General features: G+C 53.5%; 1 protein-coding gene, 1 long non-coding RNA gene and 1 pseudogene across 3 annotated transcripts; 2 read left to right on the forward strand and 1 right to left on the reverse strand.

Annotated features, from left to right (window-relative positions):
• Positions 1–4227: 4227 nt before the first annotated feature.
• LOC116872589 lies at positions 4228–22917 on the reverse strand. Its single transcript, XR_004383678.1, has 3 exons — positions 22784–22917; positions 21093–21218; positions 4228–4301 (listed from the first exon to the last, which is right to left on the reverse strand). It is a non-coding gene; the product is annotated as an uncharacterized LOC116872589 (long non-coding RNA).
• On the forward strand, positions 21830–101073 carry LMX1B (LIM homeobox transcription factor 1 beta). Of its 2 annotated transcripts, none has more exons than XM_032865879.1 (8): positions 21830–22272; positions 23114–23300; positions 95208–95440; positions 97283–97464; positions 97667–97744; positions 97884–97950; positions 100146–100310; positions 100582–101073. In XM_032865879.1, the coding sequence occupies exons 1-8, from the start codon at positions 22134–22136 to the stop codon at positions 100737–100739; spliced, it is 1209 nt and encodes a 402-aa protein (XP_032721770.1). In that variant the 5' UTR covers positions 21830–22133; the 3' UTR covers positions 100740–101073. The 2 variants fall into 2 exon arrangements, with proteins under 2 accessions (XP_032721770.1, XP_032721769.1); XM_032865878.1 differs by having other exon boundaries at positions 22087–22272; positions 100146–100289.
• Positions 101074–128274: 27201 nt separating this feature from the next.
• LOC116872890 lies at positions 128275–128399 on the forward strand (annotated as a pseudogene).
• The last annotated feature ends 12697 nt before the right edge of the window (positions 128400–141096 follow it).

Raw genomic sequence — 141096 nt, forward strand, 5'->3', positions numbered from 1 at the left:
TATCTTGAATCTTACCAAACTCACTCACTAGTTTTAGCAGCTTTTTTGTAGATTACATTGGATTTTCTGCATGGATGATGACATCATCTGCAAACAACTGCAATTCTAGTTTTCCCTTTTGAAATAAAATGACAACCAGGACTTACCTGTGGGTGCACCTTACACACCCCTTGGGTCTCCGTGAAATACCTGTAAAAAGAGGGCTCTGCAAGGTGCTTGGTCTCCTGAATGAAGACGCTGGTCCTCAGAGCTAGCAAGATCCAGCTTACTGTCATCGCAGGCTGATGAAGTCAACCGTGGAGTCCCTCCCTACAGTCCCTCCCCTACAGGAGGATCGTAATTCATGACATCAGAACTGTACCCCATCTGATGCAGAACAGGATTTGGAGCCCACAAAACTGTGCTCCCTGTTGTCTTGAGTAGGCATTGAAATTTTGATGATGTACTACTGTTGGCCAAATATGCCCCCCCCCCAATATTCATATGTTAAAGGCCGATCCCCAGTGTGATGGTGTTTGAAGGTGGGGCTTATGGGAGGCGATCAGGCCATGAGGGGGAGCCCTCATGTATGGATTAGTATCCTTATAAAAGAGACCCTGGAGAGCTTCCTACCCCTCCCACCTTTCAAGGACACAGGTGTTGATGAACCAGGAAGCACGTCCTCACCAGACACCAACTCTGCTGGTGCCTTGATCTTGGACTTTGCAGCCTCCACTACTGTGGGAAATAAATTTCTATTGTTTATAAGCCACTCGGTCTCTGGTATGCCATTCAGGCTGCCTAGGAAGACTAAGCGAGACATCTATTTTATTCAAAGCAAGCATTTCAATAAAACTTACAAATGCACGTTTTTCAACCTGTAAAACCGACTCCAGATCCTAGTCTCTGAAACCGATCATTAGGAAAGTATGACATGCACAAAGATACAGATCAGTTGATTGACAGATGATGGAGAATGCCTCCGCAACACCGTTTATGCAGAAATAACTCAGGGATCATCTGAGTACTCAGCAAAACCATAAAACGCTATGCAGCCACCACGAATGACAGCCCTGTGCAGAGACGTCTTTGCGATGCGTTTGACTTGTATGTGAGTGGAATAAAGTACAGCACAGTACTAGAGCAGAATCTCGTGGTGGATTTTACACATACATACACATAGGAAAATGTCTGGAGAAAAATGATTTCAAAATATTTACCTGATTATCCCTAAGGGGTGGAATAAAGACTAATGGGCACGTTTCTCCTTGATTTTCCTTTCGGCTTCATCTGCCTTTTCTTGCAACAACAATACAAACAACTACCATTTATTAGGCAGGGCCTTCCCGCCAAGCACCGTATCAAGGTCTCTCTATACGTTTCCTCACCTCGTATTCAAAGCGGCTCCGGGACACAGACACTGTAGCTTCGTGGGCAGAATTCTGTCCGTGGAAAGGGGCAGAATACCCAACTCAAGCCAGTTTAAGCAAAGAAAGAGGATGAATTACCTTGTGCCGGTGGAAAATCATGACTGGCATCAGGAAGGGCTCAAAAGTGGTCCACCACAACTGGTTTCCCTTGGCTCTACTCCTCTGGAGCAGGGGAGCAGAAAAGGCTTCGCGCAGGGACGGACCCATCCTCACAGCCGCAAGGCTGTGGGGAAACAGGTGGTTCGCACAAGCCCTAAGGGCACGCCATTGGACTGGCTTGGGTCACGTGACCACCCACCAACCAATCGCTGGTCAGGTGATGGAGGCACCGATTGATTGGCTTAAGCCCAGGTCACGTGCCCCGACGCACGCAGCCCGGGAGTGACGTCTTGGTTCAGAGTGGGCGGGAATCGGTTCCTCTAAAGCAAAAACAAAAGCAGAGTAATGGATGCCCGCTGGGGATCAAGAAACAAACCAAACAACCGTCCACTGCAATTACCATCTCCAACTTGCTGATGAAGAAGCTGGAGTTCAGAGACAGGAAATAGACGGTTAGGAGTCATATAGATCGTAAGGGCGGAGGGGGGATTTGCACCCTCATTGTCTAGCTTGAAAGACCAGGAACTTAATTCACTGCGTGTTATTGCTTTCCGTGATTGCTTGTACGTTATTTCGATTAATTCAGAAACAAAATAAAATCATAAGCCCCTGACAGTGGTTTTAGGGTATTTGGCTGCATAAAATGCAGATAGGGTCAGAGCGTGCCTGAAACCCTGGGGCCAATGCGTCCTTCCGAGATGGTGACCATCCAGCTTTGTATCTTTTCATCGCAAGTGGCCCAGACCAGCCCTGACACCAGCAAATGGCAAGTGCAATTCAGAAAAAAAAGAGAAGATGCTCCGAACACAAGTTATAATAACAATATCTGATATTTATTGGTGGCTTATTATGCGACAGGCGTTGTACTCTTGAGTCCTCATGACGACCTGTGGAGGTGGAAACAGTGGCTATCTCCTGTTAAAAATGAGGGAACTGAGGGGTGCCTGGGTGGCACAGTCATTAAGCACCCCACTCTTTGTTTCCGCTCAGGTGGTGATCTCCCGTTGTGAAATCAAGTACAGCTTTGGGCTCCACGGTAAGTCCAAGTCTGCTTGAGATTCTCTCTCCCTCTCCCACTGCCCCTCCCACTTGCCTGTGCTCTCTAAATAATACATAAACAAATAGATAAATAAAACTTTTTTTTAAAACGGAGGGAACAGAAGCACAGAGAAGGAAAGTTCCCTCCTAAGGTCACACAGCCATCTCAGGTGGGGAGCCACGCTGAGGTTGAGTCTGACTCCAAAGCCAGCCCTTAATCACACGTTCTTATGCCTGTCATAGTTCCTCTGTGGCCAAGAGGGAATTTTAGTGGTACCTGCAGAAATCAGAACTGTAAAAGGCAAATGATCATTTAATCCCAAGTACTGAAGGAGCCAGGTAAGGTGGATGCTTGTGGCTAACAACCTCAGGGTATTACCCTGGGCATTTGCCAGGGAAAGACTGTGTAGTCAGGGCTGAGGCACAGTAAGCACACAGCCAAAAACTTGCTAAATATTCTTGTTGTCGTGACTTCACCCTTAATCTTGAGTTCAGAATTATTGTATATGGTAAAGAAGGTCATCACCAGTAAAAATAAATCCAACCTCTAAGTAGACATTTAGGTTTAAAAGGATGTTCAAGGAGCACCTGGGTGGCTCAGTGGGTTAAGCCCCTACCTTTGGTTCAGGTCATGATCTCAGGGTCCTGGGATCCAGGACTGCATCGGTCTCTCTGCTCAGCAGGGAGCCTGCTTCTTCCTCTCTCTCTGCCTGCTGCTCTGCCTACTTGTGATCTCTCCCTCTGTCAAATAAATAAATAAAATCTTTTTTAAAAAATAAAATAAAAGGATGCTCAAGGGGTTCCTGTGTGGCTCAGTCATTAAGCATCTGCCTTTGGCCCAGGTCATGATCTCGGGGTCCTGGGATCAAGGCCCACATCAGGCTCCCTGCTTGGCCAGGAAGCCTGCTTCTCCCTCTCTCTCTCCCCCGGCTTGTGTTCCCTCTCCTTCTGTCTCTCTCTGTCAAATAAATAATTTTTTTTAAAAAGATGTTCAATTAGGAGAATGTTCATGATACATTGTTAGTGATTTTTTAAAGCAAACTACAGTTTTATATATAAATATATATGCATATATATACACAACACATATATACATATAGCATGATCCAAATGTTATTTCTTAAAAAAAGATAATTCAAACATTTTTAAAAAGACCAAAGGAATAAACAAAAAGGTTAACTCTGGGTGCTAGTCCTAAGGATTAATTTTATTTTCTCATTTGTGCTTTTCTATATGTTCCAAATTTTCTATAATGAAGTAGATTATATCCATAATTTAGAAATTACTGCATTTTTATACAAAGGTTTCCAAGTATAAGAGACATTAGACTGCCATAACAACCTCAAGCTTTGCTTTTCTTTTAACTTTCTTTCTTCATTTATTTGTTCATTCAACAAATACCCACTGGTTTTGCTGTGGGCTCATGCTCAGAGTTGATCAGACAGATTCCCTTGAAGAGCTCCCAGTGCAGCAGGTGGACCTACAGATGGAAAGACAGACAGTCCCATGACATAATTGTGGTTCATCTCTGTATCCCAGTCTCAAGGTGGGGTCTGAAATAGAGTTAGGTGCTCCAGAAGTACTTGCTAATGAATGGGTGGAATCCGGAAGACATGAGTTCAAATCCTAGCTCACCTGAGTTCCTATTTCTGCTTCTGCAAAATGGGGGGATAATACCTACCTCATAGGGTTGTCTGAAAGCTCAGTTAGCATGTGAAAAGTCTTCCACACAATGCCAAGAAGTAGTACTAGGCCCTCAACAAAGAAAAGAAATAATTTATTTCAGATTGGGTAGATTATGATGGTGTACCAAGTCTGGAGTCAGGCAATTCCTCTGCAACTATTTGGAGCTTGCCTAGAAAGAATTTTGGTTTAAAATTTGGAGAAGAGGGGCACCTGGGGCTCAGTGGGTTAAAGCCTCTGCCTTTGGCTCAGGTCATGATCCCAGAGTCCTGGGATCGAGCCCCACATCAGGCTCTCTGCTCAGTAGGGAGCCTGCTTCCTCCTCTCTCTCCGCCTGCCTCTCTGCCTGGTTGTGATCTCGGTCTGTCAAATAAATAAGTAAAATCTTAAAAAAATAAAAAATAAAATTAAAATAAATTTTAATTAAAAAATTTAAAAATTTGGAGAAGAGTGTGCAGACTAGACTTCCACTTATCTAAGAAAAGAAGAGGTATTAAATTTTAAAATGGAAGGAAAAACCAAAAAGTTGAAGATGCAAAAGTTCTGGAAAGGTAGAGTAAAGAAACAGGGTAGACAGGGAGAGATAGAAGCTAGGCTGCTGATAATAGTCCATGTTTTGTAGACCTGACTTTGAAACCAGGCGAATATTTCACAGAATCATAAAACAATGCCAACTGTTTCGAAAAGAATTACAAATATCAAAAGCAAAGCAAACAAACAAAAAGCTAACTTATAGTAAGTTGTGATAAGCACACGCAGAGGAATTACTGCATGACTAAAGTCCAGTAATTTTGACTGCCCATCCCTAATAAGATAGTCCCTAAGGGCAAAGCAAAAATAAATAAACAAACTGCAAAAGAAAAAAAAAATCCGTAATTATATTGGTGGTGGTATTGGTATTCTTCTCGGAGAATGTTAAGAGAAAGCGGGACTCAGCAAGCAAGTCTATCTTTCATTGGGAACTGGAGAAAAGGACACCCAGCATGGGAGAAAGGATATACAGTTGTAAAATGCATGTGGTTAAGTAGAAACATTGTAGTCTTGAATTTGAATTAGAAGTATCAATATGAGAGGAGCCTGGGTGGCTCAGTTGGTTAAGCATCTGCTTTCTGCTCAGGTTATGATGCCTGGGTCCTGTGATCCCTGGGTCCTGGGATTGAGCCCCCGCATCAGACTCCCTGCTCTGCGGAGAGCCTGCTTCTCCCTTTCCCCCTGCTACCCCATACACTCACTCTCTTGCCAATAAATAAAATCTTTTTAAAAGAAGTATCAATATGACCACATGACATATTTTTAATTAAGTAATATTCTTTATTTTTTGAGCAGTTTTAGGTTTACAGGAAGTACAGAGTTCCCATATCCCCCTTCATCTCCCCTCTCTCCCCCAGTTTCCCCTTTTATTAACATCTTGCATTAGTGGGGCACACTTGTTACAATTGATGAGTCAGTACTGACACATTATTATTAACTAAAGTCCATAGTTTACATCGGGCTTCACTCTTTGGGTTGTACCTCCTTGGGTTTGCACAAATGCATCAAGGACATATGTCCGCCGCTGTAGCATGGTACAAAATCGTTTCAATGCCCTAAAAATCCTCTGTACTCTGCCTCTTCATCTCTTCCCTTTCCCACCCCCTGGCATCCACTGATCTTTTTACTGTCTTCACAGTTTTGCCTTTTCCAGAATGTCTTTTTGCTAGAATCATACAGCATTTGGCCTTTTCAGAGTGCCTTCTTTGACCTAGCAATATGAATTTAAGTTTTCCCTATGTCTTCTCATGGCTTGAGAGTCCATTTCTTTTTAGCGCCAAATACCATTCTGCTGTATGGTTGCATCACAGTTTGTCTATTTGCCAACTGAAGGGCATCTTGGTTGCTTTCATATTTTGACAATCATGACTCACAAAACATTCTATCTTTAAAAAAAATAAAATGTATTTCCTAGCTCTGGCCACTAAAAATGCCCAGAAACAATGACCAACCCATAGCAATGAGCATCACTTAAACCTCAAGTGTGGTCTCTAAATACCACCCCCTACTCAAAGACACCAGGGTTTCTCGGAGAAATAGCTGATTCCAGGCAGAAAATAGACAAAGTGAGTCTGGGGCATCTTGTTATTCCAAAAAGCAAGGAAGTTATCAAAGTCTTCTGGGGTCCGAAGGCCTCAGGAGCCAACTAAGAGGGTCTCTCTGGCCACAGGAGCTGATGTGAGCGTTAACAAGAATAATTGCAGAGGATTAAAAAAACAGCAAATAACATTAAATCTGTATGTTCATCATGATACCTTCAAAACTCAGTAACTCCAAAGATGGAGTACAGAGTGATATTCAGGGTATCATGTATCTCAAGTTAAAGATTGGTGAGAAGAAGTTCCTTTTTATAAGCATTCCAGCTAACAAAGGAAGAAGGAAGATAGAATTAGAAGGTTATCGTTTTGCCATCCCTAATGAAATAGTGAATCTAGGCAAAGACTATCAACACCTGGTGACATCATAAAGAGAGAGATCGCAGTCATTTATGGACCTCCTGACAGAAGGACACAACACCTCCCGTAAAGGATTATGGTCAAAATTTGAACCTGAGGGGTGCCTGGGTGGCTCAGTGGGTTAAGGCCTCTGCCTTCAGCTCAGGTCATGATCCCAGAGTCCTGTGATCAAGCCCCAAGTCGGGCTCTCTGCTAAGCGGGAAGCCTGCTTCCTCCTCTCTCTTTGCCTGACTCTCTGCCTCCTTGTGATCTCTGTCAAATAAATAAATAAAATCTTAAAAAAAAAATTTTGAACCTGAATCTGATCAAGCCCTTGGATCTAATTACAGGAAACACAGAGGACAGAGGAATACGTTGAAGGACTCCACATGGATACAAGCAGCACAACCCACACTGGGGGGATATTCCACAGGACAAACAGCCAGTCCCTTTAACAAATAGATGGCAAGGGGGGGGGGGGGGCCAGGGAGAGGGAAGGAGGGAGGGAGGCTACAGATTGAAAGGGACTTAAGAGACACCTATGGTCTTTTTTATGAGGGGTAAAAACATTTATGAGACAATTAAGGAAATGTAAACATTCACTAGGAATGTGAGATGATAATTTCTCTGGGTGTGATAATGGCATTATGGCTATAATCTTTTTTTTTAAAGATATCCTTATCATTTGGAAAGATATACCAAAATAGTTATGATTGAAATATTATAGGGGCGCCTGGGTGGCTCAGTGGGTTAAAGCCTCTGCCTTCAGCTCAGGTCATGATCCCAAGGGTCCTGGGATCCAGCCCCACATCGGACTCTCTGTTCAGTGGGAAGTCAGCTTCCTCCTCTCTCTCTGCCTGCCTCTCTGCCTACTTGTGATCTCTGTCTGTCAAATAAATAAATAAAATCTTAAAAAAAAAAAGAGGAATACTATAGTCTGAGATTTGTGAAGCAATGCATTGGCACATTATTCTCTTTACTTTTATATATGTTTGAAATTTTCCAGAAAAAAAAACTTTACCAAAAATACAAAATAAAAGTGCCTCTTAACAGAGGCAGAGGCACGATCTGTGTCGCTGATATTTTTGCGTGGTCACCTCTGTGAAAATGGGGACCAAGAGGCTACTTTCTTTGCAACACTCCTGCTTCCTTCTAAGTGCCTGTTGGTGAGTTGGTTCTAACCTGCCTACACAGAGGTGAGGAGGGGCCGTGGGCGATGCCTTCTCCCCACATCAGCGTGCACCCTGGGAATAAGGACCAGTCCCAAGGAAGAGGGAACCAAGCTGGGTTTGGGCTCCAGCACTGCAACCAACTTTGCATGAGCAAAGTAGGAACACTAGAAACCCAACCTTTCAGGGCAGGCTCCTCTCTGGGTCATGTGTTCCCAGCCAGGTATGAACCAGGTCAGGGGGATACAAGCAGGGTCATGTAATGATTAAGATTCTGGGCTCTGAAAGACACAGGTTCAAATCCCAGCTCCCCCAGCATGGGCCTTTGCCTGGTTGTGTGTCCATTTCCCCACCTGTAGATTGAGAACAGTATGAGCACCTGCCTCATAACGCTATCGTGGGGCTTCAGCATGGGAATGTGTGTGAGGCACTGAGCTCGGTGCCAAGCTGGCGTGGTACTCAGCGCACAGTGGCTATTGCTGCTGCTCTTCCTGTTGTTATTTTATATTAATTATTAGATAGCCAGAACATCAAGTAGGACCTTTCCCCGCAAATTGTTCCTTATATTCACTTCCTTACAGAGTATGTTGTATTATGGGGCACTTTCTCAATTATTTCATTTTGACCAATGCAACGCTGTTTGGGAAAGATGCATTATCCTGAAATGACCCCAATTCATGCTCATTTTGGATGTTAATCACAGTAACCTGACAAATGGGCTAAAGGAAATAAAGTAATTTTGCTTTAGAATTTCTCCTGGGAGTGTGGCCTTGGACACACAGGGCTGGATGTCGTTACAAACAAGCCTTTTACAGTCCAGTTTCTAATGCGTTACGGAAGCTGCATTAGTTACGAATCTCTGCCGACAAGAAGAGTAAGCATATAACCTCGTGGCATAACATTTGGCAAATAGGTATTTGTGGTGTGGGACAAGTACAACATTATACATGAACTTGTATGTCAAGCAACTTAGAAGTGGAGACAAGCGCTTTGGGACATGACGCGGGACATCTTGAAAAGGGAGTTAATCAAGACAAAGGACACAGATTCAAAACTGCAGGCAAAGCACAGGCAAAAATAAAATAAAGTAAAAACAAAAGCAAAAATAGACAAATTGGATTTGAAGATTAAAAACTTCTGTTCATATGGGGTGCCTGGGTGGCTCAGTCATTGGGCGTCTGTCTGCCTTTGACTCAGGTCGTGATCCCAGAATCCTGTGATCATCGAGCCTCACATCAGGGAGCCTGCTTCTCCCTTTCCAGCTCCCCCCTGCTCATGTTCCCTCTCTCACTGTCTCTCTCTGTCAAATAAATAATATCTTAAAAAAACACAACTTCTATTCATCAAAGGGCACAATCAACAGAGTGAAAAGGCAACCAAACTGCTTGGGAAAAAACATTTGCCAATCATATACCTGATAAGAGGTTAATATCCAGAATATATAAAGAATTCCTACAACTCAACAACACAAAGAACGAAGCATGGGCAAAAGACTCGACTAGACATTTCTTCAAAGAAGATACACAAATGGCCAGTGAGCATGTGAAAAGATGCACAGTGTCACCGTTCATTAGGGAAATGCAAATCAAAACTGCAAAGGGTTACCTCCTCCTGCTCATTAGGACGCTACTGGCAAAAAAATAAGAGAACATGGAGAAATCGGAACTCCTGTGCCCTGCCAATGGGAATGTGAAATGGTGCAGCCACTATGAAACACACCAGGGTGGGTCCTCGGAAAATTGAGCTAGGACTGCCGTATGATCCAGTGATCCCACTTCTGGGTATATATTCAAAAGAATGGAAAGCAGGGATTTGAAGAAATGTTCGCATGCTCGTGCTCATGGTAGCCTTCTTCACCACAGCCAAGGGCCGCAAGCAACTCAAGTGTCCACCCACGGAGGAATGGAAAAACAGAACGCAGTCCAGATGTACAATGGGATACGACTCAGTCTTTAAAAATACAGAATTTCCAACAGATGTTGTGACACAGCTGAAACTTAAGGACATGATGTTAGGGGAAATAAGCCAGCCACTAGTGAATACATATGTACAATTCCACCTATATGAGATACCAATAGAGACAGAAGTAGGATGGTGGTTGCCAGGGGCTGGGAGGAGGAGAGGATGGGGAGTGAGTGTTTAATGGGAACAGAGTCTCAGCTTTGCAAGATGCAAAGAGCTCTCAAGATGGGTGGTGGTGATGGCTGCTCAAAAAATGTGACTCTGCTTGATGCCACTGAACTGTACACTTTGGTTAAGGGCGGGGAGAGCGCCTGGTGTCTCATCCGGTTGAGTACTGGACTCTTGATCTCAGCTCAGGTCTTGATCTCAGGGTCCTGAGTTCAAGCCCCACTTGGGATCTGCGCTGCATGTGGAGCCTACTTAAAAAGAAAGGTTAATATTAGGCAGCCATCAAAAGAAAGAAAGAAAGAAAGAAAGAAAGAAAGAAAGAAAGAAAGAAAGAAAGAAATCTTGCCATTTACAACAACATGGATGAAACTAGAGGGTATTATCCAAAGTGAAATAAGTCAATCAGAGAAAGACAATTAACCTATGATCTCACTGATATGAGGAATTTGAGAAAGAAGACACAAGATCATAGGGGAAGGGAGGGAAAAATGAAACAAGATGAAACCAGAGAGGGAGACAAACCATGAGTGACTCTTAATCTCAGGAAACAAACTGAGGGTTGCTGGAGGGTGGGAGGGATGGGATGGTGGGGTGATGGACACTGGGGAGGGTACGTGCTATGGTGAGTGCTGTGAATTGTGTAAGACTGATGAATCACAGCCCTGTATCCCTGAAGCAAATAATACATTATATATTAATTTTTTAAAAAGGTTAAGATAGTAAATATTATGTCATGTGTATCTTATCACAATTAAAAATAATAAAAAGGAAAAAATACAAATAAAGACCTTGAAATTAAACTGTCCCAGAAATTGCAAGAAAGATCATTTATTTATATTTATTATCTCTCTCTCTCTCTTTTTAAGGGGGGCAGGCAGAGGGAGAGGGAGAGAGAGAGAGAGAGAATCTTAAGCAAGCTTCATGCCCAGTATGGAGCTGTCTCATGACCCTGAAATCATGACCTGAGCTGAAATCCAGAGTTGGATGCTTAAATGGCCACCCAGGTACCCCCTGTTTATTACTTCTTTTTAACCCATCTGTGGGGTTACTGTTCTAAATATCCAAAATTAGAATAAAAATTGGGATTATAATTTTGCAGGTAACACCCAACTCATAAATGTAATATTTTAAGTAGGTGTGTGACAGTTTCAGTATCTTGAATTTATGTACTCAAATTGACCAAAAACATTTAGAGGACATCTTTTCACTAGAGAAGTCCAAGGGTGCTTCCCATTCCTTCTCGCGTGTTCAGGGAACATATGGAATCATCTGGCAACAGCACTGTTTCTCCCAGTCAGGCTCTCTTTGGACAGCCCCAGCCCTCTCCAGCCCCTGGACTGTTCCAGGCTCCCCCAGAGCCTAGAACCCAGCACTCTGGGCCTCACAACTCCCACAAAGAAGGCTGCCCTACTCCCCTGTGGGATCCTTCCAAATCAGAAAGCATTTAGTGTCTAAAAGGCTGGTGTTTGTGTACGCCTTTCGGTGTTCTTTTATTAGAAGGAAGGAGCTACTCAAAAAAATGGCTGGAAACAGATTTTTAATTTTTTTAAGTTTATTTATTTTTAATAATCTCTATACCCAACATGGGGCTCAAATTCACGACCTTGAGGTCAAGAGTCACATGCTCTCCCAGCTGAGCTGGCCGGGTACCCCAGGAAACAGATTTTTTAAATTGTTCCTGCACCCCAATACCCTGAAAACAGTTTTCCTTTCACAGGGTCCCCTTGGGGCTGTCACCTTCCAATTGGCCCCACAATGCACTTCCACCATGGGAAGCTGGCCTGAAGGGCGTCTCCTTACCAGTGGCAGACAAGGGGGCCTTGAGGGAGGAATTCTGAGTGTGCCAGCAGGCCCTGGGAGCTTATGAACAGGACCAGGCCCCTGGCCACATCCACTTGTCTTCCCTTGCATTGTGAGACCATCACAAAGGCCCTGGGAACTGTTGTTATGGTTGCCATCAAGAATCCCCAGAGACCAGCCTCTCCTTTCCTCACCCTCTCTCATCCCCACCTCCAGGCTTCTTTGCTCCTCCCGAGCCCCAAATCCTGGCTGCCTCAGTTTCTCCAGACTGTTCCACCCTCCTCTAGAACCTAGCAGGCCCAAATCTTCCTTTGCATCTTCTCTAGCATGGGCTGTAAATCCAAGCATCTTCAACCCTGTCCTTAGTGCTCCAGGGTAGAAGGGAAGGCAGTGAGGGGAACAAAAATAATGAGATGATCATTCAGGACAAATAATCAGACTCATCTTCTACCATGAGAATCTGTTTCGTGCCTCGAGTCCTCAGCTATACACGGGAGAGACAGATCCCCAACCACCAAGGGAGCACAATACGGACCATGTTATATTTCAAGGGCACTTGTCCTCTCTGCGTCCGGTCGAACCCCTTCCATTGCTTTGCCACTGAGTGGTGCCCTCCCCACCACTCCTTCCTGATCCCTCCTGGGTTTCTCCCTGAGACTGCAGGGTGAGTAGGGGTAGGGGACAGATAATTCCATCTCACTGTGAAGGAGAAACACGTGTTGCTGAAAACGTTAAGGGAAACCTAAGCTGGTCCAGGAGGTGAAAGAAGGCTTCTGGGAGGTGGTGATGTTTACACCTAGGTAGGAAGGATGAGTAAGAGGAAGCTAGGAAAAGGCAGCCGAGAGAACCTTCCAGGCAAAAGGAACAGCCTGTTCAGACCCTGCAGGCAGGAGAGAGTGTGCACTGCTTGAGAAGCTAAAATAAGCACAGTGCGGTTGGTGAGTGACACAGAGAGTAAGGGGGAAGGAGGTGGACACGGGCCAGGAGGCCTTAGGGGCCACTGGGAGGATTCTAGACTTGGAAGCTTTTCCTGGGTTTGAAAAAGCTCTTCCAGGGAAAGTAACTCTGCCAGGCAGATCGTGTACGCCGAAGGGGAGGTGGAAGCCAGGACAGGGGGTTGGAATTTTCTGGCTTCTCTGTGCACCGGGAAGAGTTGCAGGGCTGTCCAGATCCCACAGAGCTCAACACCGGGTCCAGCTCACCACCCTTCAGAGGCTGCCCAGCACCCGCAGGTGGGAGCGTAAGTGCAGTAGCTACTGGCCCAGTTCTGCCCCTCGATGACCTTGAGCAAGGCATTTTCCCCCCTCTGAGCCACGCCTTCCGCATCTGCATAATGGGCATCAATGCCAGCTACCTCACAGGCCTGTTTTAGGATTTCATGAGATCACAGATGTTGCAGGCTTCACAAAGGGCCGAGTGAGTCACCGATAAAGGTGAATTACTATGGTCACTAATATTAGTGTCATTACTGATGCTCACAGCCTGTCCCAATTCCTGAGCGCTGTTCTGTCTGTTGCTTTCTGGACTGTCTCGTGATCAGCCCTGGGACTGCACGCGATGCTCTGCTTCTTTGCACAAATGTGCGTGTTGCACCGAGGAGAGCCCCTCCTTCCGCAGAGGGTCCAGCGGGGTTGCTCGGGGGACACATTCCAGAAAGAATAACTGTGTAACATGAAACCCTGAATCTGGAAACACAACCTCTATGGGAAATTAGAGGATAAGGTCTGCTCTGTGGACCGCCCAACCTCATTCCATACAAAAGGGATATTGAGACCCAAGGGCCTGGTCACTCAGCCTCCTGCCTATGGTCTCACCCCTCACCACAGCCAGAGAGATCTTCCTAAAAGAAATTAAACTTGGCCATGGCATTGTGCTGTTTGAACCCTCCCATGGCTCCCCACAGCCCTCAGGTTCCAAGTTTACACTCCTCATCATGACCAACAATGTCATGTGGTCAGGCTCCTGCCCACGCCTGCAGCCACATCCTTGTTCCGACCCAGCCATACATGCTTCCAATGGATCGAGTTCTTTCCTGCCTCAGGATCTTTGCACACCAATGACCCTCTTGCCCTCTCTAACAGGCTACTACCAATCCTTCCAGATTCAAAAGCCCACGGACCTTGTTGAACCTCCAGATAGTAATGCGAAGTAATAATATCATCCCCACTTTCCAGCTGAAGAAACTGAGGCCGTGGGAACCACCAGGTGGCTCCTGAAACTAAGCCCCAAACCATGCCATCCAGACTCCAGAATCTTTGCTCACCTAAGAGGAAGCACCTGGTTACCCCTCCATCCTAACAGGGGAGTGACGGTGGTTCAGATAAGAAGCCTGAGCCAAGGAGCAGAACGGGACCAACGCGGCACAGAGCAGACACTGAAGTCACAATGCATTCAAAACCCCACATGGCCCCTCATACTCCCGTGGTTTAAGGATAGACAGCTGACCTCTCCGAAGCTCAGTTTTCTCATCTGTAAAGTGGGGCGCACTGGGAGTGTTCAGGAGCCACACATGGGAAGTGCCCAGCATGTGGTAGATTCCAATGGAGGGCATGACGCCTCCCTCCCTGGATGCATCTGGGGAGGCTGGACCAGTCCAGACCAGCCCATCCCAGACGAGACTTGCATCACCCGAGGTTAGGCTGCCGGGGCCTGGGAACCATCCCTGCCCTGTTTTCTGTTTTGGGTTTTGTGTTTCCCAGCGTTTCCTTTGGAAACAGTCCAGCTTCCTCCCTTCTGGAAGGAGGCAGGAGGGGATTGTTCACGCCTGGGCCTGGATGCCCAGGGGAGCTGTGTGGGGAGGTGACAAGAGCCTGGGGTTTGGAGTCCAGCCAGTTCAGGTTTGAATCCAGAATCTGACACTTAAATGCTGTGTGACCCCGGACGAGTGACTTCACCTCTCTGTAGTGCTGATTTCCTCACCTGTTAATAGGTCTCTGGATTTCTACCTCAGCGAAAATTAGATGCGGATGGAGGGACTCAGATGAGAGAAGATTCTGGAGGTATTTGCCCAGTGTATGTACAATGATTCCTTTTGAAGAGGTGTTGAAGGTGGGGAAGGAGCTACAGGCTTACATGGAGAGTTACCAACAGAAACGCCCCATGGCAAACAGAAGAGGGTGGATGTCTGTGGCAGGAAGGAGGATATACTGGGGGGGAGGGGGAAAGACACAATTCAGCTCTAGATCATCATCACCCTACTGGAATGAGGGTCCGAGGGGATCACCCCTCTGGTTTTTCAGGAGAAAAATCTGTATTTTCATCCAAAATCTCATGATCAAGGTAGGGTAAGGAGCGTCTACTATATGATTCCACTTACACACATTTCAGAAATAAAGCAAAACTCGGGTACCGTGATGGAAACCAGGATGGTGGTGGCTTCCTTGGATGAGAGTTGGGCAGTGCCCTGGGAGGGAGTATATGGAAAGATTTCGGAGAGCTGGAAATATTCTCTTGATCTGGGTGTTGGGGACATGCATGTGCCCCCTTTGTAACTGCATGCTTTGTGCACTTCTCTAGGTGGATGTTATATTTCAATAAAAATGCTAAAATAATTTTAGAACAAAGCTATCAGGGCTGCAGGTCTGGGAGGAGAGACAGTCAGGATGGCCAAACCGAGTGCACCTCCAGGCGGTATCCTGCACCCCAGCTGAGACATGTGCACAGGTGCTCTTGGCCCCTGACACCCCGAACTGGCTCCTCACCCTTCTGGAGCACCCCTGCTTTCCCAGCCAGCCAGGAGGAACACCCATCCTGCCCCACCTTGTCTGCCTCGTCTGGAGAGAGAGCCGGAAGCCCCATGTCCTTTCAACCTGCCTGTTTGGCCAGATTCTGCTGAGTTCCAAGTCTAGAGAAAACAGCATCATCTGCCACTTCCAGGATAAAGCAACACCCCCCAAAACACCTTTATTTTTTGTATCCATCTTACTTTAGGCAGAGTTCTGTTTCCAAAAAAAGCCTTTTTAGAACCTGGGTGTCACAAAGCCTGTCCCCCCAACCCTGAGGAGCTCCCCACTGAGTGGCAGCAAACTCTTCTGGCAGCGTCCCTGGAGCCCAGGAGCCCCGGTGGCGGGACAGGGCTGGTGGTTGGCAGCGGGACTGCCCCCGCTTTGTCCCTCTGCCTAGTCCGGATATCTTAATTTTATTTTTATTTTCACTCTTGTTCTTTTCTTTTCTGAGAGCCAACAGAAGATGCACACGCCTCCTATATAAAGCGGCACTCACCAAAACCAATGCACATCAAATGCATTTGTTTGCACAGACACTCATAAAAACTTTACTAGACACCAAATAATTACAGGAAGGGGCAAACCTCCAACTCCACCGATCTCCAGCGTTTTGAAGTGGATTGAAGATAAGGATCAAGTGGGATGGGCGCTGGCCTCTGCATCACATCCAGCACCTTCCCCAGCCACGCACCCTCAGGGTGGAGACACATGAACTTTCTTGCTTTTGCGAATTTGTGTCCAATTCATATAAAATGTTTTCCTGAAAGTTATTCTTAGTGTTCTAATGGAGCTTTTATGGCTCCAAATACAGTCCCTGGCTTTTTCTTTGTTCTGGCTCAGGTCCTTGGTAGGGGAAGCCCCTAGTTCTAGATGGGTTGCTGAAACAACCCAGCCCATCCATTTGGCAAGAAATGCAAAGATTCTTGAAGAAAGTGCCTTTTAAAAAATAAATATAAATGGCACCTCGAGAGTCCCACGTGGTCAGTTTTGATGCACTAGGCTGAGACCCCTAATTCTGTTGTCTTCCAAAGCTACTTCCAGACCCAGGCTCCACAGCCAGGGCAAGTGGAGAAGGCTGAAGATCTCTGGGCAGGACATCTGGGCACTGTCCGTGAACTCTCCTGCACCCAGCCCACAGCTGTCTGGATCTGAGTTTTGCTTGCCCTAAAGGAAGATAAATGCCCGAGCTCAGCATGTCTCTCTTTCTCTGGTCAGGTCCTGGTTGGGAGGGGAGGAGGCAGCTATGGTCTCCCCAAGTCCCAGTGATGGCTTGTATCCAATTACTCACTGAGTATTTACAGAGGCCTATTCTGTGCCAGACACGGTAGTAGGCACTTACATTTCATTCTCTCAGCCATCCTGTGGAATAGATGTTATTACTATACCCTCCTTCCAGATGAGGAAGCTGAGGTGCAGAGGACAGCACTTTCCAGAGTCCTACAGCCACATCCTGATCCAGACCTGGCCAGGGCCCTGTCCCTCTCCTGTCTTGAGGACTGACAGAAGGCTTTAAATCTGAGCCAGAGCTCCTAACCCACCAGAGAGGAATTCCATGACTCATGAGCCAAACTTTGCACCCAAAAGCCATGGGCCTGTGGCCAGAGCTCCCCACTCCCCCCCTCCCCCAGCTAGGTGAGGTAGGGCTGGGCTGCAGGAGGACAGAGGACCTCGCTGGGACCACCCTCCACATCACAGACAGACATGCACCAGCACACTGCCTCAGAGCCACACACACTGTCTCACCAACAAACTCTGCCGAAAACCCTGTCCTCTGCCACCTCCCTAGCCTAGAAAACCCCAGAGGGGAAAGAAAGTAAGAACCCACTCTCAGCCTGGAGTCTGAGGCACACCAGCTTGGGCCTTTCTCTAGTCCTTCCTCTTTTTGGACGTCCACCTGGCTCTGGGGCTCTGCAAGCTCTCCACTGGCACAGGAAGACCACAGAAACTTTTCTCTGGGCTGTGGGATGGCCGGTGACTGGGTTACTTATCACACGCATTCTTCTCCCTGCCAGCTGAGAAGGGGCCCAAGCTTTTGCCCCACGCGTCCTGGGGTCAAGCATGCTGGGGTTCTCAGAAGAGAGCGTGGTCACCACAAAGCCAGGACACTCCACCTCTGATGTTGCTGTCCTACCCCAGTTCCGGAGCTCCTGGATTTCTGGATCCCAGCTGCCACCAGGGAATGGTGGCCCCCAACCCAGGCCTTGTCTTGGGGTGGCTCTGGTCCAGTAGGCTTCCGGCCGATCTGAGTATCAGGAGGGCCAATGGCGTGAGGGCAGCGTGTGACGGGTCTGAGCACTCGGACAGCTGGGACTCTCCGGGCAGGGCAGAATCCAGCATCCACGCAGCCCCTCCTCCGCGCCTTCACGCTCCGCGGCACTCTGCTGCGCATTGCCCAGTACTCCATCCCTGCCCAGGATCCTTGCTTCTAGCTGGGGTTGTAAACTGCGAGGGGACCTGGGTTCGGCTCCGCTCAGAAGCGCAGCCCAGGGGAGGATGGACAGGACTCCACTGTGGGGAGGGGTGGTCCCAGGGCTACGTTTGGGAAGAACAGTAGCACAGGCAGGCACAGGGAGTGCACGGTCCCTAAAGAGTGGAGCAAGGGGGTTACAGGGAAGGGCTCCTCGGAGATGAGGCATCCACAGGATTGGGAGAGCCGGGACTGCCGTGGAGCTTCCCTCTCAGTTCTTGCTTCCTTCCAAGCGATTCCAAACAGCCGGCTGGGTCTTTCCTTAGGTGGAGAAAATCTGAAGCTGTTTCTGTGGCTGAAATCCAAGCCACAGAGAATCCCAGATAGGCGGGAGCGCCCGGGTACGAGCCACTGGGGGCGTCGTGGGTCCAGGACCACTGAGGGCCGCTGGGGGTGCCGGCGGGTGCCAGACCAGGCGGGCTCCATTGCTCACAGCAAATTGCCGCTAGGCGCCTACGGACGGTACCTGACTCGGGGGGCTTAGGCCCCCCATTCTACTGTCCAGCTGGCCACTTCTTCAGCAGGGGAAGTGGTGGGGAGGGCTGGAGCCATGACTGTGCTAGAGACCTGGGTGTTCTGTGCGTCTGTGCGCGAAGGACCCGGGACCCCGGACTCAGCCGCGGAAAGAAGGCCCGGGAGCCCGGACAAAGGGCAAGGAAAAGGACTTATATGGTGATCTGGAGTTGTGGGGGTGTGGCGAGGGGGACGAACGGACATGGAGTGGGGAAGATGTGGAGAGGGACCGCGGGTTTGTGGACTGAGTTGCCCCGCTCCCAGACCAGAAAGAGCAGCCGGTGCCTGGGTCGGGCATGTACCTGGCAGCCTCCGGTGACTCTGAGCACCATCCGTGGCCCTCCGAATGTCGGCCCTGGTGATGCGGGCTGTGACTTGGTCAGGGTGGGGGGTAAGGGACCAAGATTCTGCGTGCCCCAGCACAGACCACACCGGGACACCAGAGCCAGGCTGCTGGCACATCCTCTTGCGCTGAGACCTTGCTTTTGGGTGGCCCCGGGAACACGACCCTGGGCAGTATGCGGCCCCGACTCAGCTCTTAGACGCCAGCCTGAGGGTCACAGAAGTCCCGGAGGCCAGGCCACTGGGGCCCCCATTTTGGTTGAAGGGGAGAAATGCCGAGAGGAAGAAGCCGGTCACAGGGAAGGTGGGGAGACGGGAGGAGGAGGCTGGAACGCTGCACCCGGAGTGTGGGGTCTGAGGTGAGTGTGCGGGGCCTGAGACGGGAGAGGATTCCCAAGCGCGCTCTGAAGAAGGCGAGGGTCTGGGCCTGGAATCAGGACCCTCGAGCCCACAGGCAACGTGCAGGGACGCAACGCTGCCAGCAGAGGGCAGAATGCGCCCGGTCGGTTTGCCCATACGGTGCCCGGCTGTGCGCGCCCGAATTTTGCCTGCCGGGCTTCTCCCGAAGCCGTGGCGCCCCCGCCCCAGATGCGGGGGGATGGAGGCCCAGGCCCAGGCCCAGGCGCAGCCTTAGGAGCTCAAGGCCTTCCAGGCTGTGCAAGGACGAGCGACCAAGGTCATATGAGAGAAGCTACATATCCTCTCATCCACCGTCCTGGATACAGACACACAAAGACGTGAAGAAATACACGGAGTCACAAAATCAGGCGCGCGCACTCGCGCGCACACACAGAACCCCAAAAAAACTCTGAGACAAGCAAGCTCACAGAATCATTCAGAAACTCGAAGATACACTCAGACACAAAGATGCCACGAAGACACATAAACAGAAAAGTATCCCAAACACAATCAAGAGGTTGAGAGACACACAAAGACGTTGGCACCCACATACAACGACAGAGACACAAGGACACACACAAAGACCTACAAACACACAGAAGATACAGAGGCATGTTAAGACCTGCAGATGCACACGCACATGGGCACGGGAAACACACCCAGGTACACAGATTCACACACTCCGAGCCCAGAAAGTCTCAGGCACACAGAAATACTGTATGTGCACAGACACGGGTGCACAGGCATGCAACAGACTCCCAAGCGGGAGCATGGACGCACACACGCACACACAGATACCCACCGACACACAAGCAGGTACTGGGATGGGGCGGGAGCCTTCTAATCCTCCACAAAGCCAGGCCCCTCCGCGGGGCCCCGCGGCACAGGGGGCCACTTCTGACCAAGCCTCCGGCAAGCTCCAAATCCGATCCGCCCTCTCGCCTCCAGCGGGGTCAGGGGACCCGCCTCCCATGCCCTCCGCCCCCGCCCCGCTCCGCGCCGCTGCTCGGGTCCGGGAGGGGCCGGGCCGCCCCGCAGCGGCTCGAGGGGTCAGCCAGCTTCTGCCCCGGGCCCGCACCACCATCCCCCAGCACCCGCTCCTGGGCGAGCCGCGCCTCTGTGGAGAACCGGGACCCGAAGACACAGCCGGCCTAGGCGCGGTGTACCGCAGCCGGACACAGCGGCCTGAGCACCGAGCACGGGTGCGGGTGCCAGGGCGGGTGGGTGCCAGGACCAGCGGGCGCGAGAGTCTGGGACTGTCTTGCCGACCTTTCACTCCCCAGCGTCAAAGCCCACCTTGTCCAGTCTGACCAGGGCGCTGTCCCTGCCAGGTGCGGCCTACAGACCCCTAGCCGGGCCCCTCCGCTACCAAAAGGAGCCTATCCCAGCCACCAATCCCGCTTCCATCGAGCAACCGAACACACATCGTCCTGGGCCTTCAGTTACCGACCCCAGAGCCACCACCCCCTTCCCGTGCATTTACAGATCCTGCGAGGCCAGGTTCTCATCCATTGCCCCCATCTCTGGCCGGGGCCCCGTTCTCAGACTGAATCGCCCTCTAAACTCTCCGTGCCTATGCTGGGCCTGACCCTCCTCGTCTGCCCAATGTCCCCCGTCCTTGATCCCAGGGCCCTTCCCAGGATCTTCGCTCACCCCTCGACCCAATCTCTGCCATGCCTGCTTTTCCGGACCCCTCACCCCAAATCCGGAGCCCAACCCCCTCTCCCAGGGCCAGGACCCCGTTTGGCCAGTCCTGGGCCAACAGCCCTTCCCGCCTGCCTCTCCGCGGACCAGAAGGGGCCCGGGAAGGCGCCGCCGCCCAGGGGACGTCAACTCAGCCCGGAGCGACCTACCTTGGCCAACAGATCGGGTCCCCGGGCGGCCGCTCTCGGCCGGCGCCTTCCCCTGGTGGATCCGCTGCGCTCCCCGCCATCCGCTCAGTCTGGCCTCGCATGGGGCCACTCCTCCTAGCGCCGAAGCTTTACAAAATATTAATAATAAAGAAATCAAGCAAGAAAAAAAGAAAGCCTTCAATCCCCAACTCCCAAATCAATTTTTCAAAGGGGTGGGGCAGAAGGATTTGTTTCGAAGGTGACCCAAACTTCTGCAAGAGGCCAGCAGGCGCTCTGTCTGGCCGGGGCGCCGGGGCCTGAGCTCCGGGCCAGGCGCGGAGCGGGGCACAAGCCGGGGGCGCGGGGAACCCTCCCGCGGGGGGTGGGGGGGAGGCGACGGCACTATTTGACGTGGAGCCGCCGGCTCATCCCGGCGCACGGATACGAGGCGCACCAATGAGTTCAAATGTCAGGAAGTTTGAGGAGGGGTGAGGCGGCTCCCGGCCGGAGTATCCCTCCGCCGCCAGCCCCAGCTCTAAACCCAGCGGCTCCTCGGGCGCACCATGGCACTGGAGTAGTGCGGGGAGCGCGCCTGGAGCCCTGCGGCCCGCTGCGCCCCGCCCGGGACCCCGCTGCGCCGCCCGCGCCCCCCCAGCCCGCGGGGCCGCCCCTGCACCCCCGCCCCCTCCCCCGCCCGCCGCCGCCTCCGCCGCCGCTGCCGCCGCCGCCTCCTCCCCGCGGCTCCGTCTGCCGCTGCCGCCGCAGCCCGGCTCCGGGGCTGACAAGCAGGTGACAGAGGAGCCGGCGCGCGTGGCTGCGAGTGCCCGGGAGAACGCGGCGCGGACTGCACCGCCCCGGCCCGCCCGCCCGCACGACGCCGGGGCCCGGGGCCAGCGCGTCGGCGCTCCACGCTCGCCGGGGGCGGCCCGCGGCCCCTGCCGCAGCCCCAACCCCGCGGGGGCCGCGCCTCCCCGGCTCCGGGGCCGCGGCGGCGGCGAGCCGGCAGGCGGGCGGGCGGGCGAGCACCCTGGCCGGCGGGGCCCAAGGCGCGCCCCGCGTCCCATGGATATAGCAACAGGTCCCGAGTCGCTGGAGAGGTGCTTCCCCCGCGGGCAGACGGACTGCGCCAAGATGCTGGACGGCATCAAGATGGAGGAGCACGCCCTGCGCCCCGGGCCCGCCACTCTGGGGGTGCTGCTGGGTGAGTGCGGCGTCAGACGCCCAAGTGGTCATGGGCAGGGGACAGGGGCATCCTTCCGAGATGGACTCAGGCGGCCAGCCCAACGGAACAAGGAAATGGTTTGGAGAACGTAGAGGTGCGGGAGGACACAGACTAGTCTCTTGCAGTGATCACCGGAGGGTCAGTCAACAGGCACCCCTAAACAGGCATCGTGAGGAGACAGAGCTTTGCAGGGACACCACCTAGGAGGAGGGAGGCCAGGACCGCTCCAGCTGCCACCCACCATCCTCACTGGGCCTTGGTGCTAGAGCTGCCACTCCCGAGGGGATAGGAGGTGGGAGGCCAGAGTGATGGAGACCCAAGTAGTCACCTTAGCAAGCTTGGGAGCAGGGCCAGGTCACTTGGTGGGGGGAGCTTTTAAGAGAAAAAATGTCCCCTGGGCCACCCAAACTACAGGTTTTGGGGAGACTGGGGACAGAAGACCACGAACGCCGCCGTGGGGCGTGTCAGCCAGCGAGCGCCCCAGCCTCACCTCGCCCGTCTTGGTTCCAGCCGGCTACCCCGCGCCGTGCCGGTTCTCATACGTAGTAACATCAAGCGCCGGATCTCCAGAGAAGGGGAGAGTGCAGCGCCGAGCCAGGGCTCTGGAGACCCGCGGCCTCTCCGCGCGGGAGTCCGTGGCCTGGGACGAACCAGCTGAGGCTGCCCGGGCCCTGGTGCGGCGGCCAGGGGAGCGCAGGCGGCGGGCGGCGCTCCCGGCTTGCCCTAGCCCTTGGGGCCCGGGCTGCGGGCAGCGCGCGGCGGGACGCTGGGGCCAAGCTGGTCGGGGCTGACCGCCCGGCTCTCGCCCTGTGCGCTGCAGGCTCCGACTGCCCGCATCCCGCCGTCTGCGAGGGCTGCCAGCGGCCCATCTCCGACCGCTTCCTGATGCGAGTCAATGAGTCGTCCTGGCACGAGGAGTGTTTGCAGTGCGCGGCATGTCAGCAAGCCCTCACCACCAGCTGCTACTTCCGGGATCGGAAACTGTACTGCAAACAAGACTACCAACAGTAAGCGCCTCTCTCGTTCTTCTCCTTCCCTGCTGCCGCCCCGACACTCGAGCCCCGCCACCCCCCACTGCCAGGCCCGCGTCTGCCCAACTGCCGGCTCTGCGCACCGCTGGGCCCATCAGTTCTGAGGGCTGTGCGGGCTGTGCGACTCCTGACAGGGACTAACCATCCCAGCCAGGCTGCCACTGGTGGGGTGGCCGGGAGCCTCTGGAGGTCCCTAGTTGCCATCTTTTGTCCGGAAACCTGCACTGGTTGGGGTACAGGACAAGGCCCTTGGCCAGTTAGGAGATACCATCCCTCTGTCCAGGGACAGGGCCTGACCTCATTGAGACCTAAACTGGGGACCAGTGATTGATTTCCAAATGAAAACAGTGCTTTAGGGAGCCAGGCCCTGGTGGTGTGCTTCCCAAAAGTAGGGTTTTATGGAGGTCTGGGATTCCTGGAGCAAGGAAGTGGAGTTTGGGGGGCTGCTGAGTTGCCCGGGCAGCTCAGGATGCCTCCTTCCTGCCGTGCTCTCTGTTGTCCTATCAGTCCCTGATAGAAAAGAGGGTCCATTCTCTCCAAACCGTTCCATGCGGGAATTTTGCACTTTTTGCTGGCTGGAGGAGCTGTCTAGGAAGAGGACCTCAAGAGGTGGCAAACCACAGTCTGGGGCTCCTGGGGGTGGGGATGAGATCTGCCCAAGTCAGCCTTCCCCAGCAGGCCCTCTTTCTTGCACAGTGTTTGTGTTAGAGAGGGGGTGGCTTGCTTTGCCCTGGTGTAGCCTAAGGCTCAAGGTTGAGGCTGGAGACTATGGGTTGAGCCCTACCTGCTAACTTTTGTTTTTAAATGAGACTATGGATTTGTCTGGCAAGGTTCTGGGACAGTTAAGAGCAGATTCGGGCTTTTTCTTTTCATCCTCTGCGTTTTGTGCCTGGCAGTGTGATTGGGAGGGAGGCAGAGAGGAGCAATAGCCAAAAGAAAGGTGTCGGCACCCCCAGGGAGGACAGAACTTTCTAGTGAGGTCCAAAAGACCCTTTTAGATGGGGCTGCAGGATGAGGAGGCTCTCAGGTGTTTGGGGGCTCAGGGGGAGCTGTGTGTGCCCAAGCCTCCAGGAAAAGTGTGGGCTGCCAATGCCTGGTGATCACTGCAGCCTACCTGTCTGCCCAGGGACTGTTCCTTAATCCAGGCCCTGATGGGAAGTGGAGCATCTGGGGTGCCCCATCTTCATTTCTCTAGCTGCTCGGCTGGGGCCTGGAAATGGTGGGACTGTAGGCTAAAGCCCTGGAGAGGGTATTAGGTTCTGCTCTGAAAGGTTCTGGCTGAGCCCCAAAATAGCACCTTATCTGACTGTGCTCCCCTGGTCTGGAAGGTCCGATAGGACCTGCTCTCTGCACCTTGCTCTTCCTGCCCACTGGGGGCTCTGCGGGCAGGAATTGGGGTTCATTTCAGAGAGTCAGCTCTTTTGCTGATCCCAGAGTCTTGCTGAGACCTCTTCCTCTGTCTGGAGCACCCCAAAGTAGGCACCTTGCCGTTGGTAGCATTTGGGCTATGCCCTGGACTGACAGGATTCTAGTTCCAGGAGAAAGTGTGGCCGCCAGTCAGTTCAGCCACAAGCAGGCATAGAGCAGGACAAATTAAATGGGGAAAGTAGTCGGGGTAGATGTGATTGGGGGCTTTGGTCTGGCCAAAGGGCAGGGTTCACCAACTTCCAGCCCACCCATGTCCTGCGAGCCTGCACCTCTGCCTGCCTGACCCTTAGCTCTAGCACTGCCACTTACAACTTAGCTCAGCCACCGGCCTGGGTGACTCAACATGTGGGGGCGGGAGGCCCAGGAAACTGGAAATGGGCCTCCAAGTCACTGGAGCAGATTTTGGGGGAAAATTTTTTTTTTTTTACATGTTGGAAGGACCCTTTCCAACCTCTTGCATGCATCTGCCAGGTCTCTCCCCCTACTCTTCAGTCCTCTATGGAGCTTCTGTTTAATAAAACAAGGAGAGGATGCTTCCTGGTTCTTTGGAGCACAGAACTGTAAAGTCACAAAATTTGAACAGATGTTACCACGGCAGAGCGGCTGTAGCTCCCTAATTTTACAAAACAATTAAACGTTAAATGTTTGTGTTGCCTTTGTTGAAAGCCTATTTGTTTTTTAAAAAGAGAAAAAAGGCGCCTCTCTGAGAGTTTGATGCTTCAGTGTAGTTGGGATGTGTCTGCGGGTGAGTTCGGGCTCCAGGAGAATCTCGGGTCCCTAGTTCCGAGTCTGGGTCCCGCAAGGCGGCAGGCTTCAGGCGGGCATTATTCACGCCTCCTCCTCCCTCGCCCCTCTTTCTTCCAATAAGGCCAATTAGGTATCTGCACTAGGCCGGCCGGTTGGGGGCTGAGGAGAGGTTGTTCTCTAGACAATCCTATGGACAAATACCCCGGCGGGTCTCGCCTCAGCGTTTCCCAGGGAGAGCAGGCGCAGCGAGGTAGGCAGGGCCTCACGGGAGAAGCGATGTTCTTTTTCACAATAAAAGTTTATTTCACGATTTATTTTTTTTCTTTGAGGATCGCAGATGCACATTTATTGCATCTGTGCATAAATGGTTTTCACAAGAGAATCCCGGCTAGTGGGCAGCTAGTGGGCGCAGAGACGTGCCTTCTCGATTTGGTGGAACCTTTGTGTCCGCGGTTCGGGGAAATTAACAACCCCCCCCCCAATAACTTGTGAAAAAATGTGGCCTCACCCCACCGAGGAGCTTTCGAGGCTTGGTCCTTAGAAAGAGGTTGCTATTTTTACTAAGCGTCTCTTCTTCCTTTCGATTTGTTTTAAAGATCTGGGACACCCAGAAGCGCAGCGTTATTTTACGCACCATGGGGGATATTAATTGACGATCGGGAACACTTAATAGCATTTGATAAAATCCACCCGCACGTCCTGGACGGACAAAGCGGAGCGCGGGGCCGCAGCATTTGGGTATTTTCACGCACAACTCGAGAAGTTTACTTTTTCTCCTTACATGATTTTGGGGGCTCCTTCTTCAAAAAAAAAAAAAGCGTCGGATTGTTCTGCGCCCGAGGCTCTGGCCCCTCGGCCGCCGGAGCTCCTTCTCGGACTCACAACCTGGTTAGACACCGGGAGGAAACGGGGTTTCCTCCAAACGCAAAATCGCGAACACCTCTCTCCTTCCTCCACCCGAGAACACATGAAAAAAAAAAAAAAAAAAAAAGACAACGTAATCCCCCCCCCCCCCCCCGCCCCATTTTTTTTTTTTTTTCTTGGTGGCTTGGCCAAATAGAATTATGTAAGTCTTTTTTCTTGCCGTCTGTCGCTCGTCTGGAAAGCGTTTCTGTCCTGAGGAGGTGGCGAATTCCTGGAGGAGGCTCCGGAAGGGGGGAGGGTCGGTGGGAGAGTCCAAAAATCTGTCACAAAATGGAGTCTAATCGCTTGTAAGACAGCTCCCAGGCCTGGCGACCCGAGATCCGTTGGTGCACAAGCGGGAGCCTGCATGCGCCGAAGGACCCGACGCTCCTGCTTGGGCCGGGCTCCCACTTCGGCATCCCGGGCCGGCGGCGCCCTTCCGCCCGGAGGGCCTGCCCAGGCGGCCTCGCCCCTTCTCGAGCAGAGTTACAGGGCTCCGCTGAGCCTGCGAGGGTCCCCTTGGGCTCGCCTGCCCAGGTAGGATGCGCCCACCCGCGGAAGGGGGGGGAGCAGGGAGACTGATTGAGTTTCAGGAAAAAACACTGTCTGAGTCCCGGGGTGATTTTTTTTTCTTTTCTTTTTTTCTTTTCTTTTTTCCCCCCTTTTTTCTTTTCTTTTCTTTTCTTTTCTTTTCTTTTCTTTACTTTTCTTTTTTCTTTCTTTTTCTTTTTTTTTGGGGGCGGGTAAATCTACCCCAGCTGGCTCCAGCTCCAGTGGCCCAACCTGGCTCTTCCCAGCACATTCCTTTCCTTCTTTCCTTGGAAGTGTTTACACCGGGAAAGGCCTACCAAGGAGGCTCACCTCTCTTTGGAGCACCAGCTCTGGCAGAGTAGGGGTGTGGCACGCGGAGAGCAAAGCCGGGCTCAAGCCTCTGCTGCCTGCTGTTTCTCCCAGCTTGGAAGGCCTTCTGCTATAAGGCCTTCCTGTGGGGTGCCAGTTACCAGCAGCGCCTCCCCTACCAGTAGGGTATCCCAGCTGGCACGGCCCGCATCTGTCTCATTCAGAACTGCAGACATCCCTGCCCACAGCCTGAGGTAGAGGGTCTGTCCTGGAACTGGATCCACTTGGAAGGAAAAGCCCAAGCTTGGCCTTGTAGAAAGGCCTCGGTAGTGCTCTCCCTGGGCGTTTGAGGGCGGAAGGGCTCTCACTTTGCCAGCCCAAGTCTGGGACCCTCTGGCTCTTGCAATGGCACCCTCCTTTTAACCCCAGCACCTCGACTGCAGGTAGAAGGGTAAGCAAAGGCCTTCCTAAAGCTGCAGTCATCAGCTGCTAAACGGAGGCATTATTCACAGCTGACTCCTGGCTCACCCTGTATTCCCCAGGCTCTGGGCTAGTGCAGCCTAATTTGTTTGCCGGATTTTTCTTGAGTCGGGGAAGAAGGCTGTGAGGATTTCCTCTGGAGTAGGTGATTGTCCGCCCTCAGCAACATCCTACCCTGCCGCACTGGAACCAGGCTTAGGCCCTGGCATCTATCTGAGCCTCTTCTGTTAAATGGGGACATAATCCCCTGGGGGAAAGGATTCTAATAAGGATTCGAGATAACATGCCCCCAAGGACCTGGCATCTCACCTGGTATGTTGTTAATACTTTGGAAATTATTGCTGTTACCATTATCACCAGCAGTGTGGCAAGGAATGTCCTGTCCTCAAGGAGACACCAAACTGCCCATGGGTTCTGTGCCAGAGAATGGTACAGCTGGCATGGTAGGTTTGCCATGAGCCTCTCTGTGCAGGGAAAATGAGGGGCACCCCTGGGAAAATCATTCCCTTTGCCTGAGTGGGGCACTGTATGGGCCATTCCTCAGTAAGGAGAAGAGCTGTGGACTCTGAGAGCTGTGTTCGCCTCCCAGCCCCATTCAGCAGCCATCGGATCTTAGCCAACTGGCGACCTGTTTCAGAGCCCCAGGTTCTCCCAACAGCAAATTAGGGGTAATGATACAATTTCCCAGGGTGGTTGTAAGGATGACACAAGGTACCTGGTGGGGTTTCAGTCCATGTTCCATACTCCGTGGCATCCAGTACATTCAGAGAAGCAGAAAAACTTCTGATTATATAGATAAGAACAGTTGCCAACTGTGCATTACCAGGAAGGGCAGGTAGCAGGATGGGCCTGGTGTTCTGGCCCCTTTTTCCTTGGGGGCCGTGAGAGGGAGTGGAATGGGTCCAGAGCAAAGATCTTAACACTGGGGAGCAATTAGACTCTTCAGGGTCTGAGAATAGCTTGAAAAATCCTACTCAATAATATAATTTCATATTTGGAAAACACTTGGTGCTTGCTGTTTTTGTGATTCAAATGACAAGGGGGGAAAAATCTCAACCCGGCATCTCTAAGGTTCAAGGATGAGGGAGAGATGGGGGGGGTGATAAGGTAGAGAGATCCAGGGATCTGTTTGTTTCTCCGAAAGATGGGGTTTAAAAGGTGGAGAAACACAGGCTCAGGTGGTCAGATGAAAGCCCACAGAGGTTTGTTCTGTCCAGGATGGGCTGGCTTCATGTCCCCCAGGGAATTTCCTCTGTCCTGTGGCTATGAGGTTTTTAAAACAGAAAAAGAAAAAAAAAATTCCCAGCACTACTGCCCTACTTTGGCATTAGTTAGCTGAGGAATGGAGGATACATTCAACGACATGAGTTATAACTTCCAATTTGTTGGACACCACCATCAGGCCTCAGCTTCAAGGGAGGGAGGAAGAAAGGGATGGTCCACTCATCCCAGGAATCCGTATGAGCTGTCAGTCAACCTTGGGGTGCAGGAGGACCCAAAGCCCTTGGCTTTCTGGCTGACCCAGCCCTCTCCAACTCTCAGAGTCTGTGCTGATGGCAGCAGAGAGCAAAACCAAAATTATATATATTTATTGCTACTGCAGTCAGAAGTGGGGAGGCAGTGGTAGTGAAGGGAGGGTAAGGCTGAAAACCATATTTGAAAAAGTTGATTCACGAAAGCGGAGGAAGCAAAGTGGCAGACGCTTGCCATTTCATCGACCGGCTGGTGTTCTCCATTCATGTCATAAATGTCTCCTGTCATTTGAAGCCAAAAGCAACATGATTTGGTTCCCCGGTGGCCTATAGGGTTTTTCTCTTTTTTTTGCAGTAAATGTTTATTTGTTAATAATATACTTTAAACAGCCTAGCTTTGACCTCAAGTCTCCCGAAGCATCCATCTTCTCTCAGAAAAATCTTTCAAAGTTTGTGTAATTTTGGGGGGAAGGTGTAACTGACGGGGCAGTGAAGGGTCTGTGTTTGCTTTAACTACCGCTGTGTTGTGGAGTGGTGGGGTATAAGGGGCCACTGTGCTCCGAATGGCAACTTTCTTGGGTTTCAGGCCTGGCTGACAGCACTTCCTTGCTGCCCTTTACCTTTGCTTCGCCTGATCAGAACAAATAAATTTCTGCGTGGGCCCTTCCTTTGTTATTCCTAGGGCAATATTGTATCCATTTCTGTTCAGCTTCTTGACTGACGGCCCCTGGACCTGCCCTGTCGACCCTGGGGCCCCCGAAGGGGGGTTGGGGAGTGTAGGGGTCCCAGGGATCTGTGAGTACGTTGAAGGGGGGGTGGTGCTTTGTCTCCGTCGGGAGCCTGGCTCAGACTGGTCCGGTCTGAGTGTGCTGGCTGATGGCAGAGCACCGGGCTTGCCCCGGCACTTGGGGAACTGGGGGAAGTATTGCTGAAGGAAAAACCTAGTTCCTGGAGTTTGGTTCCAGAAGAAACAAAGATGTTTGCTTCCTGGCAGGCCCCTGCTTAAGAGGTTTCCCTGGGAACTGGGAGGTGGTTGCCAGCTGGGGAGGGTTCTGAGGGCTGCCCAGAGCAACAGAGGTGCCCACTGGGGCTGGCAGGAGTGAGGAGCCCACCGAGCTGCTGGTTGGATGCAGAAAGCTAAGTGAGGAGCATGCTGGAACACAGGACAGCCAGGGGCTCCCCCAACCCCCAGGCGGCTCTGTTGGGTGCTGCAGCAGCAGTGACAGGAGAGGAGGATAGCAGCCCTGGGTCAGGAGGAGCTGGGTGTGACTGCTGTCCCCCCTTCTCCCACCTCCTGCTTTCCTCCGGGACTCAGTGACTGTTGTCATGTGATTCCTGAATTGCCATAGTTACAGGGCTGTCAGGGTATGGGCGCCTGCCCAGGCCTGGAGCTGCCCAGAGCCTGCGGAGATAGAGAGGACCAAGGTGCTCTGGAAACCACCTCCTGCAGACGGATGGCCTCCTGGGCGGGGCACGTTCTCTCAAAGGACAAAGAACAAAACTCCAAGTACAGATCAGGGATCAAGAATGTCTCTGGCTCTTGTGGCACAAGCCACGGGCCTTTAGGGAAGGGCTCGTTGCTCTTCTTGGGTCTCGGTTTCCTCCTCTGTGAAATAGGGGTGCTGGTTACAATCTCGCAGGATAAAGTGACTCGATCTCTGAGGATAAAGTGAAACCCAGAGGTGCCAGCCTGCATTGGGCATTTCGTCAGTGAATGTTTCCTGCCTGCCTGCCTGCTGGCCTGGGAAGTGAGCTGGAGACACACTGCCTGGCAGGAATGCATTGTTGGTTTCGCACAGGCCCGGAACCTCCCAAACGGGGCTCCTGGAGTGGCCTAGCCCACCCCCCTGCTCCGTGCCCTGGGCTGGGGCCTGTGTTCTGAATTTTCCCCTTGGAAGGGGAATGGGGCAGGTCTGGCTGTCAGAAACTGGTCCTCGGAGGCAGGCAGGCAGCAGCCTATGGATGCCCGCCCCCCCACGACTACTGAGGGACATTGGTCCTGCTTTTATCCAACCTACTCTTGAGCGTGGCCAGTGCAGACAGGAACTCACAGGAACAGAGTCTTACTGACCCAGAGGGGCGGGCGCAGTAGTAGTCCGTCTAGAAAGCAAAGGAATTGACATTTCTGGAGCGCTGCCCTGTGTATTGGCCTTTATTGCTTTAGGTCCTTGTATAGGTGAGAAAACGGAGGTGGAGGGAGTTGAGTCACTCCTCTCAGGCCCAGAATGACTCCCGCAGATTTCTCCGTCGGTGGGTCTAACTCCCAGAGCAGATGGGATCCCTCAGTCCTCGATTCCTGCTCTTCCCAAAGCCCCAGAGTGTGCTCCGGGGCAGCTGTGATCCACCTGAGTGCCCAGCCTGAGAGGGGTGTGTGTGGTGGGGGTTACTGCCCAGGGTTGGAAGGGGTGGGGGTGGGGGTCACTGCCCTCTTCGCACCAGAATATCCGTGTAGGGCCAGTCCTTGCCAGAGAAGAAAAAAAAGGTTAGAATAACTGCCTTTCCCCTCCCGCGGTGAGCTTCCTTCAGGGCTGGAGGTGCGCGGGCAGGGCGGCTCTCGGCGGTCTCCACCCGTGCCCTCCTCCAGGCCCACCTCTCCATGGATCCTGCTCCTCGGTCCTTTTTCCCCTCAGTGGGGCAGCGTGGTGCACCGGCTGCTCGGCTCTGGGGCTCCTCCGCCGCGCCACGGGCGCCAGCAGCGGTTGATGAATTTCGGTGTCACCAGGGGTTTAGCCCGGATTTGGGAACCGCGCGCTCTAATACGCACACACGGTCCTGCCCCTTCTAAAGCGCAGCCCTTTCACCCAGCCGCTGATTTATGAAGGAATCCGATCCCGGGACGGGCTGGGCTGGAGCCGGGAACCGGGGCCCCGCCGCAACCTTCGGACTCCTCTGCGTTTCGGGGGCCCTTGGCGGCTCCTGGTGCAATCCTGGGCCGGACTCGGAGCGTCCTGCTGGGTCGCATCTCCCGCGACCCAGGAGGAGCGAGTCCTCTCGGAGCCACTTAAACCTGCGGGAAAGGGAGCGAAGCGGAGGGAGGGAATTTTCTTTTGGAATGGAGCAAAGCCTTCGCCCCTCCCCAAGCCCTCCCGCCGACCCCCTCGGGCAGGCCCAAAAGAGGCGCATTCGGGAGGTTTGTTTATCGAGAGCACAGAAAATTGAAAAAAGAGTCGAAGACCTTTCTCCCGCCTGAGAAACGTGCACAGTCCCTCGGCTCCTGGAGGCGAAGAGGCGACCCCAACGCAGGGCTTGCGGTGCAGACGCTCGGGCGGCCCCAGCCCCCTCCCTCCTGCGCGGGGCCGGAGTGCGGCGGGAGGGCAGATTTTTTTTCAGATTTGGTTTGTAGGGGGGAAATGTGGTTGTATCAATCCACAAATATTTACTCTTAACAGACTTGTATCTGTGGAGATTTCGAACAAAGACAGTTTAGGGGGATTACAAAAACCCTAAACCCCGTTTTTCTCTCGGACTTGGTGCTTTAAATGCCAATTACAGGCGAGCCATATCCAACAGCAACGGGAGGAGGCGGGCAGGGTCGGGAGGGGCTGGGGGGCGAGTCCAGCCATTAAATGTAACTTTTCATTATGGAAAGGATTTCGCTGGTTTTATCTTCTAATAAGATTATGTCACGAACACAAGTACCTAGGACGGTGCTGAGTGACAGGGCTCTGTCGTTTAATCAGAGACTGTGCCGCTCTGACCGCGGGGCCCTTTGTCCGTCGGAGTGAACGACGGAAACTTGCCGTCCTAATCCCCTTATTCATGTCAAGCAGAGAAAAGAAGCCAAGCACCTTACAACCGTGTCCCCTCCACCCCTTCCGAGGGCGGCGGGAGGAGGGGAGCTCCGGCCCTGCCGCCCCCGGGTCGACTTTCGTTTGGAGGGCGCTTGGGTTTCCCGAGCCCGCCATGCGTTGCAGCAGGGGTGGGGGAAGGAGTTGCTTTGGGGGAGCCTCAATTGTCAGCTTCTGGAAAATGGGGGCAACGGCCCCACGACCAGAGGATACCGAATGGGAGGGGTGGGGGACTTTTCGCCTCCACTGACGGAAAGCACGGGCTGCTCTGTCCCCTCTTCCCAGGAAAGGTGGCGCTGGGGGGTGTACACCCACCATCCCCATGAAAGCGGGATTGACAAGAAGGGAGAGGCCGAACGGAGATGCCAGGCTGGGGTCCTGCGCGGGGCGGATTTCGTTGGATCCCTGGGACTGATGTCGCGACACTCGTACTCCTGCGAGTCTCCGGGGTTGACCATTCCCGGCTGCTCGCTCGGCCCCTTTCTTCTGAGGGCGAATTCCTTTGTTCGACCCCCGCGGAAACCCGCTTCTCCGCCGGGCCCGTGGCGCCTTTATTCTCGACACCGCTGCTGCCGCCACCCCTGTCCCACAGTGCGCAGATCTGTCGTGCGGCCGGCCCCCGCCCCCCCCCCCCCGCCCCGGCCGCGCAGACCCAGCTGGGTCTGCCGACCGGCCCCTCGACGTCGCCGCCTTGCCCCTGCCCCGGCCCCGGCCGCCGGCTCCGACCACTAGACCTCCACCCCGCACAGCGGGCGCCGCGGGCGCGGACTTTAGCCGCCGGCGTTCACCTCTGGGCACAGTCGGAAGCCGCGGGCGTCGGAGAAACCGCCGGGCGCGGTTCCGGGTCGCTGCACCGGCTGAAAAAACCAAAAGCAAAACCAACACCTAGCAAATGAAACCTGCGTGCCCCAGGGCTCCACTCTGCACCGCTGCAGAGGACCAGGCGGACTACCTCTCGGCCAGTTTCTAGGATCTCAGGCCGGAGGCCCCAGAGTCAATGGAGCAGGAGAGGAGACTTTGGAGGAATTTGTCTCTAATGTACCTGGCTCCTTAGCCTCCTTTTAAAGCTCTTAGTCTGTGCTCTAGGGCAGTCTCCCAGGCACCCCAGTGCGTCCTGGGAACTCTCTGGAGACGCCTGACTGCTCAGTCTCCTCCCTCCAGGGTCCAGGCTCCGGTGCGGAGAGGATCGGCGGAGAGCAGGGTGTCACCTCGTAAAAGCGACAGGCAGGGGCTGTTTTATGGGGAGGGAGAAGGGGCAGGAAGTGATGCTTCCATCTCTGGCCCCACAGGGATGGAGAGCCACGATGGAAAGAGCACTGTCTGGGCAGGGGACCAGAGACAGGGGGACAGGGCTGGGTCAGAGACAGCTGGGTCTGCGACATTAACCACGGGACGCGGACCTACCGAGCTGGGAGCCGGGAGCTCACCTCCCGCTGGCTCCCTCCCAGAGCCCCCTCTGCAGTCCCCGGCTCAGCCAACAGCTCCGGCCCTTCCTCCCAAGTTGGGGCGGGGGAGAGACTTTCTCCCTCGAAACACTTGATACCAACTTCGGTTTTTTGGCAAGAAAAATAAGCCTTGTTTGGAAAGGGGGGGGCTGGTCGAGTGAGCGAGGGAAGGAGTGAGCTGGCGGCAGAGCAAACTTTGCGGATTAGGTTTCAGCGCCTCCGCCCCACCCCCAGCCCGCGGCGGTGATTTGTGTGCGGGGGTCTGTGACCCTACGAGGCATCAAACGGCCCGCGGGAACCGGCCGAGTTCAGAGGGACAGTGGGCAGAGGGGCGGCCTAAGACAACGCAGATGGTTCATATCAGCCCGGCCGGGCCAAGCCCTAGGCCCGCCGGCCTGGGCTGCTCAGCAGGGAAGAGGTCTGGGGGTATTCCGGGGAGACGGGGGCCTGAGCACTAAGAGGAGGCCAGAAATGCGGCAGTAGATGCCCAGTGGGTCCCAGGTGAAAGGGGGCGAGGGGGCCTGTGACAGAGTTCCTCCTCCAGGTGGTCCTGACCCCATCCAGCTTAGGGGGAACCTGACCCTTCTCTTCTCCCCAGAGTAGCCTCTGGTCCAGAAGGCAGACCCTCCAGCCTCTGCCAAGTGGCCAGAGCTTACCCCACCCCTGCCCTGCAGGCAGCTGGGGCTCATCCAGGTCCTAGGACCCCTCCCCCAGGGACCCCTAGTGGCCTTTTTCTTCTGGGAAGGTGCCCTGCCCTCAGCTTGCCTGCTGCAGTGGGTTTGGGAGGCCCTCACCTCCCTCTGACATACATTCATGCTTTCGTTTGTTCCTTCCTTCCTTCCTTCCTTCCTTCCTTCTACCACTGTGGTAGAATACCCTTCCCCTTTCTGCCGGCTTCAACTCTTCTGCCTGGCCTCAGCTAACTCTGAGGGACTCCTCCTTTCTCCCTCCTAAGCCCAGGGGAAAGCCGAGAGGTAGGCTCATTCATACCTTAACCCAGAGCTTTGCTTTTTCAGGGTCGGGGGAGGTGGGGAGGGTCCTGCTTGGTGAGGCTGGGAGGGGCTCTTGTCTCCCAGACTGCTGCCCCCTCTCCCTAGAGCTGGAGCTTGGCTGGTTGTCAACACCAACAGGCCCAGGCTTCCCTGCCCTATTTCCAGGGCCTGGTTTTCCCTGCGGCCTCCAAGAACCCTCTTCAGTGATCACAGAGAGGGCGCACTGGGATGACACCCACCACCCAGACCTTGGGCTGCTTTAGCGGGGTCTCAGCTGAAGAGATCTTCGAGATCCTTTTAGAAACAGGAAAACTGAGGCTCAGGTGTGGCTAGTATTTGCCCTAAAGCTCACTCAGTTGTGGCAGAAGGGAGACAGAACCCCCAGTTTACCCATGGCCAAGTTAGGGGCCTATGTGGCAACTCCACAATTCTTTCTAAAACCTGCTCCCAGATTCTGGCTTTAGCACTGGCTTACTCTTTTCTCCTGAGGCTGAGGTCACTGGAGGGGAAGGCCCTTCAGTCCTGGTTCCTGAGGGGTGTAACAGGCATGTCTCCATGATGGAATGAGTTTGAGAACTTTCTGGATAGCATGGAGCCATGTACATTTGGCAATTTTGTCTTTTAAACTGGGACATTGAAAGACAAGAGCCAGGTGACCACATCCCTCTGTCCTTCTTGTGTCTGACTCCCAAACACCCTGGGCTTGGCCCTTCTTCTCTACAGTGGGTCACGGGGAGGCCAGTGGCCTGGCCAGGGCCACAGAGGGCCAGGGGACTGCCAGGACGTCTCAGGGTTTCGTCTCCCAGGATCCCTGCCTCAGGGGAGCAGCCGGCTGGGTCATCTGTACACGGAAGACACATCTGTACTCCACATGTTAGAGACTGAGCAGAGGACATGTGGTTTGGGATGTGTTATCTTAATCATATTTATTAGTCAATCCTAAAATTTAAAAAAAAAAGAATTTGATATTGTTAGCATTGGGAAAAGATCCCCAGATCTACAGGGTGACAGATCAGCGGAGGCCGCCAGCGGCAGCCAGCTTTCTTTCAGCTGGGATCAGGATGCAACTTTGGAAGTTCTTCGGGTTCTTCTAGTGTGATGGAGTCTCTATGCCGTGAAACAACACTGACTGCTTTCATTTTCCCAAGCAGAGATCTGAAGCAAAATTAATTACCCCGCCTTGACTGATAGTTGTTCTGTTGGAATATGGTTCTAACCCTTATTAACATTCTCTAAAGTCAGGCATGAAATATGACTTTTACACCACACTCTTTGGCATATGTTTTTCTTTTCCAGGATATTTTTCAGACTATCTCCAAGCCTCACTGCTGTTCATTATTTTTGCCGTAGGTCTAAAGTTGCCAGCCCCAAAACCAGCCCCGCGCAGAGCACAGCCAAGGGGGTGGGGAATGGGAGCGACATCCCCGCTCACGATGCAAATTGCTTCTGATTATTGAGCTTTGAATGTTTTCCTCCATCATGTTTTTATTAAAAACTCCGGCATATTTACGCTTGATGGTGTCTTCACTTAAGTTAAAAAAAAAAAAAAAGCAAGGGGTTCCCCTTTCCATAGCAGTATGTAAAGAAAATAGTTGTTATGACCGCAGAATGATCGTCCAAAGCTGGTTCTAGTAAAGCTAGCCCGGCTTCGACAAGCCCAGCAGGCTGGGAGCTTTTTTCTAAGTGTTCCAGCTGCTGGGGAAACAGACCAGAGAGGAAGCCCACAGAAGCCTCCATTCTGCAGGGTACTCAGGCCGCCTCACAGGAGCTAACACATCCCGAGTTTCTGGGCTGCAGAAGGGGGCCAGGCTGGCTGCAGGGGGCTTGGTGATGGGCGGGTCTGGCCCCTAAGAGAGTATAACACCCCCAGCCCCACCAAGAATCACACAGCTGATGCTTGCTGAGTGAGTGCACATGGTTTCTGAAGCACTTCACAGTTTTTGAAGGTGCTGTGGCTATGATGTGGGTGTTGTGATCATTTACGGAGCAGACAACTGGAGCAGAGAGAGGTTGAGTCACTTGCCCAAGGTCACACAGCTAGTTAAGTGGAACTGGGTTTGGACCCCAGGCGTTTGGTCAGGAGAAAATTTCCAGGGATCCTTTTCGAGGGCAGAATCTGGCCCTCTGCTGGGTTCAGTGTCCCGTGGTGGCCAGGCACCAGAGCTCAATGTTACTTGTTGAATGAATGCCTCATAATTAACGACCAGTGTTTATTGCACACTGCCTGTGGGTTGGATGGGAATTAGCTCATTGAATCTTCTCACTGCCTGGGGGCAGGCATTCTTATTATTGTTTCCCATTCTGCAACATTGAAGCTTGACCTGAGAGGTGCCGTGATTTCCCTAAGGTCACACAGCATAAGGTAGCAATGATAAGCTACCATATACTGGGCACACGTTACGTCTAAGCTCAGGGCTAAGCCCTCAGCACCCCAGACCTCAGTGAAAGTTCCTAAAAGGACCATCGTTTGTTTACCCAGGCTTCCAGGTAACAGAACTGGGGCTCAGAGAGGTAAAGCCACACACCCAGGATCACACAGCCCGTGGGGAGCTACACCAGAATGCTTCCTTGCTCTGCAGGTGTGAAGACTTGTCCTCTTGACCACTTCTCAGCCTGGCTGTGTTGGGGGTTGGGGGAAGCCCCTGAACGGCACCTTCTCAGTGGGTCTCACTTGGCCTGAAGGACGATCATGGCAGTAGATGGACATAGTCTGGCATTGAGGAGATGGGTGTGTCTGGGGCTATGTGGCATGAGGCCTCATCCCCTCCCAGCCCTGTTTTATGGATGGGGAAACTAAGAGCTAAGAGGATCTGGGGAGGGCATTCCAGGTAGGGGCACACCTGCCTGGGTTTAAAAGAGAGCAGCAGAGAACTTTAGTGACTTGCCCGGGGTCGCACAACTAGAAACAGCTGATGGGACTCACGCTCAGGTGTTCTGTCTTTGGGGCATTGTTTCTCTGAGAGACTGAGTCATCATCTTTATTGTCAGCGTCATGTATGACCGTGCCTGAGTGCCTTCTGAGTGCTCTGCAAATACACAGTGATGGCAGGGATGTTCAGAGAGGGAAGGCGGTTTTCCCAGGATCGCATTGCAAGTTCTAGCCGCTGGTGTGGGGCCTGCTCAGGACAGGGCGCTGGGAAGCAGGCCCAGCCCACGGCTGGGAGTTGACCGGCCCTGAGAGGGCCACCTTTACCCCTGCCCTGCGGGTACAGCAGCTCGGGGCAGGCGCTGTCCGCCCTTTGAAGGGGACAGCGCCTGAGTGTGTCACTTTGAACTGCAAAGGGGCCTGTGGCGAGGGCTTGGCCCCCTCCCACAGGCCCCCGCCTGCCCACCCCTCCAGGTCTGGTTCCAGTCGGCAGGCCTGGAGCCGGAGGGGCGGGCAGGGCGGCGGCCCCCCTGCGGGATGTCAGCCTGATAAGTGAGCAGCCGTGGAGCCCTGAAGGAGGACAGAGCTGGCCGCCCACTGGTCCGGCCATCCCACGTGGCAAGAGTTCAGGCCAGTCACCAAAGTGCCAGCCTCCCACAGACATGTCCTTGTGGCTGCAGAGAAACATCTCCCTGAATGTCAGAGGTTTAAATTAAAATAGCAGTAATGATCGTAATAACAAGAACTTGTAAAAGGAAATATCTCGCCCTGGGGCACAGGGAGTATCATGGCACCAAGCATGTGCTCTACTTGGTGCGTGCTCCTGGCTCGAGGTCACACGGGGGGTTAGGTAAGAGACGGGGGCGTCTGTGCAGCTAATTACCAGGAGCCCAGCTGGGGGACTTTCAGTTGTTCAGCCAAGTCCTGGCTAAGCCGGCCTAGGACCGGGAGCCCCTAGGCAAAGTGAGTGGGGTGACGTGGCAGAGTTAAGCAGAAATCATGTCAGCTCTGTCCCCATGCCTGGGCATGTTGACCTCTTCCCTGATTTTTTGACCCCAGAACTGATTCCTTGGGAGGCCAAGAACTTAACCAGGTTCTTTGCCAGGTGGGCAAAGAAAAGACGTCAGGGCTTTGGAACCTTGGGGTTCAGAGTATGATTTAGCTCTGTCACTTCTTGGCTGTGTGACCTTGGGTTTGATGCTTTACCTCTCTGTGGCACAGCTCTCTTACAGTCTGTTAAGGACCCCAGCACCTGCCTGAGAGCAGTGATGAGACTGGAAAGAGAAAGCAGATGCAACGTCTTCTGATGAGGTATGTGGTTCTCGCCGATGCTGCTGCCGGGGCTCCCACCGTCCTTTGTGTTGGGCCTGAGCAGGTGTCTGGCTTTGGTTACACGCGTCAAGCAGTATTTTCGTTACGGTTCTCTGTGTGCGCCACGTCTTGGCGAGTAGGGCATGGTACATAGTAGTTGCTCAGTTAGTACTGAAAAGAAAAGTATAGAGCAGTAGCTCAGGAGCCTGACTGGCTGGGCTGGACACCAGGTTCAGCCTCTTTCTAGCTGGGCATCCCTTGGAAAGTTCCTTAGCCTCTCTGAGCCTCTGTTCCCTCATTGGTAAAATGGAGGTACTCGAAAAACCTGGCTTCTAGGGTTGTCCTGAGGACTAAATGAGATAGCGCACGCCAGAAGCTGTACCAGTTTGTGGGAGCTTTTGTTGTTCATGGGAAGGGCAGCGGGCAGGGGTCTGGTTAATAACACGACAGCAGGAGTCTGTGCTGGGTTCCCAGGGCAGGTACCTGGGAGGTGGGAGGTGGGAGCTAAGAGGATCTGGGGAGGGCATTCCAGGTAGGGGCACAGGAAGCAGGGATATTAGGGGTTAAATTGGTGGGCTGAGAAAGTGGGCTGGGACAGTGAGTCTGGCTGGAGAGGCTGCCTAGGGGCTGCTGGGATGCAGGGCTGCAGAGGGGGGCGGGGGCTGGTAGCTATGCAACGGGGTTTGGCTTTTATTCTGTGGGCAGAAGGGAGCTATCGAAGATTATTGTACAGGTGGGTGACAGGGCAGGAGAGGCACTTTATGGAGCTGACACTGGCAGCCAATGCATGGGATTGGGGACTGGAGACTGGCAGGAGGGGGCAGCTGCCTCCTCAGAGGTGGGGACAGTGGAGGGGCTAGAGAAAGGACAGGGTCAAGGCAAAGTTAGGAGGCAGTTCTGAGGGTTAAGGGGAGGGGATGGGACAGATGGAGAGTCTGAGAGGCCTGGGGCTTAGAGCTGGGAGGACTGGAAGCCCCAGTCCTGGGTTGCCTTGCTAAAGCCTTGGAGTCCTGAGCTCTCTGGGCTGGTCCCAGCAAGAGTGACCCACTTGTCTGTGTCATTCACAGGCCTGGTTTCGTGGGCATGTGACCTGTGCAGTCCCACAGGATCTCACACTCAGAAGGGCCCTGTGCTTGGTTTGATGCTCAGCTCTCGCCCTCTTGAAATCCCTAAGATGGTCTGAACAAGCACCCTGCGTTTTCATTTTGTCCTGGGCCCTTCCAACCATGTAGCCAGCCCCAGTCCCTGAGTCTCTTGACTGGGGGCCTGGGCTTGGAATGGAGGCCTGGGCGGCTCGAGCTAGAACCAGGTCTGCTGGAATTAAGACCTCCCTGCTCTACTGCTGAGCTGAGGCTTGTCCTCAGAAGCTTCTTGCTCCTGGCTCCCAGATTCCTTGGTCAGGCCCTGCCCTCTCCTCCTGTATGCTCAGACACCAGCTCACCTGCTGTCCCCCCCCCCCCACTCAGACGTTTGTCCATGTCTGGCTCAGGCTGTGACAGTCGTGGAGGACATACTCACTGGCTTCCAGCATCCCTCCTTCATGTAAAGTCGTCTTCCTTTGAAGTTTGGCATAAAAATCATCAGCTTCATCAAATCTCTCTGGTGCCATATTCCCTCCTGCCTGCCCCCTGAGCTTGGGTCTGTCTCGCAGTGCTTATCAAACACGCGGATTCCTAGCTTTGCAGAAGGTGTGAATCCTCATTCCTAGCTGCCCCACTCCTGGGAGAGCTGCCTACCCTGAGGTCTGAGAACTTCTGCCTGGGGTACACCCCAGACTGGCACAGGGCCTTGTACTGGGTCGGTGCTCGGCTGGCTTGTACTGAGTGAAAGAATGAACCGTGGTTATCTTTCTGTCTGGGTTCATGCAGCTTCCCTACAGGGGGCACAGAGCCTGGCATGGCGTGGCATCATTGGGTGGGTGACCGGATAGATGGCGGGATCTCAGCACATGAGGACTTTGGCAGGGTCAGCGTTCTTCTGTCCCTGAAACCCCAGGATGTAAGGGTCAGGCTTCCTACAGTGGGGACCAGAATGGGGGATAGGGGGGGAAATTAGTACCCTCTAGGAGGCAGGAAGTGGCCAAAGTCATGGGGATCCACCAGCACACCCTCTCTCCTGCTTTCTCCCTCTCTTTGCTCCTGAGGGGCTGCCTGCTCCGAATGAGGTTTTCCCAGAACACAGTTGTAACAGCACAGTAGAAGCAAAGAGTTTTATGTTTTATTTCTTAGACTGTGTAGGCACTGAGTTAAGGAGTTATCTCATTAAGCCCATAGAAGTCTGCGAGGCAGGGTCTGTTATTATCCCCATTTCAGAGATGTGGAAACCGAGGCGCAGGAAGGGGAACGCAGCTGTCCAAGGTCACATAGCTTAGCTCAACCACTCCACCAGGTGGCCCCTGAGATGCTCATCCTCCCATGGCCCCTGCTCATAAGGCCCCAGGTGAGTGTCAATGTGCTCTGAAGGCAGGGAGGGAGGGAATGAGGAAGCCCAGCCCAGCCCAGCCCTGCAACCAGAAGGACCCCTGCTTCAGGCAGTGCTGGCCTGACACCGACAGGCCAAGATGAGCAGGATTGTCCCAGCGCTCTATGGCTGGGGACGGAGAGCAGGCCAGGGACCTCAGAGGAGAAGCTGCTGACCCTTGCAGAACAGGCTGGGGAGGGGCGTCTGGAAAGCTCCGTGGTGGAGACCAGGAATGCCTGCAGTGATGGAGCTGTCTGAGAATCCTAGAGGGGCCAGTCTCCAAAGGTGACATTCCAGAGTTACGTGGGGAGCGCCCTCTGTCAGGCCCTGTGTGGGCAGTAGGGAGGCCTGGGGAACAAGATGGAATACAGGAAATACAGGCCTTGCCCTTGGGGAGCTCATGATAACGGCGGCCCAGAGGAGACCCAGCAGGGTGGGCCCTGGGGCGCTGAACCGAGCAGTGTCTAGTCAAGGGAAGACAGATGCCAGGAGCAGGCCTGGCACATAGTAGGGGCTCAGGGACTGTCCCCGTCATGGGCTCTAGTTGCCCACCCACTGCAGCAGCCCGCCCCTATTAGCACCCCAGAGTGCCAGGCTCTGAGCACAGCCTAATGTTGTCTGTGAGCTGCTGTCTTACAAGAAGAGTCCCTTGACCTCTCTGATTCTCAGTTTCCTCATCTGTAAAATGGGTACAACTGCTCCTTCTCTCCAGGTCATTGGAAGGGTTAACAGTAGAAGGACATGAAGAATTTAGCACAAAGCTCATTATTCAAAAAACAACAGAAAGAAATGTGTCCCATACAGCCATCATTACTATAGTGTGGTCATTAGTATTTTTGTTATAAAAAGAATTCTTTTTTTTAAAGATTTTATTTATTTATTTGACAGACGGAGATCACAAGTAGGCAGAGAGAGGAGGAAACAGACTCCCTGCTGAGCAGAAAGCCCACTGTGGGGCTCGACCCCAGGACTCTGGGATCATGACCTGAGCCGAAAGCAGAGGCTTTAACCCACTGAGCCATCCAGGCGCCCTATAAAAAGAATTCTGACAGAATAAACCCTAGGAAGTCCCATTGACACCACCCCCAGGCATCCAGAGCCCAACTTGCCCCCTTTTTTCCCTCTCACCCACCTCCTTGGGGCCAGCCCCTACCTCGACCCTCCTCCACCCACTCCCCAGGGAGCCGGGGCAGAGGTGACTCCGCTGGTCCCATCCTGCTGGAGCTCAGCCTCAGAGGACAGAAGCAGGGAAAGGCCAGGGTGGTGAGGATAATCCTGGGGGCAAAGGGTCATGATGGAGGGAAGGGTGCTTAGGGAGGGGATGCCTGCAGAAAGGGGTAATGAAGGCTACCTGGGAAGGTTGAAAGACTTGTATCAGGCAGGGGTTGTTTAGGCAGAGTCAGAGAAGGGAGGAGGAGGGTGTGGCAAACCCAAAGCCAGGGAAGACAGTGGCCTTCGAGGAGAAACAGCGTTCCCTCCGTCCCCTTCCCTCCCAGCTCCGTCCCTGCCCATGCTCTCCTCAGGCCACCGCAGCTCAGCAGATTTGCTCAAAGTCCAAGCACCTGCTACGTGCCAAGCCCTGGCCAAGCTTGTCACAGCCACCGCGCCCTGTGAAGCCCCCTGATAGGCCTGAGATGTAGAAGTGATCATCATTCCCATTTTACAGATAAGGAGACTGGGGCTCGGAATTGGGAGGCAAGCTGCCCAAGGCCACGCAGCCACCTCACAGCCAGGTCTGACTCAAGCCCGTGTCCCCCGGCCCCTCTGCCCCGACTCCTCTTCCAGGCACTTGCTTGTCGTCTTCCCGCTGGTCGCTCCCATGGGGAGCAGGCAGACCATCCTAGGGCTCACACAAAAGGCAAGGGGGTTGTGGGTCGCTGAGTCCTGGGAAGACTGGGCATAGGTACAAGGAGGAGGTGGGCACGAGAAGATTTTGGAAACCCTGGGTAATGGGAGGAGATGCCCTGGCCGGCACACTCCAGGCTTAAAGACAGACTTGCCCAGAGGGTCCTAGACATTCTCTACACGTGACTTGTGACTCTGAACACAACACAGTCACACCCAGGACCTTGGAGGCTCAGAGAAATAAGTGTGTGTTTCAGAGACTGGTGGTGCCAGTCTTGTTTCTATCACTTTCTGCCACTTAACCTCAATTTCTTCCCCTATAAATTGGGCCGTCGAGAAACCCCAACCAAGATCACTAGCAAATGAAGAAATGGAAGCTGGCATTTGTCCTGATTGCTCTTACTGGTATTAAAGCCTCATGAGACTGCATCTGAGGAAACCGGAGCCCAGAGAGGCTGCTGGGAGGTCACCCAGCTGGGAAGTGGGTGGGTTAGACTCAGGCCTGCCTGCTGGAAGGTCGCAGTGCTGCACTGCTTGGTGCTGTGGGCTGCTACTCCTGGGGGAAAGGAGGGGAGAGGCTGAGCCTGCCCTGTGGGCTGCCAGCCCTTCAGTGCCGGGTAGTGGGGAGACACCCCACTCCACGGCCCAGGGACGGATACTGGGGATGGTGAGTGATGGAGTGACAGCCACTGCCTGCAGAAGGGCGGCCTCCTGATGGCCCGAGGGTTCTCTGGGTGTCCTTGATGCCAGCACCTTTCAGCCCCAGCCCTTCTCAGGCCTCAGTCACATACAGGGCTTAGGACCACCCTCGGGGCTTCCTCCCTCCTTTCTGGTGTTTAGTGCAAGTGTCCTGAGGTACTGAGGTACTGAGGACACAAGTCAGACACAGCCCTGTCCCCAGAGATCTCACTGTCCAGTGGGAGACAGGCATGTCCCTGGCAGTACCAATGGAGAAAACCCGGCGGAGCATTGTAGATCACAGGAACGGGGCTCCTCTCCCAGACTGAAGGGTGTGGAGGAGGGCTTTCTGGAGGAAGAGCTATCCACGCTGAGGGCAGGGACATTTTCCTGTTAAAGAGGGGGAGTGGAGCAGCTTTTGGGGCACACGGACCAGCATGTGCAAGGCCTGGAAGGGGGCCATAGTGGGTGTGCAGAGAGAGATCAGATCACGCAAGGTCTTGAACACCACGCTGGGGAGTCTGGCCTTTACTCTGGGGGGCCACTGGAAGCCAAGGAAGAATTCTAAGCAGGAGAGTGTCAAGGTCAGATTTGAGCCTGAAATTCACTCTGCTGTGTGGATTACAGGAGGAGCAGGGCAGCACCAGAGGGGAAGGGGCCCTGCAAGGCTGGGTAGAGGCGTGTGTACCCGAGTGCAGATGGCTCTTAGTACAGGTGTGCGTGGGTGTGTGTGTGGGTGGCCCACGGTGGAGACTCGGTGAGTATGTATGGGACTTAGGTCAGTGCTCACTGGGCGTCTGTGTCTGTGTCTCTGTTGGGCGCACATGGGCACGCATCTGCATGGGGCCATCAGAGATGGTGCTGTGTTTGCCTGTGTGTCTCTCTATTTTCAAGGGTGTGTGTGTATGTGCACACGCCCATGGCAAGTTGTGAGGCAACCCCTCTCTGTCCAGCCGTGCTGCCCAGGAGAAGCCCAGAGAGCCCTGGGCCAGAGTGCAGGGAGCTGCTGGCCTCAGTGGGACCAGCCCAATCAGGCCTAGTTACCGTCTGGCCACCCCGTCTGCCTAGTCCCCACCTCTGCCTAGCATGGGCCATGCTGGCAGGGACCGGGGCAGCGGGGGGTGTCCCTGCTGTAAATGGTCCCCAGCAGTTCAATCGCTGTGGTATCTGCCCTGCTCACTGCGTTGGAGCTGATGGCGGTTGGGAGGTAGGCGCTGCACCGGGAACAGGAGGCATCCGGAGAGGCAGGTTCTGCGCCTCCTGTGGGACTGTGGCTTCTCCTATGGCATCTGAACGGCATCTGAATGCTGGTGCAGCCGCTGGAGGGCTGCTGGTGGGAGGGATGCCTGTGCTGGTCGGTGTGTGGGTCCCGGCGGATGTCACCATGTGCGTGCTGCACTGCCTGTCACCCTCTACCTAAGACAGGGCGCCTGTCTGTCCCAGAGGTCACATCTTGGTGCACACGCATGTTTGTACCATCTGCCTGTATCTGTGTTTGTGGGGGGAGTGCTGTGTGTGGACATGGGTAATTTTGTGGTATGTGGTGTGTGATTGTGTCCATGGTAGGGTCACCGTGTGTGTGCGTGTCGGCCATTGTGCGCTGATATGGCTGGGTGGGGAGGGTGCACGTGTGTGTGTGTGTGTGTGTGTGTGTGTGTGTGTGTGTGTGTGTATGCGGGCAGGGACCCAGGGGTTGGGTATGACGAGCAGAGCTTCAGATGGCTCCTCCTGGACTGTGACGTGTGTGGCCACAGCTCCAAGAGCCCAGCCCAGGTTCCAGCAGGAGTTGCCTCTCACCTTTACTGGAGAATGGTGGGTGGAGGGCAGGCTGGGACCGTTGAAGACTGCTCTGGGAGCCCCCTCCCCACTCCCTCTCAGAGGTGGGAGCAGGTGACAGGCCCTCCCCCATCTCTCTGTCCCCCTTCCCCTCCTCTACCACCTCCTCTTCCGCCTCTGTCTTTTCAGGTGCTGGGCCTAGGTTTAGCTTTATGGTCAAGGGTGTGGACACTTGGGAACTTAGGACGCCCCCCCAGAACCCAGACCCTGGGAAGAGACAGACACTCCCCTCTCATCTTCTGTGGCCCTACTGGGGGTCTGCTTTGGGCCTGCAGTCAAGGAGCCTCACCAATGTACCTGAGCTGGGGTCTCAGGGGTCTCAGGGCCTGGAAGCTCATGGAGAGGGGCCAAGCTGGCTCAGTGCTGGGTCAGGGGGCAGGTTCCCAAAAGCCTGAGGAGCCCCCAGCCCAGGTGAGCCCCGGCTGGTATCCCTGGCAGGTGGGTCAGGACAGGTGCGCTCCAGTGGGTGTGCCCTGCCTGGGGTGTCCTCACAGGTGCGCCCCAACCCAGAGCCCCCAACAGGTGTGCCAGTTTTCCTGGGAGGAATGAGCGGAGCTGGCTCACTGGGCCCAACAGGGGGCAAGTGCCGGGACTCCAGGGTCCCCGAGGGCTCCCTGCCGGCTGCACGCACCCCTGATCCCCTGGAGGCCAGCGCCCAGTTGCCACCACCCCTGCCCTGCCCGGGGCCCTGCCACCCGAGGGAGCTGACCCCGACCCCACCCGGCCCCCCACATCCCCGCTTGGGGGCTCACAAAGGGAGAGGAGGGAAGAGAAAAATCGCAGAGATTTGTCTTGTCTCAGGCTGACAGCGGAGCGAGTGATTGCCAGGCCCGCTTGGCAGTTTTTAATCATTTTATCTCTGTTCTCGGCTCTCCGGGGAGACAGCCAGTGCTTAGCAGTCTGCTCAGAAAGACCTCGGGGCGCGTGGCGCAGCGGCGGCTCCGAGCTCCCATTATTAGCTGTGCTCTTCGGAGCGCGCTCCGATCTCTCCCGGGGGAGCCGGTGAAAAATTAACACGGGCCGGCGGCGCGGGCGCCCGATGTAACTGTAATTACTCCATTGATATTCCTCACACAATAGCGCTGTCATCAGTCATTTACATAAACTTTCTCTTGCGGAGACGGGTGGAGGTGCCTAATCCTATTGGGTGCTTCCACGGCATGCATTATACATGGCGCAGGGCTCCTAGGTGAGGAGGGAGGGGAGGGAGGAGAGGAAGGGGAGGGAGGGGAGGAGGCAGGAGGGAGGGGAGGGGAAAAGGTGGGAAGGGGAATCGGGGAATCGGAGAGGGAAGGAATGAGGGGGAAAGGAGAGGAGCTAAGGGGCGAGCACGGGACCAGCTGGCTGGGGCAGGGGGCCAGAGCCAGCAGCCACCCTACAGAGAGAGGGTGGGCTACCCCTGGGCTGGGGTCCCACAGAATTGGGGCCAGCTTGCCCCTCCATCCTTGTCTGTCGTCCTGGGGCAGGTGAGCCTGATGCTTGATCCATGGGGTGGGAGTGGGGGTTCCAACAAAGCCTTGCCCTACCCCCTCCGCCCCTTTACCCACGGTGGGCAGGGGGAGGGAGGGTGGGTGCCAGTCCCTAGCCCCACAGGGCATCTGGGCTCTGGCCTGAGGCTCTTCAGCTGCTAAGGAGTTAAAACCTCTCTGGAAATTACCCCCGTAATGACCTAATTAAAGACTTCAGGGCCACCTACTCCAGGGTGAGTGCTAATAACAGCGGCCCAACAATAATAACCCGCTGGAGCCCCCCTGTTATTATAGCAGCCCCCCCTTCCTACCACCCTCCCCTGACCCCCTCCTCCAGTCCTGCCTGCTGCAAGCTGCTGGGGGCTGGGGCAGGCCAGGGTCTGAGCCCCCAGCTGGGCCAAGAAGGGCTCAGGATGGGACCAAGGGGAGAGACCTGGGATAGTCAAATTTCCGTTGCTGAATATTTAATGAAGCCTGCGCGGTTTATTTGGTTGGCCTGTCGATTTTTATTCCTCTGTCAATAGCTTCTCATATGTGGGGCTGTGATGATCTTTAGCAGGGCCTCTCCAGGGACGGCTGCCACTAAATGCAATTATGGATTTTATACCTCAATGTGTTTGATATTTCCACTGATCTAATTTGCAGCCTGGTAGTTTATTGTTTGGCATTTTAATGGCGTTCAAATGCTATGGGAAATTTGATTTCTTTTTATAATTCCTCCTTAACGCAGTTAATGTGGGTGGCGGGATGGCCCAGATTTCAGAGCCCAATGTATAGAAAGAAGAGGGGGGGAAAGAGAACGCACCCTTGTATATATTTAAGGATGTGTCCATTGAAGGATGTGTCCATTGAAGCTCTCCCTCTGTGCCGTGGGGCCCAGGTGCCTATCTGCCTGCCTCCGGGTCAGGGATCTCGGAAGGCTGGTGTTGGAGCTGTTGCCAAAGTGTGGGGAAGCTGACTGTGGCACCCAGGGCAAGGCAGAGGGGCCAGCAGACGGGGTCCGGTCTGTTGCTCCCACTGTCTTGAGCTCCGTGGCCTGTAGTCCGAGTCACAGGACCTCTCCAAGTGGCATTTAGGTTACTGCCATGTCCTGTTTGAGCAGCTGCAGAATCGGGGAGGCCAGCCCTCCCACCACCCTCTGGTTTTTGTGGCCTGCAGCTGAGGGCACGGGCAACATCAGATGTGGACCTTTGAGACTAGGGGTGACTCTGACATGTCTGTCATCAGAGTGACAAGTCTTTGCGGGGCCCTCGGCCACATTCACCAAATGTATCCACTTCCAAGTTCCAGGTCAGGGATGTCCCCACCACTCCCCTGCCTGTACCTCTCCTTCCCCTTCTGTCCTACTTGGAAAGGCTAAGCTTGGGGACATGGCCAGGGCAGGCCTTGGCTGTTCCATATCCCAGACCTGGGTTCCTGGAGGCTGTGCTGGTGCTTTTCTAGGCCTGACTAGAGAATGCAGAGTAACCCGAAGTCCACAGGGTCCCCCACCTGCTTGGGCAGCTGCCCTGAGCTGAGCCACCTTCTTCTCTGACAGCGAGCACATGGGCCAGGCAGCCAGCCAGGAGTGGCCCTCTGCCCTTGGTTAGCAGGGTGGGGCCACAGAGAACACTGGGAGAGCCTGTTCCCAGGACATCCCTGCCTATGGCAAGACAACCTGGACCTGACTACCAGCAGTTGTTCTGGGTTTTCTAAAACATCTGGGGAAAAGGGGTCCAGAAAAGCTCAGGAAAGGGGTGCCTGGGTGGCTCAGCGGGTTAAAGCCTCTGCCTTCAGCTCGGGTCATGATCCCAGGGTTCTGGGATCGAGCCCTACATCAGGCTCTCTGCTCAGCAGGGAGCCTGCTTCCTCCTCTCTCTCTGCCTGCCTCTCTGCCTACTTGTGATCTCTGTCAAGTAAATAAATAAAATCTTTAAAAAAAAAAAAAGAAAGAAAGAAAAAGAAAAGCTCAGGAAACTCTTCCAAGTGGCCTTCCTGGAAGTGAGTAGGGAAAATGGTCCTAGGTCCCAGGGCTCCAACTGGGCAGGCAGCCTGGCATGAGGTACAAAAGGGAGGTCATCCTCAGGCCTTCCAGGGCGGGTCTATCCAGGCTCCCCACGGCCTGCAGACCCCAGGTTCTGGTTTGCAAGTTCACCTCTCCGGAACACGAGGGAGCCTGGAGTCCAGGACTCTGGGGATGCAGAAATAATTCTGACTTCTCTTTCCTGGACCCTCACTATGTGCTCAGCGGCATACCAAATGGTTTGAACACACTATCTTGTATTCTCAGGAAGCACAGGTGCATTTTTGTTCCCATTGCACAGCTTGAGGCTCTGAGAGATTGACAGCACTTCCCTTGGGTCATAGCTAATGGCAGGGCCAAGACCTGAACCCAAGTGTGTGTCCTTTCTGAGGCCCTGCTCTTAACCTTGGTCCCTGATAGTATGGTCTTCCTGGAGCTGGGCTGGGCGTGCCTGCTCAGGGAGAGATGGTCACCCCTTTGCTGGGACACCCCCTCCTTCCCCTCCCCTCCCCCTCCTCAGTATCACTGGCCCTAGTTTCCGTCCCTGGGCCAGTCCACTGCGTAACCCCCAGGCTGCCGGCTTAGTTGCAATGGGTGGCTTCTGTTTAGGAGGGAATTTCGCAGCTCTTGGGAAGGAATGGCTGTCCTTTCCATCTCCTGGGAGATTTTCACCCCGCCGTGTTTCCCAGTGTGTCCAGTCCATTTTCCACCTGACTGTTGTTTTCAGTACAAGTGCCACCAGCTCCTTGCCCCCTGAAATGTCAGCAGTTGTGGTGGCCACTCACACACCCAGGCCAGGCCCTGGGCGATCACTTCACAGGCTCTCACTACTCTACGAGGTAGGGCACACGGCTATCCCCATTTTACAGATGAGGAAGCTGAGGCTCAGAGAGCGCACATTCCTGCTCGGCTCGCAGTGAGACTCTAGAGCTTCCCCTTGACATCCCCCGCTCGCCCTCCGACTAGAGCAGTTCTAGTATCCCTCATCATGCCACCTGTCTCCATGGCAGTTTATGTTCATATGTGTGTCCCTGGCCAGTGCAGGGCGCCCAGCGGGGCAGGGGCTAGGACTCTCCTGCTATAGCCCATCTCCTGCTGCAACAGGGCCTGGCACAGTCCGGATCCCAGAAAGACTGTTGAACAAATGACTGAGTGAATAAGTGAAGCCCCAAAGACCATGCTTGGGCCGCTCCTTACCGCCATTCTGAGATCTTCTGGCCCCTTCAGGAGAGATCCCAGGCTGGATGCCAGCTGCACAGGTTGTTAATGGCTTTCTTCCCGCATACCCCTCGTGCCCCATCACCAGACGCCCAGTTCCCATGATTCTCACTTTCCCTGGACACTCAACTGTCTTTCCTGCCTCCCTGTCCCTGTCCACACCATCCCCTCCACCAAGAATAGCCTTCCCTTCCCTCCACTAAGCAAACTCCGCTCGCCCTTGTAGAACCCAGCCCTGGGGTCCATCCCCTGGCAGCCTCTGCCATCACTCTGGGGGACTGGTCCTGCCTCCCCGGGTGTCCCAGCCACCCCAGCCCTCCTCACACTGCCTCGCCACCATCCCCCCGCCACTGAGCCCGGCAATACCTGGAGATGAGCTATCCTGTTACAGACAGACACTGGGAAGGATCTGTTGGATGAATGAAGGAGTGAGTGAGTGAAGGAAGGAAACAAGGAGAAGGAACACCCCTCTTGGTCCTCTCAAGTAATTCCCCTGTCCATCCTGGGGGTTTGATACAAACTGGCCTCTGGCTGATTCAGAAGCTCCGACCCTAGGGTGGTAGGGACAGTGCAGTGAAACGTTTGGCCTAAGTGCGGACGGGACACTGTCAGCAGGTGATGGATAGGTGGCCCCCTTGGGTGGCCTCACCCTGTCCTGAGAGCTGTCAGAGTATGAAGTGCTTGCCTCACACCCCCCCCCCTTGCAATCAGCAGTGAAATCAGACCTGAGTAATCTGATGTTCCACTTAGGAAAGAAAACAGGACTCCCCAGCCTGGGAGGAGGCTGAGGATGTGGCAGGCAGGGGAACAGCCTGCTAGCATCAGTATCAGCCATCAGGGGCCTGATAAGATCTTCACAGCTTGTTATCCTGGGGAAGGCTGGCTTGTGTGCCCAGCTGCGGGGGAGCTCTCCAGGTAGCGGGGTCTGCTCTCTGGAACCTGCCTGTGCAGAGGTGTGTGTGGAGACAGATGCAGGAGGGACTTTGGTCCCAAGGCCTCTGGCTGCCCCCAGGGGCACCAGCTTTCCATCCTTGAGCCTTCCCCTGTATGTCCCAACAGAGCCCAGGAGAACAGATGAATGTGGGCAGTAGAGCGGGCCCGCACAGACCTGGGATCAGCCTGAGCCTAGCTCAGACACTTCCTCGCTGTGTACCCTTGGGCAAATCACACACCCTCTCTGAACCTCAGTTGCCTACTTTGAAACTAGGGAGCACAACCCCTACTCCTGGACTGTTGACAAGATTTAGTGACATCCCATTTGTCCATAAGCAGCTCAACAAGTTAGGTGACCGTGTCATTCACTGTCCAAACCAGGGATATTTTCAGAGTAAAAGGGGATGTTATTCTTAATTATGCTGGGGCCACAGGTATAAACCAGGATTGTCCCAGGCATCCTGGGATCTTTAGTCACCTGCCTGCAGATCAGGGACAATATGACAAAGTGTGTCGTGGGTGCTCCCTTATCCTTCCCCAGTGCTTGTTGGTAGGCAAAGGCTCCTGGGGACTTAAAAAAGGGATTAGCTAGGGGTGCCTGGGCGGCTCGGATGGTTAAGGGGCTGCATTTGGCTCAGGTCATGATCTCTGGGGCCTGGGATCGAGCCCCACATCAGACTCCCACCTCATCGAGGAGTTTGCTTCTCCCTCTGCCTCTCTCCCCCTCTTCCCTCACGCTCTCTGTCTCTTTCTTGGTCTCAAATGAATTTAAAAAAAAAAAATCTTTTAAAAAAGGGATGGGCTAGGGGCGCCTGGGTGGCTCAGTGGGTTAAAGCCTCTGCCTTCAGCTCAGGTCATGATCCCAGGGTCCTGGGATCGAGCCCCGCATCAGGCTCTTTGCACGGCAGGGAGCCTGCTTCCTCCTCTCTCTCTCTCTCTGCCTGCCTCTCTGCCTACTTGTGATCTCTGTCTGTCAAATAAATAAATAAATAATCTTAAAAAAAATAAAGGGATTGGCTAGAAACAATACGGTGTAACAATTATGGAGCATTTACTTCATACCAGTTACTGTGTTTCCTCTTGGAGTTGTCAACAATAGTTCTATGACATAGACATCACTTCATAGTTGAGGAAATACGCTCAGAGGGGACAAGTGACTCGCTAACGTCTCACAGCCAGGAAGGGGCAGAAGTGGGACTCGGAGGCAGGTCTGCTGGACTGCAAAGCAGTGACCGCTGACCCACTCTGCCCACTTCCCGCCAGGGCAGGCCAGGCCTTCAGTCCCCACCGCACAGAGGGGTCCCGCTCACCTTGCCAGGTCACAGGGCTGACGGCTCTTGGGGGGATCCCCCAGACCTGCCGTGTCCTGCGTCCCATGGGCAGGGCATCGCACTGAATCAGTCTCCCAGGCTGGAGAGTCTCGCCCATCAGCTCAGCAGCTGTCAGGATTAAAGAATGAGATGGGGAGAGAAATCCATAAACTGCGGGTTTCAAAAAACCTGTTTGTTGGGTGAGCTATTGATTGAAGGCTCCTCCCAAGTTACCATTTAAGCTTAATGGCAGACAGAGGATGGTGAGGTCAGGCACGGAAAAGGGAGTGGGAAGATGTGTGTCTCCCCCCCAACCCCCGCCACCTCCTCCTGCCTACTGCCCTCCCAGAATTCCCAGAATAACTTGGCTTGGGCCTCCCGTGGCCATCCCCTTCCCCTGTACTTTGCTAATCAGCTGTTCCCCAAATCTGGAACTCCGGGTTTCCACCTCCTCATAGTGAGATGGTGGTGTGAAATGCACAGAGTCGCGCACTTGATGAAGCATCGTGGGGAGAGAGTGGCTTTGCCCCCCAGTTGAACGGAGTGAGGCTCTTCCCCTGCCCCTTCCTAGCCATAGGAGCCTGGGCACGCGACTGCCCCTCCCTGAGCTTCCGCTTCTTCTGCAAAATGGGACTACGTACCTGCTTGCAGGGTTGGAAGAGACTCAAGATTTCCCCTTGGCTGGCCTTGACACTGAGGGAGGTTCTGGGTGCATCTGAGTCAGGTGCCCATGGGGACGGGCATGTTTCACTTGGGATTCTCTGGAGCAAGACAGGCCCCCTCAGTGATTATGCTGAGTTCCTCAGAATCCCTGCTAAGAGCTGTCAGGTACCCGTGGGGCCTGGGGGCTTATTCTGCCCTCCCAGCCTACCTGCTGTCAGTCTTACCCCAGAGAGGCCCTCTGCTCCCCTCTCCCACCTTGCCCCAGCAGCAGCAAGCATCCTACCTCACTGTGCGTTCTTCCAGCTCGCTCGTTCATCTGGCTGGGTCCCTTGCTCCCTGCCAGAGGTCCCCGGCGAGGAGCCTTCCTTAGAGCAAGGAGCCCACCTCTCAAATAGACACCCGCTCCACATCATGTGGGCACCTTTCCCCAGAACTCTGCACTTGGCCCTTGGCAGACCCTTCACTGGCACCTCCTCTGGGCCTGCCAGCCCTGTGGAAGGGCACGGGGAGGATTCATACATGGACCCTGTCTTTAGGGAGCACTCGATGTGATAAGAGAGACAGATAGGGACACCAGGGATACAAACCCAGGGAGATCCCTACTGTGCTTGAAGGAAGTCCTAGGGCCCAGTGGGGAGTAGAACCACTTCTACCTCAGCCCTCCCCACAGGGTACATGGCTTGGCAAGCTGAGCATGGACTGAATTTCAACCTATTTACCCTGCTGAGGAGCATCTTGTTCAGTGAAAAACCTATACAACCATACGGGGCAGCCTGGAAGGAAGCATGATCCATGGTGAGGACAATCCTATGGATCGTTTGAGTCAGAGATGGTACTCACAAGGCTGAAGGCAGAAGATCTGCCCTGCAGGGCCCTTGAGCACACAAGGAGAGGGCAGGGGACAATGTCACTGGAGAGTGGCTCCAAGTACAGTTGGAAAGGAAGTGGGGCTTATCCTCAGAATTGTTAGATTCCATGTTTAAGAGTTTCGAGTGACACTAGAATCCAAAGGGAGCCACAGCAAGGTTTTAAGCAAGGGTGCAGTTGCACCCCAACTGCTTCTTGGAGGGTGGGTTAGTGGGAAGAAGCTGATGAGGGAGGATGTTTGGGAAACAGTCCTGCTGTTCTCTGGGATGGAAGAGCAGGGGAGGTCGGGCCTGCCCTGGCTCGCTCAGCATGCTTAGGACAGTACCTGGTGCCCAGTAGTCACTCAATTAAATACTTTGTGAGTGGATTATTGACCCAGGGTGCAGAGGGTTAGAACATTGGCTCAGTTCTCCTTCTTGGAGACCTGAGAAACCCGGCTTCTTGACCAGGAGCAAAACTTTGGGCTCACCTCATTTCTTCCTTTTGAGAAGAGAAAGAGACCCTCAGTTTGCTTCCATGTGACATGGGGTGATGACCCGGAGTAGAACGTGAATGACACAAGGAATGTCTGAGTGCCTAGAAAGGCAGAAAGGTGTGCTGACCCCTCTTACCCATTTATCTACCCACAATACCCTTTCCATTCCCCCATCCACCCGCCCATTCATCTAGCCATCCATATGTCCACGCATCCACTTATCTACCCACCCATCTGTTCCTCTATTTTTCCATCCATCTCTTTACCACCTATTGACTTATCTACCCTTTATTTGTCCATCCATCCATCCACCTATCCGCCCATCCATCTGTTCAACTACCACCCATCCTCCCATCTCCCTATCCACCTACCCATCCACCTATGCATCTGTCTGTCCATCCATCCTCCCCCTCATCCAGCCAGCCAGCCAGTAGTCACTGAGGGTCTCCTCTATACCAGACCCCGTGGTGGACAAATGGAGACATAATAGTGAAACGTGTAGAGCCCGCCCTCGTGGGCTCACTGCCCGGCACAGGAGACGTTGGGTAACCAGGTCCAGTGCAGTCCACTCCAACGGCACCAGGGCCGGTTTGCACATTTGTAAGATAAGCCTCTTAGCTCCTGGGTTCCATTTTTGAGGGATGAACAGAGTCTAGCTCTTAGAGACAGTGTTCCCAGGTCCTTGCCCTGGGAGGCAGGGTGCCCGCTCACACGGTGTGCTGGCTCTAGAGTTGCTAAGGTGAACTAAGCAAAGTCATGGCTGAAAGGGTAGGGTGGGGGGTGGGAGCGGGAGTAGGGGGATACACACAGAGCACGGTACATGCCCTAAAAGCTCTAGAGTCAAGGTTCAGGGGTATGCGGAAAGGAAGGACTAACATATTTTGCTTTGGTGGGTCAGGGAAGGTCTTATGTAAAAGGCAACAAATGAAGCCCTCTTTTTTTTTTAAAGATTTTGTTTATTTATTTGACAGACGGAGATCACAAGTAGGCAGAGAAGCAGGCAGAGAGGAGGAAGCAGGCTCCCTGCTGAGCAGAGAGCCCGATGAGATGCGATGCGATGCAATGCGATGCGGGGCTTGATCCCAGAAACCTGGGATCATGACCTGAGCCGAAGGCAGAGGCTTTAACCCACTGAGCCACCCAGGCGACCCTGAAGCCCTCTTTTAAATAACTATCCTTTTTATTATTATTATTACCAAAGCAATGCATGCTAGGAAGATTTCAGATGATGGACAATATAAAATGTATAAACAAAAATGGGAAACATCCCTTCCGTCCCCATCCCCCAGCCAGGACCAGTCCCTGGAGCTAGGCTCCTGCAGGGGATGGGATAAATTCCTCCAGACATTGTCCTGCACATGCACTTTCATTTCTCCACGCACAACTTTTGGACAGAATGGGATTATCCTGCACGTGCTGTTTGGCAACTTGCAATTCCCAGGCAGTGCTCTACATGTCGGGGTATCAGTGCCGCCTCATTGTCCACTGGCCCCGGCCCCACTTGATGGACAGGGGGTTTTCATCAGATTTTCACTATGACGCCCACTTGCACTGTGAACAGCCTTGCACAACAGCTTTGCACAAATGCACCAGAACTGAGTTAGGATGTGGATCGGAAGGAAGCCCACGGGACAGGGAGCAAGGCACTGGCGGTAGACAGCAGACGCAAACACCCAGAAATACGGAGCCCCTTCTGCCTGGTGTGGGGAGCGATCAGTGGCCCTGGGGGGAGCTGAAGCGTTGTGTGCCTGGAAGACCCTCTGGGAAGCCTTGCGGGGAGGTGGGGGGGCTCAGAGCTGGTGGGGGAGGGGAAGGCAGCTCTCCAGCATGTGGCCCTGACTCCATGCAGTATGCATTTATATTTTTTCAGCACGTTGTGAAATTCATAACACTCAGTAATGACTTCCTCACTGTACTGGGTAAAGAGAAGGAAAGGGGAAAAAAAAAAAAAAAAAGGCCCTTGAAGAAAAATGAACCGTGGCGGGCGTGGACTCCATTTGTAACAATATGGAAATTGATTGTTGAGTCGGAGGAATATTTTGTAGTTTGCTTAGCTGTGCTCGGCACTAATAGCAGGGAACATTAGTGAACCCAGGGAATGAGTTATGGGCACATTAAGGAGGCCTCCGGGCAGTCCCCAGCCCCTTGGGTCTTCCTGCCGTGGGCACCAGCCCCTTCCTGCCCGGGGAGAACCGGGTAGGGCTACAGCCCCGCAGCTGGAGAAGAACACAGGTGCCATCCCAGCAGTGTGGTGGGGACAGGACTTGGGTTCAGATCTCAACCCTCTCACGTGCTTACTGAACATCCCTCGCCCAGGGGAGTTTGGGAATACTGGGGGAAACAAGGGGTATAAAGTATGGAGCACAGGGGTGGGCACAGTGGTGCTCAGCGAGCCGGAGGGATCGGTGACCAAACAGACGCGTGGCTGCTTGCCTCTCCAGCCAAAGATAGTGTCTGGAATCCGGCTGATTGATGCTGGGCTGCCGGGGGGAGGCATTAGGACGGAGTAACAGGCTGCTGAGACCATTAGGGTCACCAGGACCGAGGAGGCTGCAATAGTAGGGACCCTAGATTGGGACCAAGTAACTGGGTAGAGGGAGGCAATGATTCCAGCGTGTCTACACTCAGACACCTTCCAGACTCAGAGTTCGCCTGGGTGGGGCATCCACTGCTGTCTGCCCTGACTGGCTCGTGCAGGGGCTCAGCAGGCCCTTCGAAGGGCTCTGCTGCCTGGAAGCCTTGGTCCGCACCCATCCAGAACCCTACTTTTTCTTTGGGGAGAGGCACGCATCATCCTTCTGAGTGTTTAGGTCAGATTCCTCGATGCCTCTCTGTCCCTCACCTCCTACATCCTGCCTGTTTGACCCCTTGACTGTCACTCAGATCTGTCCCCTTCTCTCCGTACCCTCAGCCATCCCCCAATCCAGATCTCTCCGTCCTTGCCCTGAACTGCACAGACCTGCTCGTACCCTGGGGGGCCAGCCTGCCTGCTAGCAGCCTCTCCCCATGAAAGTCAGAGTGCACTTCGGAAAATGTCAATCTGACCGTGTCACTTTCTTGCTTAAAAGCCTCCCAAGTTCTTCAGCACCCTTCCAAGGGATTCAAGACCTTCTAGGAGCTTCACAGAGGCAGCTCCCATGCCAACTGTCCTGCATCCTCGAGGCCTCCCCACCTCATGGATGCACTAGCCCCAGAGTCCTCAAAGCCAAGCAGCCATGGGAAACCCCAGAGGGCTTGTTAAACTATAGATTGCTACCTCCACTTCCCCAGAGTTCCTGGTTTTGTAAACCTGGGGTAGGGCCCGAGGACTTGCATTTCTAATAAGATTCTCGTTGCTGCTGAGGTCACTATTCCGGGGAACCTCCCTTTGAGAACCACTGTTCTAAGCGCACAGAATGGTTTCACTATTCTCAAACACCCCTTTTACCCCTGTTTCCAAAGCTTTGCACCCTGCCCTACCTGCGGATAAGAACTTTCTCCCTTCCTTTTCTCAACCTGGGGAACTCCTATTGAGCATCTCCCCACGTCCCCAGGCAGAGGCCCACCAGGAGCCCTCTGTTCCAAGGCCCCTTTGTCCCTGTGGGTCCTGCACAGCCGGGAGCTGTTGTCTGACCGCCTCTGCCTCTCCTCGCCCAGACACCAAATGCAGGTGTCGGATAGAGGGCTTTCAGCAGTCAAGCACGGGCCTGGCTGCCAGGGGCATGGGCCCTTTGTGGGGATGCAGACCCGGGCATCGCTGCCGGAGGCCGGAGGGAGCAGAGGCCTCTGGGAAGACACCAGAGCAGCTCTGACGGGTCAGCTGAAAGACAGGCAGGGCTCCGAGGGGGCAGCCGGGTGTTTTGTTTTAATCACGAGTGAGATGCTGACGTGGGCCTCCCTGAGGATGACCAGGGGGAGACCAGCCCCATGGGGCAGTGGAGGCGTTTCTGCAAACAGTGAGGAAAGCCCCAGTCAGCAGCCGCGGGGGAGGGCGGCCGGCGGTCTGGGGAAGAGGACCTGCCTTGTGCCAGCAGAGAGCCCCGTGATAGCTCCTGCGGCCTCTCCCTGGCTCCCGGGCCCGCCCAGCACTGCCCTGCCCTGCACGAGGACCGAGTGCCCAGGGCCTCGCCGGAGCCCCGTTAGGAGCCTCCCAGCAGCTGGAAGTTGTTGGCCGCAGCAAAACTTCGAGCGCATGCTTTGCGTGGGTGCCCTGGGCGGCCCTCGGTGGGCCAGGAAACTGCTCGCCATACCTATTTTAAACACCAGTGTAATGGTTTATGGCCCATAGAGGGATAATTACGGAGTGCAGAACCGGGCTTTTATGGCCCCTCCTCCCCGGGGCGCACTTAGAGAACAGTATGTGTCATGTAGCCAATTTAGGTAATGATTCTGATAAAGATAAACGGAATTGTTTATTATAAGTAATTGGGTCTGCTAAGGCCCAGATGAGGCAGTGATGGGGAAAGATGCCCTTGGATGTGGGGATGTGGGGACGTGGGGACAGGGGCCTGGATGGGGCTCCAGGGTGGAGTCAGGCCTGCGTCCTTCTCACTGTGTGTTTGTCTCTCTTTCCTCTCCCCCCGTCTCCCTCTCTTCCCTGGGACTGAATGGATCCTCCTCCATCTGCATCCTGGGCAGAGGCTGCTCCTGGGCATAAATAAATCATGGGGTTTTCTGTTGAGTCAGCTGAGTGGCGGGGAGGCACCTGGAAGGAGGGCTGGGAGGAGCTGGAGGGGGTTCTGACTGGCACTGGGCTCCAGGGCAGCCTGGCCTCTCGGCTACAGACCCGATGCAGGTCCCTAGACCCCTGAGGGCTGCTGTCCTGACAGGCTGCCGGCAGGTGCAAGGGGGGTGGGGTGCCGGGAACTGGGGCAGCCCAGAGCTCAGAGGCAGAGCAGTCTCAAGGGGGGGACGGTGGCCCCCTGTTGGGGGTCTTTGTGAAGGATAAACAATACAAAGGCCCTCAGAACCCACCCCCTCTCCACAACACACACACCTGAGACCTCTAATTATGCCTCAGCCCCAGGCAGGGCCGTGGGAACCCTGCCCCTTTAACCTACCCGCCTGACCCCTCTCCCCCAGGTCCCAGGTCCCTCTTCTGAAGCTTCCTGGGTCTCAGCGCCTGGCTCTTTGGGGAGAAAAGGGATCCTGAAGTCCTGGATTCTGAACTCCAGAGCCAGGATCTATAGGGTTCCCCAGAAGCCAGGCCCTCAGCTGGGGGTTCAACAAGCAGGGGTGTGCACCCACAGATCTGTCCTCTAAACCAGTGCCTTTGAGGGGGGTGGGGACCTACAAGCCAGGATCTTAGATGGAAGTTCCCACATACTGGTTTGAAATGGAGCCCCACAACCAAGGTTTGGGCTCAGGTGATCCCACAAAATAGGGGAAGCCTATAAACCAGGGTTCTTGGGGTAGAGGACCCCAAATGCTGGGGCTATTGAGACTCACTGCCTGAGGTAGGTTAGGTGGATACCCCATGAGGCTCGGGGGTCGCCACAAGCCAGGACCTTTAAGGCAGGGTCACAACAGAGGCCCCCCAGTTGGCCCATCAGACCCAGGTGTAAGGGCTCCAGCTTGGCTGCCTGCGGCTGCAGCTCCCCTGGGTTGAAACCCAAACCGGAGGAGCGACCTGTCACTGTGCCTGTGATCCCCGGTGTGATTGAGAGGGGGCGCGGCAGGGCGGGGCGGGGCGCAGGCCCCCAGGCAGCCCCTCTGCCTGGAGCGGCAACACAGCAGGAGTCTGAGGAGGAGAAAAAGCGGGGATTTTCTCTTTCTTCCTTGACTGCTTATCTGATCACAGCAGAGGGAAGGGCTCCGGTTCAAAGGCAGTGTCCTTATCAGCTGGGATTTGTTTGGGGCGTGATAGCTGCACCTGGCAGGGAAGCCTTCCCGCAGGTGGGGGGGCGGGGCTCCAAATCTGTTCCTGCGCGCGCATCTCTGCGCGCAGCCACGGTCTCCGCCTCGGTGCGCGCGGGTGTCTGCGCCTGTGTCTGTCCACGTGTGGAGGTCACTGTATCACCAGTCCACGCACAGCTCCCACCCGTGCGTGACTTGGTCCGTTTGGGTGGGCTCAAAACAGAGCTGCTCTGTGCGGGGTGGAGTAAGGGGAGGGACCGGAGGAAGGGGCTCAGGTCTGGTCTGGTGGACCAGAAGACCGCACCAGCCTGTGGGAACAAGGGGATGGGGATGGTTAAGTGAGGTCACAGGTCACTCGTGGGTACAGCAGGGACAGGGGGAGGAAGGTGGGGCAGGACGTTGAGGTATGACCCTGGTGATGTTTATAGAGAAGAAAGAACCTGTGGGAGAAGCCAAATTAAGTGAGCAAGGCTAGTCCAGTTCAGGGCTAGGCAGCACAGAAGAGGGACACCAGCTAGAGGGCTAGGGTGCCCAAAGGCAGGGACCAGGCAGGGACCAGAGTGCCACGGGGCCTGACTCTTTTTGTGCTGGGAGTGGACTTAGCTTAAGACCCTTCCCCTACCCCAAACCCATGCCCCCCCCAGGGGCTTTTTTTCCCCAAGTAGCTGTTGTTTTAAAGATTTATTTATTTATTTGAGAGAGAGCGTGAGAGAGTGCATGAGAGGGAGAAGTTCAGAGGGAGAAGCCGACTTCCCATGAAGCAGGAAGCCAGATGTAGGACTCGATCCTGGGACTCAGGAATCATGACCTGAGCGGAAGGCAGTCGCTTAACCAACTGAGCCACCCAAGTGCCCCAAGTTTTTTTTTTTTTTCGTTCAACTTTTTATTTTGAGAGAACTGTAGATTCTTGTGCAGTTGTAAGGCAGTATACAGAAAGATCCCTGTACCACTGACCCGGTTTCTCCCAATGGAAACGTGTCCTATAACTAAAGTACAACCAGGACGTCGGCTTCCATCCAATGTCCCCGTTGTATTCACGTTCTCCTGCATTACATGTGTGTGCACATGTGCCTGTAGGTCTCCCGCACCGGCTCCTGTATCTGCCACCACGGACACGGAACAGTACTCTCAGATATGCCTCCTGGGGCCCTTTTATAGCCACGCCCCTCTGCCCCCTCCCTCCACGACCCACATCCCTAACTGCTTGGGTTTTTGTTTTCTTTTGTTTAATGTTACTGAATGACACCTTTCTCTACCAGGATCCCAAGCTGAAAGTCAGGACACGGTCCTGGTACCTCTCCTCTCTATTCCTTGCTCCCAAGCATTCAATCATCACCTAATTCATTTTTTTTTTCTTTTGAGAGACAGATTGAGAGAGAAAGAGGGAAGGGAGTGGGGAGGGGGAGAGAGAGAGAGAGAGAGAGAATCTCAAGCAGACTTCCTGCTGAGTACGGAGCCCAGTGCCGGCCTGACCTCAGGGCAGGCCCTGACATCATGACCTGAGCCAAAATCAAGAGTCAGACACCTAACCAACTGAGTCACCCAGGCACCCCTCCCTTAATCCTAATCATTTCTGGAACTCTCTCCTCTCCATCCTCCCATCACTGCCCTGGCTCCTGTCTCCATTTTACCTGGGTTCTCCCCATCCCGGCTTGGCCGTGCCAACCCACCCACTGCGCTGGAGCCTTCTCAAACGCAGCCTTGGCCACATCACCGCAGACCCCAGCTCCTCCATTAGGACAAGAACACAGAACACACTGCTAGCTCTGCCTTGCCCACCTCCTTGGCCCTCACTTGCTTTCCCTCTGCACTCCAGCCATTCTGGGCTACGTGCTGGCCCTGGGTTGCATCTCCACCACTGGGGTCCAGCACCCACTCCTGCTTCTTCCTCTAGGGTAACTCCTGCCCCTCCTGCAGGTTTTAGTTGGACTGCAATATCTGGGGGGCCTTCCCCAACCCTCTGTCTGCGTTCACTGCCCCTTGGCTAGGCTCCGCAGCCTGCTGTGCCTCCCCCATCCCAGCCCCATCTCATGTATTGTCACGGTCTGTTTACTCACTAGTCTTCCCCAGAGACGGCAAATAACTCGAAGGCAGGGGCTGTGTCTGGTTCAGCACTGCGAGCCTTGTGTCTACATGGCAAGGAGCAGGCGCCCAAATCTAGTTTGCATGAATGATGACCACATGGGTGTGTGGGTGCTGGGTACGCAGGTTGGCCTGATGTACCTACTTGGGGTGATCGACAGACAGCTGGAGACTGGGCTTTGCTCTTGCCAAACCACGTGTCCCAGTTTTAGAGCCTTCCCCCGTGACCTCTGCCTTCTCCCCCATGACCTGAGTGCCAAGGCCTGAGCCAGTGACTCTAGAGAGGGAAATAAAGGAACAGCTGTTGGGTGGCTTCTCAAGGCCAGGCCCAGAGCGTGCCACAGGGAACCGGGTGGGCCAGTGGGAAGAGTAGGGACAGAGGTGACGCAGTCGTGGGTCTGTTTTTTGCCAGCTGTGTGACCTTGGAAAAGTCCCTTTACCCTGTGGAATGGGAATGTGATGATGGCATTTTCCACATGCAGCTCCTGGGAGGAGACAGGGAAATAGTAGGTGTGAAAGCGTGAGAGCCGTGGTTCTGTTGTGAGGGAACTACCTTTGGGGGAGGCCTTCCAAGGCGCCCTGGTCTGGAGCTGAAGCCAGAAGGGCCCTCTAGCTCTGTCTTTCGGCCCTCCTGAAGTGTCTTCACTGTGCAGGACTGTGGGGACATGCTGGTTCTCCTGAGGGGACAGGCCAGATGGGCCGCTGGTGGGTGAGGCCGAGGGAGCTCACCAGAGTGCTAGAAGTTGGGGGCCCTGCCCAGCTCAGAGTTGTTCTGTCCTAAGAGGGAAGACAGGCAGGCAGCCGGGAAGAGGGGGCCTCAAGATGACTGGTTTCCTCCGGCGGAGTCCTGGCTCTGTCTCCTACCAACTGAGAAGCTCCCCACAAAAGAAGAAGCACAGAGTCAGAGGTCTTTGCTGTGTGTGTCCCCCAGCTCCTGGTTTCAAACAGACAAGGGTGCAGGGCCCAGAAGCTGCTTGGGGAAGGCATGTCTGGGGTAATATACTGAGGAAGGAAGGGATGTGATGCTCCGGGGAGCTAAAGGGACATGGGGGCAGGTAGGACTTAGGAGCCCAGCAGGAGGGAGGGGGCCGGTTGCTCCCGTCCATGCTCCATGTGCCTTCTGCTGCTTGGAGCTGAGCTCTGGCGAGAGTCATCATAGGGGATGGCCGTGTTGCCCCGGCACTATTGACCCGGCCTGAGTCATCCTGTTCTGTGGGGGGCATGTCAGCGTCTACCCACGAGATACCACTGGCACCCCACCCACACTCATGACACCCAGAAATGCCTTCATATGCTACTGGCATTCTCCAGGGCTGGGGTGTAGGATCGTCCCTGGGTGAGAACCACTGAGTTGGTGGGGGGGACGCCAGGCCTCTTCTGACCTTACACTTGAGTGTGGCTGCATTTGGAGATATTATGCCCCCATCCCCCCCAGACTGTCCTCCATCCTGGAGTCAGCATTTGCCCATCATCTGATGAAAGGAGGACTCACCCCCTTTCTGAGGAGACACCAGCACTTGCCAGCCCCTCACCTGGCCCCGCTCTTACCTTTGAAGCGACATAAATGCACGTTTTTGAGCGTTTTTATTACATTTTCTTCTGAGCTTTTAAAAAAGTAAAATAGGGACGCCTGGGTGGCTCAGTTGGTTAAGCGGCTGCCTTTGGCTCAGGTCATGATCCCAGCATCCTGGGATCAAGTCCCACATCGGGCTCCTTGCTCGGCAGGGAGCCTGCTTCTCCCTCAGCCTCTGCCTACCACTCTGTCTGCCTGTGTTCGCTCGCTCTCTCTAACAAATAACTTTTTTTTAAATCTTAAAAAATAAATAAATAAATAAAGTAAAATAAGTGGGAAATCAGCAAGCAAAAGCACTGGAACAAAAGACTCTTCCCGCTGAGGAAAGCATCACCAGCCTGACGAGGTGGATATAAGACTGTCTCTGGGAAGGAAGATGAGGAAATAGGAAAGCATGAGCAAGGTAGTGTTCAAAAAACACTGGGGGGGGTCATTTTTAGAGACAGGATGGGTGTTTTCTATGACACACAAAATACACAGAACAGTCAAAGTGTATTTGGGAATCTGATCATACTTTTAGTTCTCTGCAAACAGAACTCTGCTTATAATGTGTAAGTTGCTACCCCAAAGTGACTTATTTCCAGGTTTGTCTTATGCATGGAAGCAAGGCTTAGCCTGCCTGCACTGGGGGCAGGGGCAGGGAAAGGCCTATGGGCTTTGGATCCCAGAAGCCCCCGGAGAGAGGATGGCAGGGCATCCTTACCACAGAGCCCTTGACACTGCTACAGTGACATGAATACCCAAGTCCTGCCATTCCCAGGACAGAGTTTTTGAAGTGGGACGATATTGATGCTTTTGTCCATTCAATCAGGCAAGCATTCAGCAAGCAAATAGTGAGGATGTACTGTGGACCAGCCACCTTATCAGTCAGGGAACATACAAAGATAAGTAAGGGAACCCCAGGGAACTCCCAGTTTTGTGAGGGCACCTAAGACTGTGTACTGTTGTTCAGGTTGTGCCCCACAAGGGCACCCAGCCAAGGGAGTGAGTAGGAGGCTGAAATCTAGCTTGAACTTTGTTCACCTGGTGCAGAGTTATGTCTGGGTCAGAAGGGGTGCTGCCTTCATTTAGCATCAAGGTCCAGCATGGGCTAGCAATCCGGTGAAGGGATGAACAAGGGGCCTTGGGGCCTCACTTGGAGGAAGTAGCAGTAAGAAGGGCGACGTCTTCTCAAAAGAGGGGCTAAGTTGGAGATTCCTAGATATGGAGGGCAGAGAGAATTCTCAGGGAGGCATGGAAAAGGATGCCATTTTTGGAAGGAGTAGTGCCTGGGAAGTAGGATTTGGGAGAGATATAAGAGAGAAGACCAGTGAGGCAGGAGGGATTGAGCCTGCACAGCGTACCAAATGCCAGGTTTGGAGTTTGGGAGACGAGAGTGAGGAAGGACCTACAGCCAGGGAGGGACTTGTCAGCTCTAGATCTCTCTGGCTGGGGCACGGGAAGTGGGCCAGAAGCCAGCCGGTCTCCCAGTTTGGGCTGCCTCCTCACCCAGGCAGCCCGGCCTCCAGGGGCCTGGGGGCACCCCGCCTGCTGACCCTCTGCCCTCCGTGCTGCCTGCCAGCCCCTCCCTCTGGTCCAAATTCCCACCTCCTGATTAGATTTGGGAAGGTCTAATTAGATATAATTCATTATCCTCAAAAATGAGATCAGAAATCAGGAGCTCTCCTCGGAAGAAGGTGGCCTCGCCCCTCATCCATCATGCCTCTAAGTAACCAATTTAAAGTCAGGCAGACGCACACGGTAGCATTATTACCTTGTCATAAATAGTTAGGAGAAGCCCCCGAACGAGGCCGCTTTATAAATGGTTTTTATCACATTAGTTTGCAGTTATTTGTCATCTACTTTGCTTAAGATAAATGCCGAACAAATAATCAAATTATCAAGCCAAAACCTTGGAAAATCATTTGCATTAATTGCAGCAGGAGAGGCCAGGCGTTCCCATCCAGAGAGCCCCGTGCCCACCTCAGGCCTTAGTTTGGTGGGTGGGGAGAGAGGACTTCCTGGCAGAGGTGGGAGGTCTGTCATGGGGGCCAGAGGCATTCAGAAGCCTCACCATGGGACAAGTCAGGCCAGACCTGGCGCTGGGGGGCGGGATGGGGAGGACCTTTCCAGAGGCTAAGAGGCTGTGCTTTCCTGGGGCTGGGACCGGCATGTTTGAGGGTCTGCTGGGGCCTCTTCTTCCTTATATACACACAGACAGACACACAGAGATGCATGCAAAATACACACACACACACACACACACACACACTCACAGAGGCACACTCCTTACTCTCTGTTGCTGGGAGCTGGTGCCTTTTGTCTGGCCCCAGAAGGGCCCTGTCACAGGCCTGAATGGACCCCTGCCCCACAGAGCATGACAGTTTTAGGCAACTCATGCCTCAGGCTTGTCTGGTTCCTGTCCTGGCCACCAGTGCTGGGCAGGTGGTGAGGAGGGTCCTGGGCCTGGGCGGAACATGTCCAGGGGCGCCCACTGAGCCCCCTCCCAGCTGGGCCCGGAAGCCTCCCTCCAGCAGCAGCCCCTCAGTAGAGAATGGCAATTTCACGCCTCCCCCAGGAGGCCCTCCTCTGCCCCAGCTGGGCCAGGGATGGGCCAGCCCTGCAGGCGCTTACCCCCCCTCTCACCAGCAGGACTGGCCCTGACCCATCCAGCCTCCTCCACATTCAGGTCAGGATAGGGTCTCTGCTCCATCTTCTAGCTGTGGACACTAGCCCACTTTCAGAGATTGTCCTGTATGTCTACACTGACCTTAGAGTTTGTCCTAGAAGGAAGGGGCTATTGATACTGGCTGCACCGGTTGTCCTCTGTGGGGTGGTCTACACTAGCTTCAGAGGCTGTTCCATGTGTGTCTCCACCAACCTTAGAGGTTGTCCTGGTATGGCCAAGGCAATATAAGCTTTCTGGGGCCAGTGTAGACCCTCTTGGCATTGCCCAAGAAGTTAATTTCTGAGGCCAGTGTAATAGTGCAGCAATTAGTGTGGACATAGGAGACAGGTGGCCTGGGCCAAACGCCAGCTCGCCCACTGAGACTTTGGGCAGCCAGTGTAACTTCGAAACACAGTAGGTCAGCTCGATCGCAGGACTGCTGTGAGACCGGGGGATGCTCACTCAGCCGTATCTGTCTGTTCCTTCCTTCCTCGGACGCTAGTGTCCCTGGAGGACCTGTACCCCAGCCAGCCCCAGTCCGTGCCTGCTGTGGCTCTTTGGGAGGACTGAGGACTTGAACAACAAAACGGTCACCATTGGGGCCTTTGGTAGGCCCTTCATCACGATGAGGGACCCACGGGCAGCTGCTGGAGACGCAGAGCCAGGGCGTTTAACCTGCAGAAGGTGTCCCCAGAAAACCAGGATCTAAGATCCAGGACGAGAAAGGGGTAGCCTGGGGGAGAAGGGTGGAAGAACTTGTCCACGCAGACCCTCCGAGGCCACGGGGGTGGACAGCCCACACAGGGCGACCTGGGAGGACAGTGTGGACACACCAGTGGAGGGCGACCTGAGGCCAGTGTAGACACCGATGCAGCCGTGCGTCCAGGCCTCTTTGGCCCCTCAGCGGGAGCTTGTGAGCAACACAGGAGAGACAGCCGGGGCAGCTGCTCCGGGTCGTGGTGGGCGGAGGGCTGGCGTGCGGTGGGGGGGGGGGGGCGCTGAAGCTGAGCGGAAGCACATGGTTGCTGTCTGTTGGGCAGTGGGGCAGGCTTAACGGGCCCGCCCCGAGGCCATGGAGAGGCAGCCCTCAGAGGAGCCGTAGACCAGGGAGGCCCCTCCCACCCATCCCAACTTCGCCGCTCAGCTGGGCAGGCCAGAAGCCTGGGGCTCTGTGGGGCCGGGTGGGGTCCCGGCCTGCCCCTCCCCACCCACCAGCCCGCCGGGGAGCTGTGGCCCCGGCCTTGTCTGGCAGACACCTGGAAATGCCAGCCCCCCCGCCCCCGCAGAGGGTCTGGGCCTGCCCCTCACTGTCCTCAGAGCCCCCGGGGGTCCCTGCGAGGTGCGGCCACCACGGCAGGGAGGGAGGACACCTGGCAAGGCACGACCTTTGGCCCAGCCTGGGGAGGCTGCAGCGCCCCCCGCCCAGTGGCCCCCACAGCCCCCCTCGCCGCCGCAATCAGTCATCTCCCCACTCTCCGAACAGCTGGTGCTTCCAGGGAAATTACCTAATGAATCAACAATGCGGGGGTTGTGGAGGCGGAGTGGCTGCGGAGCGGGCTTTTCTCGCAGCGCTAGGCCCACTGGGCACAGAGGGCACCTGTGGGGCAGCAGAGCCTCCTGCTCGCCTCCTCCTCCCACAGGCTCACACCCCCAGCGCCCTGAGGGTTAAAGAAACCTGCAGTCCAAAGACCTGGGCGACTACCACTCCCTGCTTTGGCACTTGCCAGCTGTGTGGCCTTACAAAAGTCACTTTTCCTCCCCCGGCTGGCGTTTTTCTCATCTGAATAACCGGGTGAACATGGCACCTGTCCTCGGAGATTGCGCTGCCCGAGAGATGGCCCGGGCGCTGTGCTTTGCATGGGCTTGGCACATGTGACCACTCAGTACCTGGAAGCCTGGGAGTTCCCTTCCAGCCTCAGTTGCCCTTGCTATAAAATGGGGCCAGGAGCCTCTTTGCTTGAGGGAGACAGCAGGGACTGAAATGTCACAGCCTGTGCATGGCATCCGGCCTGGTTCCTGCCCCTGGAGACCTCCTGGCTCCCGGCCTGGGAGCACAGCCCAGGGAACTCTGCAGAACCAGTTCCCTGGTCTAGCTGTGTGTGACTCCCACGCCCTGCCCTCGGGGGGCGGGGAAGGATGCGTGCTCCCAGGGTGGGCACAGGAGCCTGGGGAGGTACGGCGGAAATGTGTGGGGCTGGCTGGGGCTGGGGCTGGCCTGGGAACCGGTGGGCGGCCTGTTGAAGCAGGCCCCGAGCTGGGCACAGAGGGCCCATTGTTGCCAGGCCCAGCCAAGCCGGGCCCTTGAGAGCGGCCGAGTTTCGAGAAGTGTCTAGACAGGGCAGCCCCAGGCCCTGGCCTGGCCTTCCTCTGGGCGGGGCTCTGCCACAGGGGACAGGCAGGGAGGCCGGTACCCTCAGTTCAGACAGACGGAGGAGGCTGAAGTGGGGGCAGGGCTGCCAAGTGAAAAGAACAAAAGGGCACAGTCCAGACACTTCTGGCGAGGAGGATGGCATCTGCTGTGGTGACTCACTAGGGACCTGGAGAGGGTCCTAGGACCTGGAAGTCAGAAAACCCTGGGTTCCAGTCCTAGCTCCATTGCTGTGTGACCTGGGGCAGGTGAATGTCCCTCTCTGGGCCTCGCCAGCCTCAGCTAAGTAGCCTAAGGTTTAAAAAATAACTCTGGAGTCAGAGAGACTTTACTTCAAATCCCAGCTCTGCCACTTCCCAGAGCTGTGTGAGTTTGACAAGGGACCTCTGTGAGCCTCAGTTTCCTCATCTGGGAAGTGAGGGTGATTATCATTTCTTCCCCATTTCTGAAATGAGATAGAACGCGTGAGATGTTTAGAATGGTACCTGGCAGAGGACGAGTGTGCAGTAAGCGTTCACAACTGTAGCTATTGTTACTATCATCGTCATCATCCCCATCCGTTTTGGAAGAAACTAAAGCTGCTTTTCATGCGCCAAGAGGTACCTGGCTTGGAGCCGGCCTGCGCGCTTGAGAGTGCCTTTTCTGACACAGTGTGTGAGTGCCCTCGCCCTGTCCTTGGCCTCGGTTGCCCTGCCCACGAGATGGGCTCATCCCCGAGAGGGCCACCCATGGCGCAGGGGCAGCAAGGGCAGTGGGCCAGGCCTTCCATGGGGAATCCCCACGCCTCCCAGCACGGGGCTATTTTTAGCACGGTGGGTAGGAGCTGCCGCTCTTATCTCTGCCTGGTATTTTTGGCGTGTCCTGACCGACAGGGCTCCCCTGCTCTCCTGTGCCAACAGTGTGCACGGAGCCCAGCCCAAGCTTTGTGCCAGGGTCTTGCCTCCGACCCAACCCAGGGAGACACCAGGTGGAAGGGATGCCTGTCCCGCCACCCCTCATTCGCCTCCAGTGGCCTCCAGGCCACCCACAGCCGGCCCCAGGTCTGAGGCTCTGGGGGTCTTACATCTGTAAAGGGGAGCCTAGCACCAGGCTCCCCTCCCCCCCACGCTCTGTGTGGTTTCCATGGCAATGAGCACAAATCCCCCAGCCCTTCACAGAGGAGCCTTGTTTGTTTTGCCCGCATAACTCCAGAGACCAAGTCACAGGCCCTGGCCCCCCAAGTCCCCCTGAGCAGCCCAGAGCACTGCCCAACCTGATCAGATGGACAGGCTTAGGGCAGGGAAAATGGCACCTTCCCCCTTCTCTGGCCCCAGCCCAGGGGCCATCAACAGGGAGCCGGGATAGAACCCTGATCCAGCCTTGTACAAGGCGCTTAATAAATGCCCAAGTTGTACAAAATCCCTCCTGTCCTTGACGAAAGCAGTGCCCCTCCCTGCTCCTCGGGTCCTCTGCCTGCAAGATGGGGATCAAGGTCTCTACCTGAGAGAGGAGGAAACGTTAAATAAGATGTCGGGCGTGCAGTACTTAGCCCCATGCTTGGCACCAAGCACGTGCCCATTCAGAGGGGACTGCTTTCTCCTTCCTGCTAGTGTCGCTGTTGTTATAGCTGTTGTCATAGCTGTTGTCCTTGTTGTTGTCCCCACGTGAGGGTGGGCTTTTCCCGCCATGCCCGCCTGTCTCTCTGGCTTTCTCTGGCTCCAGGGAGCTGCGGGCTGAGTCCAGCCCCCACAACCCCCACTGGTAACCTAATTTGGGGGGAGGGGTGGTGCAGCCTGGCATGGCCCTTTGTTTAGCCTCCCCCTTCGAGCTGGGGCTGGGGCCACGGGGGCGGGGCTGCCAGCTGTGCGGTGACATTCCGCAGCCCTGCTAACCGCTGCTCCTGACTCTGGTGGCTAAATTGAGTCTCGGTTTCCTTAAAATGACTATTTATTGCTTTAATGCAGTATTGAGTATTTACTGAGTGTTGGCAAAGAGGCTCGTCCAGCGTGGGGCTTGCAGTGGCCGCCGGCCAGCAGGGCTGCTGCAGGAGGGCTCCTCCAGGGAAGGGAGGCAGCCCCTCTTTTCCAGAGAAACAAAGGCCCCTCCAGCACTTCCAGTGCTGGGCTGCGGGGTGGGGGTGGGGGTTCACGGTGTCTCTGATCGGACCACCTCCCTCCCCTGGGTGGTGAGTGTTTGGGAGGAGGGAGCCTGTCTGACCCCCCTACCCGCCCTTCGCCAGCCGTGGAGAATCACTGGCCTTTGAAGAGAGCAGGCACCAGCTGCCCCTCACCCGCCCCCGGGGATGCCAGCCTGGGGCATCTCAGCTGTGTCCCCCTGCACAGACACCCCCTCCCTAAGGAGCGGAGCACAGGCCCTCCCTGAGGGCTGCACCATTGTCTCCAGGGTTAATGCAAAAGCTGACCAAAACCTAGAGAGAACTTGCCTTGAGAGGCTGCCTTGTGCCCCTGAAACAAAGATGGGAAGAGGAATCGTTTTCAGTGGTACCCGTGCCCCTGTGCTGCGTGCCGTGCCCTGGAGCTCAGTAATCCCGGACCCACCTATGAGGCAGCCATTGTATTTGCCCTATTTTACAGATGGGAAAACTGAGGTTTGACAAACTTGATCTGAATCTCAGGTCTGGCTGCTCGGCTCCCTACCTTCCAGGGCCCAGGAATGGCAGCCCACAGGGAGATAGCGGGCACAGGCAGGCTCCGTGGAGGAAGCACGTGGTTGAATCTAGCCCCCAAGGATGGAAAGCATTCACAGACAGCCCTTTGGGGTGGGAGGGAGGAGGGATGGGTGGGGACAGAGGCGCAGAGTAGCTGAGCCCTTGCGTGAGGCCGATCAGCCGTGGGGCCAGATCAGGGGGAGCCTGCCTTTATGTGGCTAGAGACTCAAATCCACCTCTGGAAAGAGGGACAGGAGGCGGCAAGAGAGAAAGGGGGTGTTGAGGGGAGAGAAAGAAGGGAGCTGGAAGGGAGCTGCCAAGGTATCAGGCCTAATGACAGCAGACGTGTCTGGGTCCCTCCCCTGGCTGGCACCCTCTCAAGGTTTTCGGCAGACACAGCTGTGAAAGGGAGGCTCTGGCTAGAGGACTGTGAGGCCGCCTAGAAGACGGCCGAGAGGACATACTCTGTCATTCTCAGAGAGCTGGGAGGCAGGCAGAAAGGCCAGGAGGCCAGAGGAAGGGCCCCCAGGGAAGGGGGTGCCACGTGGGGAGAGCAGGAGAGGAAGCCGGTGGTGAGCAGGCCTGCGTCTCAGCCTGGGGGCACAGCATAGGGGTTGCCGTGTCCAGAAAAGCTGGTCACAAGGAGCTCAGCTGCAGGGAAGTGACAAACTGAGGTTGGGGCATTCTCTCTCTCTCTCTCTCTCTCTTTTTATTATAGAAGTCACTCTTGCTCATGGTGAGATAAATTCAGACACAGCAGAAGTAAGACATGCAAAATGGAACAGTCCTCACCCCTTCCCCTAACTCCTTCCTAGAGGCAGTCCGTGGGCCGAGGGATAACCTTCCAGACCTTTCTTACATGTATGTGAATGTGTTCTGCGCACATGCGATCAATTTTCGTTTTTATGGGATCCGTGTTTGCTCGACTCCGCCCTGCACACGCTTGCCCCTCTGAGCCACACGCTGGGGACATCTGCCCATGGCCACGCCCGTGGATCTCGCTCTATGTCTGCAGCCACAGTGTGTAGCGGTCCAGGGAATGGGCGAGCTGTGATTTATTGACCCCTCCACACCTACCCCCCACTGACAGCCCTTTGGGTGGGAGCCAGGGCCTCATTGTCACATGCACACAACACCTCAGCAAATGTCCCAGCACATATATCTCTGTGTACATGCGCTGTGGGACGGGAACAGGGCCTTGAGCATGCTGGGCTGTGCTGCCCCAGGTCACCCACTCAGAACAGCCCAGGAAGCAGGTGGGTGAAGGGGTCTGGAGCCAGGAGAGGAAGGCGGGGGCTTGAAGGATGGGTCAGTGCAGCAGAATGGGAAGGAGGTGGCATGAGAGGACAGAGCCCTGGGGGTCCTGGCGTTTAAGAGGCAGAGAACCTGGAACGTGTGAATATGCCAGGGTAGAGGCCAAGACCACGTCCCTTCATAGTTTCCGGAAGGGAGGGATAGCTGAATGTGGCGAGTGGCTTAAAGGTCCAGCCCCTTCCATAGTCCTGGCATGTAGTAGCTGCTCAGAAAACCTGGGATGGATGGATGGATGGATGGTGGGTGGATGGTGGGTGGGTGGGTGGGTGGTCCCCTTGCATCTGGAAGGTGCTGGTTACTTTCAGCTGAATGGTGGTTTGGGGAAGTAAAGGAAACACAGATGAACGTGTGGTAGCAGTGGGTAAGGACAGAGTCTCCTCAGAGCATGGCTGGCCAGAAGGCCAGGGGTGGGCAAGTTGAGGAGGTGAAGGGGAGCTCAGTGTGCTGGCAGGTTAGGGGACGGAGGGCAAGGAAGGGATCCTGAGGGAATGCTTTGGAGTTTGGGGTTCAGGGACAGGACTTCTTGGGCCAAGAGCCTGCAGGGACCGCAGTATTGGGGGATGCTCAGGCTTTGGAGGGGGGACGGGAATCACTTCCTGCGCACTGTCCCAGCCTCTCCACAGTCACCGCATTCACCTTCTCATTGTGTCTTCACCAGAGCCCTGCAGACACAGATAGTAACCTCCCATTTTTTTAAAAAGATTTTATTTATTTATTTGACACAGAGAGAGAGAGATCACAAGCAGGCGGACAGGCAGGCAGAGAGAGAGAGAGAGGAAGCAGGCTCCCCACTGAGCAGAGAGCCCAATGCGGGGCTCGATCCCGGGACCCTGGGATCATGACGTGAGCCAAAAGCAGAGGCCTTAACCCACTGAGCCACCCAGGCGCCCCCTCCCATTTTACAGATGACAAAACTGAGGCTCAGGAAGTGAAGTCATGGGCCTGCCATCACAACCCTGAGATGAATCCACATCTTCCAGACACCTAAGAAGCCCCACCACTCTGGGTACTTAGCAAGGGGGGAGCCTCAAACAGGTGGCCAGAAGCCCGCAGGTGGCTGGTTCCTTTTGCTCAGTGTGGGGAAAGCATTTCCTTACTTCCTTCTCTGTTAAACCACCACAGATGCTTCACTGGGTCAGGACACTGAGCTGTGGCCAGACTTGTGCTGCCACTTAGAATGGGACATGGAGACTGTGAGGCCTGGGTCCAGCCCAGTCAAGGGGCTCTCTGGGCACTGGAGCTCTGAGCAGCCCTGGTCCCGGCAACCAGAGGGAGAGAGGAAGGGCAGGTGGGCGGTGGGGGGGGGGGACGGTAGGGAGGAAGAATCTGGTTTGCACTGGCAGTGGAGATGGGAGGGCATTCCAGAGGGCAGACCTACAGGAGTAAAGAGTGACAGTGTCCATGCCTTTGTTTTCCTGGGTGAGTAGATGGCATTGCGGTCACCTTATATATGTGTCACATGTGTGTCCACAGGTAGACACGTTACAGGCACATCCCTGTGTCTGTGTGCTTGTGAGGTCATGTGGCTCTGGGGCTAGAGGTCAGTTGTATTTCAGGCAGGGTGGAAAGGAATGTCATTGGAGCCCAAAGTCCCTTCAAATCCGGGGATCCCACTCCCTGCCCCTGTCCCAGGATGACTCCCCAGGCATCCTAGGCCATGAGGCAGGACAGGAACCACAGTGACCATGGAACAGGTTGGGGGGGGGCACATAGGAGAGTGAGGATTCCTTCAGAGGAAGCTAAAGGCCGGGCTCCTGGGCCAGGGATTGAGGAAACCTGGGGGCAGAGTGGCCAGGCCCCCAGCCATGTGCTGGACCTCAGCCTGGCAGCTTTTCTAGAAACTTGGCTCTGAGAGGTCTCCCAAATCTGAGTTCCCAAGAGTATCTCTGGCTGTGGGAGCCTTAGCCTCCCAAGATGTAGGCCACCAGGACTAGGTTCCCCAAACAGTCACCTGCCCCTGGATCTGGGTGACATCCCTCTAAGGGGCAGACCCTGACCCCGCCCCAGAAGCCTCCCAAGCCCGGATATATGCCTACGTGAGTAGAGGCAGTGGGTGTCCTCCCCAGGTGGAAACGTTTGTGGCTGTGTGTGTGCTCATGGGTGGGTCAGCTGTCGTATGTGGGTATAAATGTGGGAACTTGCTCTGAATGAGCCTGTAAATAAGGTTGTACCCATGTGCAGTCGATGGCATGTGTTAGCGTGCACGTGAGAGAGTGTGGACAGCGTGTGCGCGCACGGATGCAGACCCTCACATTTGTATGTTTGTGTCAACAGTGGGTACAGCAGAAACAGGCATTCAGGTAGGTGTGAGTGGCTACCCCTGTGCGGGGGAGGAGTGTGTGTCCCCATACAGAGCCGACATACTCGTAAGTATTGGCAGGCACGCCAATGGGTGGCTGTGGGGGGGCCTAGAGACTGTTGGCGTGTGTGATCCAGGGGTACACGCAGGCATGTGTAGAGAGGTGTTCATGGGCGGTGTCCTGTGTACCGTGGTAGAAGTCACGCTTGTGAGCACAAGCGAACTCACATGCGGAGTGAGTAGGCGAATCAGGAGGCTGTACACAGGCCTCTTCTCCCTAACTGCTGGCTGCTCCCATTCCGGTTGCGCGAAAGGGTGTGTGCGGTACAGCCAGCCAGAAGGCATGGGAGGTGGCAGAGTGGGGGGCCAGGGAAGCGTGAGGTGAGGGGACCTGCTCAGCTGTCCTAGCTCACCCATACCATCCCCAGGATTCAGTCCCACACCCAGTGAACCCAGCCCTGCTCCGCCACGCCGAGGCTGGCTGCCCTGAGCTGGGGGGAGGGGCCTTGCTCAGAAATCGGCCATAAATTTCTTGAGATGCTTTAATTTTTTAAAAGCCCCACGTAGATGCTTTGCATTGCAAAAACCCACAAATATTGGCTAAATGAGGTGCGCCAGCAGAAGGCCTGGCCAGGCCCGCAGCCCTCCCCTTCCAGCAGCTGGGCCCGGGCTCAGCTGGGGCCCCTGGCCTGGCCAGTGGGGCCGAGGGGCCCATCTTTGTTCCGAGCAGGGCTCAGACTGCAGAGTGGTTGGGTAAATAGTCGTCGCAGTAATCGCAGGCTGATTCCAACTAATTAAATCCTGCGCCAAGAGCCCACTCCAGCCAGTATCCCGAGAGGCCAGGAAAACACAGACACCCCAGACGGGGCTTTGCTCCAGGTCGGGTCTGGCTCTCTAATCCCGTATCTTTTGAAAGATAGGCGCGTCCCGGGATGAGGGGTCAGCGGGCCTGCCCTGCACCGAGCGGTGGAATTTTTCAATAACCAGCAGCTGGGTCACCAGGCACACAAAGGCAGTGTAATATCCTGTGGGCTTACGTGGGGAGAGAGCGAAGGCCGTGCAGAGCCAGCTCCCTCCAGGCCTGGGGCGGTGGCCCCCCACAGCCCAGGCCCCCAGCAGCCAGTGGAGAGGCCACTGGGCCAGGCCTCTGCTCCGCTCCCAACAGAGGGGCAGAGAGAGCCTGTCGGGCAGCCTCTGCAGGGCAGCCTCTGCAGCCCCCCCCCCCCGCCCCACACACACCCTGCCGAACCTCGGGCTTCCAAGAAAACTCGTCTTCCTTATTAAAAACCAGACTTGGTGCTCTCAGGGCCCAGCTGTGCTGGTGGGGGGACCTGCCCAGGGCGGGGTTCCTGGGACCAGGCCCCTTGCAAGGAGCAGCGGATGGTCCTCTAGTGGGGAGGCCACACTGCATAGTGCAAAGGCCTCCAGCTGTGAGGTCAGAAGGGCAGGGGTTCAAATCCCACAGGGCCTATCTGCCCCAGGAGATCCTGACTGGTGACCCTGAGCAAGGCACTCACTTGCCCCTCTGTGAAATGGGATCATCAGTCAGTGTGAGGTGATGGGGGAATTAAATGAGACCCAGTGTCTGGCATGAAATGGGTGGGGGACCAGGGCATGTAGCTCTCCATTCTCTCCCCCCAGCCTCAGTATCTTTCTCTGTATAGTGGGGCTCTGGGGCCTCCTTCACAGGCTCTGGGGAGAAGCAGGGTCTGTGCCCAGGAGGGGCTCCTACACTGTAGAGGGCTGTCCTCGGGGGAACCACACAGCACATGTGAGAGTGATTAGAAGTTGCAGAGACCCGGTTTATTTTATTTTATTTTATTTTTTTCCCAGAGAAACAATAGTTGCCCCCTCTCCCAAGTCTGGAATGCTTTACGCCCAGGGTCTGGGACCCCTCATTTAAATTGACTGCGAAGGGACAGGCGCTGTGAGCCCCGAGAGGAGGTTGTTAGGGATGGAAAGCCGGGGCCCAGGAATTTACAATCCGTTACTTGAGAGGTGTCCTGCCTCCCCCTCACCCCATCCAGGCCTTCACAGACCCAGCATGTGCCGTAAAGATGTCACATTGGGTGGGGGTTGCTGAGGAGAGGTCCAAGACCTGGCCTCCGGGGCTGGGGGTGGGAGTACACAGCCCAGGACAGAATCCTGGCTGCGTTGTGTCCCTCCGGGTGAGTGTGGACAAGAGCTTCCTCTCTGAGCCCCAGTACCCCTACATAAAGCTGGACACAGAAAGCCCCAGGGAATGGGAAGCGGTTGTTTCTGTTGCCTCCTCCCCAGTAATGCCAGCCCCGCCCTGAGGCAGGTGATGGCCTGGTAGTGGTGAGGTCCACAGATCCATGGGACACTTGGCAACAGGGACTCGATCAAACTTGTGCCCCTCCCACTGCCCACCTGTGTCAGGCACCACACTGGGAACTCCACTCACGTACCAAGCAAGAGGCTCTGTTCCTTGATCAAATCACACAAGGCCCTTCTCTCGTCTTTGGGGTTCTGACACTTTGTAGCCATGAGGCATGGCACAAGACATGGGACCTCTCGGAGCCTCAGTTTTCTCATCTGTGAAATGGCTGATCATTTCCCCTGCTTTACAGGGCTGAGGGGAAAAGAGGTAGATAATGCATGAGCTCTGCCCAGAGCCAGGCACACAGCAGGCGCTCACTACACAGTACCAGAGCTGGTGGGGAGCCTGACTTGGGGGGGAGTCTCCCAAGGGAAGGGGCATCTGAAGGAACCTGGGGAGGTGAGTAGGGACACTGATAAAGGAGAAGGGCGTGGCATGCTGGTGGCTGGGCGCCGTGGGCACCTCACACACCCCAGCCCCTAGGCATCTCCACCAGTGGGGAGGGTCAGATCTGAGAGCTACTTAGGAGCCTGATGATGGGTCATATGTGAGGACAGGTGTCAAGGGAATGGGGGACCCTGGCGTCACTCAGGCAGAGGTGAGGGTGGTTATTGGTGGCCTCAGGCAGATGGAGACAGAGGAGGAGACACCTGTCTGGAGGCTGGTCGAGGTCAGCTTCTTTTGAGGCAGGAGTGTGGGCACACTGACTTGGAGCTGTCCTGGGGGGTCTGGCACAGGGCCTTGAAGCCCTGAGAGTCCCCCACCGGGAGCCATGTCCTCCCTGAACAGATGTTCCTGGGATGTGATTTTGAGGTGGTGATGCTCCAGGTGCCCCAATTTCACCAGGTCCCTCAGCTTCAAGGTGCTCAGTTTTTGCTCTTTGCAGAGAGTGGCTTGGGGAAGCACTGCCCACTGGCCTGCCAGCCATCTCAGCCCCCAACCCTTAGAGACCACCCAAGCCCAGAGCCCTGAGCAAGGACGTTTCCTAGTCTCCCAGAGGAGCATTTAGGAACCTTCTGACTCAGGAGTGGAGGGCGCATCCCCAAGGCAAGATTGCAGGGAAGTGCCCTGCGGGGGGGGGGGGGGCTTGCGGGCCTTCGAGCCTGCCAGCGTGTGACAGTGGGGGAGGGGAGCAGAGTAAACAGCCACTGCCCTGTCCTCTCTGAGCCTGTGGCCAGGTACACAGGACTGTTTGGACAGCTGCCTTGTCTGTCCGTCTGTTTGGGAGATGCCGGCTGATAGATGGGGGTGGGCGGGCTGTTAACCCCTCCCTGCCCGCGGCGCCGCGTGCACACTGCCTCCCGCAACAGAGTCAAGGTGCTCCTCTCTGGGAGGACGCCTCTAGCTCTGAGCCAGGGGAGGTGGCTAAGTGACAAGGTGAGGGGAGTTCCAGGGCATGGACAGTCTGCTCCCCACCCCAACCAGGGAACTGGGGAGCCAAGAGCAGCGAAGGGCATCTCTTTCGGTGGTGACCAGGGGCAAAATCTGTCCCTCTGTCCAGAGCCATCTTCCTCACCCCCACAGCCGTGCCCCCGGGAGCCTCCTCTATATTTATTAAAGAGCCAGCTGCCAGCGTTTCTCAGGGTTGCCCCTCTTCACAAACACCAGCTCAGCCTGGAGGGAAGGAAGGGAGGTTCGGGGGCCAGCTGGGGCAGAGCGAGGCTCAGATCCGGAGAGCCTGACTTGGGGGAGATCCCAGACCCAGTGATGAGATGGATGGCCATGCAGGCTGAAGTGCAGTGGGATGGGGCTTACCGCGGACCTGGAGTCTCCACGTGGTCCCCAGCCCCCCGGCTGCTACCGTGTGTCCTCATCTCCGTCACTGCTCACCCATCCAGCACCCACCCAGGGCTCCTCCCACCCACCCCAGTGCTCCGACCATCGCTACACCGCTCTCTGATAACCTACCCCTTCTCCCACTCCTGCAGCCCCTCCCAGTCCCTCTGCCCCCCTCCCCGCCTCTCCCCTGCAGGGCGCCACCAGCGATCCGCTTAGCTGGTCTTCCAGATCCGCTCCGTGCTTCCCCCACCCCGCCCCCCCGCCCCGGTCCCGGCTCTGCGGCCAAAGAGATCTTTTAAAAATGTAAATCGCTCCAGCTACTCCCCACTTAAAACGTTTCAATGGCTTCCCATGGCTCTTGAGATTAAGACAAAAATCCTTTAAACGGCCCACAAGGCTATCAACAGGGCACAGGTTAAATAAATTAGGGTTCGCCCGTTCAATAGAATGTCGGGCTGCTGGAAAAGGAGGTGATCCAGGCCAAGATGTGGAACCCTCTCCCCGAGTTATGCGGTGGGAAGGGGGTGTGTGCAGAACAGTTTTAGAGTAAATTTGTGTTTCTGCAAAAAAAAAAAAAAATGGACAAAACCCCGACTAGTTCTCATTTAAAAGAAAAAAAAGTCGGGGGGAGGGGATTCCGAGATACACATAGGTCACGGGTTCCCGTATGTGTTACGTAGGTATTGCGTGCCTTGGGAAGGGGGCTCCCATGGAAGACTCTGGTTGCCCTGGGTAGGGGGCCTGAATGGCTAGGGATGGGATGGGGGAGACCGAAGCCAACACCTTTGGGTACATTTGAATATTAAACCATGCAGTGCATTACCTATTCAAAAATAATTCAATTATTTTCTTTAAAATAACACATTTTTTAAGTAGGTGGTCTGGAAGGAGACCCTGTGCTGTCAGGCTGGTTCGTGCCATTCTTCAGCCCCCTGTTACACACACACACACACACACACACACACACACACACCTTCTGCACCTTTTATTTCTGATTAATTCTGGTCCCATCTCTGGGCCTTTGCGTTCACCGTCTCCCCCGCTGCCTGTGGTCTGTCCCCCGCTTCCCAGCCTAGTCGGGCTGATTATCCCTCCTCTGTCTATGCCCAAACCTGTAATTCAGGAAAGTCTTCCCAGATGCACCCTGCAGCCTGACCTATCTTCACCTTCACATGTCTGCCTTCCCCGCACCTAAGTCCCTGTGTGCAGAGCCTGTTTTCTGGCTTGGGCACCGCTTCCCCAGGGCCCAGCACTGAGCCTGACATAGAGTATTTGGGGCATGGGTGCATCCACAGGGAGGAGAGGAAATGCCCTGAGAATGCCCAAGGGGCTGTTGCCATGGGTGGGGAGGTACCCACCTGGGCCTTGAAGCGCAAGGAGGATTTTGCCCACTCACAGGGTGGACAGTGCTCCAAGCAGAGCTCAAGCAGCTGGATTTCTCTAGCAATCTGTCGCCAACCCCTGCTCCCCATGCTCAAGCCCTGCGTCTCGGGCAAGTTACCTCCCCTCTCTGTGCCTCAGTTTGCTCCTTGGCAAAGTGGAGGCATTGGCAGAGACCTCTCCAGGTTGCCAGAGGCGGGGTCTGCAAAGCCCACAGGGCAGGCGTGCACACAGTTGGCGCTGGATAAATGCTGGGGGAACTGCTGCGGGCGCCGGAAAGGGTTAAAGCCGGGCGCTTTTTAATTGTCAAATGACTGCGGGCGATTAGCGCTGGCAGCTTCCTCAATAATCGCTCTTCTCTGTACCTGCTGGGAGCTTAATTAAAAAACAAAGAGGCTCAATTTAAAGGCCATTACTATGCTAATGCGGCCGGGCGGGCGGTGATTAAGCGGCTCCGGCGGGCGGCGGGTGGCTGGGGCGGGGCGCGGGGTGATCAGTTACCCACTAAACGGCCGGGCGGGTGGGCGGCAGGGGCCCCGAGAGCGGCGGTGCGCGGCAGTGCCCAGCCTGGGCGCCGGGCCCGGCCCGACCTGCCGGGCTCGTCCCTTTCCCGCCCTCCGCTGGCGCAGCCCAGGGCAGAGACCCCGGGAGGCCGTCTCCCAGAACCTCTTCTTCCTCCCGAGCAAAGGGTAAGGCTGTGGGTAGGAAATCATGCCAGCCACATCTCCAAGGGGCTTCCTCTTGCAGAAATTCCCTCCTGCCTCCACCGGCACTGAGTCCTGTTGGCTCTGGTGCCCCCACTTGTCGGCTTACTGTCCCAGACCCCTCAGCTGGGAAACGTGTTCTGCCCATGCAGTCTGAGTCCTGGCCCCCACAGGTCTCAGGCTCCCACACCCCTGGAGCATTTGCTCCCTTGTCCCCAACCACCTTCCCAACCTCCAGGAAGGCAGGAGAACATGGTGGTCTCCAGCCAGGCTCACCTGGGGTGAGGCCCTGGCTCTGCCTGACCTGCTGGGGGACCTGTGTAAGGAAGGGACTCCTACCTGCTAGGTTGGTCATGAAATCCCCCTACGTGGGAGGCCCCTACAGGTGGGGAGGGGCTACATGAGAAGCCCTGAGTACAAGGCTAGTCTGGTTCCTGTGAGTTTGACATTTAGTATCAAAGTCTGCCAGGGTGGGGCTCAAAAAATTTGATAACAAGAGCACAGTTGTGGGGGTGGGTTGGGGAGGGGTACTTATTCCAAATCTCACGAGAAGACTGGGCAGTGAGGTCCTCACTGTTGGGCTGACAAAGTTAATGTTATCTCTGGTTACATTAAGAGGAGTATAGGGTGGGGAATAAGGGAGGAGATGGCTCTTCTTGCCCCTGGAGGCCCAAGCTGCTGGGTGCCAGGCTGTCAGGACTGTTTGGACAAACCCAGGCTTGTAACTGGAGTATGGAAAACCAGCCACCAGAACCTGGGGGAGGGGCAGAGGTAACCAGGAGAGGGAGATGTCAGTGGAGGGGTCACTGTCTTACCTCTGAAGGGCAAGAAGAGTACACTTACCCTACAGCATCCCAGCTGAGGCTGGACATTTGCACCCAACCTAGGACACCCAAAGGTTGTCTCGACCCCATGGTTTTGACCCTGAGCATGTTTTCATCGACTGCCTGATAAAACGTTTGATCATGAACCTTGGTGACTTCGTTGGTAACACGGAAAACCACCCACCCTACCTGAGCCTGGGGGATAGTTTAACTTGGTACTAACCAGTACTAAATACAATTGACAACAGGGGAACTACCCATGGTAAAGCTTGTGCAAATTAACTCTAGAGTCAGATCTCTGTAATCGGTAAGATGCAATTCAAACACAGACCTGATGGTAGAGCAAAACTTTATTGAAAATTTTTTATAGAAAATAATTTATCTCAATGAAAATAATTTCAGTAAAATAAAAATGGAAATGGAAAAAAGTTGTAAATTATTTAACTGCACTAGAAAGAAAATTGATCAAAAAATTAAATTGCCTTAATGGAGGTTGTTCCAGAAAACACTTACTCAAAGGAAGTGTATCACTGTCGCTATAACCCTAATTAAAATGCTGTGGTCTGTGTCCAGGGAGTTTAGATCCTTGGGGTCAGAATGATGAGGCCAAAATGTCAGCTGGTCAGCGTTAGGCTCTCTAGCGCTGCCTTGGGTTTCTCCTTCTGAGACCTCCTTTCTCCTGGAAAACCTTCTTCCCAGTCATACCAGGAGCTCGCGAAGGGGAAGTGACCCAGTGTATTGTCCCGCACGAATTCCTCATCACCTAGCACAGTGCGTGGTCATGGCGGGTGTCTGGTCAATGCTTCCAGAATCAACAAGTCTTATAGCCAAAGCCTTAAAAGGCAGTTTCTGCTTTTTTTTTTTTTTAAGATTTTATTTATTTATTTGACAGAGAGAGAGATCACAAGTAGGCGAAGAGGCAGGCAGAGAGGGGGGGGAAGCAGACTCCCCACTGAACAAAGAGCCAATGTGGGGCTCAATCCCAGGTCCCTGGGATGATGACCTGAGCCGAAAGCAGAGGCTTAATCCACTGAGCCACCCAGGTGCCCCAGGAAGTTTCTGCTTCTAAGAGGAGTCCTGGCACAGGGTTTGGCACTGAGCGAGTGCCAGAGTGCCTGAGTGTGAGTGCAGCGGATGAACCGGTGGGTGGCTGAGAGGGTGGCTGGGTGGATGGTGGGTGGATAGTGGGGCAGGTGGATGGCTGGCTGGATAGGTAGATAGACAGAGGGGCAGCAGGCCGAGTGGGTGCGTGGGTGGATGGACAAGTAGGTGGAGACAATAGAAACTGGATTTGTCTTCTTTAGCCCAACATTCAAAGCTTCCAGCCTGACCCTTCCACTTTCTCACTTCCAACATGACTGACCCACTGTCTCCCTATCCCTGAAAATGGCCTCTCTGCTTCTCTGGACCTGCACAGAACCCAGACTCTGGAATCAGACCCCCTGCCCCCACCACCACTCAGTTCCCATCCCAGCCCTACCACTACCCCCTTTCAATCCTTTGCACTCTTTATGTCCCCTTCCTCCAGGAAGTCTTCCAAGATTCCTCCCCACCCCTCTCCACCCCAGTGCACTTTGTACCTCAGCAGGCCCTGCCCTGGATCTGGCAGCCCTTCCTGGACACACAGTTGTGGGCCTGGCACATTCTGACCAGTCAGGACCCTGGAGAGAAAACCAGAGCCCTCTGCTTCCTGTGGCATAAGAGTTTCTCCTCCTGTACCTGCAGGTCAGCCCCTCACCACTTTGTAACCTCCCAGCCCAGGTCGTGGGCCCAACAGCTCTGAGCCAACAGCAAATGCATTCCAAGTGGGCAGGGGAGAAGGAGGCTGAGGCAGGAAAGGGCTTCAAACACAGGGAGGTCCAGGAAACAGTGCGGCAAAGCATCGAGAACATGCAGGAGCTCTGGAGCCCAACACAGCTGTGATACCAGCTCTGATGCTGAGTGGTTGTGTCACCCTCTCTGAGCACCACTTTCCTCCTTTCTGAGAAGAGAGTGGCAGTCCTTACCTGTGAGGGGTCTTATGGTAGAAGGGTCTGTATGCAAATAAGGCACAGGGCCTGCTGTGTAAGAGACAGTACATTTTACTAAGTAATAATAACAGGAACAGTGGCTGCTGGACTTGGCCACCAGGAGCTGGTGACTCAGTGAGAATGGGGGACGGGAACCTGGGATCAGCTCAGAGCAGTCTCATGAGCCGGTGGGAGGAGAAGTTTCCTACTGTGAGCTCAGCATAGGGCCTGGCTCATAGTAGGCGCTCAATGAATGCTAGGTAGATGAACGACTAAAAGCATCCTCAAATGAATTCATCAGTGAAGGACAGAAAAAAGAGGGAAGAACTTCAACCCAAGGGTTAATAAAGTAATACAGGTAGAGCCCTTAGTTTGGGGCCTGGCCTGGAACCCACAGTCCCTCTGATTGCTGCCCAAGCTAGAGGGCAGGAAGGAGCATGTGGGAGGATGCTTGGAGGTGATGCCCCGCCCTCCACCTGCCCCATTGTCTCTCCCTGATGTCGCGGGGCAAGGTCTGATCCCCAGAGAAACCCCAGTATCCTCCCCCCTAAAAGAGCCTCCTGAGGCAGAGGCTGGGCCTTGCCTACACCCACCGCAGGGGTCATAGCCCCAAAGAGGAGAGGCTAGTTATCAGGTGCCGAGCTGTGTGCACACGGCAGCTTGCTCTTAGGAGTGTGTGTGTGTGTGTGTGTCCTGGCAGCTCTTAGTGTCTCCAGCCGAGGTCTCTCCCAACTCCAGACTCCCATATGCAGCTGCCCCTGGACGCATCCCCATGGCTGGCCGAAGGCCGCTCACACATCATGTGCACAGCTGCACCCCGCCCGCTTTCTCCCCTCCTCCACCTGGCCTCGCTCTCCGTTTCACTGAACGGCAGCTCCATCCTGCCCACTGCCCAGGCCCCCAAATCACGTGTCTAGCCTTTGTCTGTCATCCCCTGGTTTCCCTGTCCACCTGCAGAACGCGTCCCTGCTCGGACCTCTTCTCAGCACCTCCCTGGATCTGAGCAGACATTCTCTTTTGCCTGGATTATTGAGATAACCTCCCAATCCGACTCCCTGCTCCCACCCCCACCGCTACACAGCTGCCTGAGGAGCCCCGTTAAGATGTCAGATCAGGGGCACCCGGGTGGCTCAGTGGGTTAAAGCCTCTGCCTTCAGCTCAGGTCATGATCTCAGGGTCCTGAGATCGAGCCCCGCATCGGGCTTTCTGCTCAGCGGGGAGCCTGCTTCCTCCTCTCTCTGCCTGCCTCTCTGCCTACTTGTGATCTCTCTCTGTCAAATAAATAAATAAAATCTTAAAAAAAAAAGATGTCAGATCAGACATCCCCTCTGCTCAGAACCCTTCCACAAAGCCGAAGCCCCACAAGACCTGCCCCTGCTTCTATTTGCACACCCTAACACCCCTCTACCTGGTCCCTGCTGCTCACCTGCTTTAGCAACAAGGGGCTCCAACACCCCAGATCTACATGGCCTCAGGCCCTTTGCACTTGCTGTTCCCTCAGTGGAGAACCTCCTCCCCATCAGAGATCTCAGTAAGGCCTCTGACTATTCTTTATAAAACCCTTGGCCACCCACATCGTGCTTCCCTCCATTTTTCTTTATCACATGTCATCAGTTTTTACCCTCTGTGTGCTAGGGATTTAATTTGCCTGTCCTCTCACCCATTAGATGGAAGCTGGGGGGCAGGGGTGGGAGGGACTGTCCATTTGCCTCACTGCTCTATCCCCAGCCTCCAGACAGGGCCTGGCACATAGTAGGCACTTGCTAAAAGTGTAGAGTCACCGTAAGTGCGCCTGCCAAGCCAGGCTGGCCCCTGGATGGTACCCCGGGGCTCCCGGCTGTGCCCGTCCCTCCCTGCCCCTGGCCCGTGACCTCCAGCCCCGGCCACGGGCTCCCGACAGCGCCCCCGGGCCCGGATCAAAGGGCCTCGGAGCCGGCGGCCCCGCACAGCTGGGTCTGTGCGCCCGCAGGAAGCTCCAGGGCAGCCCTCGCTGCAGGCCAGGCCCCGGCACGGCGAGGCAGCGGAGAGGCCCTGCGAGGCCCGCGCTCTGGCTGCCGCGGTCCGAGCGCCCGGCCGCGCAGCGCATTCCAGCCGCGTGATTGACGCGCACACCGGGGCCCCCGCCTGCGGCTCCCGCCGCCCGCCTGGCCCGCCGCCGCCGCCGCATCAAAGCAGATGTTTGCAGCTGGTTTGAGTTGGATCCCCATCAACAGGCCCCTTTTTGTCTCAAAATAAAAAACAGCTACGCCCGGAATGATAAGGACGCGGCAGGCACGTGGGGGAGATGTCAGCGAGTCTGGGGAGGGAGGAGGCCGGGCAGCTCCCTCTGCCTTCCCTCACCCCATCGGCTCCTCCAAGTGACAGGCAAACTCTCGCAGCAGCAGCTGGACCCCCAAGGGTGTCCAGGGTCCTGTCCCCTGGGCCCCTGTGAACTCCAGCTCATCTCTCACCCGCACAGTCAGTAATAGTGTCGGCTGTGGGGAGCCCGCCCCAAGTGCTCTGCGGCCATGCCCTCCTGGGCTCCTGGCCACCAGCCTAGGCAAGCTGGGGCCGGAGAGGCTCAGCACATCACAGTGAATACCTGTAAAGGGGGGGGACAGTGGTCCTCGCCCCGAGGTCAGTTAGTGAGCTGCGGAGCGGGATGGCATTCTTCATACTGTTCTTTCTGGCTCCAGAACCAGCTTCGGAATTACGCGTCCTGTCACCTTCCCCAGCAAGTCCCCTAGCTCTCTTCCAGTCATGGTTTTCCATGTCCCCCAGGTGTAGCCTATCAAAGCACGTGTCATGCGTTTCCATCCCCTGTGGGGCAGATGTGACCTCACTCTGTCTCTCAGGCACCTTGCACGACCCGTTCCAGTCCGCCTCTGTGGGTGTTGGCTGCGTGAACGGGGGAAGGTATAGCCAGTGGGACGGAGGGCTTCGGTTCCCTCCCCATGGAGGGAGTGTTTCCAAGAACTGAGAGACTTGGGCCTGGAGAGACCCAAATCTGCCTCGTCCCCAGCGTGGCCCGGAAACCTGTGCCTCCGAGGCACAACCAGACCCCGTGATGTTGACTGGAGGCTTCATACTGAAACTGGAGGTGAAGAGAGACGGTTCCAGAGCCTGTGTCCCGGCACCATGGGGAGACTCAGACTGCGGAGAGACTGGGATGCACACCCGCCAAGGTGCCCTCTCTGCCAGGCAGTGGGCTAGAGACCCTCTCACACAGGTTAAAACTCAGCAGATTCTCAATCACCAGGTGAGGGAGGATCAACACCCCCTTTTTATAGAAGAGGAAACCGAGGCTCAAAAAATGGATGTGAGGGGCGCCTGGGTGGCTCAGTTGCTTGAGCATCCAACTCTTGATTTCGGCTCAGGTCATGATCTCAGGGTCCTCGGATCGAGGCCCACGTCTGGCTCTGGGCTCATCGAGGAATCTGCTTGAGATTCTCTCTCTCCTTCCCCCTCTGCCTGCTCGCTCACAAATAAATAAATCTTTAAAAGGGGGGGATGTGAATGACCCAGGGCCACATAGCTGGTGTTGGAGATGTGGAAAGTGCCCCTCTAAGCACAGGGGGCTGACAAAAAGCTCTCAATGAGCGGGAGAAAGGACAGAGGATGGACTGGTCCACCTTGATGCAGGTGTCCAGGCCTGACCCAACTACATGTGCCCAGGGAGTCACTGAATACCAGCGAGGCCCTCCCACCCCAGGGGCTTTCCCCGGGTACTAGAGATGAGGGTACAATTGGAGCCCAGCCCGGCAGGAGGGGTGTAAAGACCATAGGTGGTGTAAGAAATTAGGAATCGGCCTCCAGGTTGTATCGCCGTGAAGGCCGAGAGCAATGAGTTCACTTACCTTGCTACCTGGTGGCATTCTCAAACTCCCAGAAGCAGAGTGGCCAATGTTCTTTTGTCCTACCTGGCCACCTATTTCATTTCTCACAAGGTTATTCACTCATTCATCGAACACTCACTGGCCACCTCCTCAATGCCAGAACCCCGCGTGGGAGGGGTGTGTGTAGATCAGACCCAGTTTCTGATTTCTAGGTCAGTGAGGGCTTCAGACACACAAACATCTGGGTCTCACGGAAGGCTTCACAGAGGAGGTTCGCTTGAATTGAGTCTGGAAGGATGAAGAGAAGTCCAACAAGAAGCAAAAGAAAGGGGACGAGAGGGCAGGTGGAATTTTTTTTTTTTTTTTAGATTTTATTTGTTTATTTGCCGGAGATCACAAGCAGGCAGAGCAGCAGGCAGAGAGAGAGGGGGACGCAGGCTCCCCGCTGAGCAGAGGGCCCGATGGGGGCTCGATCCCAGGACCCTGGATCATGACCTGAGCCAAAGGCAGAGGCTTAACCCACTGAGCCACCCAGGCGCCCCGGGAGGTGGAATTTTAAGGAAGAAGGCAGGAAGGGCTGGCTGTTTTCAGGGAGCAGTGAGGAGCCTGGCGGCTGGCGTTGGAGGATCTGAGGCTGGGTGTGTCGGCGCTGGTGTAAGTGACATGATGAGGTCTTTGGGCTTATCCTGAAATTGGTGGGCACCCTTGGACTGAGGCCCTGGAGAGTGGCTACATGAACTGTAAGATGCTGCCGTGGGGTGTGGGAATCACAGTAGAGTGAGGAGGAGACAATGGAGCTTCCACTCAGTGAGAATGGGGAACAGGTACCAGAAATCTTGAAGACATGGTGACAGCAGTCACGGGTGCCTCCTTACTGAGCCTGCCTCCTGGTGCCCAGCCATTATCCCCATTGAACAGATGGGGCCACTGAGGCCCAGAAAGAAGGGGCCTTTGTATGGTTCCTGTGCCAGGAAGGGACAGAGCCAAGATTCCAAGCCTAGTGCATGCTTATGGTCTCGAAGACCTGGGGTGAAATCCCACAGGGAGAGGCTGGAGGGTCCCCAGGATGTTACGAAGCCAATTTTATTGGAGGTAAAAGAATCAGACCTACAGCATTGCCTCTCCGCAGTTGTTAGTGGCTTAAGAGAAATTAATTAATCAGATTTGTAATCCATGTTCAAATGCTCCAGAAAAAAATTGGTTTTCAGAGTTTTGTTTATTAGCTTTATGAGTTTAATAAATTGAGCGTTTAACAAATAAACCAGTAAAAACTCAGAGGAGACAGAGATGTGTTCTCATAGACAGGAACTCTTCACGGGAAGGACGTCCCTAAAAAAGGGAATTTCTTACTCCGAAATCACAGATGATCCTGGGGGAGGATGGATATGTTTGTGACAGGGACATATTCAGTTTCGTTTAAGAAAAATCGCTCAGCTACACCTGCTGGGTGCCGGGCTTATGCTGAGTGATCAGAACTTGGGTGTTCAGAGCCTGGAGGGCAGACAGACCTGGGCATGGTACCCCCAGCAGAGGACAAGGGTGACTGGTGGGCAGAGAAGTATTTGGAGGCACAGAGCAGGGAAGGAGTATGGGGTAGTGCTGCCAGATGACCTTGACCCTGCCTTCTGCGCTTTCGTGTCCTCATCTGTAAAAAGGGGATGGAAACAGTGTCTTTTCTTAAGGGTTCTTAGAGGACTTAATGAGGTGATGCAAGTGATAATAATTGAGCTCAGTAACATTAGTGAGACAGACAGACAAACACACACAGAACTGAGCCAGGAGTGCTTTGTCTAGCTCAAGCCAGACAGAAGCTAGAAGGACCCAGAACCCAGGGTGGTCATGAGGGGGAAGCTTGGTTGGGACCTGTAAACCTGATGTCAGGAAGGCCACTCCCAGGAGTGATGGAGACCCCATTGAGGGTGACCAAGAAGGACAACAAGAGAACAAAAGAAAGGCAGCTCTGTGGGGTGCCTTCTTCATGCCTGGCACTGTGCCAAGGGCTTTGCATGCAGTAGGCCCTTCCAACAGCCCTGTAGGAAGGTACCACCTGTCCCATTTCATAGATGAAGAAACTGAGCGTCGGAGAGGTTAAATGTCTTGAGCAAAGTCACTCAGGGACAAAGTTAGAGTCAGGTTGGAACCCTGGGCTGCCGGTTCCATCATCCCCCCACCCCCAACACTGCTCGCAGGGCAGGTGGTGGGTGCTCGCACCAGACCAGGCTCGGGGTCGGACCAACCCGCCCTACCTCACAGGCGGGATGGGACTGTGTTGGTTCATTCAGCGTTCATTGCCTATTTGCCCCTCACCTTCGTGTGTCTGGGGCCTTGTACTCAGCTCCAAAGAGAGGAGTGACCCCGGGAAAAGTGGACCTGGAAGTAGGGAAAGTGGATTCCTTCTAGTAAATACCAAACAGCAAGGAAGACATCTACGACTGGAGAGGAGAAGGGGGGCTTCCTGGAGGAAGGGATATCCAAGCTCAATCCTTCAGAATAAGCAGGTGTTTGGCTGTCAAAGGTCAAGGGTGGGAGGAATGGTGTTCTGGACATTAGAGATAGCAGGAGAAAAGGCGTGACAGTTTACATGGAGAATGGGGGTGGGCTGTGTGGGTTGCTGGCAAGTCTGGGTACCTGTGCTGTGGTCATGAAGCTGCCCTCTGGTTTGGAGTTCCTGGATTGGGGGAGGAGCCTGGACCAGGGGATTGGCACCGAGAGGCAGGTGCCACAGGTGGCCTCCCACCCCACCGTCCCTCCACCCCAGGTGTGGGAAGCAGAAACACATGCATCTGGAACCCCCAGCACAATTCTGGGGAGTCGGGACTCTTGTCCCTATCTTACAGATGAGGACCCAGACTCAGACTTGCCCCAGGTTACATAGCCAGTGAGTGGCTGAGTCAAGATTGAGATCGTGACCTGGGCGCCAAATCCAGTGCCTCAGATGCTGGCAGGGCCTTTTGCCCTCAGGTTCCAGGGCCCCCATGGGGCAGGAAGGCTCGGAGTTCCTCAGCCTGAGCAACTTTGTCTCTGGTCAGTATGTGTGGCTTCTGCGCACCGTTCCTGGAGAGGCTCGTTCCAGGCCTCAAAAGGCCTGCCCAGCTCCCTGATCTCTCCCTCTGTGCTCACTGCTTGACACTGACAACTTGATGCACCTTCACATGAAGAAGCAGGCAGTGTTGTTCAGCCCATTATACAGATCAGTAAGCTGAGGCTCAGAAAGAGGAAATCACTTGTCCAGTCACTGGCCAGGAAGTGGTGGAACCAGGCATTGAATGCAAGTCCATCCAGTCCCAGTGCCACCCGCCTGCCTGCTTGCTTCTCAGCAGCCGGTTCCACCAGCCCTTCACGATGGGAGGGGTTGAGGGAGGGAGGGGGTTCAGGGAGAGGAGGGGACCCCGCTGGCACCCCAGCCCCTCCCGCACGTGCGTTAGTCGTGCTCGCCCTGGCTCCATAGACAAAGGCAGCCCCATAATTGGGAGTGAGTATTTCATGCATCCCCCCCGATGTTTTATTGGGTGGAGAGATGCTTGGAGACCAAGCGGATGGCACATTCCGTTTATAAAGTGTGTGCAGTTTGTTTTATATCCCGAGTTTTTGCAATCTAGATAACAGATGACGCCCCGAGTGGCTGGCGCTGCCTCGGTAATGGCGGCAGGAGCCTTCGGAGAAGTATTAATAATAGATCGTGTTGATGAGTTTGGAGAAAGTAGCAATCGACCCCCTGCCGTCAAGGCATTAGCGCGGCTGTTCTGAAAGCAGCCTGCATGGCAGCGGCGCCTGCAAATGCGGGTCACCCTCCTGCTGCCCCCCTCCCCTACCTAAGAGGGCCTCCTCTCCAGGAGCCGCAGCCCCCAGGCCGACCCCAGCCTGGGCCCCTGGCCCCACCAGGCCGGCCCAGAGATGCAGCCAGTGCCTGTCTGCTCATGGGCCACTGAGGCCGGGCTGCAGACCTTAGCATGGCACCTAGATCAGGAGGTATAAGTGTGGGAAGGAGACAGGGGGGGGGGGGGGGGGGGGGGGGGGGCGGGCAGAATCAGCCTCCATGTCAGAGCATCAAGTTCTGGCAGCCTGGTTCCTTCCCTAGCCCCTTGGAAGAGCCGGACAGCCAGCCAGATTCCTAGGGGCCTCTGCCAAAGGTGACCATGGACATGGACAGTTGGGTAGGTTGTGCCTTGAACAAAGTTATGCAGCCCAAGGGCCAAATCAGAGCTGAAATCCAGCCCATGTTCCCCTCGCAAAGCCACGCACTATGTGGGTTAGCAGGGTCCTGTATGCCTGAACCTCAGCCCACCCCAAGCCTTCACTCACCCGCTTTGCAAACACTCACCGAGGCCTTTTTGAGGATGGGGTAGAGCCAGGCCCCACCTTGTGGAACCCCTGCAGAATGGGAAGCTGACAGAGGCATGTGCTGTCCCTGATGTGATTCTTACATACCAAGTTACAAGCTCAGTATCATGGAATCCCCACAACAGCCCTTCGAGGGAGGTCCTGTTGACATCCCCACTTCACAGTAGAAGGAAGGCCGAGGGAAGCTCGGGTGAGCATACAGGAGGCCACTTCCCCCTGACAGGGGCATCAAAGAAGGCTCCCCAGAGGAGGTGGCGTTGGAGTGGGGCACTGCAGGATGAGTAGGAGCCTGTTCAGTGGAATAGCGGCAGATGGCAGAGGTTGCTGGGGACGCCCCCACCCGTTTGAGCGCCCCGGCCCAGGCCAGGGCAGCAGGCAGAGCGCAGATCGGTCCCGTCCGCCGCGCCCCGCTAGCTCGTTGTGGGCGGCGCTGACGGCAGCCCCGGGAAGGGAGGCAGGCCGAGTGCCTCGCATTTATGGCCATTTCTGTTCCGGAACCGATTAGTAGAGAATTGCTGCTGTAATCTGCGCCTGTGATGGCGGGCCATAAAGAGGGATGGGATGCGCGCAGCGCTCCCAAGGTGGCGCCCGCAGACGTGGCCCAGGGACGTGGGGAATGAAAAATGGTTTTAATTCCCTCCCAGCAGCAATAATTTGATTCTTCATAAATTTTTCCATCAAAGTGTTGTTGAGGCTGAGTTCCCACAGAGCAGGCCACGTGACTGGGAGGGGGGAGCCGGGAGGAGCGGTCAGTGGGTGAGGGCAGAGGAGCAGCCACGCAGCGCAGACCCTCCTGCAAACGCAGACGGGAGGCGGGGGACACCCCCGCCCGGCTTTGTCTCCAGAGATGGGAGATGGATCCGGTTTGTCATGGAGGGGCTGGGGCAGTACCAGGCTCCCGGTGGGCCTCATCCCTTATGACCATGTGACCCTGAGCCCGCGACTCCATCTCTCTGCACCCCAGTTTTCTTATCTCTGAGATGGGGCTAAGGTGCATTCCTGCCTCATCGGGTCACTGCGGATTGCATGCATTTCTGTGTGCAGAGCACTTAGAGCAGCGGCTGCCACACTGTCTGGGCTCAGTAGACATCTGCATGTGGTAAAGATGCTCGAGCCGAAATGAGGGATAGGCAGGGGTTAGCCCAGCTGAGGACCAAGAAAGAACATGCTGACAGGCCAGTGGGAAGGTGCCCTGGAGACGCCGCAGGCTGTTCCATCGGGGCCGCAGAAAGAGGCAGGGTGTGAAGGGCCTCGAGGCCCCAGGGAGTCACGGAAGAGTCTGGAGCAGGGAAGCAGCATGAGCAGATGTGGGTTTTAGCTTCCTCTGGCTCTCATCCTGGAGGGTGAATTGAAGGTTTGGAGGAGCCAGGAGCCCAGGAGGAGGACTGAGGCAGGCACTCAGGCAGCGGAGGAGCAGCCCAGCCTGGGTGGTGGGCCGGACAGGGCTCAGGATCGCCTGGATGTGGGAGAGAGAGGGGAGAGCAGAGAGGAGGCAGAGCAGGTCCTGGAGTGAGGGGAGAGGGGACCAGGAGGCCGCCTGCCCTTCTCAGGCCCAGAACCCGCCTGGCTCTTGAGGAAGGTTGAGGCTGACCACGTGTTCTGCCCTCTAGTGGCCGCGGTGTCTCGGAGCAAGCAGGGCCCTGAGCTGATACGCCCAGGAGAGGGCACCTCAGGGCAGGATGCCCAGAGCCCACCCTTGGGCCACCAGGGCCCTGGGGAGCCAGAAGAGTGGGGCCACGGGGCCCTCCCACAGTCTGGCTCTGTGCGCGGGTGGGGCCTCTCCTATCTGGGGTGGGGGGAGTCAGGGTGGCAGGAGGGAGAGGCCCCTGGTGGACAGCAGACTCGGGGAGCCCCCCGCCCCGAGCCAAACCAACGAGCCCGCCCTGTGCACCTGCAGGCTCTTCGCAGCCAAGTGCAGCGGCTGCATGGAGAAGATCGCCCCCACGGAGTTTGTGATGCGGGCGCTGGAATGCGTGTACCACCTGGGCTGCTTCTGCTGCTGCGTGTGTGAGCGGCAGCTACGCAAGGGCGACGAGTTCGTGCTCAAGGAGGGCCAGCTGCTGTGCAAGGGGGACTACGAGAAGGAGAAGGACCTGCTCAGCTCCGTGAGTCCCGACGAATCCGACTCTGGTGAGCCGTGGCTGGAGCTGGTGGGGGGCAGCTGGGGGGCCGGAGGCGGGGCGCCGCTGGAGAAGCCCAAACCTGACCCCAGGACCCGAGCTATGTACAGACAGTGCGCCCCCATCAGACGCCGGTGGACACCGGTGTGCATGCCCCCAGGCCCACAAAGCATGTGCGGACACTACCACTGGGGCCCACGTGCTCATGCCCCAGCATACGTGCATGGGACCACACGTGTCCGCACACAAGCACATTCGATGCCCAGGGGCACATAAGCACGGACACAGGGACACCTGTAGATGTGTGCTGAGATGCCCAAGCACGTGCGAACCCGCACCCAGGAACACGCACTGCGTGTCCGCTTAAACACACCCACGTGCACACATGACCCCGCTCACACGTCCCACGTGCACGGAGCAGTGATGCATACGGCTGCACACACATTTGTCCACATGCTTACCCGGACTGCGGTTTGGACACAAGCACACACACACATACCCTGCTCTCTGACCCCCCTTCCTTGTCCGCCCTTTGCCTTGCTGCGGCCCCCACCATGGCACAGCACCGCAGGTGTCCCTGCCTGCCCAGATCTGCAGGCTGCTGGTGGCCACGAAGCAGGGCTCTGACACAGCCTTCAGGAGCAGGGGACAGCAGCCTGAGCTCTTCAGTTTCCTGGCTGGGTGGGGGGGCCGGGGGCGTTCTATGGTGGAGGCAAAGACCCCCTTTCCCAGGATGAAGGTACCTCTTTATTCTGTTCCAGCCCCCAGAAGGGCTGTGCCAGCTTAGAGCCCTCCTGCCAGAAGGGCGGGTACAACCGGGAGTGAGTCTTGGAAGGGAAGCGCCAGGGAGAAGGCTGGGGCCCTGTCATTCCCAGGGAGTGGGGAAGGACTGGAGCAGAGGGCTTGGCGAGGAGATGGCCTGGTCTTCAGAGCCCTTGGGGGTCACTTAGAGCCCTCAGTCACAGGGCCTTCCAGAAGAGCTTTGTCCTGTCGGTGTCCTTGGAGGAAGTGAGCTCCCCATCCATCTGTCCCTCTGTCCACCCATGGGCAGGGCACCGTGGTGGCTTCCTGGGCTCTTAGAGCAGAGCAGACACTAGCCAGGTGCCGTTGGCCCATTCCTAGCGGGCCTGGGGTGGGGGTCTTGGAGGGAGGCGACCCAACCCCGGGGCTCATGGTCTGAGGAAGGTGGGCCTGGGAATAGGAGACCAGCTTAGACTTGGGGACAGTGGGAGGTGCATGGTGTCCGCCTGGGGCTGGCATCTCTGAGACCCACAATTCTGGGACACGGAAGCGGCCGTGTGTGCATGGTGGGCATGGGTGTGTCTCTGGGTGAACAAACATGCTTCTGTGTGCGTGCGTGTGTGCGTGTGTTCAGGTGTGTGCTTGCCTGTATGTCCCCACCTGTGAGCACGGGCCTGTGTGTGTGTGTGTGTGTGTGTGTGTGCATGAGCTGTGTGTGCCCCGTGCTCTGTGGGCCCACGTGCCAGTGTGCGTGCACACACGTCAGTGGGTGAGTGTGTAACTGTGTGTGTGGTGTGCGTGCGGTCATCATGAATACTTGGGTGTGACAATGTCTGGTGTATAGCTTTGCCTGACAGTTCTTAGTAGTCTCTGGAAGCTTCCAAGAAAGAAGGCTCCCCGGAGTCTCCTCGCTGGGTTGTGGGACCCACTGGCCCTGGGCTGGGACAGTGGGAACCAGTTTTTCAGAGCTGACAAGCTGCCCTGGGGTCTCCAGAGTGCAGGGGGCTGGTGTTGGCAGGAGGTGAGGGGATCCCGCCAGGCGACAGATGGCCTCCGGGTACCAATCTGAGACCCTCGTACAAGACTGATGAGCTGGGTGTGTCCCCCACAGTGAAGAGCGAGGACGAGGACGGGGACATGAAGCCGGCCAAGGGGCAGGGCAGCCAGAATAAAGGCAGTGGGGACGACGGGAAAGACCCCCGGAGGCCCAAGCGACCCCGGACCATCCTCACCACGCAGCAGCGAAGAGCCTTCAAGGCCTCCTTCGAGGTGTCCTCCAAGCCCTGCCGAAAGGTGAGGGGCCGCTGGGGTGGGGCGGGGCTGACACCCCACACCCGCTGCCTTCCCAGACAGTGCCCCCTACCACTCTTGCCAGGGATGGGGACATCCCTCCATCTCCCCCGTCCGTCCCTCAGTTCCGCCAAACCACTGCCTCCCTGGCCTGCTGCCCCGGCCCCCGCCCCCAGGCCTGATCCGTGTCCCTCCCCACGGACAGGTCCGAGAGACGCTGGCGGCAGAGACAGGCCTCAGCGTGCGTGTGGTCCAGGTGTGGTTTCAGAACCAAAGAGCCAAGGTGAGAGGCCACCTGTTGCCCCCGCTGGGCAGGGCTGGAGTGGGGGTGCAGGCAGAAGACACGGTCCTGCTGGGAGGGGCCGGGACTGAACGGGGACGGGGAGGTGGGGACTGGCACGACCCAAAAGTGTCCCCTGCAGATGAAGAAGTTGGCGCGGCGGCACCAGCAGCAGCAGGAGCAGCAGAACTCGCAGCGGCTGGGCCAAGGTGAGCCGGGACCAGGGCGACAGGGCCCAGGCTCAGCCTCTGGTAACAGCACTCTTCCCCCACCCCCTGGACCCCGGACCCCGGACCCCTTCCACCAGGGCCGTGAGGGCTGTGGGAGCTGGCGCCCCGGAACCTGCTGGGATCAAGAGAGCCGGTGGGGACCACGGGGGCCCCCAGGAGAGATGGCAGTGTGGGCTGCGCCGAGGGGTGGCAGAATTTTCGCCCCTGGGATGCCTGGCTGGCTCAGTCAGTGGAAGGTGTGACTCTCGATCTCAGCATCCTGAGTTCAAGCCCGTGTCTGGCCTAGAGCTTACTTAAAAACGAACAAAAAACCCAAAATACCTGCAAGCATCTCGCACCCTCAGGGTGTGCTAGGCACAGTTGTCACCATTGGCCATGCTCAGCCTCTCGGAATGCCCACCGATCCCGGAGGGGAAGGGCACTGTCACAGCCCATCTCACAGCCAAGGAGGCGGAGACTCAGACCAGAGGACTTACTGGGTTGGCTCAGCGAGTGAGGGGCAAAGCTGGCCTCGGCCCCACATGTGGCATCCCAAAGCTGTGGTTTTCACGTGACCAGACACCTCACTGCCCACGACAGAATTCAGCAGAAATCTCGAGAGAGACTCTGCGGGGTGTTGAGTTCAGTGTGGGTTCCTGCTGGGTGGTAAGGAGCCAGCTGGAGGGGCAGCGGCCAGACCCCTGAACACTGGGCTTTGCCAAAATGTTACCACTTCTTGGGTCGGGGGGGTGGCCTCCCCAGCCCCATGGGGACATTGAGCTTTGTAGGGACTGCCCAAGAGGAGTGGGGGCCCCAGGGCTGCCTGCTCCCAGGTGAGACGCGGGCTTTGGGGCAGATGCCAGGGCACTGATGGACAGCCTCTTCTATCAGGGCTCAGGGCCAGGCCTGGGTCCCCAGCTGCACTGGAGCCTTGAAACCCAGTTCTTTCTCTCTGCCCCAGCCTCCCCCCTCCCCCAAGACAGCCTGGCCTCCTTGGGGCTATGGCCACTGTCTCTGGTCTCCCAGCCACCACCTCCTGTGTTCCCAGCTGCCTCTGGGATATTCCATGGTCATGCCCCAGAATGTTCCATGGTCCCGCTTGAGCTCATCAGGGCCCTTCCTATACTGCACACAGCAGCCCCTGCTGCCACATTGGCACAGCACCCTCTGCCCCTCCTCACCCCACCTCAGCAAACGGCACCACCCTCCACCCAGTGCCCACACCAGGAACCTGGGAGTCGCCTCTGACCCTCCTGTCCTCCACTCGGTTGCCAAGCAGGGCCGTGGAGGCTGCTCCTGTGTCCCTCATGCCCCCTCCTGGGAGTTGTCATTTCCAGCTCACCTTAAGGGAGGGAGGGGCTAGAAACCCAGCCCCTCCCTCAGTTTCCTCAGTGGTCCCTGCCTCCAGCCTCCATCCTGCCAGCCTTTCTCCACAGCCCCTCCCACAGCAGACTTCCTACAGCCTCAGGGGGAACCACACTGAGCTCTGGGGTTGGTTTGCGGGGGGGGGGGGGGCGCCCAGAGGACCATCTTCCGCCCCACTCCTGGCCTTCTCTCATCCTGGCACTATAGCCCCATGCACAGGGCTCCCTGCTCCCACTGGCTAGTTTCTCCCCTCCCCGCCTTTGCAGCCTGAGGCAGGGCATGCCTGCCCCTGGCATGGTTGAACCCCTGCTGATTCTTTAAGTGATGTGGAGTTAGGGGTTCCCTTCTTTCAGGAAGCCTTCCCTGAACGCCTTTGGCCTGGGCCCCACCTTGATGCTCCCAGATGCAGGGAGCTCACTGCACCCACATGTTGAGGAATCATGACGGCCTGCTTAGTGTCTGTGTCCCCGAAGAGTTGAGCTTCTGGAGGGCAGGGCCACTGGAGGAAGGGAGGAGGTGGGGAGGGGAGATCCCTGGCTTTTGATAAACCGATTCCTCTGTTTATCTATGTGTTTATTCGTGTGTGTCTGGGGAAAAGGAGTCAGGGGTCAGATACATGGGTTCAGTGGCCCTGGGTCACCACAGGCAACCTGGGGAAGTGCAGAAGAGGTCAGAGTCAGGGGGACTGCAGTGGGCCCCGTGGCCTTGGGGAGTCATATGGGCGATCAGTGGGAAGGCCTGAGGTATATCTGGGAGGGCACCCCTGGGGCAGCGTGGGCTCTGGGATGAGATGGACAGGGCGGGTTGGTGAAAGTGTGCTCTCTCCCCAGAGGTCCTGTCCAGTCGCATGGAGGGCATGATGGCCTCCTACACGCCATTGGCCCCACCCCAGCAGCAGATCGTGGCCATGGAGCAGAGTCCCTACGGCAGCAGCGACCCCTTCCAGCAGGGCCTCACGCCGCCCCAAATGCCAGGTGACCACATGAACCCCTATGGTAAGCCGCCCCACCCCCTGCCCACCCCAGCACCGCCCCCGCCTAGCACCCCCGGGCCGGCAGGCCACGCCGACACAACCTGCCTGCCTGCCACCTCCCATCGGAAGGGGGTGCCCGCGAGGCCCCACCTGCGGCCCTCAGCGCCTCTGGCCCCCCACCGCCGCCACAGGTCACCCCGTCCCTCCTCACCTCTGGCCGCACAGGCTGCAGGGCCGAAAGGGCCCCCAGGAGCTCACGCCTGCCCGGCTCCTGACGCCCCCTCTGCCCCCAGGGAACGACTCCATCTTCCATGACATCGACAGCGATACCTCCTTAACCAGCCTCAGCGACTGCTTCCTCGGCTCCTCGGACGTGGGCTCCCTGCAGGCCCGCGTGGGGAACCCCATCGACAGGCTCTACTCCATGCAGAGTTCCTACTTCGCCTCCTGAGAGCCAGCCGGCCGCTTGGACGCTTGGGCCAGGGTCCTGGGGGGGGGGCCTGCGGCCGCCAGGGCCAACCCCACCGCCCGCACAGACTCTACACACAGCCATACGGTGCCCTTTCCCGGGCCGGCCGGGCAGGCAGACGGGCGCAGCCTGGGCAGGGCCACGTCCTGCCGGCAGAGACCGTGTCATCCCAGGGACCCAGAGTCTCGGAAAGCCGCTCGCCTCTCAGCCCCACCTAGGCCTCCATCGCCTCCTTCTCCCTACCCATCTCTTTTTTGGGAAGCTTAAATTCTCTCTATTTTTTTAAATGTCCTCTCTGTGTCCAGCCAACCTCCAGGGGCCGGGCCTAGGTCCAGGCAGCCGCCCCCCGCCCCCTGCCCCGCCACAGCCCCAGCATGCCCCAAGGCGACCATGTTGTGTGTGGTGCGTGTCACCTGTGAGGGAGTGTCCCTGTGCGCGGGCGGGGCTCATGCCCAGCTCCCCCACCTCCGAGAGCCAGCCCACCAGCCTGGGTTCACCCGTCCCAGTTCGAATCTGGAACAGAAGTGGGGAAGAGCCTGGCAGGTGTGCCCAGCCCACCACGGCTCTGCCCTGAGAGGGAGTCCCTGGGGAGGGTAGACCGAGCCTCACTTGCAGACGCACACAGCCCCGAAGGCCATGCGGATCCGCGCGCAGGTACACACACAAGCTGAAGAGACACAGAGGCGCTCTGGGGGCCAGCCCTGACCCGTCAGGAAGGGGAAAGAGGCCAGACCGGGGCAGGGACCCCATCTTACAGCAATAGGAGAGAAGGAGGGGACGGGAGGGAGGGGGAGTTTGGGGCTTGAAACATGTGGACGCAGGTGTATCCTAGCCTCAGCCTAAATGGGGGGCTGCCTGAGCAGGCAAGGCAGAGACAGGGCCCCCAGAAGCAGGTGGGACAAATGGCAGAGCCTGTAGGCGGAAAGGGACATCCCGAATCACCTACTTGGCCCGTCATCTGTCCGAAGCTTGGCTCCCTCTACCTCTGGAGTACCTCCCGCGGTGGGGAGCCCGCTGCTTCATCCCGCCCCAGGCCAGCTGCCCTTCTCTGCTGATTTGGCCTCTGCCTCTTTGAGCCCCAAGTCTTCACTTCTCAAAGCCAGGCTCTTCCAGTCTCTCCGGCTCTCTCTCCTAAAACTGTACCCTCAGCTGGGCTCCAGCTTTCAATCTAAAGGTGGAACAGATGTAACCCAATCTCCCCATGGTATCAGCCAGCTACCTCCCCGGCTTTAGGCGCCAGGCCTCTGTTAATGTGGCCCAAAATGAGACCACATTATCTGGAAACTCACCCTGCCCTTCTGTAACTGGATCCCTGACCCTCACACACACGACTGAGGGGCCACAGGGCCCTCCGGTGTGTATGTCGGGGAACGACACTTACTGTTTAGATCCCGCAAAGGACCTTGGCTTTTTTATTTGCCGCATTTCTTCTTCCTTAATTCAGTCTGGCCTGTGGAGTTTCTCTGCACCCCCAGCTCTGTGACACTGGCTTGCTGTCCCTGTCATGTCAGGAGTCAGCCCTGCGCTTCTCACCCGAGGCACACGAACTGCCTTCGCCTCTCCCGTCCGGTGTGGGCCCGTGAACCAGTCCTCCTCGGAGGACTCGTCCCAGGGCACATCCAGCCCGTTTTGTCAGATGCCCCGCGGGAAGCCAGACGGGCTGCCTCAGCTCCCAGCCCAGATCCACTCAGCAATGACCCTGCCAAAAGAGAGAGTGAGGTCAGGCTGAGGGGTCCTGTTCTCGGTGACCCCTCTCTGGCCTCTGGTGGACGCTGTGTCCTCCGCCAGGTGCTCAGAGCCCCGCCTGTAATTCTGACACCAAGCCCTAGGCTGCCACCCTGAGATCTGCCTGGCCCAGCCTCTGAGCAAATAGGACCGTGGGCGTCTCTCTCGGCCTTTGGGCCCCTCCGCCCGGCCCCCTCTGGGATTCTCCACACTTGCCAGCCTGCTCCGTGCTTTGGCTCCTATGTCCAGTGGGGAGCCCGAGGCTGCTCCAAAGTGTCCTCTGCTCTTCCCCAGGGCTGTCAGCCGGGCGAGGCAGCTCTCAGCCTGGCCCTGCCTCCTTGTACCACACGAACTCCCACAGGGATCTCGGCCGCTGTTCTTGGTTTTCTGCAACCTTAGCCCACCTGGGTGCTGTACCATCTCTTGTCCTGGGCCACCAGTGGCTCCTTAGGCAGCCACGCTGGTTTCTTGAGAGATGCTCCCCTTCCTCCTCTTGTGCTCACATGGTCCAAATCATGCTGGGGGTGCTTGGGGCAGGCCCGGGGCAGCACCCCCCCCCAGCCCCCAGGGGCCCTGGTCCTTCTCTACCAGACTCTTACAGTCAGAAGGAAGCTCAGAAATGGGCATCTGGTCCACTCCCTTTATCCCAGCTTGGAAAGCCCGGCCTGGGAGAGGAGAGGGAGAAGGGGCACCATGCCACCCCCTCATCTTCTTGGTCTGGTGAAGGGCCTCGAGGTCGGGGGCATCATCTGTCTTGCCAGCCCATCTGGGGCCTCACAACCTCCCAAGTCCAGCCCAGGCTCAGCCCTCGCTGTGCACTGCTCCTTGCGGGGCGCTGGTTCATAGACGCCCACACTCACGTCCCACAGATGGTCAAAGCCAAAGAGACTTCAGAGTGTCCCATGGGCCAGAGATGCCCCATCAGCCATGGTCAGGTGACTGCCATGTGCTGCGGCTCACTGTCCTCTGTTCCCTCAGGCTCCCCCAAACATCCGCTGTCCACCCTGCCCAGCCCCGGATGGGCCGTGGAGACACAGATGAACAAGATGTAGGGCTCATCCTTGAGGGGCTTTCTTCTAGAAGGAGAGACATTCACACTCTGACCCAGCTCTGTCCAAATGTTAGTGGGGACCCATTTCTCAGATGAGGAACCCGAGGCTCAGAGAAAGGTGGCCGGCGGTCAGGGTCACCCCGCAGAAGCGTGCAGAGGCAAGCAGGCTCGCTGGAGTCTGGGGTGAGGTGGGACAAGCCGGCTCTTCCCACCGCATGTGGGAGGAAGTGCAGCCTTGACCGGGGGCGCGGTGAGCAGCCAGGAGCACTCCCCACCCCAACCGTCATCACTCGTGGTGGCTGGGATGGGAAGCCCAAGGGAAGAGGGAGGTCAAGTTCTGGCCCAGAGGAAGAGGCAGAAAGTGTGAGGTGGGCACGGGGAGGGACTCTGCCCCAAGTGACACAGCAGATAAGGCAGAGGAGGGACAAGAAGGTGGGGTCCTGCCCCCAGCCAGAGCCTCATCTGCCTGCTCCACGGAGCCTCTTGGGGGGCCGCACAGACAAAGGGACCCTATAGTCCCAAAGGTCCCACTGTAGGGCAGGCAGAGCCTGTAGGGGAAGAGGTCAGGGCAAGTGGGCTGGGCATGTGGGGAGGATTCCCAGGACAGGGAGGAGAGGAGTCCACTGTCTCCGGGCAAGCAGGGCACAAGCGAGGTCAGGCCCCTGTCGCAGGGCTGGGGGGAGGCCTCTTCTCCTTTAGGGGGCTCAGCTGCCCCCCAGCAGTGAGGCTGCCTCACCCACCCCTGTGGAGCCTGCATCCCTCTCTCCACTCTCGGGGAGGGCAAACCGGCTGACCCCTGCTTGGCCTGAGCTCTGGGCACCTCCTGAGGTCTGGGAGAACCTGCAGCTCTGGGGCTCATTCTGCCCTGCGGGGAAGAGGGTCCACACGCACACACACACGCACAGACACACACTCACCCCGGACGCACACGGAGGCTCACGTACCTACTCACACTCCCAGGCACATGAGGCCTGAGGGCTGGGGGAGCAGGAAGGACCCTCCACCATTTGGCCCTTGGAAGATGCAGTTTGCCAAGAGCCTGTCTGCCGGCACAGGAGCCCAGCCCAGCTGGGCGTGGGGACCGGCCATCGGCCATTCCTCTGTTTTCCTTGTACAGACTCTCACTGCCCACCCGCCATCCCCAGACACATTTTATTTAATAACTTGTCATTGTTAAATTATTTATTAGCGTCTACCACATCACTCCCCCCACCCTGCCCTCCACGCTCACCTTCTGCCTCTTCCCACAAAAGCAGAAAATGGAAACACCAACAAAAGATGAGACATCAGTATATTTGTAAATAAATCAACCTGTACACGCCTGTGCTGCCTCTCCTTGGTGGGGGGGCGGGAGGGACCCGGCGGGAGCCAGTCCTGCACGAGGCATGGGGGGGGCTTCTCCATGGGCACCAGGGACAGCAGGTCAAGGAGGAGAGAGGGCTCGGGGTCCCCGTTCTCATCCCAGCCCATTCCTTGTCCCATCCCATAATCCTCACCACCGTATCCTCGGTCCATCCCAGCCCCAAACCACCTCCATGCTTTAGACAGATGCATCCATCCCATCCCACTCTTTTCTGTTTCCCAACACATTCTTTCATTCAACCAACCAGCATGAGGGGGACTTTAAGTGGCAGCTACCAGGCTGAGAACCAGGGCTCAGTGGTCTGTGCCTCAAGGACATAGACTGTGGTATAAGCTCAGCTGAGGTTCAGAGAGGCCTTGTGGCAGGGGTACCCAACCTCACCTGGAGGGGTGAAGCATCATGGAAGGCTTCCTGGAAGAGGCTACATATTAAGCCGAGATCAGAAGTCAGCTAGCATGGAGAAGACTAGGTGGGGAGGAGTGTCCGGCAGTGCTTCGGTCTTGTGCAAAATCTCAGGGGCGGGCAAAATCCTGCTACACTCCTAAACTAGAAGAGCTCAGTTTGGGGGTGGGGCCTCACGTCCACAGATCGGATGTTCTAATGTTCCACCCTTTCCCCAACCTCTCTGGTTGTTCCTTCTCAGACTCCTGTCCCCACTCCTGTGGCGGGGGTTACCTGGAAGCCACCTCCAGCCGCTCTCCCGGGCTCCAGCGCCCCCTACGGGTCATGAGCCACCCCGCACCCTCTTCGGCAGCCTCTGGGTGATTCTCACCCAGGAGGTTTCCTGAAGTCTAGACAAGTTGAGGCACTCCTGCTTATTTCTTCCTCTGCACCCCACAACACCCCGAGCAGCAAGTACTAAGTTCTCGTTTTTCAGAAGGGAACCCAAGGCTCAGAAGGAGGTAGTGACCGGCTCGATATGATAAGGGTAACAAGGGGCGGCAGAACCAAGTTTCAAAAATCAGGTTTGGCGGCAAATCCATGGCCTCGCCAGCACCCCAGCTGTCTCCTCTAGCCCACCCTCTCTGGCCCTATGATCTGGTCCTCCAAGGTCAAGCTCAGGGACCCAGGGATCAAAGAGACTCTCCTACCTTCAGAGTGGCCTCACGGAGGCCCAGAGAAATTAAGTCACTCACCCCAGCTGCACAGCACAGAGACAGGACTCAACTGGGTCTTCGTGTCCAAGCCCCAGGCCCAGGCTCCTGAAAGAGGGGCCTCCAAGCTCCACCCCCCACCTCCAGCAGTGGGCTGCCAACTCTCTTGCCTACAGCAACCGTTTAAAATCCTGTCACTAAAAAATGTGTGGGGGGTGGAGAGGAGGGGCTGTGCTCATCCAGGGCTCCCCTGTCTCCTGTCTTCTCCCCCCAGCCCAGAAGGTGAAGGCACTGGAGGTGGGGGAAACACAGGCCGGGTCCCTGGGGAGAAAGACGGCATGGAAGGAGGTCTCCTCTAGGCCCCCCCTTTCTGGGGACAGATTCAAACAGCATAAACACCAGCTGTTGCCACCACTGCTGGTCACAGACTTCAGCCCACTGATCTTCACAACCCAGAACCATTCTCATCCCACTGCACAGATGATGGTTTTCTCAAACCAAGGCTTAGAGAGAAGCAACGAGCTCCGGGGTGATTTCTCCCAGGAACCTGGGGTGGGAGGGGTCCTTGAGAAGGGGGTGGTCTCGGGAGAAGAACGTGATTGTGAACCCACCCTAAAACCTTGTCCTCAAGGTGTCTGAGCCCCTGTGCAGTCCTGCCTCCGGAATTCCCCACGGCTCCCTGGCCCCTAGCTTTCCTCGAGAATCCTGCCGGGCTGTGAGCCCCAGACTGGAGAAGGTGAGGGATGAGCGCTGCTACATGGAACGAGCAACCTCCAGGACAGATGGGCAGTTAGGTGGGTGGTCCAGCAGGCATTCGGAGGCTGCTTCAGATGCCCTCTTTGCCTCTAGTGTCCTGGGACCCCCATACCATGCAGATCTTGATCCCGGTCACTGTCAGACAGACACAGGGATTCTATTTACGGCTTTGACTTCAGAGCAACCCCTGGGGCTTGACAGGAGAAGGGGGCTACCCCCTGATTGCTCCTTCCTTTTGATCTTCATCTCTTGCCTGGCAGGTCTCCCGGGACGCATGTCTGCCTGGGCAGAGCAAAAGCAGGAGCTATGAGAGAGGCATCAAGCAGGGATGGGCGGGCGCAGGAAGGGTGGTGGTGGGGTGCTTGTCAGCTGTAGCTGAAAATTTAGGGAAAACCTCCCAGGGGAGGGAACAGCCAGAGCAAGCACTCAGAGGCGGGAGTGGCAGGGCACCAGGGAGGTGGGGCACGCTCGGGTTGAATTCAGGATCCAGAAGCCTGAGATGGTAGGAGCCGAGATCCCTGGTGCTGGACATGCTGAGGGCAGTCACTTGGGCCCTTGGCGTTGGAAGAACACCCAACACAAACCGTTCTCTGCTTTAGCTGACAATAAAGTCAACACACGATGAGATTTTGAATAACACAGAAGAGTATATGCAACGTATCAATTTGTGGCCTAAAGAGAAGTAATAAACAAAAACCCCTGTACCCACCCTACAGATAAAGCCAATGCACATGTCGATGCCTTGGAACCCTTGATGTGGCCACGGTGACTCCAGGAACCTTTATTTGTTCCTTTGGAAAACTCTGATCCAAACCAGAGCCCAATCAGTCACAACGTGATGCACAGAAAGTTCTTAGCACAGAAGCTAGTTGGAATGGGCCCCTCGTGCATATTTCCTCTAGGACAGAACATCTAGGACCTTTCTGCAAGAGAAGAAAACTGGGTCTTTTGCTTTTAAATCTGGGAAAGCAGAAGCTAGTTTGAATTTCACTTCTGAACGTGCAGTCACCTGTCAGGCCACGTGGTGGCGGTCGGGAGTCAGGCAGGTGAGAGCCGAAGCCGCGGCTGGGCAGGGTGGTGATGTGGGGATGGCTTCAAATTAAGGCCAGAAAATAAAGAAGGAAGAAATCCTCCCCGTCGGAGGCTCCTGTGTGCCAGGTCCTGTGTGGGAGCTTTACAGGGATGATGCCGTGAATTCCTCATCACAACCCTAAGAAGCAGGTGGCAGCGTTCCCATCTTACAGAACAGCAACATGAGCTCAGAGATGTCAAGTAACCTGCCTGAAGCCACACAGCTACGAAATAGCAGATCTGGGATTTGAACTAGAGCTGGGGCAGCGACAAAGACACAGGAGGAGGAAAACAAGGGGAGGTGGAAAGGGGTAAAAATATCAACATCTTCCTGAGTGCTTTAGCCACTCCCAGCTATGCTGTGCCCATCTCACTGACTCCTCACACTGACCCGTGGGACAGGTACTGTCACTACCCCCATTTTATGGATAAGGAAACGAAGGCTCAGGAGGCCAAAAGTCAGAGAAAGACTATTTACTGTCAGTGCCCTAGGTCCCAGGGAATCAGCCCTCCCTGAACCCTGCAGGAGAATCACAGGGGTGAGTGCAGAACTTCGGAGCTCCCCTCCCCGCCCCCCACATGCACAGCCCGTCCCTTCTCTTCCTCTCCTCCTCACAGAAGCAGAGGGGGCTCAGGCCCTGCCCAGGACCCAGGGCAGCCTCAGCTTCCCCAGGGACATGAGGGGTGCTCCCTCACTGGGCAAGATCCAGGTCTACCCCCATAGAGCTCCGGACCCTATGGGTGTTTCCAGAACAGGGGATTCGAATCATAGTTGGAAGGCCCTGATTAGGAACTAGTGTTTCATTTTGATCATTTCAGTCACTAGGGCTCTGGGGTGTGGAGGTGCTCTGCCCTCTTCCAGCTTCGGGGGTAAACAGCACAGTGGTATCAAGCTCCAATCCCAACTCTCCTCTTCATGGGCCATGTGACCTTGGGCAAGTCACTTAACCATCCCAAGCCTTGGTTTCTTTATAAACTGAGGGGTGAGCCCAGGGCCATCATGAGGGCCACACGAGCAAGTGAGCCCGTCACAGGGTTCAGCCAAACCCAGGCATTCAAACAATGGGGCTAAGATTATTTGTGGGTGCCCCTCATTTCTGCCTACCCAGGAAGCTGACTCTCAGCCCAGAACATTGAGCCAGGAGGAGCCCAAGAGCCCTGGAGGGAGTGTTCGGGGCTGTCCTTGGCACTGACAATGGCAACTATTTCAGGCCAGGGAAGCTTCTGGGAGCTGTGTTCCCTGAGTCACCAGCTTGCTTTCCCCGTGCTCTGAGGCTGACAGGCTCCTGGCCTTCCCATGACCTCAGGGGCCGTGCCAGAGGAGGCATCGTGGCATGGGCAGTGCGAGCTTGTCCCTGCTGGTCGGCCTGAGTCTTGAGGCCTAGGCCTCCAGGCCAGAGTACTCCATTACCTGTGACTGGACCAGCCATGATCTTGGGGCACCTTCTTGGATCCCAAGTTACAGGGACGCTGGCAGCTCTGCTTCGTACCACTTGGGGGAGCCCTAGAGATTGTGGCCAGTTCATAGACAAGGTAAAAGGGAAGCTGGACAGAGCGAGACCGACCAAGCCTTCAGTTACGGAGGCATTAAGGGGTTAACAAATAAATGGTTAATAGAGCGCTTTACTGCTCGAACTAGTTAGAGTGACATCTCTGTCACCTGCCACCAAAGAGTCCCAACTAAAACCCATACCATCTCACAGGGTCCTTGGGCAAATCAATGAGGTCACGTTTCCAAGTTTTCCAAGTTTTTGGCATGAAAGTCAGTGCTCAAAGAGCTAAGATGATTCGCAACAGGACACGAGAAGGACCCCTGGACTCCTCCACGCCCAGTTTTGCACGTTGTCCCACTTGGTTTATACAAATAGAGTTCGTAAGAACTCTCTCTAACGTGTGCACTGATTTTGACGTTTAAGAGGAGACATTGTTCCGGGGGCATTTTTTTTTCTGCAGATTCTGTTCAACTGGACATTGTCCAAGGTTCCTGAGAATGAATGAAACCGATCGTTGCTGGCATAAAATACACAGACGGTCGCAGTGAGAGCCATTCCTGCCATCGGGGCTCTTGTGGCTGTGAGCACCTGCCGGGTGCGGGTCCCCTCGGGCTCCTCCACACATGGAACTTGGGCAGGGTGGTGGGGCACACTGTAAGCCACAGAGCTCACCTGGAAAACCAAATGACTGGCGCTGAGCTGCTAATGAGGTTAGACTCATCAGGTTAGATCCACCCCCAAAATGTCCAGCAACAGAGCGCTAGGGACAAAGGCAGAAAACCGCAGTCATGCTCTGTGAAACAAAGGGGAGCAGCAGCTCCAGAAGGGGTCAGCTCCCTGCAAAGGATCTTTTGGTTTGTAAAATGCCTGGCCAATACCTAGACCAGGACGGTTAAATAAATAGCTGGGCCTTACGCGGGGCCCGTGCCTGTAGGCATGACCTCATTTCTTTGTCACTCCAGGTGTTGTTATTATCATCCCCATTCTACAGGTGAGAACACTGAGGCTCTGAGGGGTCGAGGAGCTTGTTCAGTGAGTGGCAGATCCCGAGGGAGCCGGTTACCAGTATAAACAAGCAGCTCTGCCCAGAAGGAAGGTTGGGACAGACAGGAAAATCTCCCAATTTTTTGCAACTCTGCCCTTCTGAGGGGTGGAGCCGGCTTCACCAGACTAGGCTCCAGGCCAAGGAGGGAGTTGGAATGGCCCGAGGGACCAACCGAGGCTGGCCTCTTCCCCTGAGGAGGAGCCAGGCTTCAAAGGCAAGGCGGAGGGGTGCGGTCTATCCTAAGCTGCCTCCCAGGCACCAACCAGCAAGTCGGCTTCTCAGAAGAAGAGAAGCGGAGAGAAAGCGAGACTGAGGGCCGGAAAGCCCCACCCTCCCTCTCCCGAGCCAGCCCAGCCCTATGGCAGGCACCACCTGCGCCCCTCCCATCATTGCCTGGCGCTGCCTGGAGGGGAAGGCAGAGTTCAGCGTGGTTAGTGGCTTGCCAAGTTCACACAGCCAGTAGGCACCGATGAAAACATGGGAAACAGGGCGGAGGAGAATGGGTTCATTTTCCCACATTAAAGCCCCCCCCTCACCTCCACCACATCCCCTCCCCCACCCCCGACCTAGAAGAAATCAGTAGATTAGAAACCCAGAACGTTGAGAAAGAGCGCGCAGGAAAGGATGAGCTCAGGGAGGCTGATCTAGGAGCAGGTGCAGAAGCTGCGGCTGGGAGACTAGACAAGGCCAGACTGGGACCCCTGGGAGCCTGGCCGTACCCTCTGAGCCCTTTCCAAGTCACTGGAGAAGGTGGGTCCCAGTGGTGACCCCCTAAAGAACAGAGCAGTGCTCAGGAGCCGGCCCAGCCAGCAGCACCCTCGTGGGGAGGACAGTCAGAGCACCGTTGGGGAGGAGGAGTTGGGCAAGTGATTGTGTTTCTCCTGGAGTTTTTGCTTTATTACAGGTGGCTGCTGTGCTTTTGGGTACGGAGGGTTTATGATTGTTCTAGCCTCCTCAGGGAACGTGACTTCCTTCATTAAATAAGGTTCCTCTTTGTCCCGTGTAATGCTTTTAGACTTGAATTCTACTTGGATGGCAAGGTTGCTACTCCCATATCCTGTTTCGTTTGCCTTTGCCCTATTAGCTTTATCTTTGTCCAGCCCTTTATTTTCCTGTCTTTCCTTTTTAGTTACTTGTTTTTTTTTTTAATTTTAATTTTAATTTATTATTTTAAAGATTTTTATTTATTTATTTGACAGAGACAGCGAGAGAGCCCAAGCAGGAGGAGCAGAAGAGAGAGAGGGAGAAGCAGGCTCCCCGCTGAGCAGGGAGCCCCATGTGGGGCTCGATCCCAGGACCCCGGGATCATGACTTGAGCCGAAAACAGATGCTTAACCGACTGAGCTACCCAAGTGCCCGATTTCTTGTTTTGAAAAAAAGCATGTAAGTGGGACTCGTTTTTATTTTCATTACGTTCCATTTGATACACACACCTGCAAATTATGACTGATAAAAGTTATGCAGCACAAGATGAACGCCTATGAACGTGACCCAAGATAAGAACTAGAACATTACCAAAACCCCTGAATCTTCCTCTGTATTCTACCCCATGCCCCTCCCCCACCTCACTCCTGAAGATAACCACTATTTTGTATTTTGTGTTTATTACTGCTTTACTTAAAAAAAAAAATATCCTAGGGGCGCCTGGGTGGCTCAGTGGGTTAAAGCCTCTGCATTCGGCTCAGGTCATGATCCCAGGGTCCTGGGATCGAGCCCCACGTCCGGCTCTCTGCTCAACAGGGAGCCTGCTTTCCCCTCTCTCTCTCTCTACCTGCCTCTCTGCTTACTTGTGATCTCTGTCTGTCAAATAAATAAATAAAATCTTTAAAAAAAAAAAAATCCTAGGTGTGCCCAGGCGGCTCAGTTGGTTGAACATTGGACTTTTGATTTCAGCTCAGATCACGATCTTGGGGTCCTGGGATCCAGCCCCCAGGGGGTGGCATCCCCCCACCCTGCACTCAGCAGGGGGTCAGCTTGAGGAATCTCTCAGCCTCTCCCCTCCCTGCCCCACCCCGTTCACGCTCAATCTCTCTCTCTCTCTCTCTCTCTCTCAAGTAAATAAATAAATATTTAAAAAAGTCCTAATCCCCCAAATTATCTATCCTTCCATTTTGCTTGTTTCTGAGCTTTTTACAAGAGCTATCATACCATGCCTAGCCTTCTACTAGTTCCTTTATAAAAATCGTTATCACTGCCAGCCTTCATCCACGGTGTCGCACAGAACCACTGCTGGTTGCAATAGAACAGTCCATTTATGTATTAATTCTCTTATTGCGGATATTTGGGTTTTGTCAGCTTTTCACCAGAATGAACGACACTGCAGTGAGTGTCCAGCCACAGGGCTCTTAATGCTCACATGCCAGACAGAGTCTTTCCAGAACATAAGCTGGTAGGGGCGCGGCTGGGTTGGTGGGATATGCGCAGAGTCAGCTTTACAAGATGAAGCTGGTGTTTTCCAAAGAGAATTTACTATTCACATTCCTACCAGCCGTGAACTAGAGTTCCTGTTACTCTCTACCCTTGACAGCACTTACCAATTTTGACCCGCCCCACAGGACTTGAATTTGCTACTTACTCCCTTACTGCTAATGAGATGGACCATCTTTCCATATGTATATTTTCCAATGGTGAATCCTCTTTTGGGAAATGTTTATTTATTGTGTCTTTTGCTCATGTTTCTTTTGGGTATTTTTTGTCTTTTTCTCATTTACTTTTAGGATTGTTAAGTTGGTTTGTTTTTTTTTTTTTAATATGTTCTGGATACAAATCCTTTGTTCATTATATGTGTTATAAGTAATTTCTTCCAGTCTGTGAAATACAAGTTCTTCATCTTAATGTAGACTAATTTATTATATGTTTTATGGTTTGACTTTTTTTTTGTCTTATTTACAAAATCCTTCCCTACCCAAGTCATAAAAATATTCTCTTATGTGTTTCGTCTTAAATTTTGAACTTCTCACTTTCACATTTAGAATTTTTAATCCACTAAGAATTTATTTTGGAGAGGGTTCCTGGGTGGCTCAGCCATTAAGCAGCTGCCTTTGGCTCAGGTCATGCCCAGAGTCCTGGGATCGAGCCCCGCATCCAGCTCCCTGCTCAGTGGTGGGTCTGCTTCTCCCTCTCCCCCTGCTCCTTCTTTCTCTCTCTCTCTCGCTCACTCTCAATCTCTCTCAAATACATAAATAAAAGCTTTAAGAAAAAAAATTTTAAAAATAAAAAATCTTTTAAAAATTTATTTTGGGTACAGGTGGGATAAAGGTCCAATTTCATACTTTCTCTTATGTGTAACCAATTATTCAGGCACATGCCTTGATTAGTTAATCCTTTCCCAGTGGTCTGAAGAGCTGGGTCTATTGTATGTCAGGTTTTCCTGCGTGTGAGCGTTTATTACTGTCACATTGTTCTGTTGGGCTAATCTTATCAGGACTGCGCTATCTTGAGGAGGAATACTTTGTGTTAGTCTGCATTGCATTTAGGACATGTTTTACCACCATTTCCTCTTCGGGATTGTAGGAGTCTTTCTTGGCCTTTTGTTATTGCACATAGATTTTAGAATCAGCTTGCAAAGTACTTGTCAAAGTCTCGTTGGATTTTGACTAGAATTATAATCCTATAGATTAATATAGGGAGAATTGATAAAATATGGATAATGAGTCTTTCCCTCCTTGAACAGGACCAACCTCCCTGTTTATTTAGGTCTTCTTTAATATCTTTCAACACAGTTGTAGGACTTTCTGCGTATCAGGTCGTAGACGCCTTTTATTAGCTTAAGTTTTAAAGTCCTTACTTTCTGTCAATTACCTAAATGTCTTTTTCTGAATCGTTTTATAAGCAAGCATAGAGAAGGCAATTTAGTTTTAAATATTATCCTATATCTTGCCATCTTGATAAGCTCTTATTAATTCTAATAATCTCTCAGTATATTATTTTGGTTTTGGTTCTGTTTTGTGTTTTCAAAGATTTTATTTATTTGACAGAGAGAGAAAGGGAGAGAGAGCACAAGCAGGGGAACAGCAATCAGAAGGAGGGGGAGGGTGCGCCTGGGTGGTTCAGTGGGTTAAAGCCTCTGCCTTTGGCTCAGGCCGTGATCTCAGGGTCCTGGGATGGAGCCCCGCATCGGGCTCTCTGCTCGGTGGGGAGCCTGCTTCCTCCAATCTCTCTCTCTGCCTACTTGTGATTTCTGTCTGTCAAATAAATAAATAAAAATCTTAAAAAAAAGAAGGAGGGGGAGAAGCAGACTCCCCGCAGAGCAGGGAACCTCAATGAGTGTCCAGCTGACAGCTGGGCTCGATCCCAGGACCCTGAGATCATGACCTGACCTGAAGGCAGATGCCTAACTGACTGAGCCACCCAGGAGCCCCTTATTTTGGTTTTTAATGTAAATTAAAGTATCTGGAAATGATGTTTCATCTCTTCCTAATAACAATATATGATACTCTGATAAGTAATATAAGATATAGATGCATAATTATTATATATGGTATTATAAAATATATTAATGATACTGGTATTATATTCATATATATTCATGTTAAACCACCCTTGCATTCATGGTATAAAGCCAGTTTGGTCATGATTTTAAATATTTTGTTGGATTCAGTTTTCTCCTATTCTTTTTTGTTGTTGTTAAGATTTTATTTATTATTTGACACAGAGAGAGAGAGCACAAGCAGGAAGAGCGACAGGCAGAAGCAGTCTCCCCGCTGGGTAGGGAACCCGATGCGGGACTCGATCCCAGGACCCTGAGACCATGACCTGAGCTGAAGGCAGCTGCTTAACCAACTGAGCCACCCAGGTGCCCCCAGGATCCTCCTATTCTTTCTTGATTTTTGAATGTAGGCACATCAAATTGACCTGATTTGGGTATTAAAGTTAGACGGGTTTCTCAAAGTGAGATGAGGAGGGCTTCCTCTTTTCTGTCCTCTGGGTGAGTTTGTATAAAATTATATCTGTTCTTTGGATGTTTGGAATCATTTGGGCTTGATATTTTCTACGTGGAACTATTTCAGCTGTATATTCAATTATGTATGGTAGTTATGGTTTTTATTTCTTCTTGAGTCGTTTTTGATTAGTCCTGTGTTTCAAGGAATTTGTGTACTTTGCCTGTTTTAAAATTTATTACTAAAGGATAAATGAATAATTTATTACTAATAGGACATTCTCTTTTTTATCTTTTTTTTAAAACCTTCATTTATGCACTCTCCATACCCTACCTGGGACTCAAACTCATGACCCTGAGATCAAGAATCACATGCTCTTCTGACTGACCCAACCAGGTGCCCCTCATTTTTATCTTTTTAATTTCTGCTCTTCTGTAGCAGTATTTCCTTTCTCAGTCTTAATATGATTGATTTATGCCCGTGTCTTTTTACTTCTTACATTTTGCCAATATTTATCTGTGTTATTAGTCTTTCAAAGAACCAATTTGGTCCCTGTTGCTTCTATGTATCTTTATTTTTCCAATTTATTAATTTATGGTATCCTTCACTTTCACCAAATTCTGTTCTTGTTTTCCTAATTTTGTGAGATGGATGCTTACCTCAATGTCAACCTTTTTTTATTCTAACATAAGTATTTTGGACTCTACATTTCCCTCAAACTAGCACTTTTGCTGCATGCCACATGTTTTGATATGTAATTTTTTCATTCAGTTCTAAGTACTTTAAAAATTTCCAGTGTGTGGGCACCTGGGTGGCTCAGTCGTTAAGCATCTGCCTCAGCTCAGGTCATGATCCCAGGGTCCTGGGATCAAGCCCCACATCCAAGCAGGCTCCCTGCTCAGTGGGAAGCCTGCTTCTCCCTCTCCCACTCCCCCTGCTTGTGTTCCCTCTCTCCCTGTGTCTCTCCCTGTCAAATAAATAAATAAAATCTTTTTTAAAAAAGATATTTGGGGCGCCTAGGTGGCTCAGTGGGTTAAGCTTCTGCCTTCGGCTCAGGTTCTGGTCTCAGGGTCCTGGAATCAAGTCCCACATCAGGCTCTCCGCTCAGCAGGGAGCCTGCTTCCCCTCTCTCTCTGTGCCTGCCTCTCTGCCTACTTGTGATTTCTGCCCATCAAATTAATAAATGAAATCTAAAATACATATATATCCAGTGTGATTTTTTTTTCTAATTTACCAACATATGGAAATTTTTTTCACTCATCATTTTATCATTGACTTTTAACCTACTTGCATTGTAGGTTATGGAAACATGATTTGTAGGATACCAGTTATTATAATTTGTTGAGAATTATATTATATTCTAATATGATCACTTTTTATAAATTTTCCATGTGTGCATGAAAACATAAGTATTCTCTAATTGTTGGATTTAGGACTTTATCTACAGCTACTTGAATTATTTGGGGAGTGATGGAATAAGATAATTATTAACTTTTGTACTTAAGTTTGAAACATATAATTTTAAGGGCAATTACTAAAAGAATAGAAAAGGAGTATACATTTACCAGTTTAGAGGAAAGGAAATGGAAGAAAGGGAGAAAACCCTCAATTTTTTAAAAAGTAAGAAAGGATAAATGAGAACCATGGAAAAGATGGTGAGTCAAACTTGCTCAGGTTTGTTAATTGTTTAAATCCTCTATATTGGGTTAAGCTGCTGCCTTCGGCTCAGGTCATGATCCTAGGGTCCTGGGATCGAGCCCTGCATGGGGCTCTCTGCTCCAAGAGGAGCCTGCTTCCTCCTCTCTCTCTGCCTGCCTCTCTGCCTACTTGTGATCTCTGTCTGTCAAATAAATAAATAGAATCTTTAAAAAATAAATAAATAAAAATAAATAAAAATAAAAAAATAAATCCTCTATATTGGGGCACCTGGGTGGCTCAGTGGGATAAAGCCTCTGTCTTTGGCTCAGGTCATGATCTCGGGGTCCTGGGATTGACCCCCATATTGGGCTCTCTGCTCAGCAGGGAGCCTGCTTCCCCCTCTCTCTGCCTGCCTCTCTGCCTACTTGTGGTCTCGGTCTGTCAAATAAATAACTAAAATCTTTTAAAAAACACTAATTAATAATTACTTAAAATTCCTGTATATCTTACTGTTTTTCATTACTTGACATACCAATAATTGCAAGAGATTTGTTGAAATCTTTCATAAAAATCACAGATTTATCAATTTTTCTCTGTAGTTCTTCCATTCTGGCTTTGTATATGTTGAGGCTGTTTTATTCATTCAATTGTTTTATCGTCCAGATGCACTAAAACCTTTATTATCTTTATCTCTTACAATAATATTTAATTTAATCTCTATTTTTTTGATACTAATAAAGCCACTCCAACTTTCCTTTGGTTGGTGTTTTTCTGCTGTATCATTATGAATACTTTTACTTTCAGCCTTTCAGTGTCATTATGTTTTAGGAGTTGGTCTTGTAGACCACACATGGCTGGTTTTAAAAAATATTCAATGTGGGGGTGCCCGGCTGGCTCTGTGAGAAGAGCATTTTGTTGATCTGGGGGTCATGAGTCTGAGCTCCATGTTGAGTGTAGAGATTACTTTAAAATAAATAAATACATAAACTTTAAAAAATAAAAAATATTTCTGATAATTTCTAATCTTTTAACTAGAGAATTTAGCACATTTGCATTTTTTAAAGATTAGTGATAAATTTGGACTTGTATCTGCCATCTAAATTTGTGCTTTTTTTGACCCATCATATTTTCCATGGTTCTCATTTCTCCTTTCTTACTTTTTTAAAAATTGGGGATTTTCCCACTTTCTTCCATTTCGTTTCCTTTACAGTTGGTAAATGCATTCTCCTTTTCTATTCATTCAATAATTGCCCTTAAAATTACATCTTTCAAACTTAAAAAAGTCTACAGTTAATAATTATCTTATTCCACCACCCCCAAATAATTCAAGGACCTTCAACCACATTAACTCCAATTACTTCTCCAAACTGTATACTTGAATTTCCTTGAATATTTTATACACAATTGTTTTATATTCTATATTTACTAATTCTAATAGCCAAAGTAGGGGCTCCTGGATGGCTCAGTTGGTTAAGTGTCTGCCTTCGGCTCAGATCATGATCCTAGAGTCCTGGGACTGAGTCCTGCATGGGAGCCTGCTTCTCCCTCTCCCTCTGCCACTCCCCCTGCTTGTGCTCTCTCTCTCTCTCTGTCAGATAAATAAATAAGTAATTAAAAAAAAATGAAAAGACATAGCTTAAAATTCTGCCCTGTTTATATTCAGGAAGTTGTGAGCTTTAAAAACAAATAAATAATAGCCAAAGTATTTAGGAAAGGTATCTAACTATAGGGTTTATAATATTGCTGACTCTCACTCATAGTGGCTTGTTTCCTTGTAGTTTGATAATCGCTGATTGCGAGCTCATGCTTGTTAATTAACTTAATTTATTTGTGAGAGAGAGAGAGAGAGAGAACATGCATGCGAGCAGGGAAGGGTGTGGCAACAGTGGGGAGGGGTAGAGGGAGACAAAGAGAGAATCTTAAGCAGGCTCTGTGGTCAGCACAGAGCCAGAGGTGGGGCTTGATCTCAAGACCCTGAGATCATAACCCAAGCAGAAACCACGAGTCAGATGCTTAACTGACTGAGCCACCCAGGTGCCCCATGTTTTGTTGATTTGAATCCGAGAGAATCCTGGGGGCCTAAGTTGAAGGTGCCTTCCTCCTGAGAAGCACTTATTTCGGCCTGGGGCTGTTATTAACCTGGAGCTACTTCAACTACCTGTAAGGGACCCTGGCTCAGTGTACGAGACTCATGCTGAGTTTTCTCACCTCGCCTCTGCCCATGACTTAATTTGCCTATCATGGCACTTATTTCAACATTCAGCATAATTTTCCCATTAACCTGTTATTCACCACTCTAATGCTTTAGTTTCAGTTCCGCCTTGTGTTTTTCCTGGCAGAAGATGTTGCGTGGAGATTTTCCTTACTTCCTAACAAACCCAGCAATGCATTAAAAAGGCTAGTTTATTCATTTTGTTTTGTTTTAATAATTCATGCGGAATCTAGTTGAATTTTAGTGGGAGGGCCTTTCAGAGCACTAGTTCACCATCTCGCCAAAAGTGGAAATCCCAGGATGCTACTATTATCCCCATTTTATAGATGAGGAAACTGAGGCTCAGAACATTGAATGTCTTGCTCAAGACTACACAGCCATCCAGTGGCAGAGTCAAGGCTACAAGCCATCCTCTCTGACTCCAGAACCCAAGCGTGAGTATTTGATTTGACCAGAGGGTTGCCGGTTCCCCAAAGGAAAAGAAATGTATTTACAGGGTTGTCACCCTAGAACAGTAGGTGCAGCCCAAGCCAACACTCTGGGATGAGCTCCGAAGCTTCTGCTTGGGAAAGAATGAAGAGACCAAGTCTGGCTCAGAGTGGGTGGGCCCCAGCCATCCAGCACCATGTCAGCCTGGCTCACCCAGGGCCTTTGTAATGGGGCACTCAGCCTGCTGCTCCCACCCTAGGAAGGGAGCCAGCAGGCACTTCCTGCACTCAGGTTGCCATGACAACCGGTCATCCTAGGAGATGCGAAAGCCACAGGCAGCAAGTGAACGGTTTCTGAATCTTGAGACCTCATTACAGGTAGATCTTCTGCAGCCTTGAGGGGCAGTGTGAGGGGGGCTCAGATAATTTGTGTGGAACAGTAATGTTCAAACAAGCCACTCACCAGCCCACACCCCAGTTATGGGGGCCGCAGAGCCCCAAGACCAAGCAAGTCTAGAAACAGGCTGGGGTCCCAAACAATACCAGGTTCCCCTTTCTCATTCAACAGCAGTCCCCTCACACACCCCTCAGCCAGACACTTGGGCCCCTGTGATAAACGAGGACTCCTGCCCTCAGTGAGCCTTCTGTCTAGTGGTCTAGTGCAAGGGCCAGACAAGCCTTAACAGCCCATCATAATCAGGGGACAAGGGAGCACAGCGGTCACAAGAGTACAGGAAAGGGCTTCTTTCCAGGAACACGTCCCTGAGCAGAAGGATGCATTTGAGCCGGGCCTCAAACGGTGATGAGAAGCCAGCCCTGGAGAGAAAGGAAGGAAGGACACATGGCGGGCAGAGGAAATCACGTGCAATGGTTTCAGAATCACGCAAGAGCAAAGTGACTTTGGGGAAGCCAGGCGAGGAAAGCAGGGAAGGCGGCCGCAGAGGGGGGACAGGCCAGAGCCTGAAGACCTTGAGCGAGATGCTGTGGACTCTGGCTTTATCCTGGGAGCAGCCGGCGGCCCTTAAAGAGTTTTATGAGGCTATGACAGGGCCCAACTGTCATCACAGTATGGAGGATGGATAGGAGCTGAGGACGAGACTGCAGGGATGAGCGGGAAGGGGACAGATCTGAGAGATGTTTAGAAGGGTAAATCAACAGGATGTGGTGAGAGGTTGTACGTGAGGAGCGTGAAAAAGATGGGAGCATTAACCAGGAGACGAAGGGAACACAGGAGCAGGGGTGGGAACAGGGGAGGGGCGGCCATAGCGGGCCTTGGCTGGGTCATGTGGAGGTGACCAATTTTCCTCATAAAGATGCCGGTGGTTGAGCTCCCTAGAGTGTGATATCCAGGACATTTCCTCTCCAGGTCAATGGAGAAAAAAAAATGTTTCAGAGCCTTCTTCAGCCTGGAGGCTTCCAGCAGACTTTAGCCACCAGGTGGGGAGCTCCAGCCGCTGTTCTGCTCCCACCGTCTTCCCCACACACCCCTGCTTTGAACTGCAGCAGTCCTGGTGTCCCCCAGCCCTGGCAAGGGGCATTCTGGGGAGCTGGTGTCTCCCACTGCTGGGCCAATGGGCGCATCTCCCAGGCCGGTGGGGCCAAATTTCTGTTTTGTGCCTTGTTTCCTTCTGGTTATGTACTTGTCACAGTTGTGTGGGTGGCTGCTTGGTGGTGCAGACAGGGCATCTGTTAATAAGGAGTGAGTTGTCTAGAAGACAAGGTGATGACTGCAGATCTGAGAAAGGCGGCTCTGGAGTCAGACAGAACTATGGGCAAATCCTGGCTCTACCCGAATTGGCTGTTTCTGTGGGCAGTGTCTCCCCCACTTAATGGGATCCACAGATACTCCACGTCCTCACACATCCTGCTCACACTTCTCTCCCCCTCACACCCCCTCACAGGTTCACAGTCATCTGCTGTTCATGCTTCCCTCTCCTCCCTCACCCCGCTCCGGGCAAGGCAACACTCCCTCCCCCTCCCTCCGAATGACCCCGGTAGGGAGTCATCTCAGGCTCCTGAGGGAATCCTTTGGGGACCAGTGGCCTCTTCACTCTCCTCCCTTCATCTCCAGTCCCCAATTTGATCTCCAAGCAGGTGCCGGGCCTGGCCATCAGCGACCAGAGGTTTGTGTACTTGACCCTGCCTCTGGACTTGAGGGCACCACCCCGCCTCCAGGGGAAGCTGACCGAGGCGAGGGGGGTGGATTTGGCAACGCGACTGGGGCCCCAAGACTGGTGTCTGTCTCTGCTGCTCTTATTCCTTCTTCCAGCAGTGCCCCCCACCACACCGCCCCCCAACACTCCTGGAGCTGGAGGAGGGAGGTACGGTGCGCCCAGGAGTCTGGGAAAGGGGCGGGGCCAGGCGCTCGGAGGCAAACCCCGCCCTTTGGGCCGGAACAGCCCAGACCCCCTTCCCGGAAGGTCCCGCGGAACCACGGGTCTGGGGGCTCGCAGGCCGGCGCCCTTGCAGAATCTGGGCTCTGCAAGGGCGCCCCGGGCCTGACCCGCGCCCTGCCTGCTGGGGCCACCCCTCGGCCGGGGCAGGCTCCCAGACCCAGCACCCGCTTCCTCCCCGGGGCGGAGCCCGGCGGCCGCAAGCCAAGCACCGTAAAATTTAAAGAGGTGAGAGAGACACTGCGCAGAAACCTCAGCAGCGCGGGGAAATGAAATAAGGCCTCCCTTCGGGGAGCCCGCCCCCGCCTGCGCGGCCGGGGCCCCGGGTCGCCCCGCAGGGTCCAGGTGCGGGCCCCGCGCCCAGCAGCCCCTCCTCGGGCCTAGGGTACAGACAAGCTCCCCACGCTGCCCACCCCCCTCCCAGCGTGGGAGAGAGAGGCCAGGCACCCAGGGATCCGGACCCCAACAACCTGCCGAGGGTCCCAGGTTAGGGCCCCGGCTGGCTCCTGCCCTTCGTCCGCCCCGGGGCGGAGAGCGTCCCCTCCCGCACGTGAAAGAGCGGACTCCGAAGTGCCCCCCCCAGCCCCCACTTGTCCTTCCTCAGGTGTCGGGCGGTGCTTCTGGTTCCCGCTGCCCCTCCCTCACCGCGCCGTCTGAGTCCCCCCCAAGCCCGTGCAACCCCCCGCGTTCCCCCATGATGGATGGAGCCTTCGGGGAGCCGGCGCGGGCGGGCTGGGCTCAGGCGGAAATGAAGAGGATAAGATCTGCGAGCCGAGTCGCCCGTGACACCGTGATATCCGCCTTGCTCGCTGCTCTCGGGATGATGGATGGGGCGGAGCACCCCCACCCCCAGCCGCGCGGGCGGTGCGGCCAAGGGTCCCCGCCCCGCAGCCCCGGAACCCCGCCCCCCACGACCGAGCGCGGACACACACACACACACACACCCCGCGTCGCCCCTCCCAAAAACACCGCACTGCGGCCACACTCACGACGGACCGATCCCCTCCCTCCCTGCACACCACGCCCACGTCTCTGGCGCTGCCCCACACTCATACAGAGGCTGTCCCTCTTCCCCTAATACACTTGGAGCGACCCTTCCCCTGGCACTCAAGAACAAGACTAGCTTGAGCGCGAACTACACCTTACACATTTGCCCATCCAGCTGCCTCTTGCCTGCGCTCATATACACACATGCAGGCAGACTGTACCCACTGGTCCCCAACACGGTTTTCCAGGAGTCTCCTGGACCACTCAGAAAAAAGATAGGACCACTGTGAGACTCATCCCTGGGGTGGTGGGGGGAGTTTCGGGGTCAGGACAGCAGTTGCTGCTTGCGTCCATCATCTTGTTTGGCCACTGATCAGGTCAGGCTCGGCATGGACAGGCAGTGGGCAGCGCTAGTACGGTCCAAACAGGCCTCACTGTCTGTGTTGCCATGGTTACCAACCTCTAGCACTATCACACAGGAATATCATCGTTACCGTGGTTACAGGCACGCATCCCCCTCCACCAAGTGCCATTTGCTTGTCGTCCCCACTACCTTTTATTCGTTCAGTCATTCGTGTATTCACTCATCCCCTCGCTTTGCTCATCAGCTGGGGGTAGAGAGATGAGCGAGTCGAAGCCTGCTTTGGGGAGTGCCCTCTGAGTGGGGGAGACAGGTAAGCAACCATTGGCGTTGTACATTCGGCAGAGCCCTGAAGAACAATTAGGACTTGCCTCATAGATGTTTTGGTGGAAAGGATACTCTGGGGACACCAGGCAGGAAGGCAACAATAAGAACATGAGGGCAGATGTTGGTGAGGATGTGGAGAAAGGGGAACCCTCCTGTAATGGTGGGAATGCAAGCTGGTGCAGCCACTCTGGAAAACAGCATGGAGGTTCCTCAAAAAGTTGAAAATAGAGCTACCCTACGACCCAGCAATCGCACTACTGGGTATTTACCCTAAAGATACGAATGTAGTGATCCGAAGGGGCACGTGCACCCCAATGTTTATAGCAGCAATGTCCACAGTAGCCAAACTATGGAAAGAGCCCAGATGTCCATCAAAAGATGAATGGATAAAGAAGATGTGGTGTATATACACAATGGAATACTATGCAGCCATCAAAATAAATGAAATCTTGCCATTTGCAACGATGTGGTTGGAACTAGAGGGTATTATGCGGAGTGAAATAAGTCAATCAGAGAAAGACAATTATCACATGATCTCTCTGATATAAGGAATTTGAGAGTCAGGGCAGGTGGTTGTGGAGGGTAAGGAAGGAAAAAATGAAACAAGATGGGATCGGGAGGGAGACAAACCGTAAGAGTCTCTTAATCTCTCGAAACAAGAGGGTTGCTGGGGGATGGGGGATAGGGATGGGGTGGCCGGGTGAGGGACATTGGGGAGGGTATGTGCTATGGTGAGTGCTGTGAAGTATGTAAGCCTGACGATTCACAGACCTGTACCCCTGGGACAAATAATACATTATATGTTAAAAAAACAAACAAACAAACCATGAGGGCACCAACAGCATCACCGCCTCCAAGTGGTGCTCCGTGTGCTTGGATAAGAGTAGACGCTAGGGTGTCACTAAGGCAGGTGTAAGGAGAGAAGGCTGGTTACAGCCACACTACTGAGGATCTTTAATGACCCAAGATTTCCCATGCTACGGCTCTGGAAGTCTGACAGACCTGGGTTCGAATCCTGAATTTGCCACCCCCTAGTTTAGGTACTCTAGGCACACCACTTCTGCACAGTGTCTGGCATTTAGTAAGTGCCTGGGAAGCAGTTGTTTTTTTATTGTTATTTTTAACCCCGCAAGAGCTTTGGAGAGTCATCAACATTAACACTTTTGGCCTCTAGGGGGAGCTCAAGTTCCTCTCTCCCTGATGTGCTTCCTAATGCTAAAAACCAGGGCGGCTGGTTAAGGCCAAGGGTATTATTGGAGGATGAAGTCTGGAAATGGGGCGTTCCTAGAAACTAGTTCCCCTATGTGTGTCTTCTCCCTTGTCCACAGGCTGTCTCTCAAAGGGAAGGAGTCCCTACCCAGGCACATGGCAGGTGGGTATAAACTTGGTCCTGCTCACCTGAGCTAGGGATTCCACACAGTGGTTTGAACCCAAGGCCTTAGATGATTATGCTTTAACTAGGGTTTCCTATCAGAACCAACCGGCAGGCTTTTTTGAAATGTGAATGGCTGGAAAATTCTGACTCAGCAGGTTTGGGTTTGATTTCTGAAGGAAGCTCCTTGGGGATTCTAATGGGCTCCCTGGTTAATTTCCCAGATATCCTGGCTGCTTATGCCCTGGGGACCAGCACAGAGTAGACACCTTTGGTACTGTCTGTGCTACTTCTCTTCCTTCTCAAGGACACTGTCTGCAACCCCAGAATTCTGCATATGTATAGCTATGGCCAGAACTGCCATTTTCTTCCAGCTGACGGCTTCATAAATGGGCAGCTGACCCAGGATATGCCAACCGGAATCCTTCCTTAAGATGTTTAGAAATTAATTTATTAAAATTTTAAACATAAAATATTTCACACATATGGAAGAATAGGGGATAATATAATAAAATCTTTCTGTTCATCACCCCTATTTAGCCACTGTGAACATTTTGCTTCTGTCTGATTTTGCTCTCATCATGATTCCTTTTCATTACTCTCTTCACTGGCACTAACTCACAGGTAACTCTAAGCTGGTGTGTGTCCTGCCCATCCACATTTTGATATGTTCACTATGTAGCTATCCATAAAAATATAGTATTATTTTGTACATGTTTAATTTTTAAATGAGCGGTTAAACCTGCTATTGTGTACATATTTACATGAATGGGATCACTCTCAATTGTTTCATTCAACATTATTTTCCTAAGATTTGTTCATGTTGCTACATGTAGCCCAGGTTCATTCCTTTTACCTGAGGAGGAGTAGCCCATTGCACAAAAACACCACACTGTCTTAATTTCCTCTGCTATTGGTAGACAAACAGATTGTTGCTGAATTTTGTTGCAACTGTAGATAAGCCTCCAATGAGCTGCTTCCAGGCTGTCTCCTTATGTCTAGAAGCAAAATGTTTCTGGGGCATAATACCAAGGGGAGGAATTGCTGGGTCCCGGGATGTGTATATTGTCAAGCTGTATTTCCAAATTGGTCTCCAAAGTATTTGCACTAATTTGCCCTCCCACCAGCAATGTGCAAGAATCTTCATTTCTCCACATTCTTGCTAATAATACTTGGTACTGCCAGACTTTTAAATTTTTGCCCATTTGATTGGTGTGATCTGGTATCTTATTGTTGACTTTTGTGTGTGTGTGTTTTCACAATTATGAGTGAAGTTGGGCATCTTTTTAATTTTGCATAGGAAATTCCATTTCCTCTCTTGCATATTTGTTGTTCATGTCCTTTGTTCACTCTTCTGCTGGTTGTTTGCCTTTAACTTATTGAAGTTTGTTATGTAATCTGAACATTAATCCCTTACAGTTTTTTACTTCGAGAATGTTTTCTCTTATTTGTGGTTTTAGAATTTTTTTCATTGAGGACATCTTTCTTTACCGTGCTTTGGGCACAGTAATAGACAAACCTATGAAGCAGAAAGGAGAGTCAAATTTATCAGTCTTTTCCTTCATGGTTGCTGTTTCCTCCCTTCTTTCTCTCTGTCTTTCCCATGTTCAAGAAATCTTTCCCTAAACAAAAACATAAGATATTCTCTGAAATAATTCTTTGAATTATTTTAAAGTATTTGCTCTTTTACATTTAGGACCTCAAGTCACCTAGGTTTTTATATATGGCCTTCCATATATATATTTTTTTAAGATTATGTATTTATTTATTTGACAGACAGAGATCACAGGTAGGCAGACAGGCAGACAGAGAGAGAGGGCAAAGCAGGCTCCCCAGTGAGCAGAGAGCCCGACGTGGGGCTCAATCCTGGGACCCTGGGATCATGACCTGAGCTGAAGGCACAGGCTTTAACCCAATGAGCCACCCAGGCGCCCCATATATATTATTTTATATTGGCTCCCACCGAGATGGCCAGTTGTCCCAGCGCCGTATGCTACATAGTTCCCCACTGCCCTCACTGACTTGTGAAGCTATCCTTGTCATATAGGGACTTCCAATATTTGTATAATTCTGCGTCTGGGCTATGTTTCTTGTCCTGGCGATCTATTCGTTTATCCCTGTGCCACTCCACACCGGTTAGGTGATCATATCTATATAAGAAATCTTGACATATGGCAGATATGACCCGGACTGGTTAGCTTTTCACAATACCTGCTTCTTCTTGTTCTTGGGATCACAGATGGGCTCTGTCTCCCAACCTCCCTGGCAGTAGGTGTGGCCCCATGAGTGAGTTCTGGCCAGTGATGTGAATGGAAACAATGTATACCATGTCTAGGCATTGCCTACAGAAACTTTCATGCATGATCCTTCACTCTCTTTCCTTTCCCACCAGCTTGATGCAAACATGCATGGTGCCTTGAAAGGTGGGAACCAAAAATGGAAGAAGAAGGGGTCTACACCTTGCCACTTGAAGGAGAGATGCCCACTGGTCAGGAACACCCATTTTGGATTTATAGAAGCCAGAAATAAACTTTTATCATGTTTGAGTCATAGAGATGTTGAGGTTTGTTTGTTTCAGCTACTGATCACCCTAATACAGTAGGGCTAAGTATCTCCCTATCCTCTTGTCCCTCTCCAAAATAGTCTCAGATATTCTTGGCCCTTATCGTCATAGGAATTTTAAGATTAGTTTACCAAGTTTCTTCAGAAAACTGCTGTGCCTTTGGTTGGAATTCCATTTAATTTCTTCTTCTTTTTTTTTTTTTTTAAGATTTTTTATTTATTTGACAGAGCGAGAAAGCACAAGCAGGGGGAGCAGCTGGTAGAGAAGCAGGCTTCCTGCTGAGCAAGGAGCCCAACGTGGAACTCAATCCCAGGACCCTGGGATCACAACCTGAGCCAAAGGCAGACACTTAACCGATGGAGCCACCCAGGTGCCCTCCATTTAATTTCTATATTAATATGTGGAGGCTCACTCTCTTTACAACACTGAGCCTTTCCATTGGTAAACATAACTGATTTATTTACATGTTATTTTTAGATGTTATTAGATCTTATTTGATTCAATCTTATTAGATCAATAAAGATACAGAATTCATTTTTACATAGGTCTTGTGTATCATCTGTTACATTTAATCACAGTTATGTTGATTTTGTTGCCATCGTAAATGAAATCTTTTTCTTTTTCGTACTCTGTGTCCTAATTTGTTGCTGCCGTTGCATAGAAGCCCCAGTGGTTTTTGAGTATTTATCTTGTATCTGGCAACCTTGATAAATTCTCTTTTAGTTCTAATGTTGTCTATTTTTTGGATTTTCTGCATAAGCTTTGTGCAGTGGCAGTATCGTAGCCAATGAGGTTTATCTGGGGCGCAATTATTGCTAAATGGATTTTCTACATAAAAAATCGTATAAAAGATGTTTTTACTTGCTATTCCCACTGCCTAGAACTACTTTATCCCACCTGGTTCACTCCTTCATGACCTTCATGCCCTTTTCAAATATCATCGAATCAGTGAGACCTTCCCTAACCTGTACAAAATAACACACGCATACACATACACACAGCTTTCTTTACCCCACATCCCCTACATTATTTATTTATTTTTTAGCACAGACATATTATAAATTATTGGTTTGTTTTTGTCTGCCTCTTGGACTACAATATAAGCCCTATAAGAGCAGAAACTTCGTTTTGCTTGCTTTTGTATCGTCCCGTGTTTAGCTAAATAGATACATTTTTATTTTTATTATTTTAAAAAATTAGAGAAAGGTTTTAAGATTGTATTTATTTTTAGGGGCACCTGGGTGGCTCAGTGGGTTAAAGCCTCTGCCTTCGGCTCAGGTCATGATCTCAGGGTCCTGGGATCAAGCCCCGCATTGGGTTCTCTGCTCAGCAGGGAGCCTGCTTCTCCCCCACCACCACCCACCCCTCGCCTGCCTCTCTGCCTACTTGTGATTTCTGTCAAATAAATAAATAAAATCTTTTTAAAAATTGTATTTATTTTTAGAAGAGTTTACTTATTTATTTAAAAATTATTTTATTTACTTGAGAGAGAGCACAAGTGAGCAGGGGAAGAGGGAGAGGTGTTTTTTTAGATGTTTTATTTATTTATTTGAGAGATAGAGCAAGCGAGTAGAGGGAGGAGCAGAGGGAGAAGGACAAGTGGGGCCTGACATGGGGCTTGACCTTACTACCTTGAGATGATGACCTGAGCTGAACCCAAGAGTTGGACCCTTAACTTACTGAGTCACCCAGGTGCCCCTAGATCTTCTTTTATTTTTTTAAGATTTTATTTATTTATTTGACAGAGAGAGAGAGATCACAAGTAAGCAGAGAGGCAGACAGAGAGATAGAGGGAAGCAGGCTCCCTACTGAGCAAAGAGCCTGATGTGGAGCTCGATCCCAGGACTCTGAGACAGCCAGAGCATTGGTGGTATAGTGGTTAGCATAGCTGCCTTCCAGGACCCTGAGACCATGACCTGAGCTGAAGGCAGAGGCTTAACCCACTGAGCCACCAAGGAGCCCCTAGATTTTATTTTTTTAAGTAAGATCTACACCCAATGTGGGGCTCGAACCTACAACCCTGAGACTGAGAGTCACATGTTCTACTGACTGAGCCAGCCAGGTGCTCCTTAATAGATATATTTTGTAAAAAATAAATAGTGTCAAATCTATTCTTACCTTTGTTATCATTCTTCCATGTATTTTTTTTCTTTTCTTTTTTTTTTTATTTTTTAAAGATTTTATTTATTTATTTTTTTATAAAGAGAGTGAGAGGGAGAGTGAGCACAAGCCAGGGGAGAGGCTGAAGGAGAGAGAGAAGCAGGCTCCCTGCTGAGCAGGGAGCCTGATGTGGGGCTCAATCCCAAGACCCTGAGTTCATGACCTGAGCCAAAGGCAGATGCTTAACCAACTGAACCACCTAGCCACCCCTTCTTTTTTTTTTTAAAGCCAATATTTTTTGAAAGGCAAATTCTTTTTTTTATTGCAATTTTGTCCAGTTTATTATTTTTTTAAAGGTTTTATTTATTTATTTGATAGAAACACAGTGAGAGAGGGAACACAAGCAGGGGGATTGGGAGAGGGAGAAGCAAGCTTCCCGCGGAGCAGGAGGCCCAATGCAGGGCTCCATCCCAGGACCCTGGGATCATGATCTGAGCTGAAGGGAGAGGCTTAACCCACTGAGCCACCCAGGCACCCCAAAAGGCAAATTCTTTAGAGTAGTTTTGTGTTCACAACAAAATTAGGAGTAAGGTACAGAGATTTTCCTTATGCTCCTTCCCCCCACATATAGATAGCCTCCCCTTATTAATATTTATTCACAAGAATGGTACCTTTTTTTTAACCAAAGGTGAAACTACTTTGACACATTATAGTCATCCAAAGTCTGTAGATTACCTTAGGGTTCACTGTTGGTGTTGGACATTCTGTGGGTTTGGACCAATGTAGAATGACCTATGGCCATTATTATAATAGCATACAGAGTATTTTTACTGCCCTAAAAATCTCTCCACCCCACCCCTGGAATCCACTCTTTTTTTTTTTTTTTTTTTGGTCTACATAGTTTTCTCTTTCCAGAATTTCACATCATTGGAATCAAAGAGTATGTAACCTTCTCAGATTGGCTTCTTTTACCTAACAATATGCATTTATACTTTCTCCTTGACGTTTCATGGTTGGATAATTCATTTCTTTTTAGCGCTGGATATTGTTCCATTGTCTGGATGTATCTTTGTTTATTTTTTTTTTGAAGATTTTATTTATTTACAGCTCGTTTTTTTTTTTTTAATTTATTTGTCAGGGAGAGAGAGCACGCATTCACACAAGCAGGGGCAGCGGCAGGCAGAGGGAGAAGCAGGCTCCCCACTGAACAAAGAGCCTGATTCAGGACTCCACCGCAGGACCACTGAGATCATGACCCACCAAAGGCAGATGCTCAACCAACTGAGCCACCCAGATGCCCCTTGCTACATTTTATAAAGGATTTTTGCATCTATGTTCTTAAGTGAAGCTGGCTTATCATTTTTCCTTCTCAAACTCTTTTTTCCAATTCTAGTATCAAAGTTATCTTGGCCACAGAAAAGGAGAGAGAAGTGAAGCTTTATTCTCTTTCTGTGCATGAAACAGTTCAAGACAGGCATTACCTGTTTCTTGAAATTTTGGTAAAACTCATCTGGAAAATATCCAAGTTCTGATGTTTTTATTTTAGGTCAAATTCTTAAGTGGTTATAGGTCTATTTGTTTTTTCTGTTTTTTTTCTGAAGCTAATATTGATCAATTTTAGGTTTATAAAGCAGTTGTCTATTCCATACAACTTTAAAGTGTATTAGCATAGAGTCATTCGAAGCATTTCTTTATGATCCTTTTCCTCTCCATTGTGTCTGTACTTATGTCTCTCTTTAAAATTTTCTTTTTTCCCTTCATAAACCTTAACATTATCTATTAGTCTTTTCAAAGAGTTAACTTTTTTTTTAAAGATTTTATTTATTTATTTGAGAGAGAGAGCATGAGTGAGGAGAAGGGCAGAGAGAGAAGCAGACTCCCAGTGGAGCTGGGAGCCCGATGCGGGACTCGATCCTGGGACTCTGGGATCATGACCTGGGCTGAAGGCAGTTGTCCAACCAACTGAGCCACCCAGGCATCCCTCAAAGAGTTAACTTTTGATTTTGTTGTGAACTTCTGTTTTTTTGTTCTAGTTAATTTTTTTTAAATCTACTTGAGTTGAAAATTTGGTTCAAGTTATTTTGAGGCTGTAATTTTCTCTCCAATATCCACTTTGACACTATCTACAAGTTTTGGCATGTAGAGTTTTAATTGTTCCTTTATAAATATTTGGGGGTTTTTTTTCAGTTATAAATATGTAAAGTTGATGTTATAAACTCTTCTTTAATCCATTAATTATTTAGAGATGTTTTCCCACTCCAGCTCTCCTTTATTATTAAATTCTAATTTCACGAGTTCTGTGGGATAGTATTTCTTCATTATTTTTTGAGTCTTCTTTTATGTGATAGAATAGGTTGAGGGCACCTGGGTGGCTCAGTGGGTTAAAGCCTCCACCTTCAGCTCAGGTCATAATCCCAGGGTCCTGGAATCAAGCCCCACATTGGGCTCTCTGCTCAGCAGGAAGCCTGCTTCCTTCTCTCTCTCTCTCTGCCTACTTCTCTGCCTACTTGTGATCTCCCTCTGTCAAATAAATAAATAAAATCTTAAAAAAAAAGAGAATAGGTTGATATTTATAAGCATTCCATATATACATGAGGAGAATATATATTCTCCATTTGCTACATACAGAATTCTACAGGGGTTCTTTATATAACTAATAGTTAATACTGTAGTCTCTGATGTCTTCTTTATCCTTACTAGTTTTTTTTTTCTTATTCCATCTCAAACATGTTAAAATCTAGTATAACTGGGGATTTGTCAATTTCTGCTTAATGCATTTTAGGCTATATCAAGTTCAGTGTTATCTTCTCCTGGGAAGTTCACCCACTTTTCTTAATCCTCTTTTCTTTAAAAAAAAAAAAAATCCTCTTTTCTTTAAAGCTTACTTCATTTAGTATGAACATTGTTATACCAGCTGCCTTTTGGTTGGTATCTACTTATTACTGTATATTTCTGTCTATGCATTTACTATTACCTATTTCATTTTTTAAGGTATAAATAGGATATGTAGCTGAATTTGTTTAAATTTTTTTTTTTCATTTTAGAGAAAACACATGTGAGTGGGGAGAGGGGCAGAAAGAGAGAGAATCCCAAGCAGACTCTGAGCTTAGTGCTGAGCCTGCAAGGGGGCTTGATCTCATGCCCCTGAGATCATGACCTGAGCAGAAATCAAAAGTCAGACACTTAACCAACTGAGCTACCCAGGTGTCCCAGATATGTAGCTGAATTTTTCAAACAAATCTGAAAAACTGTATCTTTTAATGGGTGAATTTAATGCATTTACATTTATTGTGATTATCATTTTATTTATAATTATTTCTAACTTCTATTTTGTATGCTCGCTTCAGCAGCACATATGCTAAAACATCTATTTTGTGTCTGTATGTGTCTCTTCACTGAGTTTTTTTCTTTGTTCTTTCCTTTCTTCCTGCCTTCCATTGAATTAATCATTTTCTGTTTTCCTTTTAATTGGCTCATAAGTTATTATATTCTCTTTCTCTTACCTGAGTAGTTATCCTTATGTCTTTTTTAAAAGATTTTTATTTATTTATTTGACAGAGATCACAAGTAGGCAGAGAGGCAGGCAGGGGGGCAGTGGGGGAGAAGGAGGCTCCCTGCTGAGCAGAGAGCCCAATGCAGGGCTCGATCCAGGACCCTGAGATCATGACCTGAGCCGAAGGCAGAGACTCAACCCACTGAACCACCCAGGCGCCCCTATCCCTACATCTTAACATAAGTAATTGATGTAACAAAGTCAGGAGTTAATAATCAATATCTCTATCATTGTTCATAACAATGTAAGGACTAAGATATTTAATTTATATATCAACCCCATCATCTATTTTTTTATTGTCTAGCATTTAATGTCACCTTATTCTTAACTCCCCCATTAGTTAGTTAGCTGTGTTTTATAGCTAAGGCTTACTATATTTTATCCAATCTAAGATGTCATCAATTGTAAGAAACACTATTATTTTATGTACCTCTAAGAAAAAGGAGGAATGACATCAGCAAAAATGGCAATTTTAAGGACCTCTGAAAATTCCCTCCTCCATAAAAGTAATGAAAACACTGGCAAAAATTGTCAGAAACAACTTTTTTCAGAACTTGGGAAATTAACCAAAGACTTGCAGCAATCTGGGAAACACTTATTATTATTTTCTTAAGCCAATGGCTGCATCTCAGTAAGAACAGCAAGCTTTATGGCATTTTAACTTTCACTATTCTCATCTCCCTGGCTCTGCTCTAGCTAGCCCTTTCCCTGTGACTATGGTAAATGCCCCTTCAAAGTCCCATTCCCAGAAAAGACTCAAATTACTACACTCAGAAATTAGAGCGAGCTCTACTGACCTTGCAGAAATAAAAAAGATTATAAAGGAATGCTACAAATTAAATAATCTAGAAGAAATGGACACATTTCTAGAAACATATAAACTATTGAAACTGGCTTTTTGTTTTTGTTTCTTTAGTGAGGGAGAGAGGGAATCTTAAGCAGGCTCCAAGCCCAGCACAGAACCCAACGCAAGCCTCCATCTCACAACCCTGAGATCATGACCAGAACCAAAATCCAGAGTCAGACATTTAACCAGCTGAACCACCCCTGTGCCACAGGCTTGTTTGTTTTTTAAGTTGAATAACTGAATAGACCTGTAACAAGTAAACAGGCTGAATTAGTAACCAGAAACTTTCCACAAAGAAAAGCCTAGGAGCAGATGGTGTCACCAGTGAATTCGACCGAATTTTTAAAAAATATTTTATTTATTTATTTGACAGAGATCACAGGTAGGCAGAGAAGCAGGTGGAGAGAGGGGGAAGCAGGCTCCCTTCTGAGCAGAGAGCCCGATGCAGGGCTCGATCCCAGGGTCCTAGGATCATGACCCGAGCTGAAGGCAGAGGCTTAACCCACTGAGCCACCCAGGCACTCTTCAACCAAATTTTTATTTATTTTAAAAAAGATTTTATTTATCTATTTGACAGAGAGAGACACAGCGAGAAAGGGAACACAAGCAGGGGAACAGCAGAGGGAGAGGGAGAAGCAGGCTTCCCGCCAAGCAAGGAACCCGATGCAGGGCTCGATCTCAGGTCTCTGGGACCATGACCTGAGCTGAAGGCAGACGCTTAACGACTGAGCCACCCAGGCACCCCTCAACCAAATTTTTAAAGAAAAGTTAACATAAATCCTTCACAAACTTTTCCAAAAAAAAAAAGAGAGAGAGAGAGAAAATGTTTCTTGCTCATTCTGTGAAGCTAGTGTTATCATGGTATCAAAACCAAATAAAAACATCACATGAAAAGAAAAGCTATAGACAAATATCCCTTATGCATATACATATAAAAATCCTTAATAAAATGTTAGGAGACCAAATTCATCAACTTGAAAATTATGTACGCCATGACCAAGTAGGATTTGTTGTAGAAAAACAGACAGGTTCCACATATGAAAACCAGTCAGTGTTACAGTCCATGTTAATGGAATTAAGGACAAAAGCCACATGATCCTCTGGACATCTTGGCCTCTGTCATCACCATATTTGACCACAAAGACCATTACAGAATAAGCGCAGCTAACACATCCCTACCTCCACGTTCCTCTTTTAGACAACTCTACTCAAGGAAGAGATTCTGCGATAGGTAGTTCTTAGCTTAACCAAGTTAACAACAGAACGTTCCAGCACAGAGATTGCACCGGCTCTGCAGCTTGTAAGTTTACAAGTTATAATTTCTTTTACTTTTTAATTTAAATTCAATTAGCCAAGACATAATACATCCTTAGTTTCAGATGTAGCGTTCAGTAATCTATCAGTTGCCTATAACACCCAGTGCTCATCGCATCACGTGCCCTCCTTCATGCCCGTCACCCAGGGACCCCATGGCCCCACCCACCTCCCCTCCAGCAACCCTCAGTTTGTTGCCTAGAGTTAAGAGTCTCTCGTGGTTTTTCTCCATCTCTAATGACTTCCCTTTCTGTTTTCCCTTTCTTTCCCCTGTGGTCCTCTGTCCTGTTTCTTTTTTTTCTTTTTTCTTTTTTTTAAGGATTTTATTTATTTATTTATTTATTTGACACAGAGAGAGAGAGAGATCACCAGTAGGCAGAGGGAGGAGGGAGAGGGGGAAGCAGGCTCCCCGCTGAGCAGAGAGCCCGATTGGGGCTTGATCCCAGGACCCTGAGACCATGATCCGAGCCGAAGGCAGAGGCTTAACCCACTGAGCCACCCAGGTGCCCCCTCTGCCCTGTTTCTTATATTCCACATAGGAGTGAAACCATATACTGTCTTTCTCTGATTGACTTTACAAGTTATCATTTCAGCCATTGATTAAGACTCCTTTGCTCTGGGAAAAATCCCAGCTTAAGTCAAGGGGCACAAGTCCTCCTGGTAAAACAGCGGGGTGCCTTCCCTGGAAACCCAGGGGCGTTCATCAGAGAAGGGAGTTCATGCAAAACATCAGGCACAAAACTCCCTCAGCTGGTTTTGTTCCAGTCGGGGACGTTGGAGAGCTGCTCTCTGCTAGTGAGAAGCACCTTGTTCACAGAGAGAGTTAAGTCCCCTCCACGGAAGGAGCGTGGCTGCTCCACTCTTGGGTGCCAGGATGGCAGGAACTAAAGTGGAAAATGGAAATCCTTGTCACCCGCTCTGTAGATTTTCACCATGTGCCACTCACTGCTTTCGGCTTCAGCACTAGCTTGAAGTCTGCTTTCTGGGAGCTTGCACATTAGAAGGTTTTAATGGTCCCCAAAGGAAGAAGGGATCAGAAAAGAAATGCAGGCTACTGGTACCCACAAGACAAGTAGCTTTTCGGCTCACCAGACCTAACAGTCACCAGCGGGGTGCTCATCGCTGAGCCAGCCTCCTGGGCACCCTACACCGTTACCCCACAGACGCCCGCGGTTCACTCAGAAAAGATTTCCTGTCTGTTGCCCCATGAAGAGATTGCTCTGTATTCTTCTAGGTGATGGTCAGTCAGGGACAGCCGCAAGAGCGTGCCCAGGAGAGGCTTAGGAAAATAGAGGGTAAGATACGCACGGGTCCTAGAGAGATAAAGCCCAGGGGAGCAGGCTCAGCGGAGCATGTGGGGAGTCAAGACAGCAAGGACCAGCAGGCTAGTGCCTTTGTTGGAGGTCAGGGTGGGTCCAAAGGAAAAGGGACAAGGGGATGTCGCTGGTACGGTCCAAACATGCATTTTCATTGTCGAGATCATTTCTTTGGTGCATTTGAAGCTCAGGGTTTGGAGGAGGGCAAAGGGGAACTTGTGACCCAGGACAACCTTATTACGCTTGGTCACCTCGGACCACACCTGTGGTCACCTGGGCCAAGTGCTTACTTACAACCTGTAGGGGATGTAGAAGCCACAGTGGGGGCTGGGGAACAGGGGAGGGCTGGTGGAATATGAGGTTTCAAGTTGAGGATGCAGAGTCAGAGAGGGCTGGGGAGGCTGCGAGAGGACGGGAGGCACACCTGAATCTCTACATTGCTTCGAACTCAGGCAAACCCACCCTGGGTCTTCCGTGTCCCTCCTTTCCTTCCGACTCGACTCCCTTCCCGCTTTCCTTCCTCCCTGCGTCCCTCTCCAGGAGAGACGAGGAAGCTGGGCGGGCTGTGGCTCAGTGGTTAGCCGTTATGTATTACTGGTCACATATTTTACACTCAGCAGCATGAAAAAAGGGCATAAAACTGCAATTAAATGTCTGAACTGTTGCTATTTTGGAAATTAAAACAGCCTACATTATCCTCGGTGCAACTCCGATTACAGACTCAGGGCTGAGGAGCCGTTATTCCCACCACTTTAGCCGACTTCTTTCCCATAAAAACCCGTTGTTAATGGGTCCCCAGGGACCTCTGAAAATAACAAGATCTGTAATAAAGAAATTAATAACATGCAGAGCAGGCCACAGCTAAAAAGCTTTTTAGAATACATTAATGGTTCTGTTCAGAATGAGGAATGCTTGCACCCAAAAACCTCCTGTCTTTGGTTTCTTGGTACCACTGGGTGGGGGTAGTGGGGCTTCCCAGATGCAGGGGCGGACCTCCAGTGTCCCTGAGGACCGCAGAGGCAGAGCTAGGCACTCTCCAAAGTCGGCGTCCTCCGCTGGCTGCCTCTCACTCCCCTCTGGCCTCTGCCTTCGTCCCCTCCTGTCATTCATTCCTCCACCCTCCTCTCTCTCCCTCCCTCCCCCCCCCCCCCCGCCCCCGCGCGCGCTCCTCCTACCCACCCTCCCTCTTTCTTCCTCCCTCTCCTTCTCCCTCTGCCTCTCTCTCCCTCTTCCTCTGTCTACGTCACTTTCCGTCTCCATCTCTTTGGTTCTTTCTGATTATGACTTTTTCTTTCTTTCTCTCTCCCCCATCTCTCTTCCTTTCTTGCTGTCTCTCTCTCCTTTGTTCAGCTCTGTGCCTTTATGTGAAATTCCTTCTCTCCATCAATTAACGGCTGCTTCTGTATTTCTGTACCTCTGCTTCTTACTGTGTTTCTCTTCTCACTTTGTTTTTCCATTTTCTCTCTCAGTTCACACTCTACCCCTTCCTCAACTTCTATCTTCAATTGAATGCTTCTGTGACTCTACATCCCTATCTGCCTCCCTATCTGTCATCTATCTATCACCTAGCTAGCTTGCTTTGTCTCTCTCAATCACCCTTCTTCCTTGGTCTCCCCCCACTCCTCCCCACACTTCCCTTTGCTCATCCCTTCCGGCCCTGACTGTCCTGTGCCCTCTTTCCTTCGCCTGTCCTGTACCACTCAAAGCTCCACACGTGCTCTGTATTAATTTAGGATTTTCCTAAAGAGATTTTATGTGGGAATTAAGTGGCCACAAAGAAAACACAGCTGCCTGGGAAGGGTCAGGTTCCCCTGGAATTCTGTGTCCCCACTCCATGTGGGGGCCAGGGGGGTCTTTGGCAAGGGTACAAGATCAGCCTCAAGACGGGTGAGGTGACTGTCCACACCTTGCCGTCCACTAGTGTTGAGGACAAGAGCTTTGGAATTAGGCTACGTTCCAGCCCCATGTCCTGACTCATTTCCTCACTGGCTATGGGACCCAGAGCAAATCACTGAAACTCTCTGAATCTCAGTTTCCTCATCTGTGTAATGGGGATAAGAACAGGGAGGCAACTGGGGCGCCTGGGTGGCTCAGTGGGTTAAGGCCTCTGCCTTCGGCTCAGGTCATGGTCCCAGGGTCCTGGGATCGAGCCCCGCATCAGACTCTCTGCTCAGCAGGGAGACTGCTTCCTCCTCTCTCTCTGCCTGCCTCTCTGCCTACTTGTGATCGCTGTCTGTCAAATAAATAAATAAATAATCTAAAAAAAAAAAACACAAAAGAACAGGGAGGCAACTAATTTGAGCAATCTACTAGTTTTGCAATCTACCATGGTGTGGCCAGTGGAAAACAAAAAAACAGGATGGCAGCAATCTTTTGCAAGCGAGTTTGCAGTTCGTCCCATCACAGGGTAGAGCCTGACGGCCCATCCTTGGGACGGCCTGTCTAGGGCTGTCCTTGCGGCTTGCTATGAATGAAGGAATCCGGTGGAGTGAATCCAGGTTCTATGGCTCAGAACATTCTCTTCCTTGCTTTTAAGTACACTTCTTTTTCAATGAACTTATTTTATAGACTTTTTCCTGCCATCTCCAGGGTCCGATGAAAGGTGGTGGGTTTCCGTGCTCAGTTAAGTCTCTGCCAGAGAAGTGGATTTCCTGGCCCACTGGTAACTGAGCGTGCAGTGACTGGTGGCCCTGAAGGCTCAAGCAGGGAGAGGAGGGGAGAGCCCTTGAAAGTCTCTGGTACAGTCCCATCTGCACCTTCACCTGTCAGCACCCGGAATCCAGGAAGGATCATCCGCAGGCTGGGCAAGGTCACAATGAATCCCAAAAGATGCCCGTAGCGGAGAAGGGCTGCCTTCAGCCACAGCCCATCCCACATTCTCCTCCTTCTGAGCCTCTTGTCTCTCCTGCCCTGCTTCTTCCTCTTCCTCCAGCCCTTGCAAATCCTCCCCATGTTGGTTAAAAGTCTGAGTTATGGTGATTTTTGTAAATGACTAGTTTAAACAAAGGGGGGATTTATTGGCAGAATCTTGGAGAAGAAGCTGGTGAACCGCCAGGCTGGGAAGGGCAGGGGACAGCTAACCCTTAACAACCGGCACCAGGAACGGAGCCGCCGTGGGCTTCTCTCCATCTCACCGCTGCTTGTCTCTGTACCCCTGCTTCACCCTCCTCTCCCACCACACACCTGCCGCCCCTGTCCCTCAGCCCATAGGTCCACACGACAGAACACAGCCACCAAGGGCCCCAGAGTGGGCCACGTCACAGCTCTCGTTGTCCAGAGACTGACTTGGGTCTAGATCCGAGATCCTCCATGTGGCTGGGAGTCACCCGCTGAGCGTGGGCGGACAGCTGTGGACACTGAGACACGTCCCCATCAGACCCCCCTCCAAGGAAGAACTTGTTGCCCCACTGCAGAGAGGGAACTTAGTTGCCGGCCTCTAGCTGTTAATTCTTTCAGGTCTGCCTCAGTTTTTGAGCCAAGGTCATGTTCTTGGGGTGGCGCCAGCCAGTGGGGGTGGCCCTGCAAGTTTGTGGTAGAAGGATCTGGGATGGGACTCCTCCCATTGAGCCTTGGTCCTGGAGCTTTGGGCAGGGTCAGCACAACCTTTATCAGGCCACAGTCACAATCTGTGGGCCCCCCACCCACACCTTCTTCCTCCTCCTGTCTCCCTTCCTGGAGCTTACTCCTCAAAGGACCATCTGCATTCCTAACCCTCTCAGTTCCTGCCTCCCTGAAGACCCAAGTGACACAGCACCCACCCACTGGCATTCCCCGAGCACCCCGCAGAGCTGTCCTCACAGAGACCACCCGCCAGGGAGGCCAGATTGCCCAGAAGAGCACATGCCCAGGACACTCCATGTCCCCTGATCTCTAGTTCTCGATTTTTTAAAATTAATTAATTAATGTTAAATTCTGATAAAATACACCTCGCATAAAAGGTACCATCTTACTTATTTCTAAGTGTGCCGTTCAGTGGTACTAATCACAGTCCCGCTGTGCAACCCTCACCACCATCCCCCCGCAGAGCGCTTTCATCTTGCAAAAATGAAACTCTGTCCCTATTAAACACTAACATCCCATCCCACGTACCACCCCCCACACCCCTGCCAGCTTCTGAACGCCACCATCCTACTTTCTGACTCTGAACTTGATGCCTCTAGGGACCTCCTATAAGCAGAATCGTGCAGTACCTGTCCTTTTGCGAGGGGCTTATTTCACTTAATGTAACGGCCTCCAGGTACCTCCGCGTTGTCACTTCTTTCCTTTTTAAGATTGAATAATGTCCTGTGACCCACCTGCTGTCCACTCATCCGTCAGCGGACACAAGCATTGCTTCCGCGTCCCGGCTGCTGTGACTAATGCCGCTACGAGCATGGGTGTGTATCTTTGGAGTCCCTGCTTCCAGTCCATTTGGGTAAACACCTAGAAGTCGAATTGCTAGATCGTATGG

The sequence above is a fragment of the Lontra canadensis genome, unplaced genomic scaffold (assembly GCF_010015895.1).
Source record: "Lontra canadensis isolate GAN:19392208 unplaced genomic scaffold, GSC_riverotter_1.0 scaffold30, whole genome shotgun sequence".
NCBI lineage: Eukaryota > Metazoa > Chordata > Mammalia > Carnivora > Mustelidae > Lontra > Lontra canadensis.

Bases quoted from the DNA above. Each gene is read 5' to 3' on its own strand.
- LMX1B (XM_032865879.1), top strand. From the start codon at position 22,134: ATGGATATAGCAACAGGTCCCGAGTCGCTGGAGAGGTGCTTCCCCCGC. The intron at 23,301-95,207 runs GTAAGCGCCTCT...GTGCACCTGCAG, and splicing joins TGCAAACAAGACTACCAACA to GCTCTTCGCAGCCAAGTGCA. The intron at 95,441-97,282 runs GTGAGCCGTGGC...TGTCCCCCACAG, and splicing joins TCCCGACGAATCCGACTCTG to TGAAGAGCGAGGACGAGGAC.